Here is a 144,179-nt window from a genome sequence, read left to right as displayed (position 1 = left end):
GTCTTCAGACATTTGGTGAAGTGGTCCAGTAGAAATTTGAACTTTTGAAGGTGTAATTGTCGAGTGTCTGGTTGATTGTAAAAAGGTTTTTTGTTGGTACCTTTTTGTCATTAAGTTCGTAAAGTCATACGAATTCCCTTGATGGACGTCATTAATAAAGTTGTCCCACAAGGCAATTTGAATTCCTCCGGTTTCATCATTTATCCAACAGTTCATTACCTCTCCTTCAGTCTTGTTAAAAAATAAATTTTTAACAGACTGTATCTTTGTTACTTTGGCTTTTAGTGTGGGTATCTGTACACAAAGAGAGTGCGAGAGAGAAATCAGTCATGCCATTTGTTTTCAATGTACTTCAACTTTTAATTTGTATGGGTAAAATGTTGTGCAACTTACATGATGCTGTGCATCTAGGGTTTTCATTTCGGCAATGGTGGAGGGGTATAGTTGCTTTGGGGGTTTATGGGGGAATGGTACTTGAGTCACTTCGAGTGTTGTAGAGCTGGTACTCTGGATATCATATTTTGTGTCATTGCTGTCTGGAAAATGAAAGAAACATTTTTAAAAAATTAGATGACAAGGAGGCACATGTGCAATCACTTACATTTTACTTAAAATACCATGTCATTTTTTTTAAATACTAATAATAACAACAAACAAAGCATTGTGAGTTTGTAATAAATGTTGACCACGTCACAAAAGTAAACCGAAACCATGTATACAACTATATACGTGCCTCACAGACATGAGAAATATATTAATGGAAAGTTTGAAATGTCTACTTTAAAAAACATGAACTGATTCAAATCTTAAACACTTTCAGATTATGTAATCTGCATGAAACAGTTTCTTGTTTTTTCAAGACACATTAATTATTGTTTGCAGGTGCACCACAGCAAGCTTTATGTGTTTGAGCACTGATTAGTTGATTATGTACATAGGGGATTAAAGGCTTATGATTTATTCATATAAATGTGCTATCCGTTGACTAATTGCTTAAGTGAACAATTGCTAGTTGACTAGAAAAATCTTGGGCAACCAAAGGAAAAAAAAAAAGTAAAGTAACTTATGGGATCACAATTAAAAATGACTACAAATAAAAAGTGGAGTAAAATATACAAGGCATACTTACTTGGAACTTTCTTTGCATTCATGAGTTTGATTGCAGAGCAGTTTCTTGCAGCATTGTTCCATGAGGTTTGTTGATTACACTGAAAGATGACGGTGTGGTGGTATGTGTCCCTGTCGGTTTGTAGTGAAGCGGTGAAGTATTTGCTATTAATTTTAGATAGTTTTATGGGTGATACAGAATGCACGTATCCTGAAATTGAGTCTGGAAGTTGGTTCATTTTTCTCTCAATTTTGTTTTTCAATATTTCTGTTCTTACAGTGGAAAAGTTCTAATGGAATTCTTTGCAGGATACTCTGGTATTTAACATAATTCACAATTGATTGGGAATGTACCATTACTAATTAAAACAGATTGAGTTGGTTCATAGTTAATTAATTGGAGTGTGTCATTCGTTGATGTTGATTTTAAGTTTATTAGTTAATTAAGGTCTTTAGTGGTAAGTTGTGGATAGATTAATACCTGTAAGTTAATTGGCTTGTTTGTCATTACACTACATTTGATTTTTGCCTGTTATGTATTTGTGGTATAGGCAGGTAAAAATAATACACCGATTTATGTATAGTTTTTTATAGATATTTACAAGTATTGTGCAATAAAGAAAAATGACAATGATATTTTATGGAATTATTTCTTTATTCATTTTAGTAAATATAATTTTTGTGTGGTAAACTTTGAAAAGTTGAGTGACATGTACAGCAATGATACTGGTATGATGAAACTGTCTGTTAAGTCTGTGTTACTGCTGTTGTTGATATTATCACTGGTCCAGACAAAGTAATTAATATGAATCAAAGCAGTCAATGTTTGCATACAATGCATCAAATAGAGATTGTGGTAAGTCTATTCAATATTAAGTATTAGTTATATCCATTGAACAACAAAATTCCCTTAGCGGTTTTAGTTAGTGTGTACATTTGGAGTATTAAAGTATTGATTGGTTATTATGTTTACTTCATTTCTATATAGATGAGTACTATTTATTTAATTTTTACCCAAAATGAGGTGATATGAGAATTATGCAGCATGTGTCATGTAATGTCTGTTTCATTCATACATGAAGTTAGAGGGCGCCCTTGCCTAGAAAGTGTTCAAAACATTTCAGAAAATCCTTTATATAGCATTTAACGATCGGTGCAGCTGAATAACATGCAGGTAAAGACATTCTGAGGGATGAATGTTCAAGATAATAAACAAACTTTTATGAAGATATGTTTTGTGTTATTACAGCCACATCCTAAATATGTGTTTTAAATTACTTCACCGTACATTTAAGCTCTTTATAAGTGCGTTTCTTGTGACAATAATTAATTCTGTCTTGGCAACAAATTGCGAAGTGTCTGCTTTCAAATGAGGCTGAAAAGAGGTGGAGTCATTCGTCTGTGTTCCTAGAGCAGGTGAGGTTGATTCTAAGATAGATCTAAGATAGGTCAGAGCAAAAGATTAGAACAATGCTTGAATCAACACAATTTTTATACTAATCCAACACGGGGTTCGAACCCACAACCGGAACGGCTCGGGATTAGTAACACATGGTTCAGCAGACTGCGCTACTCAGAGGACGTACAATCACAAACTGCAGAGGAGAGGCTTCAGTGTAAGAATGAGCACACAAAAGCAAGTTAACCAGATTAGCATGCTAAGCTATCTTAATGCTGATGTAGCTTATGGCTTATGACGTGGTACATCCAATCCTGGCAAAATAGATATCCTCGGATTCGACATGACGCAAGGAATCGATAGACACCAATTTTATGATTTTGTGACAAACGGTTCACAAATTACAGCCTCTGAACCAATTTTGGGTCAACCTTGTTAAATTTGATCTCATCTAATCCCACTGTAAGAAACATTAGTACAGCTCTTACCCAGATAATAAAGGAGCTCAAATTTAAATTTATACACAATTTCAAAGTTGCCCCACACTGGTCTCAAACCCACGACCACAATGGTTCGGGATTCATGACGCATGGTTGATCCGATTGCACCACCCAGAGGACTTGTTTTACAATGCTGCAGAGGAGAGGCTTCAGTGTATGAATGAGCACACAAAATCATGTTAACGAGATTAGCATGCTAAGCTAGCTTAATGCTAATGTAGCTTATGGTTATCCTGATAGCTGAAGAGCCACATTAGAAAGAATGGCATCTGGTTAGCATGCTAACCAATTATTATGCTAAGTTAACTAGCATAAGGCAAAAAATGCAGGCTAGGTCAACTTCGGAGATGAATATCTCGGGAACGGTAGCGAATATCAGAAATCTGTTCAGTCATTTATGTGCGGTCCAAAGATCATCTGATCAAATTTTGGACAAAATTGAACAAGATTTGAAGGAGGAGTAGCGAAAAAACTGTTTTTCATTTGTTCCAATATGGCGGACAGTCACATTGTTGGAAAATGACAAATGAGATATCGACGGAATTGGCATAAGCCAAGGAACATAATGACGTAAAGAAATCAAAATTTGAACAATGTTTTCAAAAGTTATAAGCGTTTTTGCAAAATACCTTATATCTCTGGAACACTAGGTGGCGCTGTGTTCAATCTTCTCATGTACCTTCAAAGCCTTGTGTTGATCATCCATACAAAATTTTGTGAAGATATGTCAAACAGTTTAAAAGTTATTGCAAATTATGACAAAATTCAAAATGGCGGACACGTGGTATCCACGGATTCAGCATGACCCAAGGAATGCATAGATACCACATTTATGATTTTCTGACAAACTGTTCAAAAGTTATTGACCAAAATAGCTATTTTCCATATCTCATGACCCGTAGGTGGCGCTGTTCCCAACTTTGGCATGGAACCTCATATCAAGCTTCTGATGAAGTGTACCAATTTATGTTTCGATTGATCAAACTTTGGCCGAGATACAGCCTCTTAGCCAATTTTGGGTGGACCTCGTCAAGTTTGTGACATCATAGCTTTTGAACAAAGATGAATAAAAAAAATCTGTTCAGTCATTTCTGTGCGGCTCAGTCCAAAGATCATTTGAGCAAATTTTGGACAAAATTGAAGAAAATTTGAAGGAGGAGTAGCGCAAAAACTGAATACTGTACTTTTCAAAATGGCCACTACTGTAATGGGCGGAGTCTTAATGTAATGTATTGGTTGTGATCAGAATGATGAGAGGAATCAGGTGTACTAAGTTTCATTTCTCTAGATCAAAGGGTTCAAAAGTTATAACCATTTCAATGTTGAATTTTTTAACTGGTGGTGGCGCTATGGAGTTGGTCCTAGAGACTCAAAAATTGGTCCAATTACTATTCATTAGCATCACTAGAAGTGTACCAAATTTCATAATTTTCCTATGTACGGTTCATAGGGCTGCCATAGACTTCCATTGGCGGAAGAAGAAGAAGAAGAATAATAAGAAAACTAACAGATACAATAGGTGCCTTGCCCCTTCGGGGCTTGGCCCCTAAAAACTAACAGCTACAATAGGTGCCTCAGCCCCTTCGGGGCTTGGCCCTAATAATAAGAAAACTAACAGATACAATAGGGGCTATCCCCTTCGGGGCTTGGCCCCTAATAATAAGAAAACTAACAGATACAATAGGTGCCTCAGCCCCTTCGGGGCTTGGCCCCTAATAATAATAAGATTAAAGCTGCAAGCAGCCTTTCCGGGGCCAAGCCCTTCTGGTTGTTTGGCTTGTAATTTTACAGAGACTTAAGATGTTGAAGGTAGAATCGCTGTAGCACAATGCGGAGCCAGAAGAGCAAAACATCAGAAATGTAATGTACATCAAGCACAGCAAGTACTGTAAGCACATCAAATACAGCAGCACATCTAGCATTTAAGCACCAACAGAAGTGCAGAGCCGGAAGGAATTTAAATGATTATTTTTTACACAATTTCAAAGTCGCCCCACACTGGTCTCGAACCCACGACCACAATGGTTCGGGATTCATGACGCATGGTTGAACCACTTGCGCCACCCAGAGGACATGTTTTACAAAGCTGCAGAGGAGAGACTTCAGTGTATGAATGAGCACACAAAATCATGTTAACGAGATTAGCATGCTAAGCTAGCTTAATGCTAATGTAGCTTATGATTATCCTGATAGCTGAAGAGCCACATTAGAAAGAATGGCATCTGGTTAGCATGCTAACCAATGATTATGCTAAGCTAACAAGCATAAGGCAACGAACACAGGCTAGGTCAACTTTGGAGATGAATATCTTGAGAACGGTAGCGAATATCAAAAATCTGTTCACTCACTTCTGTGCGGCTTACTCCAAAGAACATCTGATCAAAATTTGGGCAAAATTGAGCAAGATTTGAAAGAGGAGTAGCGAAAAAACTGTTTTTCATTTGTTCCAATATGGCGGACAGTCACATTGTTGGAAAATGACAAATGAGATGTCGTCGGAATCGGCATAAGCCAAAGAACGTAGTGACATAAAGAAATCAAAATTTGAACAATGTTTTCAAGAGTTATAAGCGTTTTTGCAAAAGACCTTATATCTCTAGAACACTAGGTGGCGCTGTGCTCAATCTTCTCATGGACCTTCAGGACATTGTGTCGATGCTCCATACTAAATTTCGTGAAGATATGTCAAATAGTTTAAAAGTTATTGCAAATTATGACAAAATTCAAAATGGCGGACACGTGGTTCATCCGATCTTGGATAATTTGGTATCCACGGATTCGGCATGATGCAAGGAATCCATAGATACCACATTTATGATTTTCTGACAAACTGTTCAAAAGTTATTGGACAAAATAGCAATTTTTCATATCTCATGACCCGTAGGTGGCGCTGTTCACAACTTTGGCAAGGAACCTCAGATCGTGCTTCCGATGAAGTGTACCAATTTTCGTTTCGATTGATCAAACTTTGGCCAAGATACAGCCTCTTAGCCGATTTTGGGTGGCCGAGTTTGCGACATCATAACTTTTGAACAGAGATTAATAAAAAAAATCTGTTCACTCATTTCTGTGCGGCTCAGTCCAAAGATCATTTGAGCATATGTTTGGACAAAATTAGACCAATTTTGAAGGAGGAGTAGCGAAAAAACTGAACACTGTACTTTTCAAAATGGCTACTACTGTAATGGGTGGAGTCTTAATGTAAGATATTGGTTCTGATCAGCATGATGAGATGAATCAGGTGTACTAAGTTTCATGTCTCTAGATCAAAGGGTTCAAAAGTTATAACCATTTTAATGTTGAAATTTTGAACTGGTGGTGGCGCTATAGAGTTGGTCCTAGAGGCTCAAAAATTGGTCCAATTACTAGTCATTAGCATCACTAGAAGTGTACCAAATTTCATAATTTTCCTATGTACGGTTCATAGGGCTGCCATAGACTTCCATTTACGGAGTAATAATAATAAGAAGAAGAAGAAAACTAACAGATACAATAGGTGCCTAGCCCCTTGGGCTTGGCCCCTAAATATAGAAATTGAATATACATGTAAATGTACATCAAGTACAGCAGCACAGCAAGCATTTAAGCACCAACAGCAGTGCAGAGCCGCAAGAACAAAAACAGCAGAAATTAAATATAAATGAAGCACAGCGAGCATTTAAGCACCAACAGCAGTGCAGAGCCGAAAGGAATTTAAATGACAACTTTATACACATCCCACATGGGACTCGAACCCACAACCAGAACGGTTCAGGATTCTAGATACATGGTTTAGCAGATTGTGCCACTCAGAGGATGTACAATCACAAACTGCAGAGGAGAGGGTTCAGTGTAAGAATGAGCACACAAAAGCAAGTTAACCAGATTAGCATGCTAAGAAAGCTTACTGCTAATGTAGCTTATGATGTGGTACATCCAATCCTGGCAAAATAGATATCCTCGCATTCAACATGACGCAAGGAATCGATAGACACCAATTTTATGATTTTGTGACAAACTGTTCACAAGTTACAGCCTCTGAACCAATTATGGGTCGACCTCATTAAGTTTGCGACATCATAACTTTTTTTTTCCAGTATAGCAAAAAAATCGGGGACAGTACTTTTATGCGGCTCAGTCCGAAGATCATTTGAGTACATGTTTGGACAAAATTAGACCAATTTTGAAGGAGGAGTAGCGAAAAAACTGTTTTACATTCACTCCAATATGGCGGCCAGTCACATTGTTGAAAAATAACATATGAGATATCGTTGAAATCGGCATAAGCCAAGGAATATATTGACATAAAGAAATCAAATTTCCAGCAATGTTGGCAAAAGTTATAAGCGTTTTTTTAAAAAACAATGATATCTCTGGAACACTAGGTGGCGCTGTGATCAAACTTCTCATGTACCTTAGGGCCATGCTAATGAAGATCCATACCAAATTTGGTGAAGAAATCTCAAATAGTTTAAAAGATATTGCAAATTATATCAAAATTCAAAATGGCGGACACGTGGTACATCCCATCATAGCAAAATCGATATCCACGGATTCGACATGATCCAAGGAATCGATAGACACCAAGTTTATAATTTTCTGACAATTCGTTCACAAGTTATTGGCCAAAATATGCATTTTCCATATCTCATGACCCATAGGTGGCGCTGTTCCCAACTTTTGCATGGACCCTCAGATCAAGCTTTCGATGAAGCGTACCAATTTTCGTTTCGATTGATCAAAGTTTGGCCGAGCTATAGCTTCTGAACCAATTTTGGGTCGACCTTGTTAAGTTTGCAACATCATAACTTTAGAACAAAGATGAATAAAAAAAATCAGGGACAGTACTTTTATGCGGCTCGGTCCGAAGATCATTTGAGCATATATTTGGACAAAATCAGACCAATTTTGAAGGAGGAGTAGCAAAAAAACGCAATACTGTACTTTTCAAAATGGCTACTACTGTAATGGGCGGAGTCTTAATGTATGATATTGTTTGTGATCAACATGATTAGAGCAATCAGGTGTACTGTGTCCCTTTTCTGTGGATCAAAGGGTTCAAAAGTTATAACCATTTCAATGTTGAATTTTTGAACTGCTGGTGGCGCTATAGAGTTGGTCCTAGAGACTCAAAAATTGCTACATTTACTATTCATGGCCATCACTACAAGTGTGCCAAATTTCATAATTTTCCTATGTACGGTTCATAGGGCTGCCATAGACTCCCATTTGCGGAAGAAGAATTGTTATTCTGACAATAACAATTGCTAATATAGCTGCAAGCAGCAATACGGGGCCAAGCCCTGCATGGCACATCAAGCAAAAGCCGCTATAGCGCAATGCGGAGCCAGAAGAGCAAAACATCAGAAATTTAATGTACATCAAGCACAGCAAGTTCTGTAAGCACATCAATTACAGCAGCACAGCAAGCATTTAAGCACCAACAGCAGTGCGGAGCCAGAAGAACAAAAATAGCAGAAATTGAATATAGCACAGCAAGCATTTAAGCACCAACAGCAGTGCAGAGCCGGAAGGAATTTAAATGACAACTTTATACACAACTTTAAAGTCATCCCACATGGGACTCGAACCCACGACCAGAATGGTTCAGGATTCTAGATACATGGTTTAGCAGATTGCACCACTCAGAGGACGTACAATCATTAACTGCAGAGGAGAGCTTCAGTGTAAGAATGAGCACACAAAAGCAAGTTAATCAGATTAGCATGATAAGCTATCTTAATGCTAATGTAGCTTATGATGTTGTATATCCAATCCTGGCAAAAAAGATATCCTCGGATTCGACATGACGCAAGGAATCGATAGACACCAATTTTATGATTTTGTGACAAACTGTTCACAAGTTACAGCCTCTGAACCAATTATGGGTCGACCTCATTAAATTTGCGACATCATAACTTTTTTTTTTCCAGTATAGCAAAAAAATCGGGGACAGTACTTTTATGCGGCTCAGTCCGAAGATCATTTGAGTACATGTTTGGACAAAATTAGACCAATTTTGAAGGAGGAGTAGCGAAAAAACTGTTTTACATTCACTCCAATATGGCGGCCAGTCACATTGTTGAAAAATAACATATGAGATATCGTTGAAATCGGCATAAGCCAAGGAATACATTGACATAAAGAAATCAAATTTCAAGCAATGTTAGCAAAAGTTATAAGCGTTTTTTCAAAAAACAATGATATCTCTGGAACACTAGGTGGCGCTGTGATCAAACGTCTCAGGTACCTTCGGGCCATGCTAATGATGATCCATACCAAATTTGGTGAAGAAATTTCAAATAGTTTAAAAGATATTGCAAATTATGACAAAATTCAAAATGGCGGACACGTGGTACATCCCATCATGGCAAAATCGATATCCACGGATTCATCATGACCCAAGGAATCGATAGACACCAAGTTTATAATTTTCTGACAAACCGTTCACAAGTTATTGGCCAAAATATGCATTTTCCATATCTCATGACCCATAGGTGGCGCTGTTCCCAACTTTGGCATGGAACCTGAGATCATGCTTCCGATGAAGCGTACCAATTTTTGTTTCGATTGATCAAAGTTTGGCCGAACTATAGCTTCTGAACCAATTTTGGGTCGACCTTGTTAAGTTTGTGACATCATAACTTTTTTTTTTTCCAGTATAGCAAAAAAATCGGGGACAGTACTTTTATGCGGCTCAGTCCGAAGATCATTTGAGCACATGTTTGGATAAAATTAGACCAATTTTGAAGGAGGAGTAGCAAAAAAACTGCATACTGTACTTTTCAAAATGACCACTACTGTAATGGGTGGAGTCTTAATGTAAGATATTGGTTCTGATCAGCATGATGAGATGAATCAGGTGTACTAAGTTTCATTTTTCTAGATCAAAGGGTTCAAAAGTTATGACCATTTCAATGTAGAATTTTTGAACTGCTGGTGGCGCTATAGAGTTGGTCCTAGAGACTCAAAAATTGCTACTTTTACTATTCATGGCCATCACTACAAGTGTGCCAAATTTCATCATTTTCCTACTTACGGTTCATAGGGCTGCCATAGACTCCCATTTGCGGAATAATAATAATAATAATAGGAAAACTAACAGATACAATAGGTGCCTCAGCCCCTTCGGGGCTTGGCCCCTAATAAGAAAACTAACAGATACAATAGGTGCCTCAGCCCCTTCGGGGCTTGGCCCCTAATAATAATAATAATAAGAAGAAAACTAACAGATACAATAGGTGCCTCAGCCCCTTCGGGGCTTGGCCCCTAAAAACTAACAGATACAATAGGGGCTATCCCCTTCGGGGCTTGGCCCCTAATAACAGATACAATAGGGGCTATCCCCTTCGGGGCTTGGCCCCTAATAATAATAATAAGAAAACTAACAGATACAATAGGTGCCTCAGCCCCTTCGGGGCTTGGCCCCTAATGAATGCGTCATTGTACCCAGCACTTCTGAAAATGCACTTCCGAATGCGTCTCTGTCCCCAGCACATTTCAAACCAAACTGACGCCCATGGCTACTTGTACTTTCACTTGAGTAACATTTTTGAGTACTTTTTACACCTCTGGTTTTAACTACCTGAACTTGTTTAATGTTTTAGAGAAAGAGTGATTAATTTGACCAATTTTTCACAATCAGTAGTCCTTCTGGATTCCTTGTGTGTGTGTATATGATACTCAAATGTCTATGTGTGATTCTTTCGAATCGTAGATCAGGGTCTGGCTCGCCGTTCAAAGGTGGATAACTCAAACAGAATCAGCATTAAAAAAACAACAACAACAAAAAACAGAGTTCTCGTAAAAGAAAAACCCGTACTCAAAAGCATTGACCATTGCTTTTCCCTCAGTAACAGGATAAATTGGCAACCTGAGCGATTAGTAACATTCTTTATAAAAGAATATACGCATAGAAACAAAGAAACATATCAAAAATTTAATCATTTGTGCAATCTCAAGCTAACCTCGTGCGTGCATACCGCAGAGTTAACCGCCCTCTAGTGGTTAATCATAGTACTGCACCAAAGATACAGGAGTTTCTTTGTGGTATACAAATCAAAAGTAGTGACAAATAAATGTACTTTAGGACTAAAAAAAATACAATAAAAAATATGAATGTAAAATTCAAAGGGGTTACAAGAATTTGTTTCAGAGAATGGACTTTAGTGTTTTAGCAATTCAGAAAAACTGTATGTAAAATATCGCATTATATTTTGCAGTATATTCCCATATATTTTTGTTCTGTAAGGGTTGTGTGCAAGCAAAAACTGTAAAACTATTTTTCTACACAGCTATCACAATTGCATCAACTATAAAAAAGTAGGAAACATTTAAATGAAGGGAGAGTAGAATGGAGAATGGTGCAGCGGAAAGAATAAGAGGAGAAATTGTAAGTAGACATTAAAAGAAAGGAAAGGGACAGCAGGAGGGAAGAGGAGTGAAGAGACGTACAGTAGAAGGTAGAATTTCAAATGTAATAAAACATGGCCACTTCTTGAGAGAAGCTAGTAAACAGAACAGAAGTGTTACTATGGCATTCCACTTCTATATTTACTGTGAGTATTGTACTACTCAGTATTGTGGAGTTCATGAACACTGAGGTGGATGACCAAGTTTGTTTTAAATGGAAGAGCATGTCATTGTTAAACCATACACCAACCACATTGAAGAGGCCATGGAGAACCATGGATTCAACATTCACAAGAACCATGAATTCAGCATTCACAAGAACCAAATAGTCACTTGCTATTTGCTATTTGCCATTTGCCATTTGCCACTTTTCATATTGTTCTAAGCATAGTCACTTTGTACCCGACAACATTATCTCTTTATTAGACCTCTATACTTACTTCGTCTATTGACTGTGTGGCATAGAGCAACGCCATTTTAACTAACAATCATAACCTCAATATATTGACAACTTTTGCACTACTTGTATAAATTTGTAAATGTTTGATCTGCTTTGTCTTGTAATTACATGTGTAACTTTATGTTCTTTTGTACCTCAACGTTTTTATCTTGGCCAGGTCGCCATTGTAAATGAGAAAGTGTTCTCAATGTGCTCACCTGGGTAAATAAAGGTTAAATAAATAAAATAAAATGAATTCAACATCCACAAGAACCATGGATTCAACATGCTGAGGCAGAAGAACCATGGATTCAACATTCACAACGTCACTCCCCTGTTCTGGTTTTATGTTTGTTTTGTTTATTTGTGTAATGTATCGTAAAATGTATCAATAAGTAATTAAAAAAACATAAGAGCATGTTTAGTTTGAGAAAATCGATTGAGAAAAGCTGTATGTTTGGACAATGAAGCTGCATGATTCCTGATTCCCAATTAGAGGTTTTTGAGGTTTTCCCAAATATTGTTGTGAACTATCACTGGTGTTCTCTAGGCTCTCTTAATTGTTTTCCAGTGCTGTATCTTATGTGTTAATGCTTTTATCACAATGAGAATTAATTGTTGAATGCAATGCAGTGAGTGGGGGCTTGCATTAAGTGAGAATGATTCTTGCAATTTAAGAAGCTGTTGGGGACTACCATCCCTTACAGAACAAAAATGTATGGGAATATACTGCAAAATATAATGAGATTTATTAAAAACTAACTACCAAACCCACATGGGTGAGGTCGGGTACAACAGGCTAAAGGTGCACCAGGATGGATGGTGACATTTCTGTTGTTGTTATTATTGTTGTCAATAATTGTCTTATTGTTGTGTTGAGATCCTACAGTAAGAGGATCAAGAATCACAGTTTAATCAAGCACAGTTTAATCAAGAATCAGCGTAAGAATCTCAACAAGATTATCAAGCAACAAGCAAACAAGCAAGACATGCTTCATGCCACAATGCATTCTGGGAGCCATGGGTGAGTTTTGTATGATACACCCAGAATGCACTGTGGCATGAGGCATGTCACCGTTGTTGAGATTCATACACTGTTTTTTGATGTCTTTGCGTGTCTTAAACTTGCTGGAGTTGAAAACAAGTTTTATTATTTAGTTTATCTGGTTAAAACATTGCTGGCTCTCATGCTCCAGAGTCGCAGGGTTACTCTAATCAATGAATCTCCTTGAATGAGCAATCAAAACCTTGAATGAGCAATCAGACGTCTGACAGAAATAAAGTCAGCCTGGTTAGTAATAAGTGAAGCTGGTAATGCTGTTTGTGGAGTTGTTTAATCCTCCTTCTGCTGAGATCTTCACATTTAACGTCTTCTTTTCTCTTCAGTTGATTTCATCTAAGACTGTGGCTGAAGTCAGTTGTACTGTAGTTCTTGTGTTTCTCTTTTTTCTGTTATTGTAGTTCCCTTGTCCTTCAGTAATCCTGCTTATTACAAACTTTAGTAAAGTGTTTGTTTTGAACAAGCATACGCTTTGATGTTGTTAAAAGTATTATTTTAGCTAAAGTAGTTGTATCAATACTCTGTGCCTTTTGCCCCATGCTGGTGAGCCTTTTACCCTGTGTGTAGGGTAAAAGGCCCACCTTAACACCATTTATACGATTTTTAAACAAACAAACCACTTTAATGATTTATTTCCACACAAAATCAGTTGCTCCATCAATGTTTAATAAAAACATATATATTTTTCCTGCAAACATACACTATGGGAGTAGTGAATTTGTAGTGCCTTTAGCCCTGTTGTACCCTACAAATTATGTTGTTGTTGTTGTTGTTGTTGTTGTTGTTGTTGTTGTTGTTGTTGTTGTTGTTTTTTAGGCATGGGACCATACCCGAGAGCGAAATAGGAGAACAACACCATGGAGATGTTGTAAACCAATGAAAGCAGGAGCCAACCAGGAAACATCATGTATCTGCTGGAAACCCAGTCTCTCGGCAAGGAACTGCAAGTTTAACAATATTTAATGCCAGACCAGAAACTATGAGCCTCCTCGTCCAACACCAGCCGGACTACTTGGAGGGTTTCAAAGCCCCTATCAGGACTAGAAAGATATAATGTGGTCTCTGTTACTTCATTTCTCAAACAAAACACATAGAAATGGAGTGACACCTTAACACATTCTCGATGGTGAACAAATGCAAACAGACACATATAACAGACATAACATCATGTTCAGGTTTGATTGGAATAATGTGGCATGATTGAAACAACAAAAAAACGATACTTCAGTACAAGAAAAATATACAAAAATGCTAAACAAATGCTAACAAAGAGTGATTTTTTTATATATATAGTAGTGATTTTATAAAGGCTAAATCTAAATCTAAATGAAAAAATGTAAAGAGATATTTCCTATATGGAAATGGCAATTGAAACAATGAGTGATCCTATATGCGGCCATCTAGTGGCTTTAGTTGAAATGTCATGTTATTTTCATTTTAAAAGTGGTGTTTCAACAATCTTCCACTAAACCAAGGCACGTTTTGCAAATGTTTTAATGGTTCTAAGCACAGCAAGAATTTGTTAGTGCTTGTACACATTGCAAGAAAATAAAACATGTATTAGTTGTTGTATGCAATACTGTATAGGTCTTGCACTGAGTGAGAAAGTGCTTATTTGCATCAATATTTTTTGTTACAGCTTCTATGCACAGAAAGACTGTTACTCCTGCACTGAAGAAAACTGTTTTGTCAGTTAAACAAAATGTACTTCATGTGGGTAAAGTATGGTTTTGTTGAAATTATATAAAATTTAATTAATTAATTAATTAATTAATTAATTAAGATTACTGATTACCAACCTGATCAACAAGGTTTTACTGAAGAATAATTGTCAGAAGATGTAACCTGATACTCCAGCAAGACAGAATTACTCAAATTTGATATAATCTTTTCAGAACAATGAAAAGATGACGAAAGTTCTTATCCACCTTGATATTGTAAATATCCTCAACATAGAACTTCTTAATCCTTACCTAATTTCAGTGATGACATTGTTACTCTCAGTTTATTTTAATTCACTCATAATGTATGAACATAATAGGAACCTATACTCACTCATCATCATTATGTACATTGTAAATACTGATCTTGTCAGAGCTAGGATAAGGAGAAAATTGAGTGCCCACAGCCTAAGCACAAGCGCACAGCACAATAACCACAACACTCAATAACAGAAACTCCTCTAAATATCCAACATAACTGAACATTTAACATTAACATAAACTACCAACATCTTTCCCAACATATCTTTACTGTATAACCCATAAAATAACACTTAATCCCTAAATACTCTTCTAAAGCAGTCCATTGCAAAGCATGCTGGGAACTACAGATCCACTGTTAGTTACGTCAACAAAATTATTAATGTAGGCTAGTTTTAACACAAATTAATTAAATAAACTCCACTTTTAAATATATTAGGTGGATTGAACAAATTATGTTGTTCATTTAGTTACTTTAGTTCATTTTAATTGATTAAACTGAACAAGACGCAAAAGTCTTTTTTTTTTGAGTGTATATTTGTTTTATAATGTCAATTGAGATTTTCACTTTCATGCAAAATAATGTGTATAATAATCTCAAATTACAATTTCCCATTGAAGCAAAATGATCAGCAAGGAGCAGCCAAACCCAAACCTTTTCTTCTTCTTTGTCCTCCAGAGCAGATGTCCTGTAGCTGACATGCTACAGGACGCGATATTTTTTTCCCAGGATGGTAGGGGAAGACTCATGAATATTAATTAGGGAAGTCATCACTGATTGGTCTGAACCCCAGTGACGGGTAGGTTTAGGCCGGGGTTAGGGGTAGATCATCAGACCCCCAGTGGCGGGTAGGTTTAGGGGTGGGGTTGGGGTAGGTCATCAGACCAATCAGTGATGACTTCCCTAATTAATATTCATGAGTCTTCCCCTACCATCGCCTACAGGACATTCTCTAAGGACATCTATACATCTATACTATAATAGTCACGACTATACTGCCCTCTATAGGTCTGGTGCAGTCATAGTGTACATGTGTTGAATGGGTACATCCTCAGCTTTATTGGAAATTGTATATTGGGTTAGTATAACTCAATTGAGTTAAAACAGTATTCCCTTGTTTTATGTTACATAAACCAAAGTGAATTAGACTGTGACCACAAAATTAGAATTTGTAGGTAGAATCAAGTAAAAATACCTCCTTAAAGCAACAATTGTACATGTTCACTTTTTACAGTGTGCAATGCATTTAAAGAAAGTACATCTAATGGTTTAACGCTTCTATCAACTCGAGAATCAGTCTTGTATGCAGGGCAATGCACTGAAATAGCACTTACTGATAATGTTTCTTGCAATTGAAGTTAGTATCTATTTGCACATACCGTATGTGTTGGTTGTTTTATGCATTTGCATTATGCATATTTTATGACGCTGCTCAAAAGACTAAAACAAAACCTACATAAGGACATATTTTGTCATTGCACTGTTTACAAGCATAACTTTTTTTTAGCTGTTTATATACTTTCTAAACATTCTTTCTCTCATTGCGTTGCATGACTGACTGATCTAGCCTAAACTTTTGAGCATTTAATAAGACATTTAAAAATAAATAAATAAATAAAAATATGCTGTTTTTCATTGCACTGAATAAAAGAACTTGTACCACTGTGTATTGAAGAGATAACTCAAGCTCTGTTTCATTGCATTGCATACAATAACTAACTTAGAGCATATTTTATGTGTTATTCTTAAATGCACAGTGGAATAGGCCTGTTTCATTATATTGCATATAAGAACTAACTCATTTCTGTTGTGCATTGTATTTCAAGATCTAACCTAATCCGCCGATAATTGATATGAATCTGTGTTTTTAAACGAATCATTTGTGTCAATGATTCAATGACCTATTCATTTGGTGACTAAATGAATCGACCATTTTAAACAAATCATTTGATTCAATGATTCAATGACTCACTCATTAAGACAGGATTGGGCTGCCCCCTGCTGGTGGTTTTAGACAGCCCTAAAGCAGCCAACACAAAAACAATCAGCAAGATATCGCCTTATCCTTGTCGAAAAAAATCATCCAAAATATCTTCTTCTTTTTTTTTTTTTTTTTATATCTCATACCCCTAATTTGGCCATGTATTTGTTTGTTTGGTCATTTAGCCATGATAATTAAAAAAACAGTATAGTAACAAGAAATATATACAAGAAAGATTTAAAGATAGAATAGAATAGAATAGAATAGAATAGAATAGAATAGAATAGAATAGAATAGAATAGAATAGAATAGAATAGAATATTTATAATAGAACTATTTCTTTTTACATCTATATTATTATTATTTATCTCTTTACTTCATACACACACGTATATTCCATGTATAGGCCTAGTTATTGGGAAATTAAAACAAACATGAACTTTAATTTTCTGTAAAGACTTCTTCCTGGCTGCTCTAACATCAGAAGATGTCCATACATGACCTATTGAACATCTTACTGGCTGAAGAGTCTTCGAACAGAAGTTTCTGTACTTCTGTAAATTTCACTGCACAAAGTTATTCAATTTGGAAAATAGTCCAAATTTGACATATTGATCATTTTGGCCAAAGAGTCCTGGAACATTAACGTACAAGACATACCCATAAAGTCCTTCTGATGTTACATTAGCCAGTCAGTAGTACATAATTTGACATACTGAACATACATCTGGCCAAACAGTACTCGATCTTGAACTTCACATATCAATTGATTCCTTTTGCTGTTGCAAAAGCCAGACAGTATAGTTCATATTTGAACTATAAAGAGACCTGGAACATTTTCAAGTCAAAATGTTATTGATTTATGGCTGATGAAACATCAGAAGTCAATGTATGTATAGAAAGTTCAAAGATACTTTGTTTAACAATATTTTCAGGAGGTTAAAAATGGACTACTGAATGGCTGTTGTAACATCAGAAGAAGTCTATGAGAATGCACAGTAAGTTACCGTGTAATCAGTATGTGAAGTTCAAGATCAGTTCTAGCTCTTAGGCCAGAAATATGTTCAGTAGGTCAAATATCCACTACTATCTAGCTGATGTAACATCTTTGGCCAAAATGATCAAAAGGAATTTCCCAAAAGAAGTCACATAAGAATTCATCTTATGAATAACATCTCTGTGTATGCATAGAAACATAATGTTCCAGGAATCTTCGGCCAGAAAGCTGTTCAATAGGTCATATTTACTGAAACAAAACTACTGAAATTTGTAATGTCTAAACACATACCTGAATGCATAAATGGGCAAATTGATTTCAAATTGGACTTTAGAACCCAGCGAAACAGTTAATTTGTTCCAAAAGCCATCTTAGTGGCAATAGTCATGAAATGTTTCTTTTTTTCCACAAGAGGTCGCCAGAGACACACAATGTATTATTTTGCATTGCGCAAACGTGGTATCATCTCATCATTTAATTTCCTGTTTGGAATGGAATAACGAGAAATGAAAACCAGCTCAGCTCATTTATTCGTTTTTTAGTTTTGTTTAAAAACGAAAAATTAGATTTTGGCTCGATTTTTCATTTTACGTTTGTGGTTTACAAATCGGTTTATGGGTTCGATATTTCATTTGCACACGTGGGTGGCGCTGAAACGCCCCTTTCATCTGATTGGTCAAACCGCTCCGCCTTCAGTAAACTACGAGCTTTTCTTTCTGTCAGGCAGAATAAGAGTCAGTACGAGTGCGGCACTGACAAATGCACTTTAATAAAATTATGTATGAAACCACCACTCACTGTTAACTACGCACAATATTTGAAGCAGAAATATGCTGCTGGTCACGTAATTCGTGCTGCTGCTATGCAAGCAACCCCATTAATATGAGCCACAGTATATGACAGATTATTTTAGCATGATGTTTTTCGCATTGATAAATACAGTGCATATAGTTCAGTTTCTTTGGATAAAGGGGAAATGGAAATAAAAATCAATAATAGGCTGAAATGATAATATGTCCGTAACAGTTAGGCTACCACTCTCGTCTTTTATTTACATCAAAAGACAGGTAGGCGTGTGTGACGTATGTAGGCTGTAAATAATTGTGAAAATTAAAAAGAAACAAAATTTATATTTATGAATGTAAGCATGTGTAGCCTACTCAGTTCACATGAAAAGAAAGAGACAGAAAAGAGAGAAGCTAGAATCAGTGAACGTACATTAATACTGACAAAATTACCAGGATTGGGATTAATTAAAATCATGTCGGTTGAAGAGCACGGAATACCTTTAAAATGTTATTAGTTTTATTATTAAACGAATACAATTTTATTACATACTGAATTGGTCGATGTTTTTTTTGAGTTTTCTTTATTATGTTGGCTTAAGAAAGCCAGCATATATTTAAACATTATTATTATTATTATTATTATTATTATTATTATTATTATGAGAAATTGACTCTGCCTAGAACTTTAATGCTTCACCAAATTCAGCTCAGACCTTCAGACTGGTCTGACTCGCTTATATCTTTTCTAACTGGTCAGACTTACTTTCCCAAAAAAGCCATTGATTTGCGTTCTCTGAGCAATGAAGGCCGTAATATTTAATGCTGTACACTAGAGGGGGCGACAGGATAATTAGTGTTTTCTACTCTCTTTCCCTGTTTGCATCAGTTTAAATGCATGAATGAATAAATGCATGAATTTAATTCAGAAATAGGCCATATCTGTGTATGAGAACAAGATTTACACTTCAAGCTTTACAACTAATGACTTTAACCCTACTTCAAAGTTTGCCACTCTGTCGTTTCTTTTAAGATATTATTATTCCACTGATTTTTGCATTTAATGTTTGTCCATCTGGAACTTTTATTTGGCATGAGCTCTATATTTAAGATGTACTAGAAAAAAATATGATTCAACAACACAAACTCCGTTTTTACTCGGCAAATTTGTTTTCCTTTCAAGTAGGCTATAGACTACAAGTTATCTTGCTTTCTGCAGGCTTGCCACACTGCCCAGAATAAATTTTCTCGACACGAGATGTTTAAAAACCCTGCATGTAGTTTTTGTGAAGACGAGCGCATATCTTACAAAGCTTCCAGTTTTGTTTTGGCTGTAGTTTGTAATGCTTGTTATGTTCCTTAATTTAGATCTATCTGTCTGTCTGTCTATCTGTCTATCTGTCTGTCGTCTGTCTGTCTGTCTGACTATAACACACCACCTTTTTTAAACTTGTTATTTAAAAATCTGCTATATTTCACAAAGGAAGCCCATTTGTGAGGTCGTTGGCGTTATACGAGAATGACATTCTGAATATGAGCCTACTGTTAGCTGGCTTAAAAATGCGGATTGATCATTGCAGAGTTATTCCTTATTGCAGTGCAATACAAGAAGTGCTTAGCCTATGTTATTCTTCAGTGCACAACGTTAGATCGTTTGTGCAATGCAATGCAATGCAACAACTCATATGTCATCTCATTAAGTCATGGGAATGACTTAGTTCTGGTTTGCAATGCAATGCAATGTGAAATGTGAGTGTTGATTATTCTTCACTGCACAACGTTAGATCGTTCGTGCAATGCAATGCAATGCAATGCAACAACACATATGTCATCTCTTTAATGAACTTTGGATTTAGTTAGTTTTGGTGTGCAATGCAATGCAATGCAAGAAGTGCATACCCTTTGTTATTCTTCAGTGCACAACGTTAGATCGTTTGTGCACTGCAATGCAACAACACATATGTTATCTCTTTATTGAACATAGGAATGAGTTAGTTCTGGTGTGCAATGCAATGCGATGCGTGCATAGCCTATATGTTATTCTTCAATGTACAATGTTAGATTGTTTGTGCAATGCAATGCAACAACACACATTATCTCTTTAATGAACATGGGAATGAGTTAGTTTGGGTGTGCAATGCAATGCAAGTGCACAGCCTATATGTTATTCTCCACTGCACAACGTTAGATCGTTTGTGCAATGCAATGCTTTGTGCAGAATTAGTTCTGGTGTGATAGCATTTTGCAATGCATTGCACAAACGATCTAACGTTGTGCATTGAAGAGTAACATAGGCAATGCCCTTTTTGCATTGCATTGCATTGCACACTAGATCTAACTACTTCCAATGTTCATTAAAGAGATAACATATGTTATGCAACATTGCATTGCTTTGCACAAACGATCTAACGCTGTGCATTGAAGAATAATATAGGCTATGCAATTGCAACACCAGAACTAATTCCTTCCCATGTTCATTAAAGGGATAAGAAGTTGCATTGCATTGCATTGCACAAACGATCTAACGTTGTGCACTGAAGAATAACATTTATGCACTTTTTGCATTGCATTGCACACCAGATCTAGCTCCTTCAAATGTTTATTAAAGAGAGAACATTTTGCATTGCATTGCACAAACGATCTAACGTTGTGCATTGAAGAGTAACATAGGCTAATACACCTTTTGCATTGCATTGCATTGCACACTAGATCTAACTCCTTCCCATGTTCATTAAAGAGATAACATGTTGCATTGCATTGCATTGCAGAAACGATCTAACGTTGTGCATTTATAACATATATAACATCGTTCAAGAATAACAGTTAGGGTATGCACTTTTTGCATTGCATTGCACACCAGATCTAACTCCTTCCCATGTTCAGTAAAGAGATAACATGTTGCACTGCATTGCACCAACGATCTAACGCTATGCACTGAAGAGTAACATAGGCAATGCACATTTTTGCATTGCATTGCACACCCGAACTAACTCCTTCCCATGTTCATTAAAGAGATAACATGTTGCATTGCATTGCATTGCAGAAACGATTTAACGTTATGCACTGAAGAGTAGCATAGGCCATGCACATTTTGCATTGCATTGCACACCAGAACTAACTCCTTCAAATGTTCATTAAAGAGATAACATTTTGCATTGCATTGCACTAACGATCTAACGTTGTGCATTGAAGAATAACATATAGGCTATGCACTTTTTGCATTGTATTGCATTGCACACCAGAACTAACTCCTTCCCATGTCATTAAAGAGATAACATATGTTATGCAATATTGCATTGCTTTGCACAAACGATCTAACGCTGTGCATTGAAGAATAATATAGGCTATGCAATTGCAACACCAGAACTAACTCCTTCCCATGTTCATTAAAGGGATAAGAAGTTGCATTGCATTGCACAAACGATCTAACGTTGTGCACTGAAGAATAACATTTATGCACTTTTTGCATTGCATTGCATTGCACACCAGATCTAGCTCCTTCAAATGTTTATTAAAGAGAGAACATTTTGCATTGCATTGCACAAACGATCTAACGTTGTGCATTGAAGACTAACATAGGCTATGCACCTTTTGCATTGCATTGCATTGCACACTAGATCTAACTCCTTCCCATGTTCATTAAAGAGATAACATGTTGCATTGCATTGCATTGCATTGCAGAAACGATCTAACGTTGTGCATTTATAACATACATAACATCGTTCAAGAATAACAGTTAGGGTATGCACTTTTTGCATTGCATTGCACACCAGATCTAACTCCTTCCCATGTTCAGTAAAGAGATAACATGTTGCACTGCATTGCACCACCGATTGTGCATTGAAGAGTAACATAGGCAATGCACATTTTGCATTGCATTGCACACCCGAACTAACTCCTTCCCATGTTCATTAAAGAGATAACATGTTGCATTGCATTGCATTGCAGAAACGATTTAACGTTATGCACTGAAGAGGCCATGGCATTTTGCATTGCATTGCACAAACGATCTGACGTTGTGCATTGAAGAATAACATATAGGCTATGCACTTTTTGCATTGCATTGCATTGCACACCAGAACTAACTCCTTCCCATGTCATTAAAGAGATAACATATGTTATGCAATATTGCATTGCTTTGCACAAACGATCTAACGCTGTGCATTGAAGAATAATATAGGCTATGCAATTGCAACACCAGAACTAACTCCTTCCCATGTTCATTAAAGGGATAAGAAGTTGCATTGCATTGCACAAACGATCTAACGTTGTCCACTGAAGAATAACATTTATGCACTTTTTGCATTGCATTGCATTGCACACCAGATCTAGCTCCTTCAAATGTTTATTAAAGAGAGAACATTTTGCATTGCATTGCACAAACGATCTAACGTTGTGCATTGAAGAGTAACATGGGCTATGCACCTTTTGCATTGCATTGCATTGCACACTAGATCTAACTCCTTCCAATGTTCATTAAAGAGTTAACATATGTTATGCAACATTGCATTGCTTTGCACAAACGATCTAACGCTGTGCATTGAAGAATAATATAGGCTATGCAATTGCAACACCAGAACTAACTCCTTCCCATGTTCATTAAAGGGATAAGAAGTTGCATTGCATTGCACAAACGATCTAACGTTGTGCACTGAAGAATAACATTTATGCACTTTTTGCATTGCATTGCATTGCACACCAGATCTAGCTCCTTCAAATGTTTATTAAAGAGAGAACATTTTGCATTGCATTGCACAAACGATCTAACGTTGTGCATTGAAGACTAACATAGGCTATGCACCTTTTGCATTGCATTGCATTGCACACTAGATCTAACTCCTTCCCATGTTCATTAAAGAGATAACATGTTGCATTGCATTGCAGAAACGATCTAACGTTGTGCATTTATAACATACATAACATCGAATCAAGAATAACAGTTAGGGTATTCACTTTTTGCATTGCATTGCACACCAGATCTAACTCCTTCCCATGTTCAGTAAAGAGATAACATGTTGCACTGCATTGCACCACCGATTGTGCATTGAAGAGTAACATAGGCAATGCACATTTTGCATTGCATTGCACACCCGAACTAACTCCTTCCCATGTTCATTAAAGAGATAACATGTTGCATTGCATTGCATTGCAGAAACGATTTAACGTTATGCACTGAAGAGGCCATGGCATTTTGCATTGCATTGCACAAACGATCTAACGTTGTGCATTGAAGAATAACATATAGGCTATGCACTTTTTGCATTGCATTGCATTGCACACCAGAACTAACTCCTTCCCATGTCATTAAAGAGATAACATATGTTATGCAATATTGCATTGCTTTGCACAAACGATCTAACGCTGTGCATTGAAGAATAATATAGGCTATGCAATTGCAACACCAGAACTAACTCCTTCCCATGTTCATTAAAGGGATAAGAAGTTGCATTGCATTGCACAAACGATCTAACGTTGTCCACTGAAGAATAACATTTATGCACTTTTTGCATTGCATTGCATTGCACACCAGATCTAGCTCCTTCAAATGTTTATTAAAGAGAGAACATTTTGCATTGCTTTGCACAAACGATCTAACGTTGTGCATTGAAGAGTAACATGGGCTATGCACCTTTTGCATTGCATTGCATTGCACACTAGATCTAACTCCTTCCAATGTTCATTAAAGAGTTAACATATGTTATGCAACATTGCATTGCTTTGCACAAACGATCTAACGCTGTGCATTGAAGAATAATATAGGCTATGCAATTGCAACACCAGAACTAACTCCTTCCCATGTTCATTAAAGGGATAAGAAGTTGCATTGCATTGCACAAACGATCTAACGTTGTGCACTGAAGAATAACATTTATGCACTTTTTGCATTGCATTGCATTGCACACCAGATCTAGCTCCTTCAAATGTTTATTAAAGAGAGAACATTTTGCATTGCATTGCACAAACGATCTAACGTTGTGCATTGAAGACTAACATAGGCTATGCACCTTTTGCATTGCATTGCATTGCACACTAGATCTAACTCCTTCCCATGTTCATTAAAGAGATAACATGTTGCATTGCATTGCATTGCATTGCAGAAACGATCTAACGTTGTGCATTTATAACATATATAACATCGTTCAAGAATAACAGTTAGGGTATGCACTTTTTGCATTGCATTGCACACCAGATCTAACTCCTTCCCATGTTCAGTAAAGAGAAAACATGTTGCACTGCATTGCACCAACGATCTAACATTGTGCATTGAAGAGTAACATAGGCAATGCACATTTTGCATTGCATTGCACACCCGAACTAACTCCTTCCCATGTTCATTAAAGAGATAACATGTTGCATTGCATTGCATTGCATTGCAGAAACGATTTAACGTTATGCACTGAAGAGTAACATAGGCCATGCACATTTTGCATTGCATTGCACACCAGAACTAACTCCTTCAAATGTTCATTAAAGAGATAACATTTTGCATTGCATTGCACAAACGATCTAACGTTGTGCATTGGAGAATACAATATAGGCTATGCACTTTTTGCATTGCATTGCATTGCACACCAGAACTAACTCCTTCCCATGTCATTAAAGAGATAACATATGTTATGCAATATTGCATTGCTTTGCACAAACGATCTAACGCTGTGCATTGAAGAATAATATAGGCTATGCAATTGCAACGCCAGAACTAACTCCTTCCCATGTTCATTAAAGGGATAAGAAGTTGCATTGCATTGCACAAACGATCTAACGTTGCGCACTGAAGAATAACATTTATGCACTTTTTGCATTGCATTGCACACCAGATCTAGCTCCTTCAAATGTTTATTAAAGAGAGAACATTTTGCAGTGCATTGCACAAACGATCTAACGTTGTGCATTGAAGAGTAACATGGGCTATGCACCTTTTGCATTGCATTGCATTGCATTGCACACTAGATCTAACTCCTTCCAATGTTCATTAAAGAGTTAACATATGTTATGCAACATTGCATTGCTTTGCACAAACGATCTAACGCTGTGCATTGAAGAATAATATAGGCTATGCAATTGCAACACCAGCACTAACTCCTTCCCATGTTCATTAAAGGGAAAAGAAGTTGCATTGCATTGCATTGCACAAACGATCTAACGTTGTGCACTGAAGAATAACATTTATGCACTTTATGCATTGCATTGCACACCAAATCTAGCTCCTTCAAATGTTTATAAAGAGAGAACATTTTTGCATTGCATTGCACAAACGATCTAACGTTGTGCATTGAAGAAAAACATAGGCCATGCACTTTCTGCATTGCATTGCATACCAGAACTAACTCCTTCAAATGTTTATTAAAGAGATAACATTTTGCAATGCATTGCACAAACAATTCTAACGTTGTGCATTGAAGAGAAACATAGGCTATGCACGTTTGCATTGAATTGCATTGCACACTGAAACTAACTCCTTCCAATGTTCAGTAAATAGATAACATGTTGCATTGCATTGAATTCCATTGCAGAAACGATCTAACGTTGTGCACTGAAGAATAAGATTTAGGCTATGCACTTTTTGCATTGCGTTGCACACCAGAACTAACTCCTTCAAATGTTCATTAATCCTTGTGTGGTGTTCATATTTTTGTTACTCAGCCAGTGTTCGTGGGTCTGGTGGACCCGCTGCATTTTTGGGTTTTTAATTCAACACAATCAAAAATGTTATGTTAAAATACTCAACAGATGTTTACTTCATCCCAATTACAAGCAATATAAACAGCATATATGGTCAATATTTTCTCTTTACCTTTGTTAGATCACATTTAAGAATTGCAACCTCGTGTGGGAATGGCAGGAGTAGAAACACAAAACTCACTCTTGCACTCTTTCACACTTAGACACAATCTCTCTCTCTCACACGCACACACACACACACACACACTCATGCACACACATACACACACCCACAACACACACACCCACAACACACACACAGACACACACAAAACACACACACACACACACACACACACACACACACACACACACACACACACACACATGCACACACACACACACACACATGCACACACACACACACACACACACACATACTCACTTGGATATGTGGTGTACGGTCACTCTCCATAGGCATAATGGTTTTTCTAATGTACAAACTGTATAATATATCCCCCTACACTAACCCTACCCCTAAACCTACCAATCACAGAAAACTTTTGCCATTTTTTGAATTTCAAAAAACACTATTTAGTATGTTTTAGTATGAGGACACAGATGTCGTCATAAACCATGTTTACGTTGTAATGCCCATGTCATTATACACATTTGTGTCCTCATAAACCATATACAAGAACATACACACACTAACAGCAGGCCCTGACAGGAGGAGGACAGAGTAAAGGTACACAGGACCTAAAATTTCCATACTTTTATTAGCCCCGGGTCCAGTGGACCCGAACATCCTGTGTGTAATATAAATGTGTAGGGGGGGTGTACAGTGTGTGGTCATTGAAAATGTGTTCTGATATATGTTCCTCACAGAAAATGAGCCAAGGCCAATGAGTCTCAGTTTGAAAAAATAATTAATTGTATCATTTTTCTTTTGATAAAAAATGAAAACGGGTCCAACAGACCCGAAAACCATACAAGGGTTAAAGAGATAACATTTTGCTTTGCATTGCACAAACGATCTAACGTTGTGCATTGAAGAGTAACATAGGCTATGCACGTTTTGCATTGCATTGCACACCAGAACTAACTCCTTCCCATGTTCAGTAAAGAGATAACATGTTGCATTGCATTGAATTGCATTGCATTGTAGAAAACGATCTAACGTTGTGCATTGAAGAATAACATTTAGGCTATGTACTTTTTGCTTTGCATTGCATTGAACAACAGAACTAATTCCTTCCCATGTTCATTAAGGAGATAACATGTTGCATTGCATTGCACAAACGATTTAACGTTGTACATTGAAGAATAACATATAGTCTATGCATTTTTAGCATTGCACACAAGAACTAACTCCAAATGTTTATTAAAGAGAAACATTTTGTATTGCATTGCACAAACGATCTAACGTTGTGCATTGAATAACATTTAGGGTATGCACTTTTTGCATTGCATTGCACACCAGAACTAACTCCAAATGTTTATTAAAGAGATAACATTTTGCATTGTATTGCACAAACGATCATAATCGACACCCTCTGATGCTTCATAAGCCATATAGATGTCCATATCTGACCTTTCGTACTTATTTGTGGTCAAAGTGTCCTCAAAATATTTCAAACTATATAAAGTTATAGACTCCTTTTGATGATAAATCAGCTATTCAGAGATCCCCTTTTGACCTCCTGAACATATTTCTCACCAAAGAGTCCTCGATCTTGGGCTTTCTATATATAATCATAGACTCCCTCTGATGCTTCAAAATCTATATAGATGTCCATATCTGATCTTTTGAACTGATTTGTGGTCAAAGTGTCCTCAAAAATTTTCAAACTATATAAAGTTATAGACTCCTTTTGATGATAAATCAGTATTTCATGGGGCCCCTTTTGACCTACTGAACATATTTCTGGCCAAAGAGTCCTAAAAGATTAATACAATACATTCAGACTGATATCTTCGGATGTTATATCCTCCTGACAAAAGTCCATATTTGACATACTGATTTTTTTCTGGCCAAGGAGTATTCGAAGCTTGGGCTTTCTATACATACTCCTTCTGATGCTTCATAAGCCATATAGATGTCCATATCTGACCTTTTGAACTTATTTGTGGTCAGTGTCCTCCAAATTTTTCAAACTATATAAAGTTATAGAATTCTTTTGATGATAAATCAGCTATTCAGAGGTCCCCTTTTGACCTCCTGAACATATTTCTGGCCAAAGAGTCCTCGATCTTGGGCTTTCTATACATATAGACTCCTTCTGATGCTTCATAAGCCATATAGATGTCCATATCTGACCTTTTAAACTTATTTGTGGTCAAAGTGTCCTCAAAATTTTTCAAACTATATAAAGTTCTAGAATCCTTTTAATGATAAATCGGCTATTCAGAGGTTTTGACCTCCTGAACATATTTCTGGCCAAAGAGTCCTCGATCTTGGGCTTTCTATACATACTCATAGATTACTTCTGATGCTTCATAAGCCATATAGATGTCCATATCTGACCTTTTGAACTCATTTGCGGTCAAAGTGTCCTCAAAATTTCTTAAACTATATAAAGTTATAGAATCCTTTTTATGATAAATCAGCTATACAGAGGTTTTGACCTCCTGAACATATTTCTGGCCAAAGAGTCCTCGATCTTGGGATTTCTATATATACTCATAGACTCCCTCTGATGCTTCAAAAGCCATATAGATGTCCATATCTGACCTTTTGAACTCATTTGTGGTCAAAGTGTCCTCAAAATTTTTCAAACTATATAAAATTATAGAATCCTTTTTATGATAAATCAGCTATTCAGAGGTTTTGACCTCCTGAACATATTTCTGGCCAAAGAGTCCTCGATCTTGGGCTTTCTATACATACTCATAGACTCCTTCTGATGCATCATAAGCCATATAGATGTCCATCTCTGACCTTTTGAACTCATTTGTGGTCAAATATCCTCAAAATTTTTCAAACTATATAAAGTTATAGAATTCTTATGATGAGAAATCAGCTATTCAGAGGTCCTCTTTTGACCTCCTGAACATATTTCTGGACAAAGAGTCCTCGACCTTGGGCTTTCGATACATACTCATAGACTCTTTCTGATGCTTCATAAGCCATATAGATGTCCATATCTGACTTTTTGAACTTATTTGTGGTCAAAGTGTCCTCAAAATTTTTCAAACTATACAAAGTTCTAGAATCCTTTTAATGATAAATCAGCTATTCAGAGGTTTTGACCTCCTGAACATATTTCTGGCCAAAGAGTCCTCGATCTTGGGCTTTCTATACATACTCATAGATTCCTTCTGATGCTTCATAAGCCATATAGATGTCCATATCTGACCTTTTGAACTCATTTGTGGTCAAAGTGTCCTCAAAATTTCTTAAACTATATAAAGTTATAGAATCCTTTTTATGATAAATCAGCTATTCAGAGGTTTTGACCTCCTGAACATATTTCTGGCCAAAGAGTCCTCGATCTTGGGCTTTCTATACATACTCATAGACTCCTTCTGATGCTTCATAAGCCATATAGATGTCCATATCTGACCTTTTGAACTTATTTGTGGTCAAAGTGTCCTCAAAATTTTTCAACCTATATAAAGTTATAGAATTCATTTGATGATAAATCATCGATTCAGACGTCCCCTTTTGACTTCCTGAACAAATTTTTCACCAAAGAGTCCTCGATCTTGGGCTTTCGATATATACTCATAGACTCCCTCTAATGCTTCAAAATCTATATAGATATCCATATCTGACCTTTTGAACTTATTTGTGGTCAAAGGGTCCTCAAAATTTTTCAAACTATATAAAGTTATAGAATTCTTTTGATGATAAATCAGCTATTCAGAGGTCCTCTTTTGACCTCCTGAACATATTTCTGGCCAAAGACTCCTCGACCTTGGGATTTCTATAAATACTCATAGACTCCCTCTGATGCTTCAAAAGCCATATAGATGTCCATATCTGACCTTTTGAACTCATTTGTGGTCAAAGTGTCCTCAAAATTTCTCAAACTATATAAAGTTATAGAATCCTTTTTATGATAAATCAGCTATTCAGAGGTTTTGACCTCCTGAACATATTTCTGGCCAAAGAGTCCTCGATCTTGGGCTTTCTATACATACTCATAGACGCCTTCTAATGCATCATAAGCCATATAGATGTCCATCTCTGACCTTTTGAACTCATTTGTGGTCAAATATCCTCAAAATTTTTCAAACTATATGAAGTTATAGAATTCTTTTGATGATAAATCAGCTATTCAGAGGTCCTCTTTTGACCTCCTGAACATATTTCTGGCCAAAGAGTCCTCGACCTTGGGATTTCTGTATATACTCATAGACTCCCTCTGATGCTTCAAAAGCCATATAGATGTCCATATCTGACTTTTTGAACTTATTTGTGGTCAAAGTGTCCTCAAAATTTTTCAAACTATATAAAGTTCTAGAATCCTTTTTATGATAAATCAGCTATTCAGAGGTTTTGACCTCCTGAACATATTTCTGGCCAAAGAGTCCTCGATCTTGGGCTTTCTATACATACTCATAGACTCCCTCTGATGCTTCAAAATCTATATAGATGCCCATATCTGACCTTTTGAACTTATTTCTGGTCAAAGGGTCCTCAAAATTTTTCAAACTATATAAAGTTATAGAATTCTTTTTATGATAAATCAGCTATTCAGAGGTCCCCTTTTGACCTCCTGAACATATTTCTGGCAAAAGAGTACTCGATCTTGGACTTTCTATACATACTCATAGACTCCTTCTGATGCATCATAAGCCATATAGATGTCCATCTCTGACCTTTTGAACTCATTTGTGGTCAAAGTGTCCTCAAAATTTCTCAAACTACATAAAGTTATAGAATCCTTTTTATGATAAATCAGCTATTCAGAGGTTTTGACCTCCTGAACATATTTCTGGCCAAAGAGTCCTCGATCTTGGGCTTTCTATACATACTCATAGACTCCTTCTGATGCATCATAAGCCATATAGATGTCCATCTCTGACCTTTTGAACTCATTTGTGGTCAAATATCCTCAAAATTTTTCAAACTATATAAAGTTATAGAATTCTTATGATGAGAAATCAGCTATTCAGAGGTCCTCTTTTGACCTCCTGAACATATTTCTGGACAAAGAGTCCTCGACCTTGGGCTTTCGATACATACTCATAGACTCTTTCTGATGCTTCATAAGCCATATAGATGTCCATATCTGACTTTTTGAACTTATTTGTGGTCAAAGTGTCCTCAAAATTTTTCAAACTATATAAAGTTCTAGAATCCTTTTTATGATAAATCAGCTATTCAGAGGTTTTGACCTCCTGAACATATTTCTGGCCAAAGAGTCCTCGATCTTGGGCTTTCTATACATACTCATAGACTCCCTCTGATGCTTCAAAATCTATATAGATGTCCATATCTGACCTTTTGAACTTATTTCTGGTCAAAGGGTCCTCAAAATTTTTCAAACTATATAAAGTTATAGAATTCTTTTTATGATAAATCAGCTATTCAGAGGTCCCCTTTTGACCTCCTGAACATATTTCTGGCAAAAGAGTACTCGATCTTGGACTTTCTATACATGCTCATAGACTCCTTCTGATGTTTCATAAGCCATATATATATATGTCCATATGACCTTTTGAACTTATTTGTGGTCAAAGTGTCCTCCAAGTTTTTCAAACTACATAAAGTTATAGAATTCTTTTGATGATAAATCAGCTATTCAGAGGTCCCCTTTTGACTTCCTGAACATATTTCTGGCCAAAGAGTCCTCGATCTTGGGATTTCTATGCATACTCATAGACTCCTTCTGATGCTTCATAAGCCATATATATATGTCCATATGACCTCTTGAACTTATTTGTGGTCAAAGGGTCCTCAAAATTTTTCAAACTATATAAAAGTTATAGAATCCGTCTCTCAGTCAAAGGAGGATTTTGACCGCTGCCCTTACTGCGGCTAAAAAAGCAATCCTAAAGTTATGGATGGAACCATCCATACCGGTTAGGTGCATATGGAGATCTTATCTGTTGGACATTACCCGTCTGGAATGTACTACTGCAAGGATTCTTGGTGCCCCTGGGAAAACGATACAGTTTTGGATGGACTTCACTGCTAATCTATCAGACAACTAAAACAGCTATATTAAGGATTTTGATTCATTGTTTTCCAGAGTGTTTTTTTTTTTTTTTTTTTTTCTTACATGAACATACCTTTATCTTTTAAAATATAAGTATATTTGTTTTCTTGGGCGGTTCTTGGGAATGTTGTACACAAAAAATAATAGTTAATAAAAAAAATAAGTCACAAAAAAAAAAAGTTATAGAATCCTTTTGATGATAAATCAGCTATTCAGAGGTCCCCTATTGACCTCCTGAACATATTTCTGGCCAAAGAGTCCTCAATCTTGGGCTTTCTATACATAGACTCCTTCTGATGCTTCATAAGCCATATATATATGTCCATATCTGACCTTTTGAACTTATTTGTGGTCAAAGTGTCCTCCAAATTTTTCAAACTATATAAAGTTATAGAATGCTTTTGATGATAAATCAGCTATTCAGAGGTCCCCTTTTGACCTCCTGAACATATTTCTGGCCAAAGAGTCCTCGATCTTGGGCTTTCTATAAATACTAAAAGACTCCCTTTGATGCTTCAAAATCCATATAGATGTCCATATCTGACCTTTTGAACTTATTTGTGGTCAAAGTGTCCTCATAATTTTTCAAACTATATAAAGTTATAGAATTCTTTTGATGATAAATCAGCTATTCAGAGGTCCCCTTTTGACCTCCTGAACATATTTCTGGCCAAAGAGTCCTCGATCTTGGGATTTCTATATATACTAATAGACTCACTTTGATGCTTCAAAATCCATATAGATGTCCATATCTGACCTTTTGAACTTATTTGTGGTCAAAGGGTCCTCAAAATGTTTTAAACTAGATAAAGTTATAGAATCCTTTTGATGATAAATCAGCTATTCAGAGGTTTTGACCTCCTGAACATATTTCTGGCCAAAGAGTCCTCGATCTTGGGCTTTCTATACATACTCATAGACTCCTTCTGATGCATCATAAGCCATATAGATGTCCATATCTGACCTTTTGAACTTATTTTTGGTCAAAGTGTCCTCAAAATTTTTCAAACTATATAAAGTTATAGAATTCTTTTGATGATAAATCAGCTATTCAGAGGTCCCCTTTTGACCTCCTGAACATATTTCTGGCAAAAGAGTACTCGATCTTGGACTTTCTATACATACTCATAGACTCCTTCTGATGTTTCATAAGCCATATATATATATGTCCATATGACCTTTTGAACTTATTTGTGGTCAAAGTGTCCTCAAAATTTTTCAAACTATATAAAGTTATAGAATTCATTTGATGATAAATCATCGATTCAGACGTCCCCTTTTGACTTCCTGAACAAATTTCTCACCAAAGAGTCCTCGATATTGGGCTTTCTATACATACTGATAGACTCTTTCTGATGCTTCATAAGCCATATAGATGTCCATATCTGACCTTTTGAACCTATTTGTGGTCGAAGTGTCCTCAAAATTTTTAAAACTATATAAAATTATAGAATTCTTTTGATGATAAATCTGCTATTCAGAAGTCATTTGACCTCCTGAACATATTTCTGGCCAAAGAGTCCTCGATCTTGGGCTTTCTATATATACTCATAGACTCCCTCTGATGCTTCAAAAGCCATATAGATGTCCATATCTGACCTTTTGAAGTTATTTCTGGTCAAAGGGTCCTCAAAAGTTTTCAAACTATATAAGGTTATAGACTCTTTCTGATGATAAATCAGCTATTCGGTGGTCTCCTTTTGACCTACTGAACATATTTCTGGCCAAAGAGTCCTAAAAGATTAATACAATACATTCAGACTGATATCTTCGGATGTGTTATATCCTCCTGACAAAAGTCCATATTTGACATACTGAATTTTTTTTTGGCCAAGGAGTATTCGAAACTTGGGCTTTCTATACATACTCCTTCTGATGCTTCATAAGCCATATATATGTCCATATCTCACCTTTTGAACTTATTTGTGGTCAAAGGGTCCTCAAAATGTTTTAAACTATATACAGTTATAGAATCCTTTGATGATAAATCAGCTATTCAGAGGTCCCCTTTTGACCTCCTGTACATATTTCTGGCCAAAGAGTCCTCGATTTTGGGCTTTCTATACATACTCATAGACTCTTTCTGATGCTTCATAAGCCATGTAGATGTCCATTTCTGACCTTTTGAACCTATTTGTGGTCAAAGTGTCCTCAAAATTTTTCAAACTATATAAAGTTATAGAATTCTTTTCATGATAAATCAGCTATTCAGAGGTCCCCTTTTGACCTCCTGAACATATTTCTCGCCAAAGAGTCCTCGATCTTGGGCTTTCTATATATACTCATAGACTCCCTAGGATGCTTCAAAAGCCACATAGATGTCCATATCTGACCTTTTGAACTTATTTCTGACCAAAGAGTAAGAAAAGTTTAATACAATATATTCAGACTGATATCTTCGGATGTTATATCCTCCTGACAAAAGACCATATTTGACTTACTGAATTTTTTTTCTGGCCAAATAGTATTCGAAACTTGGGCTTTCTATACATACTCCTTCTGACGCTTCATAAGCCATATATATGTCCACATCTGACCTTTTGAACTTATTTGTGGTCAAAGGGTCCTCAAAATTTTTCAAACTATATAAAGTTATAGAATCCTTTTGATGAAAAATTAGCTATTCAGAGGTTTTGACCTCCTGAACATATTTCTGGCCAAAGAGTCCTCGATCTTGGGCTTTCTATACATACTCATAGACTCCTTCTGATGCTTCATAAGCCATATAGATGTCCATATCTGACCTTTTGAACTTATTTGTGGTCAAAGTGTCCTCAAAATTTTTCAACCTATATAAAGTTATAGAATTCATTTGATGATAAATCATCGATTCAGACGTCCCCTTTTGACTTCCTGAACAAATTTTTCACCAAAGAGTCCTCGATCTTGGGCTTTCGATATATACTCATAGACTCCCTCTAATGCTTCAAAATCTATATAGATATCCATATCTGACCTTTTGAACTTATTTGTGGTCAAAGGGTCCTCAAAATTTTTCAAACTATATAAAGTTATAGAATTCTTTTGATGATAAATCAGCTATTCAGAGGTCCTCTTTTGACCTCCTGAACATATTTCTGGCCAAAGAGTCCTCGACCTTGGGATTTCTATAAATACTCATAGACTCCCTCTGATGCTTCAAAAGCCATATAGATGTCCATATCTGACCTTTTGAACTCATTTGTGGTCAAAGTGTCCTCAAAATTTCTCAAACTATATAAAGTTATAGAATCCTTTTTATGATAAATCAGCTATTCAGAGGTTTTGACCTCCTGAACATATTTCTGGCCAAAGAGTCCTCGATCTTGGGCTTTCTATACATACTCATAGACGCCTTCTAATGCATCATAAGCCATATAGATGTCCATCTCTGACCTTTTGAACTCATTTGTGGTCAAATATCCTCAAAATTTTTCAAACTATATGAAGTTATAGAATTCTTTTGATGATAAATCAGCTATTCAGAGGTCCTCTTTTGACCTCCTGAACATATTTCTGGCCAAAGAGTCCTCGACCTTGGGATTTCTGTATATACTCATAGACTCCCTCTGATGCTTCAAAAGCCATATAGATGTCCATATCTGACCTTTTGAACTCATTTGTGGTCAAAGTGTCCTCAAAATTTTTCAAACTATATAAAGTTCTAGAGTCCTTTTAATGATAAATCAGCTATTCAGAGGTTTTGACCTCCTGAACATATTTCTGGCCAAAGAGTCCTCGATCTTGGGCTTTCTATACATACTCATAGATTCCTTCTGATGCTTCATAAGCCATATAGATGTCCATATCTGACCTTTTGAACTCATTTGTGGTCAAAGTGTCCTCAAAATTTCTCAAACTACATAAAGTTATAGAATCCTTTTTATGATAAATCAGCTATTCAGAGGTTTTGACCTCCTGAACATATTTCTGGCCAAAGAGTCCTCGATCTTGGGCTTTCTATACATACTCATAGACTCCTTCTGATGCATCATAAGCCATATAGATGTCCATCTCTGACCTTTTGAACTCATTTGTGGTCAAATATCCTCAAAATTTTTCAAACTATATAAAGTTATAGAATTCTTATGATGAGAAATCAGCTATTCAGAGGTCCTCTTTTGACCTCCTGAACATATTTCTGGACAAAGAGTCCTCGACCTTGGGCTTTCGATACATACTCATAGACTCTTTCTGATGCTTCATAAGCCATATAGATGTCCATATCTGACTTTTTGAACTTATTTGTGGTCAAAGTGTCCTCAAAATTTTTCAAACTATATAAAGTTCTAGAATCCTTTTTATGATAAATCAGCTATTCAGAGGTTTTGACCTCCTGAACATATTTCTGGCCAAAGAGTCCTCGATCTTGGGCTTTCTATACATACTCATAGACTCCCTCTGATGCTTCAAAATCTATATAGATGTCCATATCTGACCTTTTGAACTTATTTCTGGTCAAAGGGTCCTCAAAATTTTTCAAACTATATAAAGTTATAGAATTCTTTTTATGATAAATCAGCTATTCAGAGGTCCCCTTTTGACCTCCTGAACATATTTCTGGCAAAAGAGTACTCGATCTTGGACTTTCTATACATGCTCATAGACTCCTTCTGATGTTTCATAAGCCATATATATATATGTCCATATGACCTTTTGAACTTATTTGTGGTCAAAGTGTCCTCCAAGTTTTTCAAACTACATAAAGTTATAGAATTCTTTTGATGATAAATCAGCTATTCAGAGGTCCCCTTTTGATTTCCTGAACATATTTCTGGCCAAAGAGTCCTCGATCTTGGGATTTCTATGCATACTCATAGACTCCTTCTGATGCTTCATAAGCCATATATATATGTCCATATGACCTCTTGAACTTATTTGTGGTCAAAGGGTCCTCAAAATTTTTCAAACTATATAAAAGTTATAGAATCCGTCTCTCAGTCAAAGGAGGATTTTGACCGCTGCCCTTACTGCGGCTAAAAAAGCAATCCTAAAGTTATGGATGGAACCATCCATACCGGTTAGGTGCATATGGAGATCTTATCTGTTGGACATTACCCGTCTGGAATGTACTACTGCAAGGATTCTTGGTGCCCCTGGGAAAACGATACAGTTTTGGTTGGACTTCACTGCTAATCTATCAGACAACTAAAACAGCTATATTAAGGATTTTGATTCATTGTTTTCCAGAGTGTTTTTTTTTTTTTTTTTTTCTTACATGAACATACCTTTATCTTTTAAAATATATGTATATTTGTTTTCTTGGGCGGTTCTTGGGAATGTTGTACACAAAAAATAATAGTTAATAAAAAAAATAAGTCACAAAAAAAAAAAGTTATAGAATCCTTTTGATGATAAATCAGCTATTCAGAGGTCCCCTATTGACCTCCTGAACATATTTCTGGCCAAAGAGTCCTCGATCTTGGGCTTTCTATACATAGACTCCTTCTGATGCTTCATAAGCCATATATATATGTCCATATCTGACCTTTTGAACTTATTTGTGGTCAAAGTGTCCTCCAAATTTTTCAAACTATATAAAGTTATAGAATGCTTTTGATGATAAATCAGCTATTCAGAGGTCCCCTTTTGACCTCCTGAACATATTTCTGGCCAAAGAGTCCTCGATCTTGGGCTTTCTATAAATACTAAAAGACTCCCTTTGATGCTTCAAAATCCATATAGATGTCCATATCTGACCTTTTGAACTTATTTGTGGTCAAAGTGTCCTCATAATTTTTCAAACTATATAAAGTTATAGAATTCTTTTGATGATAAATCAGCTATTCAGAGGTCCCCTTTTGACCTCCTGAACATATTTCTGGCCAAAGAGTCCTCGATCTTGGGATTTCTATATATACTAATAGACTCACTTTGATGCTTCAAAATCCATATAGATGTCCATATCTGACCTTTTGAACTTATTTGTGGTCAAAGGGTCCTCAAAATGTTTTAAACTAGATAAAGTTATAGAATCCTTTTGATGATAAATCAGCTATTCAGAGGTTTTGACCTCCTGAACATATTTCTGGCCAAAGAGTCCTCGATCTTGGGCTTTCTATACATACTCATAGACTCCTTCTGATGCATCATAAGCCATATAGATGTCCATATCTGACCTTTTGAACTTATTTTTGGTCAAAGTGTCCTCAAAATTTTTCAAACTATATAAAGTTATAGAATTCTTTTGATGATAAATCAGCTATTCAGAGGTCCCCTTTTGACCTCCTGAACATATTTCTGGCAAAAGAGTACTCGATCTTGGACTTTCTATACATACTCATAGACTCCTTCTGATGTTTCATAAGCCATATATATATATGTCCATATGACCTTTTGAACTTATTTGTGGTCAAAGTGTCCTCAAAATTTTTCAAACTATATAAAGTTATAGAATTCATTTGATGATAAATCATCGATTCAGACGTCCCCTTTTGACTTCCTGAACAAATTTCTCACCAAAGAGTCCTCGATATTGGGCTTTCTATACATACTGATAGACTCTTTCTGATGCTTCATAAGCCATATAGATGTCCATATCTGACCTTTTGAACCTATTTGTGGTCGAAGTGTCCTCAAAATTTTTAAAACTATATAAAATTATAGAATTCTTTTGATGATAAATCTGCTATTCAGAAGTCATTTGACCTCCTGAACATATTTCTGGCCAAAGAGTCCTCGATCTTGGGCTTTCTATATATACTCATAGACTCCCTCTGATGCTTCAAAAGCCATATAGATGTCCATATCTGACCTTTTGAAGTTATTTCTGGTCAAAGGGTCCTCAAAAGTTTTCAAACTATATAAGGTTATAGACTCTTTCTGATGATAAATCAGCTATTCGGTGGTCTCCTTTTGACCTACTGAACATATTTCTGGCCAAAGAGTCCTAAAAGATTAATACAATACATTCAGACTGATATCTTCGGATGTGTTATATCCTCCTGACAAAAGTCCATATTTGACATACTGAATTTTTTTTTGGCCAAGGAGTATTCGAAACTTGGGCTTTCTATACATACTCCTTCTGATGCTTCATAAGCCATATATATGTCCATATCTCACCTTTTGAACTTATTTGTGGTCAAAGGGTCCTCAAAATGTTTTAAACTATAGAATCCTTTGATGATAAATCAGCTATTCAGAGGTCCCCTTTTGACCTCCTGTACATATTTCTGGCCAAAGAGTCCTCGATTTTGGGCTTTCTATACATACTCATAGACTCTTTCTGATGCTTCATAAGCCATATAGATGTCCATTTCTGACCTTTTGAACCTATTTGTGGTCAAAGTGTCCTCAAAATTTTTCAAACTATATAAAGTTATAGAATTCTTTTCATGATAAATCAGCTATTCAGAGGTCCCCTTTTGACCTCCTGAACATATTTCTCGCCAAAGAGTCCTCGATCTTGGGCTTTCTATATATACTCATAGACTCCCTAGGATGCTTCAAAAGCCACATAGATGTCCATATCTGACCTTTTGAACTTATTTCTGACCAAAGAGTAAGAAAAGTTTAATACAATATATTCAGACTGATATCTTCGGATGTTATATCCTCCTGACAAAAGACCATATTTGACTTACTGAATTTTTTTTCTGGCCAAATAGTATTCGAAACTTGGGCTTTCTATACATACTCCTTCTGACGCTTCATAAGTCATATATATGTCCACATCTGACCTTTTGAACTTATTTGTGGTCAAAGGGTCCTCAAAATTTCTTAAACTATATAAAGTTATAGAATCCTTTTTATGATAAATCAGCTATTCAGAGGTTTTGACCTCCTGAACATATTTCTGGCCAAAGAGTCCTCGATCTTGGGCTTTCTATACATACTCATAGACTCCTTCTGATGCTTCATAAGCCATATAGATGTCCATATCTGACCTTTTGAACTTATTTGTGGTCAAAGTGTCCTCAAAATTTTTCAACCTATATAAAGTTATAGAATTCATTTGATGATAAATCATCGATTCAGACGTCCCCTTTTGACTTCCTGAACAAATTTTTCACCAAAGAGTCCTCGATCTTGGGCTTTCGATATATACTCATAGACTCCCTCTAATGCTTCAAAATCTATATAGATATCCATATCTGACCTTTTGAACTTATTTGTGGTCAAAGGGTCCTCAAAATTTTTCAAACTATATAAAGTTATAGAATTCTTTTGATGATAAATCAGCTATTCAGAGGTCCTCTTTTGACCTCCTGAACATATTTCTGGCCAAAGAGTCCTCGACCTTGGGATTTCTATAAATACTCATAGACTCCCTCTGATGCTTCAAAAGCCATATAGATGTCCATATCTGACCTTTTGAACTCATTTGTGGTCAAAGTGTCCTCAAAATTTCTCAAACTATATAAAGTTATAGAATCCTTTTTATGATAAATCAGCTATTCAGAGGTTTTGACCTCCTGAACATATTTCTGGCCAAAGAGTCCTCGATCTTGGGCTTTCTATACATACTCATAGACGCCTTCTAATGCATCATAAGCCATATAGATGTCCATCTCTGACCTTTTGAACTCATTTGTGGTCAAATATCCTCAAAATTTTTCAAACTATATGAAGTTATAGAATTCTTTTGATGATAAATCAGCTATTCAGAGGTCCTCTTTTGACCTCCTGAACATATTTCTGGCCAAAGAGTCCTCGACCTTGGGATTTCTGTATATACTCATAGACTCCCTCTGATGCTTCAAAAGCCATATAGATGTCCATATCTGACTTTTTGAACTTATTTGTGGTCAAAGTGTCCTCAAAATTTTTCAAACTATATAAAGTTCTAGAATCCTTTTTATGATAAATCAGCTATTCAGAGGTTTTGACCTCCTGAACATATTTCTGGCCAAAGAGTCCTCGATCTTGGGCTTTCTATACATACTCATAGACTCCCTCTGATGCTTCAAAATCTATATAGATGTCCATATCTGACCTTTTGAACTTATTTCTGGTCAAAGGGTCCTCAAAATTTTTCAAACTATATAAAGTTATAGAATTCTTTTTATGATAAATCAGCTATTCAGAGGTCCCCTTTTGACCTCCTGAACATATTTCTGGCAAAAGAGTACTCGATCTTGGACTTTCTATACATACTCATAGACTCCTTCTGATGCATCATAAGCCATATAGATGTCCATCTCTGACCTTTTGAACTCATTTGTGGTCAAAGTGTCCTCAAAATTTCTCAAACTACATAAAGTTATAGAATCCTTTTTATGATAAATCAGCTATTCAGAGGTTTTGACCTCCTGAACATATTTCTGGCCAAAGAGTCCTCGATCTTGGGCTTTCTATACATACTCATAGACTCCTTCTGATGCATCATAAGCCATATAGATGTCCATCTCTGACCTTTTGAACTCATTTGTGGTCAAATATCCTCAAAATTTTTCAAACTATATAAAGTTATAGAATTCTTATGATGAGAAATCAGCTATTCAGAGGTCCTCTTTTGACCTCCTGAACATATTTCTGGACAAAGAGTCCTCGACCTTGGGCTTTCGATACATACTCATAGACTCTTTCTGATGCTTCATAAGCCATATAGATGTCCATATCTGACTTTTTGAACTTATTTGTGGTCAAAGTGTCCTCAAAATTTTTCAAACTATATAAAGTTCTAGAATCCTTTTTATGATAAATCAGCTATTCAGAGGTTTTGACCTCCTGAACATATTTCTGGCCAAAGAGTCCTCGATCTTGGGCTTTCTATACATACTCATAGACTCCCTCTGATGCTTCAAAATCTATATAGATGTCCATATCTGACCTTTTGAACTTATTTCTGGTCAAAGGGTCCTCAAAATTTTTCAAACTATATAAAGTTATAGAATTCTTTTTATGATAAATCAGCTATTCAGAGGTCCCCTTTTGACCTCCTGAACATATTTCTGGCAAAAGAGTACTCGATCTTGGACTTTCTATACATGCTCATAGACTCCTTCTGATGTTTCATAAGCCATATATATATATGTCCATATGACCTTTTGAACTTATTTGTGGTCAAAGTGTCCTCCAAGTTTTTCAAACTACATAAAGTTATAGAATTCTTTTGATGATAAATCAGCTATTCAGAGGTCCCCTTTTGACTTCCTGAACATATTTCTGGCCAAAGAGTCCTCGATCTTGGGATTTCTATGCATACTCATAGACTCCTTCTGATGCTTCATAAGCCATATATATATGTCCATATGACCTCTTGAACTTATTTGTGGTCAAAGGGTCCTCAAAATTTTTCAAACTATATAAAAGTTATAGAATCCGTCTCTCAGTCAAAGGAGGATTTTGACCGCTGCCCTTACTGCGGCTAAAAAAGCAATCCTAAAGTTATGGATGGAACCATCCATACCGGTTAGGTGCATATGGAGATCTTATCTGTTGGACATTACCCGTCTGGAATGTACTACTGCAAGGATTCTTGGTGCCCCTGGGAAAACGATACAGTTTTGGATGGACTTCACTGCTAATCTATCAGACAACTAAAACAGCTATATTAAGGATTTTGATTCATTGTTTTCCAGAGTGTTTTTTTTTTTTTTTTTTTTTTTTCTTACATGAACATACCTTTATCTTTTAAAATATAAGTATATTTGTTTTCTTGGGCGGTTCTTGGGAATGTTGTACACAAAAAATAATAGTTAATAAAAAAAATAAGTCACAAAAAAAAAAAGTTATAGAATCCTTTTGATGATAAATCAGCTATTCAGAGGTCCCCTATTGACCTCCTGAACATATTTCTGGCCAAAGAGTCCTCGATCTTGGGCTTTCTATACATAGACTCCTTCTGATGCTTCATAAGCCATATATATATGTCCATATCTGACCTTTTGAACTTATTTGTGGTCAAAGTGTCCTCCAAATTTTTCAAACTATATAAAGTTATAGAATGCTTTTGATGATAAATCAGCTATTCAGAGGTCCCCTTTTGACCTCCTGAACATATTTCTGGCCAAAGAGTCCTCGATCTTGGGCTTTCTATAAATACTAAAAGACTCCCTTTGATGCTTCAAAATCCATATAGATGTCCATATCTGACCTTTTGAACTTATTTGTGGTCAAAGTGTCCTCAAAATTTTTCAAACTATATAAAGTTATAGAATTCTTTTGATGATAAATCAGCTATTCAGAGGTCCTCTTTTGACCTCCTGAACATATTTCTGGCCAAAGAGTCCTCGACCTTGGGATTTCTATAAATACTCATAGACTCCCTCTGATGCTTCAAAAGCCATATAGATGTCCATATCTGACCTTTTGAACTCATTTGTGGTCAAAGTGTCCTCAAAATTTCTCAAACTATATAAAGTTATAGAATCCTTTTTATGATAAATCAGCTATTCAGAGGTTTTGACCTCCTGAACATATTTCTGGCCAAAGAGTCCTCGATCTTGGGCTTTCTATACATACTCATAGACGCCTTCTAATGCATCATAAGCCATATAGATGTCCATCTCTGACCTTTTGAACTCATTTGTGGTCAAATATCCTCAAAATTTTTCAAACTATATGAAGTTATAGAATTCTTTTGATGATAAATCAGCTATTCAGAGGTCCTCTTTTGACCTCCTGAACATATTTCTGGCCAAAGAGTCCTCGACCTTGGGATTTCTGTATATACTCATAGACTCCCTCTGATGCTTCAAAAGCCATATAGATGTCCATATCTGACTTTTTGAACTTATTTGTGGTCAAAGTGTCCTCAAAATTTTTCAAACTATATAAAGTTCTAGAATCCTTTTTATGATAAATCAGCTATTCAGAGGTTTTGACCTCCTGAACATATTTCTGGCCAAAGAGTCCTCGATCTTGGGCTTTCTATACATACTCATAGACTCCCTCTGATGCTTCAAAATCTATATAGATGTCCATATCTGACCTTTTGAACTTATTTCTGGTCAAAGGGTCCTCAAAATTTTTCAAACTATATAAAGTTATAGAATTCTTTTTATGATAAATCAGCTATTCAGAGGTCCCCTTTTGACCTCCTGAACATATTTCTGGCAAAAGAGTACTCGATCTTGGACTTTCTATACATACTCATAGACTCCTTCTGATGCATCATAAGCCATATAGATGTCCATCTCTGACCTTTTGAACTCATTTGTGGTCAAAGTGTCCTCAAAATTTCTCAAACTACATAAAGTTATAGAATCCTTTTTATGATAAATCAGCTATTCAGAGGTTTTGACCTCCTGAACATATTTCTGGCCAAAGAGTCCTCGATCTTGGGCTTTCTATACATACTCATAGACTCCTTCTGATGCATCATAAGCCATATAGATGTCCATCTCTGACCTTTTGAACTCATTTGTGGTCAAATATCCTCAAAATTTTTCAAACTATATAAAGTTATAGAATTCTTATGATGAGAAATCAGCTATTCAGAGGTCCTCTTTTGACCTCCTGAACATATTTCTGGACAAAGAGTCCTCGACCTTGGGCTTTCGATACATACTCATAGACTCTTTCTGATGCTTCATAAGCCATATAGATGTCCATATCTGACTTTTTGAACTTATTTGTGGTCAAAGTGTCCTCAAAATTTTTCAAACTATATAAAGTTCTAGAATCCTTTTTATGATAAATCAGCTATTCAGAGGTTTTGACCTCCTGAACATATTTCTGGCCAAAGAGTCCTCGATCTTGGGCTTTCTATACATACTCATAGACTCCCTCTGATGCTTCAAAATCTATATAGATGTCCATATCTGACCTTTTGAACTTATTTCTGGTCAAAGGGTCCTCAAAATTTTTCAAACTATATAAAGTTATAGAATTCTTTTTATGATAAATCAGCTATTCAGAGGTCCCCTTTTGACCTCCTGAACATATTTCTGGCAAAAGAGTACTCGATCTTGGACTTTCTATACATGCTCATAGACTCCTTCTGATGTTTCATAAGCCATATATATATATGTCCATATGACCTTTTGAACTTATTTGTGGTCAAAGTGTCCTCCAAGTTTTTCAAACTACATAAAGTTATAGAATTCTTTTGATGATAAATCAGCTATTCAGAGGTCCCCTTTTGACTTCCTGAACATATTTCTGGCCAAAGAGTCCTCGATCTTGGGATTTCTATGCATACTCATAGACTCCTTCTGATGCTTCATAAGCCATATATATATGTCCATATGACCTCTTGAACTTATTTGTGGTCAAAGGGTCCTCAAAATTTTTCAAACTATATAAAAGTTATAGAATCCGTCTCTCAGTCAAAGGAGGATTTTGACCGCTGCCCTTACTGCGGCTAAAAAAGCAATCCTAAAGTTATGGATGGAACCATCCATACCGGTTAGGTGCATATGGAGATCTTATCTGTTGGACATTACCCGTCTGGAATGTACTACTGCAAGGATTCTTGGTGCCCCTGGGAAAACGATACAGTTTTGGATGGACTTCACTGCTAATCTATCAGACAACTAAAACAGCTATATTAAGGATTTTGATTCATTGTTTTCCAGAGTGTTTTTTTTTTTTTTTTTTTTTCTTACATGAACATACCTTTATCTTTTAAAATATAAGTATATTTGTTTTCTTGGGCGGTTCTTGGGAATGTTGTACACAAAAAATAATAGTTAATAAAAAAAATAAGTCACAAAAAAAAAAAGTTATAGAATCCTTTTGATGATAAATCAGCTATTCAGAGGTCCCCTATTGACCTCCTGAACATATTTCTGGCCAAAGAGTCCTCGATCTTGGGCTTTCTATACATAGACTCCTTCTGATGCTTCATAAGCCATATATATATGTCCATATCTGACCTTTTGAACTTATTTGTGGTCAAAGTGTCCTCCAAATTTTTCAAACTATATAAAGTTATAGAATGCTTTTGATGATAAATCAGCTATTCAGAGGTCCCCTTTTGACCTCCTGAACATATTTCTGGCCAAAGAGTCCTCGATCTTGGGCTTTCTATAAATACTAAAAGACTCCCTTTGATGCTTCAAAATCCATATAGATGTCCATATCTGACCTTTTGAACTTATTTGTGGTCAAAGTGTCCTCATAATTTTTCAAACTATATAAAGTTATAGAATTCTTTTGATGATAAATCAGCTATTCAGAGGTCCCCTTTTGACCTCCTGAACATATTTCTGGCCAAAGAGTCCTCGATCTTGGGATTTCTATATATACTAATAGACTCACTTTGATGCTTCAAAATCCATATAGATGTCCATATCTGACCTTTTGAACTTATTTGTGGTCAAAGGGTCCTCAAAATGTTTTAAACTAGATAAAGTTATAGAATCCTTTTGATGATAAATCAGCTATTCAGAGGTTTTGACCTCCTGAACATATTTCTGGCCAAAGAGTCCTCGATCTTGGGCTTTCTATACATACTCATAGACTCCTTCTGATGCATCATAAGCCATATAGATGTCCATATCTGACCTTTTGAACTTATTTTTGGTCAAAGTGTCCTCAAAATTTTTCAAACTATATAAAGTTATAGAATTCTTTTGATGATAAATCAGCTATTCAGAGGTCCCCTTTTGACCTCCTGAACATATTTCTGGCAAAAGAGTACTCGATCTTGGACTTTCTATACATACTCATAGACTCCTTCTGATGTTTCATAAGCCATATATATATATGTCCATATGACCTTTTGAACTTATTTGTGGTCAAAGTGTCCTCAAAATTTTTCAAACTATATAAAGTTATAGAATTCATTTGATGATAAATCATCGATTCAGACGTCCCCTTTTGACTTCCTGAACAAATTTCTCACCAAAGAGTCCTCGATATTGGGCTTTCTATACATACTGATAGACTCTTTCTGATGCTTCATAAGCCATATAGATGTCCATATCTGACCTTTTGAACCTATTTGTGGTCGAAGTGTCCTCAAAATTTTTAAAACTATATAAAATTATAGAATTCTTTTGATGATAAATCTGCTATTCAGAAGTCATTTGACCTCCTGAACATATTTCTGGCCAAAGAGTCCTCGATCTTGGGCTTTCTATATATACTCATAGACTCCCTCTGATGCTTCAAAAGCCATATAGATGTCCATATCTGACCTTTTGAAGTTATTTCTGGTCAAAGGGTCCTCAAAAGTTTTCAAACTATATAAGGTTATAGACTCTTTCTGATGATAAATCAGCTATTCGGTGGTCTCCTTTTGACCTACTGAACATATTTCTGGCCAAAGAGTCCTAAAAGATTAATACAATACATTCAGACTGATATCTTCGGATGTGTTATATCCTCCTGACAAAAGTCCATATTTGACATACTGAATTTTTTTTTGGCCAAGGAGTATTCGAAACTTGGGCTTTCTATACATACTCCTTCTGATGCTTCATAAGCCATATATATGTCCATATCTCACCTTTTGAACTTATTTGTGGTCAAAGGGTCCTCAAAATGTTTTAAACTATATACAGTTATAGAATCCTTTGATGATAAATCAGCTATTCAGAGGTCCCCTTTTGACCTCCTGTACATATTTCTGGCCAAAGAGTCCTCGATTTTGGGCTTTCTATACATACTCATAGACTCTTTCTGATGCTTCATAAGCCATATAGATGTCCATTTCTGACCTTTTGAACCTATTTGTGGTCAAAGTGTCCTCAAAATTTTTCAAACTATATAAAGTTATAGAATTCTTTTCATGATAAATCAGCTATTCAGAGGTCCCCTTTTGACCTCCTGAACATATTTCTCGCCAAAGAGTCCTCGATCTTGGGCTTTCTATATATACTCATAGACTCCCTAGGATGCTTCAAAAGCCACATAGATGTCCATATCTGACCTTTTGAACTTATTTCTGACCAAAGAGTAAGAAAAGTTTAATACAATATATTCAGACTGATATCTTCGGATGTTATATCCTCCTGACAAAAGACCATATTTGACTTACTGAATTTTTTTTCTGGCCAAATAGTATTCGAAACTTGGGCTTTCTATACATACTCCTTCTGACGCTTCATAAGCCATATATATGTCCACATCTGACCTTTTGAACTTATTTGTGGTCAAAGGGTCCTCAAAATTTTTCAAACTATATAAAGTTATAGAATCCTTTTGATGAAAAATTAGCTATTCAGAGGTTTTGACCTCCTGAACATATTTCTGGCCAAAGAGTCCTCGATCTTGGGCTTTCTATACATACTCATAGACTCCTTCTGATGCTTCATAAGCCATATAGATGTCCATATCTGACCTTTTGAACTTATTTGTGGTCAAAGTGTCCTCAAAATTTTTCAACCTATATAAAGTTATAGAATTCATTTGATGATAAATCATCGATTCAGACGTCCCCTTTTGACTTCCTGAACAAATTTTTCACCAAAGAGTCCTCGATCTTGGGCTTTCGATATATACTCATAGACTCCCTCTAATGCTTCAAAATCTATATAGATATCCATATCTGACCTTTTGAACTTATTTGTGGTCAAAGGGTCCTCAAAATTTTTCAAACTATATAAAGTTATAGAATCCTTTTTATGATAAATCAGCTATTCAGAGGTCCTCTTTTGACCTCCTGAACATATTTCTGGCCAAAGAGTCCTCGACCTTGGGATTTCTATAAATACTCATAGACTCCCTCTGATGCTTCAAAAGCCATATAGATGTCCATATCTGACCTTTTGAACTCATTTGTGGTCAAAGTGTCCTCAAAATTTCTCAAACTATATAAAGTTATAGAATCCTTTTTATGATAAATCAGCTATTCAGAGGTTTTGACCTCCTGAACATATTTCTGGCCAAAGAGTCCTCGATCTTGGGCTTTCTATACATACTCATAGACGCCTTCTAATGCATCATAAGCCATATAGATGTCCATCTCTGACCTTTTGAACTCATTTGTGGTCAAATATCCTCAAAATTTTTCAAACTATATGAAGTTATAGAATTCTTTTGATGATAAATCAGCTATTCAGAGGTCCTCTTTTGACCTCCTGAACATATTTCTGGCCAAAGAGTCCTCGACCTTGGGATTTCTGTATATACTCATAGACTCCCTCTGATGCTTCAAAAGCCATATAGATGTCCATATCTGACCTTTTGAACTCATTTGTGGTCAAAGTGTCCTCAAAATTTTTCAAACTATATAAAGTTCTAGAGTCCTTTTAATGATAAATCAGCTATTCAGAGGTTTTGACCTCCTGAACATATTTCTGGCCAAAGAGTCCTCGATCTTGGGCTTTCTATACATACTCATAGATTCCTTCTGATGCTTCATAAGCCATATAGATGTCCATATCTGACCTTTTGAACTCATTTGTGGTCAAAGTGTCCTCAAAATTTCTCAAACTACATAAAGTTATAGAATCCTTTTTATGATAAATCAGCTATTCAGAGGTTTTGACCTCCTGAACATATTTCTGGCCAAAGAGTCCTCGATCTTGGGCTTTCTATACATACTCATAGACTCCTTCTGATGCATCATAAGCCATATAGATGTCCATCTCTGACCTTTTGAACTCATTTGTGGTCAAATATCCTCAAAATTTTTCAAACTATATAAAGTTATAGAATTCTTATGATGAGAAATCAGCTATTCAGAGGTCCTCTTTTGACCTCCTGAACATATTTCTGGACAAAGAGTCCTCGACCTTGGGCTTTCGATACATACTCATAGACTCTTTCTGATGCTTCATAAGCCATATAGATGTCCATATCTGACTTTTTGAACTTATTTGTGGTCAAAGTGTCCTCAAAATTTTTCAAACTATATAAAGTTCTAGAATCCTTTTTATGATAAATCAGCTATTCAGAGGTTTTGACCTCCTGAACATATTTCTGGCCAAAGAGTCCTCGATCTTGGGCTTTCTATACATACTCATAGACTCCCTCTGATGCTTCAAAATCTATATAGATGTCCATATCTGACCTTTTGAACTTATTTCTGGTCAAAGGGTCCTCAAAATTTTTCAAACTATATAAAGTTATAGAATTCTTTTTATGATAAATCAGCTATTCAGAGGTCCCCTTTTGACCTCCTGAACATATTTCTGGCAAAAGAGTACTCGATCTTGGACTTTCTATACATGCTCATAGACTCCTTCTGATGTTTCATAAGCCATATATATATATGTCCATATGACCTTTTGAACTTATTTGTGGTCAAAGTGTCCTCCAAGTTTTTCAAACTACATAAAGTTATAGAATTCTTTTGATGATAAATCAGCTATTCAGAGGTCCCCTTTTGATTTCCTGAACATATTTCTGGCCAAAGAGTCCTCGATCTTGGGATTTCTATGCATACTCATAGACTCCTTCTGATGCTTCATAAGCCATATATATATGTCCATATGACCTCTTGAACTTATTTGTGGTCAAAGGGTCCTCAAAATTTTTCAAACTATATAAAAGTTATAGAATCCGTCTCTCAGTCAAAGGAGGATTTTGACCGCTGCCCTTACTGCGGCTAAAAAAGCAATCCTAAAGTTATGGATGGAACCATCCATACCGGTTAGGTGCATATGGAGATCTTATCTGTTGGACATTACCCGTCTGGAATGTACTACTGCAAGGATTCTTGGTGCCCCTGGGAAAACGATACAGTTTTGGTTGGACTTCACTGCTAATCTATCAGACAACTAAAACAGCTATATTAAGGATTTTGATTCATTGTTTTCCAGAGTGTTTTTTTTTTTTTTTTTTTTTCTTACATGAACATACCTTTATCTTTTAAAATATATGTATATTTGTTTTCTTGGGCGGTTCTTGGGAATGTTGTACACAAAAAATAATAGTTAATAAAAAAAATAAGTCACAAAAAAAAAAAGTTATAGAATCCTTTTGATGATAAATCAGCTATTCAGAGGTCCCCTATTGACCTCCTGAACATATTTCTGGCCAAAGAGTCCTCGATCTTGGGCTTTCTATACATAGACTCCTTCTGATGCTTCATAAGCCATATATATATGTCCATATCTGACCTTTTGAACTTATTTGTGGTCAAAGTGTCCTCCAAATTTTTCAAACTATATAAAGTTATAGAATGCTTTTGATGATAAATCAGCTATTCAGAGGTCCCCTTTTGACCTCCTGAACATATTTCTGGCCAAAGAGTCCTCGATCTTGGGCTTTCTATAAATACTAAAAGACTCCCTTTGATGCTTCAAAATCCATATAGATGTCCATATCTGACCTTTTGAACTTATTTGTGGTCAAAGTGTCCTCATAATTTTTCAAACTATATAAAGTTATAGAATTCTTTTGATGATAAATCAGCTATTCAGAGGTCCCCTTTTGACCTCCTGAACATATTTCTGGCCAAAGAGTCCTCGATCTTGGGATTTCTATATATACTAATAGACTCACTTTGATGCTTCAAAATCCATATAGATGTCCATATCTGACCTTTTGAACTTATTTGTGGTCAAAGGGTCCTCAAAATGTTTTAAACTAGATAAAGTTATAGAATCCTTTTGATGATAAATCAGCTATTCAGAGGTTTTGACCTCCTGAACATATTTCTGGCCAAAGAGTCCTCGATCTTGGGCTTTCTATACATACTCATAGACTCCTTCTGATGCATCATAAGCCATATAGATGTCCATATCTGACCTTTTGAACTTATTTTTGGTCAAAGTGTCCTCAAAATTTTTCAAACTATATAAAGTTATAGAATTCTTTTGATGATAAATCAGCTATTCAGAGGTCCCCTTTTGACCTCCTGAACATATTTCTGGCAAAAGAGTACTCGATCTTGGACTTTCTATACATACTCATAGACTCCTTCTGATGTTTCATAAGCCATATATATATATGTCCATATGACCTTTTGAACTTATTTGTGGTCAAAGTGTCCTCAAAATTTTTCAAACTATATAAAGTTATAGAATTCATTTGATGATAAATCATCGATTCAGACGTCCCCTTTTGACTTCCTGAACAAATTTCTCACCAAAGAGTCCTCGATATTGGGCTTTCTATACATACTGATAGACTCTTTCTGATGCTTCATAAGCCATATAGATGTCCATATCTGACCTTTTGAACCTATTTGTGGTCGAAGTGTCCTCAAAATTTTTAAAACTATATAAAATTATAGAATTCTTTTGATGATAAATCTGCTATTCAGAAGTCATTTGACCTCCTGAACATATTTCTGGCCAAAGAGTCCTCGATCTTGGGCTTTCTATATATACTCATAGACTCCCTCTGATGCTTCAAAAGCCATATAGATGTCCATATCTGACCTTTTGAAGTTATTTCTGGTCAAAGGGTCCTCAAAAGTTTTCAAACTATATAAGGTTATAGACTCTTTCTGATGATAAATCAGCTATTCGGTGGTCTCCTTTTGACCTACTGAACATATTTCTGGCCAAAGAGTCCTAAAAGATTAATACAATACATTCAGACTGATATCTTCGGATGTGTTATATCCTCCTGACAAAAGTCCATATTTGACATACTGAATTTTTTTTTGGCCAAGGAGTATTCGAAACTTGGGCTTTCTATACATACTCCTTCTGATGCTTCATAAGCCATATATATGTCCATATCTCACCTTTTGAACTTATTTGTGGTCAAAGGGTCCTCAAAATGTTTTAAACTATAGAATCCTTTGATGATAAATCAGCTATTCAGAGGTCCCCTTTTGACCTCCTGTACATATTTCTGGCCAAAGAGTCCTCGATTTTGGGCTTTCTATACATACTCATAGACTCTTTCTGATGCTTCATAAGCCATATAGATGTCCATTTCTGACCTTTTGAACCTATTTGTGGTCAAAGTGTCCTCAAAATTTTTCAAACTATATAAAGTTATAGAATTCTTTTCATGATAAATCAGCTATTCAGAGGTCCCCTTTTGACCTCCTGAACATATTTCTCGCCAAAGAGTCCTCGATCTTGGGCTTTCTATATATACTCATAGACTCCCTAGGATGCTTCAAAAGCCACATAGATGTCCATATCTGACCTTTTGAACTTATTTCTGACCAAAGAGTAAGAAAAGTTTAATACAATATATTCAGACTGATATCTTCGGATGTTATATCCTCCTGACAAAAGACCATATTTGACTTACTGAATTTTTTTTCTGGCCAAATAGTATTCGAAACTTGGGCTTTCTATACATACTCCTTCTGACGCTTCATAAGTCATATATATGTCCACATCTGACCTTTTGAACTTATTTGTGGTCAAAGGGTCCTCAAAATTTTTCAAACTATATAAAGTTATAGAATCCTTTTGATGAAAAATTAGCTATTCAGAGGTTTTGACCTCCTGAACATATTTCTGGCCAAAGAATCCTCGATCTTGGGCTTTCTATACATACTCATAAGATTGAGGACTCTTTGGCCAGAAATAAGTTCAAAAGGTCAGATATGGATATCTATATAGATTTTGAAGCATCAGAGGGAGTCTATGAGTATATATAAAGCCCAAGATCGAGGACTGTTTGGTGAGAAATATGTTCAGGAGGTCAAAAGGGGACGTCTGAATCGATGATTTATCATTAAATGAATTCTATAACTTTATATAGTTTGAAAAATTTTGAGGACACTTTGACCACAAATAAGTTCAAAAGGTCAGATATGGACATCTATATGGCTTATGAAGCATCAGAATGAGTCTATGAGTATGTATAGAAAGCCCAAGATCGAGGACTCTTTGGCCAGAAATATGTTCAGGAGGTCAAAAGGGGACCTCTGAATAGCTGATTTATCATCAAAAGAATTCTATAACTTTATATAGTTTGAAAACTTTTGAGGACACTTTGACCACAAATAAGTTCAAAAGGTCAGATGTGGACATCTATATGGCTTATGAAGCATCAGAAGGAGTCTATATAGAAAGCCCAAGATCGAGGACTCTTTGGCCAGAAATATGTTCAGGAGGTCAAAACCTCTGAATAGCTGATTTATCATCAAAAGGATTCTAGAACTTTATATAGTTTGAAAAATTTTGAGGACACTTTGACCACAAATAAGTTTAAAAGGTCAGATATGGACATCTATATGGCTTATGAAGCATCAGAAGGAGTCTATATGTAAAGAAAGCCCAAGATCAAGGACTCTTTGGCCAGAAATATGTTCAGGAGGTCAAAAGGGGACCTCTGAATAGGTGATTTATCATCAAAAGAATTCTTTAACTTTATATATTTTGAAAACTTTTGAGGACACTTTGACCACAAATAAGTTCAAAAGGTCAGATATGGACATCTATATGGCTTATGAAGCATCAGAAGGAGTCTATGAGTATGTATAGAAAGCCCAAGATCGAGGACTCTTTGGCCAGAAATATGTTCAGGAGGTCAAAACCTCTGAATAGCTGATTTATCATAAAAAGGATTCTATAACTTTATATAGTTTAAGAAATTTTGAGGACACTTTGACCACAAATGAGTTCAAAAGGTCAGATATGGACATCTATATGGCTTATGAAGCATCAGAAGGAATCTATGAGTATGTATAGAAAGCCCAAGATCGAGGACTCTTTGGCCAGAAATATGTTCAGGAGGTCAAAACCTCTGAATAGCTGATTTATCATTAAAAGGATTCTAGAACTTTATATAGTTTGAAAAATTTTGAGGACACTTTGACCACAAATGAGTTCAAAAGGTCAGATATGGACATCTATATGGCTTTTGAAGCATCAGAGGGACTCTATGAGTATATATAGAAATCCCAAGGTCGAGGACTCTTTGGCCAGAAATATGTTCAGGAGGTCAAAAGAGGACCTCTGAATAGCTGATTTATCATCAAAAGAATTCTATAACTTTATATAGTTTGAAAAATTTTGAGGATATTTGACCACAAATGAGTTCAAAAGGTCAGAGATGGACATCTATATGGCTTATGATGCATTAGAAGGAGTCTATGAGTATGTATAGAAAGCCCAAGATCGAGGACTCTTTGGCCAGAAATATGTTCAGGAGGTCAAAACCTCTGAATAGCTGATTTATCATAAAATGGATTCTATAACTTTATATAGTTTGAGAAATTTTGAGGACACTTTGACCACAAATGAGTTCAAAAGGTCAGATATGGACATCTATATGGCTTTTGAAGCATCAGAGGGAGTCTATGAGTATTTATAGAAATCCCAAGGTCGAGGACTTTTTGGCCAGAAATATGTTCAGGAGGTCAAAAGAGGACCTCTGAATAGCTGATTTATCATCAAAAGAATTCTATAACTTTATATAGTTTGAAAAATTTTGAGGACACTTTGACCAGAAATAAGTTCAAAAGGTCAGATATGGATATCTATATAGATTTTGAAGCATCAGAGGGAGTCTATGAGTATATATCGAAAGCCCAAGATCGAGGACTCTTTGGTGAGAAATTTGTTCAGGAAGTCAAAAGGGGACGTCTGAATCGATGATTTATCATCAAATGAATTCTATAACTTTATATAGTTTGAAAAATTTTGAGGACACTTTGACCACAAATAAGTTCAAAAGGTCAGATATGGACATCTATATGGCTTATGAAGCATCAGAAGGAGTCTATGAGTATGTATAGAAAGCCCAAGATCGAGGACTTTTTGGCCAGAAATATGTTCAGGAGGTCAAAACCTCTGAATAGCTGATTTATCATAAAAAGGATTCTATAACTTTATATAGTTTAAGAAATTTTGAGGACACTTTGACCACAAATGAGTTCAAAAGGTCAGATATGGACATCTATATGGCTTATGAAGCATCAGAAGGAATCTATGAGTATGTATAGAAAGCCCAAGATCGAGGACTCTTTGGCCAGAAATATGTTCAGGAGGTCAAAACCTCTGAATAGCTGATTTATCATAAAAAGGATTCTAGAACTTTATATAGTTTGAAAAATTTTGAGGACACTTTGACCACAAATAAGTTCAAAAAGTCAGATATGGACATCTATATGGCTTATGAAGCATCAGAAAGAGTCTATGAGTATGTATCGAAAGCCCAAGGTCGAGGACTCTTTGTCCAGAAATATGTTTAGGAGGTCAAAAGAGGACCTCTGAATAGCTGATTTCTCATCATAAGAATTCGATAACTTTATATAGTTTGAAAAATTTTGAGGATATTTGACCACAAATGAGTTCAAAAGGTCAGAGATGGACATCTATATGGCTTATGATGCATCAGAAGGAGTCTATGAGTATGTATAGAAAGCCCAAGATCGAGGACTCTTTGGCCAGAAATATGTTCAGGAGGTCAAAACCTCTGAATAGCTGATTTATCATTAAAAGGATTCTAGAACTTTATATAGTTTGAAAAATTTTGAGGACACTTTGACCACAAATGAGTTCAAAAGGTCAGATATGGACATCTATATGGCTTTTGAAGCATCAGAGGGACTCTATGAGTATATATAGAAATCCCAAGGTCGAGGACCCTTTTGGCCAGAAATATGTTCAGGAGGTCAAAAGAGGACCTCTGAATAGCTGATTTATCATCAAAAGAATTCTATAACTTTATATAGTTTGAAAAATTTTGAGGACACTTTGACCACAAATAAGTTCAAAAAGTCAGATATGGACATCTATATGGCTTATGAAGCATCAGAAAGAGTCTATGAGTATGTATCGAAAGCCCAAGGTCGAGGACTCTTTGTCCAGAAATATGTTCAGGAGGTCAAAACCTCTGAATAGCTGATTTATCATAAAAAGGATTCTATAACTTTATATAGTTTAAGAAATTTTGAGGACACTTTGACCACAAATGAGTTCAAAAGGTCAGATATGGACATCTATATGGCTTATGAAGCATCAGAAGGAATCTATGAGTATGTATAGAAAGCCCAAGATCGAGGACTCTTTGGCCAGAAATATGTTCAGGAGGTCAAAACCTCTGAATAGCTGATTTATCATTAAAAGGATTCTAGAACTTTATATAGTTTGAAAAATTTTGAGGACACTTTGACCACAAATGAGTTCAAAAGGTCAGATATGGACATCTATATGGCTTTTGAAGCATCAGAGGGACTCTATGAGTATATATAGAAATCCCAAGGTCGAGGACTCTTTGGCCAGAAATATGTTCAGGAGGTCAAAAGAGGACCTCTGAATAGCTGATTTATCATCAAAAGAATTCTATAACTTTATATAGTTTGAAAAATTTTGAGGATATTTGGCCACAAATGAGTTCAAAAGGTCAGATATGGATATCTATATAGATTTTGAAGCATCAGAGGGAGTCTATGAGTATATATCGAAAGCCCAAGATCGAGGACTCTTTGGTGAGAAATTTGTTCAGGAAGTCAAAAGGGGACGTCTGAATCGATGATTTATCATCAAATGAATTCTATAACTTTATATAGTTTGAAAAATTTTGAGGACACTTTGACCACAAATAAGTTCAAAAGGTCAGATATGGACATCTATATGGCTTATGAAGCATCAGAAGGAGTCTATGAGTATGTATAGAAAGCCCAAGATCGAGGACTTTTTGGCCAGAAATATGTTCAGGAGGTCAAAACCTCTGAATAGCTGATTTATCATAAAAAGGATTCTATAACTTTATATAGTTTAAGAAATTTTGAGGACACTTTGACCACAAATGAGTTCAAAAGGTCAGATATGGACATCTATATGGCTTATGAAGCATCAGAAGGAATCTATGAGTATGTATAGAAAGCCCAAGATCGAGGACTCTTTGGCCAGAAATATGTTCAGGAGGTCAAAACCTCTGAATAGCTGATTTATCATAAAAAGGATTCTAGAACTTTATATAGTTTGAAAAATTTTGAGGACACTTTGACCACAAATAAGTTCAAAAAGTCAGATATGGACATCTATATGGCTTATGAAGCATCAGAAAGAGTCTATGAGTATGTATCGAAAGCCCAAGGTCGAGGACTCTTTGTCCAGAAATATGTTTAGGAGGTCAAAAGAGGACCTCTGAATAGCTGATTTCTCATCATAAGAATTCGATAACTTTATATAGTTTGAAAAATTTTGAGGATATTTGACCACAAATGAGTTCAAAAGGTCAGAGATGGACATCTATATGGCTTATGATGCATCAGAAGGAGTCTATGAGTATGTATAGAAAGCCCAAGATCGAGGACTCTTTGGCCAGAAATATGTTCAGGAGGTCAAAACCTCTGAATAGCTGATTTATCATTAAAAGGATTCTAGAACTTTATATAGTTTGAAAAATTTTGAGGACACTTTGACCACAAATGAGTTCAAAAGGTCAGATATGGACATCTATATGGCTTTTGAAGCATCAGAGGGACTCTATGAGTATATATAGAAATCCCAAGGTCGAGGACCCTTTTGGCCAGAAATATGTTCAGGAGGTCAAAAGAGGACCTCTGAATAGCTGATTTATCATCAAAAGAATTCTATAACTTTATATAGTTTGAAAAATTTTGAGGACACTTTGACCACAAATAAGTTCAAAAAGTCAGATATGGACATCTATATGGCTTATGAAGCATCAGAAAGAGTCTATGAGTATGTATCGAAAGCCCAAGGTCGAGGACTCTTTGTCCAGAAATATGTTCAGGAGGTCAAAACCTCTGAATAGCTGATTTATCATAAAAAGGATTCTATAACTTTATATAGTTTAAGAAATTTTGAGGACACTTTGACCACAAATGAGTTCAAAAGGTCAGATATGGACATCTATATGGCTTATGAAGCATCAGAAGGAATCTATGAGTATGTATAGAAAGCCCAAGATCGAGGACTCTTTGGCCAGAAATATGTTCAGGAGGTCAAAACCTCTGAATAGCTGATTTATCATTAAAAGGATTCTAGAACTTTATATAGTTTGAAAAATTTTGAGGACACTTTGACCACAAATGAGTTCAAAAGGTCAGATATGGACATCTATATGGCTTTTGAAGCATCAGAGGGACTCTATGAGTATATATAGAAATCCCAAGGTCGAGGACTCTTTGGCCAGAAATATGTTCAGGAGGTCAAAAGAGGACCTCTGAATAGCTGATTTATCATCAAAAGAATTCTATAACTTTATATAGTTTGAAAAATTTTGAGGATATTTGGCCACAAATGAGTTCAAAAGGTCAGAGATGGACATCTATATGGCTTATGATGCATTAGAAGGAGTCTATGAGTATGTATAGAAAGCCCAAGATCGAGGACTCTTTGGCCAGAAATATGTTCAGGAGGTCAAAACCTCTGAATAGCTGATTTATCATAAAAAGGATTCTATAACTTTATATAGTTTAAGAAATTTTGAGGACACTTTGACCACAAATGAGTTCAAAAGGTCAGATATGGACATCTATATGGCTTATGAAGCATCAGAAGGAATCTATGAGTATGTATAGAAAGCCCAAGATCGAGGACTCTTTGGCCAGAAATATGTTCAGGAGGTCAAAACCTCTGAATAGCTGATTTATCATAAAAAGGATTCTAGAACTTTATATAGTTTGAAAAATTTTGAGGACACTTTGACCACAAATAAGTTCAAAAAGTCAGATATGGACATCTATATGGCTTATGAAGCATCAGAAAGAGTCTATGAGTATGTATCGAAAGCCCAAGGTCGAGGACTCTTTGTCCAGAAATATGTTTAGTAGGTCAAAAGAGGACCTCTGAATAGCTGATTTCTCATCATAAGAATTCGATAACTTTATATAGTTTGAAAAATTTTGAGGATATTTGACCACAAATGAGTTCAAAAGGTCAGAGATGGACATCTATATGGCTTATGATGCATCAGAAGGAGTCTATGAGTATGTATAGAAAGCCCAAGATCGAGGACTCTTTGGCCAGAAATATGTTCAGGAGGTCAAAACCTCTGAATAGCTGATTTATCATTAAAAGGATTCTAGAACTTTATATAGTTTGAAAAATTTTGAGGACACTTTGACCACAAATGAGTTCAAAAGGTCAGATATGGACATCTATATGGCTTTTGAAGCATCAGAGGGACTCTATGAGTATATATAGAAATCCCAAGGTCGAGGACTCTTTGGCCAGAAATATGTTCAGGAGGTCAAAAGAGGACCTCTGAATAGCTGATTTATCATCAAAAGAATTCTATAACTTTATATAGTTTGAAAAATTTTGAGGATATTTGACCACAAATGAGTTCAAAAGGTCAGAGATGGACATCTATATGGCTTATGATGCATTAGAAGGAGTCTATGAGTATGTATAGAAAGCCCAAGATCGAGGACTCTTTGGCCAGAAATATGTTCAGGAGGTCAAAACCTCTGAATAGCTGATTTATCATAAAAAGGATTCTATAACTTTATATAGTTTGAGAAATTTTGAGGACACTTTGACCATAAATGAGTTCAAAAGGTCAGATATGGACATCTATATGGCTTTTGAAGCATCAGAGGGAGTCTATGAGTATTTATAGAAATCCCAAGGTCGAGGACTCTTTGGCCAGAAATATGTTCAGGAGGTCAAAAGAGGACCTCTGAATAGCTGATTTATCATCAAAAGAATTCTATAACTTTATATAGTTTGAAAAATTTTGAGGACACTTTGACCAGAAATAAGTTCAAAAGGTCAGATATGGATATCTATATAGATTTCGAAGCATCAGAGGGAGTCTATGAGTATATATCGAAAGCCCAAGATCGAGGACTCTTTGGCCAGAAATATGTTCAGGAGGTCAAAACCTCTGAATAGCTGATTTATCATTAAAAGGATTCTAGAACTTTATATAGTTTGAAAAATTTTGAGGACACTTTGACCACAAATGAGTTCAAAAGGTCAGATATGGACATCTATATGGCTTTTGAAGCATCAGAGGGACTCTATGAGTATATATAGAAATCCCAAGGTCGAGGACTCTTTGGCCAGAAATATGTTCAGGAGGTCAAAAGAGGACCTCTGAATAGCTGATTTATCATCAAAAGAATTCTATAACTTTATATAGTTTGAAAAATTTTGAGAACACTTTGACCACAAATAAGTTCAAAAGGTCAGATATGGACATCTATATGGCTTATGAAGCATCAGAAGGAGTCTATGAGTATGTATAGAAAGCCCAAGATCGAGGACTCTTTGGCCAGAAATATGTTCAGGAGGTCAAAACCTCTGAATAGCTGATTTATCATAAAAAGGATTCTATAACTTTATATAGTTTAAGAAATTTTGAGGACACTTTGACCACAAATGAGTTCAAAAGGTCAGATATGGACATCTATATGGCTTATGAAGCATCAGAAGGAATCTATGAGTATGTATAGAAAGCCCAAGATCGAGGACTCTTTGGCCAGAAATATGTTCAGGAGGTCAAAACCTCTGAATAGCTGATTTATCATAAAAAGGATTCTAGAACTTTATATAGTTTGAAAAATTTTGAGGACACTTTGACCACAAATAAGTTCAAAAAGTCAGATATGGACATCTATATGGCTTATGAAGCATCAGAAAGAGTCTATGAGTATGTATCGAAAGCCCAAGGTCGAGGACTCTTTGTCCAGAAATATGTTCAGGAGGTCAAAAGAGGACCTCTGAATAGCTGATTTCTCATCATAAGAATTCGATAACTTTATATAGTTTGAAAAATTTTGAGGATATTTGACCACAAATGAGTTCAAAAGGTCAGAGATGGACATCTATATGGCTTATGATGCATCAGAAGGAGTCTATGAGTATGTATAGAAAGCCCAAGATCGAGGACTCTTTGGCCAGAAATATGTTCAGGAGGTCAAAACCTCTGAATAGCTGATTTATCATAAAAAGGATTCTATAACTTTATATAGTTTGAGAAATTTTGAGGACACTTTGACCACAAATGAGTTCAAAAGGTCAGATATGGACATCTATATGGCTTATGAAGCATCAGAAGGAATCTATGAGTATGTATAGAAAGCCCAAGATCGAGGACTCTTTGGCCAGAAATATGTTCAGGAGGTCAAAACCTCTGAATAGCTGATTTATCATTAAAAGGATTCTAGAACTTTATATAGTTTGAAAAATTTTGAGGACACTTTGACCACAAATAAGTTAAAAATGTCAGATATGGACATCTTTATGGCTTATGAAGCATCAGATTGAGTCTATGAGTATGTATAGAAAGCCCAAGATTCGAGGACTCTTTGGCCAGAAATATGTTCCGTAGGTCAACAGGGGACCTCTGAATAGCTGATTTATCATCAAAAGGATTCTATAACTTTTTATAGTTTGAAAAATTTTGAGGACACTTTGACCACAAATAAGTTCAAAAGGTCAGATATGGACATCTATATGGTTTATGAAGTTTCAAAAGTATTCTATGAGTAATTATAGAAAGCCCAAGATCGACTCTTTGGCCAGAAATATTTTCAGCAGGTCAATTATGGACTTCTGTAAGACTGATTTAACATCAGAAGGAGTCGATACATTTATAATAGTAAAAAACATTTTGAGGACACTTTGACCAGAAATAAGTTTAAAAGGTAAGCCATAAGCCCTATAGATATCCATATAGATATCTATGGCTTATGAAGCATCAGGAGTCAATGATGTATGTATAGAAATCGAGGACTCTTTGGCCAGAAATATGTTACTTTGGTCAAATATGGACTTCTGTATTGGCTGATCAGGAGTCGAAGAGTATGTATAGAAAGTTGACTGAATGTATAAGTAGATTAATTAATGTGCAGTAAAGGAAAATCATTGCACTGGGTTTTGCTTTACAATGGACACAGTTAACTCATTCCGTTGGACACCGATAGAATGCACGGTAGAATACCGGAACATATAGATAATGCACTTTTCGCATTGCACACCAGAACTAACTCCTTCCCATGTTCATTAAAGAGATAACATTTATGTTGTTGCATTGCATTGCACAAACGATCTAACGTTGTCCACTGAACAATAACATATAGGCTATGCACTTCTTGGATTGCATTGCATTGCACACTACAACTAATTCATTCCCATGTTCATTAAAGAGATAACATATGTTGTTGCATTGCACAAACGATCTATCGTTGTGCATCATTGAAGAAAAACATATGCACGTCTATCCCTGCATTGCACACCAAAACTAACTCCTTCCCATGTTCATTTAAAGAGATAACATCTGTTGTTGCATTGCATTGCACAAACGATCTAACGTTGTGCAATGAAGAGTAACATAGGCCATGCTCTTTTTGCACTGCATTGCATTGCACACCAGATCAAACTCCTTCCCATGTTCAATAAAGAGATAATATGTTGCATTGCATTGCACAAACGATCTAACGTTGTGCATTGAAGAATAACATATAGGCTAAATATGCATGCATTGTATTGCATTGCACACCCGAACTAACTCCTTCACATGTTCATTAAAGAGATAACATATGTTATGCAACATTGCATTGCTTTGCACAAACGATGTGCACTGAAGAATAACATTTATGCACTTTTTGCATTGCATTGCACAGCAGAACTAACCTCTTCCCATGTTCATAAAGAGATAACATTTTGCATTGCATTGCACAAAACGATCGTTTGTCTCAACGATTAATGTTGTGCATTGAAGAATAACATATAGGCTAAATGCATGCATTGTATTGCATTGCACACCAGAACTAACTCCTTCCCATGTTCATTAAAGAGATAACACATGTTGCATTGCATTGCATTGCAGAAACGATCTAACGTTGTGCATTGAAGAATAACATTTATGTACTTTTTGCATTGCATTGCACACTGAAACTAACTCCTTCCCATGTTCAGTAAAGAGATAACATGTTGCATTGCATTGAATTGCATTGCAGAAACGATCTAACGTTGTGCACTGAAGAATAACATTTAGGGTATGCACTTTTGGCATTGTATTGCACACCAGATCTTACTCCTTCAAATGTTCATTGAAGAGATAACATTTTGCATTGCATTGCACAAACGATCTAACGTTGTGCATTGAAGAGAAACATAGACCATGCACTTTTTACATTGCATTGAATTGCCCACCAGAACTCACTCTTTCCCATGTTCACTAAAGAGATAACATGTTGCATTGCGTTGCATTGCATTGCATTGCAGAAACGATCTAATGTTGTGCTCTGTATAATAACATTTCTGCACTTTTTGCATTGCATTGCATTGCACACCAGAACTAACTCCTTCAAATGTTAGAAAAGTTAGTTATGGTGTGCAATGCAATGCAATAAGTGAATAGCCAATGTTACTCTTCAATGCAAAACGTTAGATCGTCTGTGCATAACATATGTTATCTCTTTAATGAACATGGGCAGGAGTTCGGGTGTGCAATGCAATACAATGCATGCATATAGCCTATATGTTATTCTTCAATGCACAACGTTATGCAATGCACAATGCAATTCAAAATGTTATCTCTTTAATAAGCATTTGAAGGTGTTAGTTCTGGTGTGCAATGCGATGCAATGCAAAAAGTGCAGAAATGTTATTCAGTGCACAGCGTTAAATCGTTTGTGCAAAGCAATGCAATGTTGCATAACATATGTTATCTTTTTAATGAACATGGGAAGGAGTTAGTTCGGCTGTACATGCAACACAGTCCATGCATTTAGCTATGTCAACTATGTCATTCTTCAATGCACAACGTTAGATCGTTTGTGCAATGCAATGCAACATGTTATCTCTTTAATAAACATTTGAAGGAGTTAGTTCTTGTGTGCAATGCAATGCAAAGCAAAAAATGCATGGCCTATGTTACTCTTCAATGCACAACGTTAGATCATTTGTGCAATGCAATGCAAAATGTTATCTCTTTAATAAACATGGGAAGTAGTTAGTTCTGGAGTGCAATGCAATGCAATGCAAAAAGTGCATAGCCTATATGTTATTCTTCAGTGCACAGCGTTAGATCGTTTGTGCAATGCAATGCAACATGTTATCCCTTTAATGAACATGGGAAGGAGCTAGTTCTGGTGTGCAATGCAATGCAAAGCAAAGCAAAAAGTGAATAGCCTATGTTACTCTTCAATGCACAAACAATGAAATGTTGCATAACATATGAAGGAGTTAGTTCGGCTGTACATGCAATACAATCCATGCATTTAGCTATGTCAACTATGTCATTCTTCAATGCACAACGTTAGATCGTTTGTGCAATGCAATGCAACATGTTATCGCTTTAATAAACATGGGAAGTAGTTAGTTCTGGAGTTCAATGCAATGCAATGCAAAAAGTGCATAGCCTATATGTTATTCTTCAGTGCACAGCGTTAGATCGTTTTTGCAATGCAATGCAACATGTTATCCCTTTAATGAACATGGGAAGGAGCTAGTTCTGGTGTGCAATGCAAAGCAAAAAGTGAATAGCCTATGTTACTCTTCAATGCACAAACAATGAAATGTTGCATCACATATGTTATCTCTTTAATGAACATGGGACGGAGTTAGTTCGGGTGTGCAATGCAATACAATGCATGCATTTAGCCTTTATGTTATTCTTCAATGCACAGTTAGATCGTGCAAAATGTTATCTCTTTAATAAACATTTGAAGGAGTTAGTTCTGGTGTGCAATGCAATGCAAAAATGCATAAATGTTTTTCTTTAGTGCACAGTGTTAGGTAGTTTGTGCAAAGCAATATAATGTTGCATTAACATATGTTATCGTTTGTGCAATGCAATACAACATCATTGCACCTTATTTCTTTAAAGAAAATGGGATTGATTTAGTCCTCGATCTTGGGCTTTCTATATATACTCATAGACTCCCTCTGATGCTTCATAAGCCATGTATATGTCCATATCTGACCATTTGAACTTATTTGTGGTCAAAGTGTCCTCGATCTTGGGCTTTCTATATATACTCATAGACTCCCTCTGATGCTTCATTAGCCATGTATATGTCCATATCTGACCTTTTGAACTTATTTGTGGTCAAAGTGTCCTCAAAATTTTTCAAACTATATAAAGTTATAGAATTCTTTTGATGATAAATCAGCTATTCAGAGGTCCACTTTTGACCTCCTGAACATATTTCTGGCCAAAGAGTCCTCGATCTTGGGATTTCTATATATACTAATAGACTCCCTTTGATGCTTCAAAATCCATATAGATGTCCATATCTGACCTTTTGAACTTATTTGTGGTCAAAGGGTCCTCAAAATGTTTTAAACTACATAAAGTTATAGAATCCTTTTGATGATAAATCAGCTATTCAGAGGTTTTGACCTCCTGAACATATTTCTGGCCAAAGAGTCCTCGATCTTGGGCTTTCTATATATACTCATAGACTACCTCTGATGCTTCAAAATCTATATAGATGTCCATATCTGACCTTTTGAACTTATTTCTGGTCAAAAGGTCCTCAAAAGTAAAATTTGGAAAGCAGCAGAAAAGAGTATGGGAGCTTCAGTTAAATATTGCAAATCCACCCCTATTTGGCATAATACTAATCTTTGTATGGCAAAAAAGACATTTATATTTAAGCCCTGGACGGATTCCGGCATATTCACCCTTAAGGATTTATACAATGCTGATGGGCTTAAGTCCTTTCAGGTCCTACAAAATGAGTTTTGACTCCTAAATTGACTCCTCATCCTATGTTAAAATGGATAGACTCCAGTATGGGCTCTAAAGGAAGTGTTAGTAGGATTATTGAACAGATGGTGGTACACCAATATTCAAAAATGCCGATTGAGAACTTCTGGGAAGAGGAACTCAACATGACAATTGATTGGGACACTGTTTGGAAAAATTGTTTTGCCTGCTCTAAAAATCCAGCTCACCAAATGATTCATTTCAAACTCATTCATAAGGCATATACGACTCCATGCCTATTGTTTAAAATGAAAAGAAGGCAAAATCCATTTTGCCACCTATGTGAGAGTTCTAATCATGGCACGTATATACATATGTTTTGGTTTTGTCCTCGGGTTACATCGTTTTGGTTACTGGTGCAGACAGAGCTGTCGGTCTTAATGAACACTGAGATTCAGAAGGAACCATTGCTTTTCCTGTTGCTGGACGATTCGAGGTTGTCATTGTCTCTCAGTCAAAGGAGGATTTTGACCGCTGCCCTTACTGCGGCTAAAAAAGCAATCCTAAAGTTATGGATGGAACCATCCATACCGGTTAGGTGCATATGGAGATCTTATCTGTTGGACATTACTCTTCTGGAATGTACTACTGCAAGGATTCTTGGTGCCCCTGGGAAAACGATACAGTTTTGGATGGACTTCATTGCTAATCTATCAGACAACTAAAACAGCTATATTAAGGATTTTGATTCATTGTTTTCCAGAGTGTTTTTTTTTTTTTTTTCTTACATGAACATACCTTTATATTTTAAAATATATGTATATTTGTTATCTTGGGCGGTTCTTGGGAATGTTGTACACAAAAAATAATTGTTAATAAAAAAATAAGTCACAAAAAAAAAAGGTCCTCAAAATTTTTCAAACTATATAAAGTTATAGACTCTTTCTGATGATAAATCAGCTATTCAGAGGTCCCCTTTTGACCTCCTGAACATATTTCTGGCAAAAGAGTACTCGATCTTGGGCTTTCTATACATACTCATAGACTCCTTCTGATGCTTCATAAGCCATATATATATGTCCATATGACCTCTTGAACTTATTTGTGGTCAAAGTGTCCTCCAAATTTTTCAAACTACATAAAGCTATAGAATTCTTTTTATGATAAATCAGCTATTCAGAGGTCCCCTATTGACCTCCTGAACATATTTCTGGCCAAAGAGTCCTCGATCTTGGACTTTCTATACATACTCATAGACTCCATCTGATGTTTCATAAGCCATATATCTATATGTCCATATGACCTTTTCAACTTATTTGTGGTCAAAGTGTCCTCCAAGTTTTTCAAACGATAGAAAGTTATAGAATTCTTTTGATGATCAGCTATTCAGAGGTCCCCTTTTGACTTCCTGAACATATTTCTGGCCAAAGAGTCATCGATCTTGGGCTTTCTATACATACTCATAGACTCTTTCTGATGCTTCATAAGCCATATAGATGTCCATATCTGACCTTTTGAACCTATTTGTGGTCAAAGTGTCCTCAAAATTTTTCAAACTATATAAAGTTATAGAATTCTTTTGATGATAAACCAGCTATTCAGAGGTCCCCTTTTGACCTCCTGAACATATTTCTCGCCAAAGAGTCATCGATCTTGGGCTTTCTTTATATACTCATAGACTCCCTCTGATGCTTCAAAATCTATATAGATGTCCATATCTGACCTTTTGAACTTATTTCTGGTCAAAGGGTCCTCAAAATTTTTCAAACTATATAGTTATAGAATCCTTTTTATGATAAATCAGCTATTCAGAGGTCCCCTTTTGACCTCCTGAACATATTTCTGGCCAAAGAGTCCTCGATATTGGGCTTTCTACTCATAGACTCCTTCTGATGTTTCATAAGCCATATATATATATATATATATGTCCATATGACCTTTTGAACTTATTTGTGGTCAAAGTGTCCTCCAAGTTTTTCAAACTATATAAAGTTATAGAATCCTTTTTATGATAAATCAGCTATTCAGAGGTCCCCTTTTGACCTCCTGAACATATTTCTGGCAAAAGAGTACTCGATCTTGGACTTTCTATACATACTCATAGACTCCTTCTGATGTTTCATAAGCCATATATATATATATGTCCATATGACCTTTTGAACTTATTTGTGGTCAAAGTGTCCTCCAAGTTTTTCAAACTATATAAAGTTATAGAATTCTTTTGATGATAAATCAGCTATTCAGAGGTCCCCTTTTGACTTCCTGAACATATTTCTGGCCAAAGAGTCCTCGATCTTGGGCTTTCTATACATACTCATAGACTCTTTCTGATGCTTCATAAGCCATATAGATGTCCATATCTGACCTTTTGAACCTATTTGTGGTCAAAGTGTCCTCAAAATTTTTCAAACTATATAAAGTTATAGAATTCTTTTGATGATAAACCAGCTATTCAGAGGTCCCCTTTTGACCTCCTGAACATATTTCTGGCCAAAGAGTCCTCGATATTGGGCTTTCTATACATACTCATAGACTCCCTCTGATGCTTCAAAATCTATATAGATGTCCATATCTGACCTTTTGAACTTATTTCTGGTCAAAGGGTCCTCAAAATTTTTCAAACTATGTAAAGTTATAGAATTCTTTTGTTGATAAATCAGCTATTCAGAGGTCCCCTTTTGACTTCCTGAACATATTTCTGGCCAAAGAGTCCTCGATCTTGGGCTTTCTATACATACTCATAGACTCTTTCTGATGCTTCATAAGCCATATAGATGTCCATATCTGACCTTTTGAACCTATTTTTGGTCAAAGTGTCCTCAAAATTTTTCAAACTATATAAAGTTATAGAATTCTTTTGATGATAAACCAGCTATTCAGAGGTCCCCTTTTGACCTCCTGAACATATTTCTCGCCAAAGAGTCATCGATCTTGGGCTTTCTTTATATACTCATAGACTCCCTCTGATGCTTCAAAATCTATATAGATGTCCATATCTGACCTTTTGAACTTATTTCTGGTCAAAGGGTCCTCAAAACTTTCAAACTATATAAAGTTATAGAATCCTTTTTATGATAAATCAGCTATTCAGAGGTCCCCTTTTGACCTCCTGAACATATTTCTGGCCAAAGAGTCCTCGATATTGGGCTTTCTATACATACTCATAGACTCCTTCTGATGTTTCATAAGCCATATATATATATGTCCATATGACCTTTTGAACTTATTTGTGGTCAAAGTGTCCTCCAAGTTTTTCAAACTATATAAAGTTATAGAATTCTTTTTATGATAAATCAGCTATTCAGAGGTCCCCTTTTGACTTCCTGAACATATTTCTCGCCAAAGAGTCCTCGATCTTGGGATTTCTATGCATACTCATAGACTCCTTCTGATGCTTCATAAGCCATATATATATGTCCATATGACCTCTTGAACTTATTTGTGGTCAAAGGGTCCTCAAAATTTTTCAAACTATATAAAGTTATAGAATCCTTTTTATGATAAATCAGCTATTCAGAGGTCCCCTTTTGACCTCCTGAACATATTTCTGGCAAAAGAGTACTCGATCTTGGACTTTCTATACATACTCATAGACTCCTTCTGATGTTTCATAAGCCATATATATATATGTCCATATGACCTTTTGAACTTATTTGTGGTCAAAGTGTCCTCCAAGTTTTTCAAACTATATAAAGTTATAGAATTCTTTTGATGATAAATCAGCTATTCAGAGGTCCCCTTTTGACTTCCTGAACATATTTCTGGCCAAAGAGTCCTCGATCTTGGGCTTTCTATACATACTCATAGACTCTTTCTGATGCTTCAAAATCTATAAAGATGTCCATATCTGACCTTTTGAACTTATTTCTGGTCAAAGGGTCCTCAAAATTTTTCAAACTATATAAAGTTATAGAATTCTTTTTATGATAAATCAGCTATTCAGAGGTCCCCTTTTGACCTCCTGAACATATTTCTGGCCAAAGAGTCCTCGATATTGGGATTTCTATACATACTCATAGACTCCTTCTGATGCTTCATAAGCCATATAGATGTCCATATCTGACCTTTTGAACCTATTTGTGGTCAAAGTGTCCTCAAAATTTTTCAAACTATATAAAGTTATAGAATTCTTTTGATGATAAACCAGCTATTCAGAGGTCCCCTTTTGACCTCCTGAACATATTTCTGGCCAAAGAGTCCTTGATATTGGGCTTTCTATACATACTCATAGACTCCCTCTGATGCTTCAAAATCTATAAAGATGTCCATATCTGACCTTTTGAACTTATTTCTGGTCAAAGGGTCCTCAAAATTTTTCAAACTATATAAAGTTATAGAATTCTTTTTATGATAAATCAGCTATTCAGAGGTCCCCTTTTGACCTCCTGAACATATTTCTGGCAAAAGAGTACTCGATCTTGGACTTTCTATACATGCTCATAGACTCCTTCTGATGTTTCATAAGCCATATATATATATGTCCATATGACCTTTTGAACTTATTTGTGGTCAAAGTGTCCTCCAAGTTTTTCAAACTACATAAAGTTATAGAATTCTTTTGATGATAAATCAGCTATTCAGAGGTCCCCTTTTGACTTCCTGAACATATTTCTGGCCAAAGAGTCCTCGATCTTGGGATTTCTATGCATACTCATAGACTCCTTCTGATGCTTCATAAGCCATATATATATGTCCATATGACCTCTTGAACTTATTTGTGGTCAAAGGGTCCTCAAAATTTTTCAAACTATATAAAAGTTATAGAATCCTTTTGATGATAAATCAGCTATTCAGAGGTGAACATATGAACATAACATATGAACACCTCCTGAACATATTTCTGGCCAAAGAGTCCTCGATCTTGGGCTTTCTATACATAGACTCCTTCTGATGCTTCATAAGCCATATATATATGTCCATATCTGACCTTTTGAACTTATTTGTGGTCAAAGTGTCCTCAAAATTTTTCAAACTATATAAAGTTATAGAATTCTTTTGATGATAAATCAGCTATTCAGAGGTCCACTTTTGACCTCCTGAACATATTTCTGGCCAAAGAGTCCTCGATCTTGGGATTTCTATATATACTAATAGACTCCCTTTGATGCTTCAAAATCCATATAGATGTCCATATCTGACCTTTTGAACTTATTTGTGGTCAAAGGGTCCTCAAAATGTTTTAAACTACATAAAGTTATAGAATCCTTTTGATGATAAATCAGCTATTCAGAGGTTTTGACCTCCTGAACATATTTCTGGCCAAAGAGTCCTCGATCTTGGGCTTTCTATATATACTCATAGACTACCTCTGATGCTTCAAAATCTATATAGATGTCCATATCTGACCTTTTGAACTTATTTCTGGTCAAAAGGTCCTCAAAAGTAAAATTTGGAAAGCAGCAGAAAAGAGTATGGGAGCTTCAGTTAAATATTGCAAATCCACCCCTATTTGGCATAATACTAATCTTTGTATGGCAAAAAAGACATTTATCTTTAAGCCCTGGACGGATTCCGGCATATTCACCCTTAAGGATTTATACAATGCTGATGGGCTTAAGTCCTTTCAGGTCCTACAAGATGAGTTTTGACTCCTAAATTGACTCCTCATCCTATGTTAAAATGGATAGACTCCAGTATGGGCTCTAAAGGAAGTGTTAGTAGGATTATTGAACAGATGGTGGTACACCAATATTCAAAAATGCCGATTGAGAACTTCTGGGAAGAGGAACTCAACATGACAATTGATTGGGACACTGTTTGGAAAAATTGTTTTGCCTGCTCTAAAAATCCAGCTCACCAAATGATTCATTTCAAACTCATTCATAAGGCATATACGACTCCATGCCTATTGTTTAAAATGAAAAGAAGGCAAAATCCATTTTGCCACCTATGTGAGAGTTCTAATCATGGCACGTATATACATATGTTTTGGTTTTGTCCTCGGGTTACATCGTTTTGGTTACTGGTGCAGACAGAGCTGTCGGTCTTAATGAACACTGAGATTCAGAAGGAACCATTGCTTTTCCTGTTGCTGGACGATTCGAGGTTGTCATTGTCTCTCAGTCAAAGGAGGATTTTGACCGCTGCCCTTACTGCGGCTAAAAAAGCAATCCTAAAGTTATGGATGGAACCATCCATACCGGTTAGGTGCATATGGAGATCTTATCTGTTGGACATTACTCTTCTGGAATGTACTACTGCAAGGATTCTTGGTGCCCCTGGGAAAACGATACAGTTTTGGATGGACTTCATTGCTAATCTATCAGACAACTAAAACAGCTATATTAAGGATTTTGATTCATTGTTTTCCAGAGTGTTTTTTTTTTTTTTTTTTTCTTACATGAACATACCTTTATCTTTTAAAATATATGTATATTTGTTATCTTGGGCGGTTCTTGGGAATGTTGTACACAAAAAATAATTGTTAATAAAAAAATAAGTCACAAAAAAAAAAGGTCCTCAAAATTTTTCAAACTATATAAAGTTATAGACTCTTTCTGATGATAAATCAGCTATTCAGAGGTCCCCTTTTGACCTCCTGAACATATTTCTGGCAAAAGAGTACTCGATCTTGGGCTTTCTATACATACTCATAGACTCCTTCTGATGCTTCATAAGCCATATATATATGTCCATATGACCTCTTGAACTTATTTGTGGTCAAAGGGTCCTCAAAATTTTTCAAACTACATAAAGCTATAGAATTCTTTTTATGATAAATCAGCTATTCAGAGGTCCCCTATTGACCTCCTGAACATATTTCTGGCCAAAGAGTCCTCGATCTTGGGCTTTCTATACATACTCATAGACTCCTTATGATGCTTCATAAGCCATATATATATGTCCATATGACCTTTTTGAACTTATTTGTGGTCAAAGTGTCCTCCAAATTTTTCAAACTATATAAAGTTATAGAATTCTTTTTATGATAAATCAGCTATTCAGAGGTCCCCTTTTGACCTCCTGAACATATTTCTGGCAAAAGAGTACTCGATCTTGGACTTTCTATACATACTCATAGACTCCATCTGATGTTTCATAAGCCATATATCTATATGTCCATATGACCTTTTCAACTTATTTGTGGTCAAAGTGTCCTCCAAGTTTTTCAAACGATAGAAAGTTATAGAATTCTTTTGATGATAAATCAGCTATTCAGAGGTCCCCTTTTGACTTCCTGAACATATTTCTGGCCAAAGAGTCATCGATCTTGGGCTTTCTATACATACTCATAGACTCTTTCTGATGCTTCATAAGCCATATAGATGTCCATATCTGACCTTTTAAACCTATTTGTGGTCAAAGTGTCCTCAAAATTTTTCAAACTATATAAAGTTATAGAATTCTTTTGATGATAAACCAGCTATTCAGAGGTCCCCTTTTGACCTCCTGAACATATTTCTCGCCAAAGAGTCATCGATCTTGGGCTTTCTTTATATACTCATAGACTCCCTCTGATGCTTCAAAATCTATATAGATGTCCATATCTGACCTTTTGAACTTATTTCTGGTCAAAGAGTCCTCAAAATTTTTCAAACTATATAAAGTTATAGAATCCTTTTTATGATAAATCAGCTATTCAGAGGTCCCCTTTTGACCTCCTGAACATATTTCTGGCCAAAGAGTCCTCGATATTGGGCTTTCTACTCATAGACTCCTTCTGATGTTTCATAAGCCATATATATATATATATATGTCCATATGACCTTTTGAACTTATTTGTGGTCAAAGTGTCCTCCAAGTTTTTCAAACTATATAAAGTTATAGAATCCTTTTTATGATAAATCAGCTATTCAGAGGTCCCCTTTTGACCTCCTGAACATATTTCTGGCAAAAGAGTACTCGATCTTGGACTTTCTATACATACTCATAGACTCCTTCTGATGTTTCATAAGCCATATATATATATGTCCATATGACCTTTTGAACTTATTTGTGGTCAAAGTGTCCTCCAAGTTTTTCAAACTATATAAAGTTATAGAATTCTTTTGATGATAAATCAGCTATTCAGAGGTCCCCTTTTGACTTCCTGAACATATTTCTGGCCAAAGAGTCCTCGATCTTGGGCTTTCTATACATACTCATAGACTCTTTCTGATGCTTCATAAGCCATATAGATGTCCATATCTGACCATTTGAACCTATTTGTGGTCAAAGTGTCCTCAAAATTTTTCAAACTATATAAAGTTATAGAATTCTTTTGATGATAAACCAGCTATTCAGAGGTCCCCTTTTGACCTCCTGAACATATTTCTGGCCAAAGAGTCCTCGATATTGGGCTTTCTATACATACTCATAGACTCCCTCTGATGCTTCAAAATCTATATAGATGTCCATATCTGACCTTTTGAACTTATTTCTGGTCAAAGGGTCCTCAAAATTTTTCAAACTATATAAAGTTATAGAATTCTTTTGTTGATAAATCAGCTATTCAGAGGTCCCCTTTTGACTTCCTGAACATATTTCTGGCCAAAGAGTCCTCGATCTTGGGCTTTCTATACATACTCATAGACTCTTTCTGATGCTTCATAAGCCATATAGATGTCCATATCTGACCTTTTGAACCTATTTTTGGTCAAAGTGTCCTCAAAATTTTTCAAACTATATAAAGTTATAGAATTCTTTTGATGATAAACCAGCTATTCAGAGGTCCCCTTTTGACCTCCTGAACATATTTCTCGCCAAAGAGTCATCGATCTTGGGCTTTCTTTATATACTCATAGACTCCCTCTGATGCTTCAAAATCTATATAGATGTCCATATCTGACCTTTTGAACTTATTTCTGGTCAAAGGGTCCTCAAAACTTTCAAACTATATAAAGTTATAGAATCCTTTTTATGATAAATCAGCTATTCAGAGGTCCCCTTTTGACCTCCTGAACATATTTCTGGCCAAAGAGTCCTCGATATTGGGCTTTCTATACATACTCATAGACTCCTTCTGATGTTTCATAAGCCATATATATATATGTCCATATGACCTTTTGAACTTATTTGTGGTCAAAGTGTCCTCCAAGTTTTTCAAACTATATAAAGTTATAGAATTCTTTTTATGATAAATCAGCTATTCAGAGGTCCCCTTTTGACTTCCTGAACATATTTCTCGCCAAAGAGTCCTCGATCTTGGGATTTCTATGCATACTCATAGACTCCTTCTGATGCTTCATAAGCCATATATATATGTCCATATGACCTCTTGAACTTATTTGTGGTCAAAGGGTCCTCAAAATTTTTCAAACTATATAAAGTTATAGAATCCTTTTTATGATAAATCAGCTATTCAGAGGTCCCCTTTTGACCTCCTGAACATATTTCTGGCAAAAGAGTACTCGATCTTGGACTTTCTATACATACTCATAGACTCCTTCTGATGTTTCATAAGCCATATATATATATGTCCATATGACCTTTTGAACTTATTTGTGGTCAAAGTGTCCTCCAAGTTTTTCAAACTATATAAAGTTATAGAATTCTTTTGATGATAAATCAGCTATTCAGAGGTCCCCTTTTGACTTCCTGAACATATTTCTGGCCAAAGAGTCCTCGATCTTGGGCTTTCTATACATACTCATAGACTCTTTCTGATGCTTCAAAATCTATAAAGATGTCCATATCTGACCTTTTGAACTTATTTCTGGTCAAAGGGTCCTCAAAATTTTTCAAACTATATAAAGTTATAGAATTCTTTTTATGATAAATCAGCTATTCAGAGGTCCCCTTTTGACCTCCTGAACATATTTCTGGCCAAAGAGTCCTCGATATTGGGATTTCTATACATACTCATAGACTCCTTCTGATGCTTCATAAGCCATATAGATGTCCATATCTGACCTTTTGAACCTATTTGTGGTCAAAGTGTCCTCAAAATTTTTCAAACTATATAAAGTTATAGAATTCTTTTGATGATAAACCAGCTATTCAGAGGTCCCCTTTTGACCTCCTGAACATATTTCTGGCCAAAGAGTCCTTGATATTGGGCTTTCTATACATACTCATAGACTCCCTCTGATGCTTCAAAATCTATAAAGATGTCCATATCTGACCTTTTGAACTTATTTCTGGTCAAAGGGTCCTCAAAATTTTTCAAACTATATAAAGTTATAGAATTCTTTTTATGATAAATCAGCTATTCAGAGGTCCCCTTTTGACCTCCTGAACATATTTCTGGCAAAAGAGTACTCGATCTTGGACTTTCTATACATGCTCATAGACTCCTTCTGATGTTTCATAAGCCATATATATATATGTCCATATGACCTTTTGAACTTATTTGTGGTCAAAGTGTCCTCCAAGTTTCTCAAACTACATAAAGTTATAGAATTCTTTTGATGATAAATCAGCTATTCAGAGGTCCCCTTTTGACTTCCTGAACATATTTCTGGCCAAAGAGTCCTCGATCTTGGGATTTCTATGCATACTCATAGACTCCTTCTGATGCTTCATAAGCCATATATATATGTCCATATGACCTCTTGAACTTATTTGTGGTCAAAGGGTCCTCAAAATTTTTCAAACTATATAAAAGTTATAGAATCCTTTTGATGATAAATCAGCTATTCAGAGGTGAACATATGAACATAACATATGAACACCTCCTGAACATATTTCTGGCCAAAGAGTCCTCGATCTTGGGCTTTCTATACATAGACTCCTTCTGATGCTTCATAAGCCATATATATATGTCCATATCTGACCTTTTGAACTTATTTTTGGTCAAAGTGTCCTCCAAATTTTTCAAACTATATAAAGTTATAGAATGCTTTTGATGATAAATCAGCTATTCAGAGGTCCCCTTTTGACCTCCTGAACATATTTCTGGCCAAAGAGTCCTCGATCTTGGGCTTTCTATAAATACTAAAAGACTCCCTTTGATGCTTCAAAATCCATATAGATGTCCATATCTGACCTTTTGAACTTATTTGTGGTCAAAGTGTCCTCATAATTTTTCAAACTATATAAAGTTATAGAATTCTTTTGATGATAAATCAGCTATTCAGAGGTCCCCTTTTGACCTCCTGAACATATTTCTGGCCAAAGAGTCCTCGATCTTGGGATTTCTATATATACTAATAGACTCACTTTGATGCTTCAAAATCCATATAGATGTCCATATCTGACCTTTTGAACTTATTTGTGGTCAAAGGGTCCTCAAAATGTTTTAAACTACATAAAGTTATAGAATCCTTTTGATGATAAATCAGCTATTCAGAGGTTTTGACCTCCTGAACATATTTCTGGCCAAAGAGTCCTCGATCTTGGGCTTTCTATACATACTCATAGACTCCCTCTGATGCTTCAAAATCTATATAGATGTCCATATCTGACCTTTTGAACTTATTTCTGGTCAAAGGGTCCTCAAAATTTTTCAAACTATATAAAGTTATAGAATTCTTTTGTTGATAAATCAGCTATTCAGAGGTCCCCTTTTGACTTCCTGAACATATTTCTGGCCAAAGAGTCCTCGATCTTGGGCTTTCTATACATACTCATAGACTCTTTCTGATGCTTCATAAGCCATATAGATGTCCATATCTGACCTTTTGAACCTATTTTTGGTCAAAGTGTCCTCAAAATTTTTCAAACTATATAAAGTTATAGAATTCTTTTGATGATAAACCAGCTATTCAGAGGTCCCCTTTTGACCTCCTGAACATATTTCTCGCCAAAGAGTCATCGATCTTGGGCTTTCTTTATATACTCATAGACTCCCTCTGATGCTTCAAAATCTATATAGATGTCCATATCTGACCTTTTGAACTTATTTCTGGTCAAAGGGTCCTCAAAACTTTCAAACTATATAAAGTTATAGAATCCTTTTTATGATAAATCAGCTATTCAGAGGTCCCCTTTTGACCTCCTGAACATATTTCTGGCCAAAGAGTCCTCGATATTGGGCTTTCTATACATACTCATAGACTCCTTCTGATGTTTCATAAGCCATATATATATATGTCCATATGACCTTTTGAACTTATTTGTGGTCAAAGTGTCCTCCAAGTTTTTCAAACTATATAAAGTTATAGAATTCTTTTTATGATAAATCAGCTATTCAGAGGTCCTCTTTTGACTTCCTGAACATATTTCTCGCCAAAGAGTCCTCGATCTTGGGATTTCTATGCATACTCATAGACTCCTTCTGATGCTTCATAAGCCATATATATATGTCCATATGACCTCTTGAACTTATTTGTGGTCAAAGGGTCCTCAAAATTTTTCAAACTATATAAAGTTATAGAATCCTTTTTATGATAAATCAGCTATTCAGAGGTCCCCTTTTGACCTCCTGAACATATTTCTGGCAAAAGAGTACTCGATCTTGGACTTTCTATACATACTCATAGACTCCTTCTGATGTTTCATAAGCCATATATATATATGTCCATATGACCTTTTGAACTTATTTGTGGTCAAAGTGTCCTCCAAGTTTTTCAAACTATATAAAGTTATAGAATTCTTTTGATGATAAATCAGCTATTCAGAGGTCCCCTTTTGACTTCCTGAACATATTTCTGGCCAAAGAGTCCTCGATCTTGGGCTTTCTATACATACTCATAGACTCTTTCTGATGCTTCAAAATCTATAAAGATGTCCATATCTGACCTTTTGAACTTATTTCTGGTCAAAGGGTCCTCAAAATTTTTCAAACTATATAAAGTTATAGAATTCTTTTTATGATAAATCAGCTATTCAGAGGTCCCCTTTTGACCTCCTGAACATATTTCTGGCCAAAGAGTCCTCGATATTGGGATTTCTATACATACTCATAGACTCCTTCTGATGCTTCATAAGCCATATAGATGTCCATTTCTGACCTTTTGAACCTATTTGTGGTCAAAGTGTCCTCAAAATTTTTCAAACTATATAAAGTTATAGAATTCTTTTGATGATAAACCAGCTATTCAGAGGTCCCCTTTTGACCTCCTGAACATATTTCTGGCCAAAGAGTCCTTGATATTGGGCTTTCTATACATACTCATAGACTCCCTCTGATGCTTCAAAATCTATAAAGATGTCCATATCTGACCTTTTGAACTTATTTCTGGTCAAAGGGTCCTCAAAATTTTTCAAACTATATAAAGTTATAGAATTCTTTTTATGATAAATCAGCTATTCAGAGGTCCCCTTTTGACCTCCTGAACATATTTCTGGCAAAAGAGTACTCGATCTTGGACTTTCTATACATGCTCATAGACTCCTTCTGATGTTTCATAAGCCATATATATATATGTCCATATGACCTTTTGAACTTATTTGTGGTCAAAGTGTCCTCCAAGTTTTTCAAACTACATAAAGTTATAGAATTCTTTTGATGATAAATCAGCTATTCAGAGGTCCCCTTTTGACTTCCTGAACATATTTCTGGCCAAAGAGTCCTCGATCTTGGGATTTCTATGCATACTCATAGACTCCTTCTGATGCTTCATAAGCCATATATATATGTCCATATGACCTCTTGAACTTATTTGTGGTCAAAGGGTCCTCAAAATTTTTCAAACTATATAAAAGTTATAGAATCCTTTTGATGATAAATCAGCTATTCAGAGGTGAACATATGAACATAACATATGAACACCTCCTGAACATATTTCTGGCCAAAGAGTCCTCGATCTTGGGCTTTCTATACATAGACTCCTTCTGATGCTTCATAAGCCATATATATATGTCCATATCTGACCTTTTGAACTTATTTTTGGTCAAAGTGTCCTCCAAATTTTTCAAACTATATAAAGTTATAGAATGCTTTTGATGATAAATCAGCTATTCAGAGGTCCCCTTTTGACCTCCTGAACATATTTCTGGCCAAAGAGTCCTCGATCTTGGGCTTTCTATAAATACTAAAAGACTCCCTTTGATGCTTCAAAATCCATATAGATGTCCATATCTGACCTTTTGAACTTATTTGTGGTCGAAGTGTCCTCATAATTTTTCAAACTATATAAAGTTATAGAATTCTTTTGATGATAAATCAGCTATTCAGAGGTCCCCTTTTGACCTCCTGAACATATTTCTGGCCAAAGAGTCCTCGATCTTGGGCTTTCTATAAATACTAAAAGACTCCCTTTGATGCTTCAAAATCCATATAGATGTCCATATCTGACCTTTTGAACTTATTTGTGGTCAAAGTGTCCTCATAATTTTTCAAACTATATAAAGTTATAGAATTCTTTTGATGATAAATCAGCTATTCAGAGGTCCCCTTTTGACCTCCTGAACATATTTCTGGCCAAAGAGTCCTCGATCTTGGGATTTCTATATATACTAATAGACTCACTTTGATGCTTCAAAATCCATATAGATGTCCATATCTGACCTTTTGAACTTATTTGTGGTCAAAGGGTCCTCAAAATGTTTTAAACTACATAAAGTTATAGAATCCTTTTGATGATAAATCAGCTATTCAGAGGTTTTGACCTCCTGAACATATTTCTGGCCAAAGAGTCCTCGATCTTGGGCTTTCTATACATACTCATAGACTCCCTCTGATGCTTCAAAATCTATATAGATGTCCATATCTGACCTTTTGAACTTATTTCTGGTCAAAGGGTCCTCAAAATTTTTCAAACTATATAAAGTTATAGAATTCTTTTGTTGATAAATCAGCTATTCAGAGGTCCCCTTTTGACTTCCTGAACATATTTCTGGCCAAAGAGTCCTCGATCTTGGGCTTTCTATACATACTCATAGACTCTTTCTGATGCTTCATAAGCCATATAGATGTCCATATCTGACCTTTTGAACCTATTTTTGGTCAAAGTGTCCTCAAAATTTTTCAAACTATATAAAGTTATAGAATTCTTTTGATGATAAACCAGCTATTCAGAGGTCCCCTTTTGACCTCCTGAACATATTTCTCGCCAAAGAGTCATCGATCTTGGGCTTTCTTTATATACTCATAGACTCCCTCTGATGCTTCAAAATCTATATAGATGTCCATATCTGACCTTTTGAACTTATTTCTGGTCAAAGGGTCCTCAAAACTTTCAAACTATATAAAGTTATAGAATCCTTTTTATGATAAATCAGCTATTCAGAGGTCCCCTTTTGACCTCCTGAACATATTTCTGGCCAAAGAGTCCTCGATATTGGGCTTTCTATACATACTCATAGACTCCTTCTGATGTTTCATAAGCCATATATATATATGTCCATATGACCTTTTGAACTTATTTGTGGTCAAAGTGTCCTCCAAGTTTTTCAAACTATATAAAGTTATAGAATTCTTTTTATGATAAATCAGCTATTCAGAGGTCCTCTTTTGACTTCCTGAACATATTTCTCGCCAAAGAGTCCTCGATCTTGGGATTTCTATGCATACTCATAGACTCCTTCTGATGCTTCATAAGCCATATATATATGTCCATATGACCTCTTGAACTTATTTGTGGTCAAAGGGTCCTCAAAATTTTTCAAACTATATAAAGTTATAGAATCCTTTTTATGATAAATCAGCTATTCAGAGGTCCCCTTTTGACCTCCTGAACATATTTCTGGCAAAAGAGTACTCGATCTTGGACTTTCTATACATACTCATAGACTCCTTCTGATGTTTCATAAGCCATATATATATATGTCCATATGACCTTTTGAACTTATTTGTGGTCAAAGTGTCCTCCAAGTTTTTCAAACTATATAAAGTTATAGAATTCTTTTGATGATAAATCAGCTATTCAGAGGTCCCCTTTTGACTTCCTGAACATATTTCTGGCCAAAGAGTCCTCGATCTTGGGCTTTCTATACATACTCATAGACTCTTTCTGATGCTTCAAAATCTATAAAGATGTCCATATCTGACCTTTTGAACTTATTTCTGGTCAAAGGGTCCTCAAAATTTTTCAAACTATATAAAGTTATAGAATTCTTTTTATGATAAATCAGCTATTCAGAGGTCCCCTTTTGACCTCCTGAACATATTTCTGGCCAAAGAGTCCTCGATATTGGGATTTCTATACATACTCATAGACTCCTTCTGATGCTTCATAAGCCATATAGATGTCCATTTCTGACCTTTTGAACCTATTTGTGGTCAAAGTGTCCTCAAAATTTTTCAAACTATATAAAGTTATAGAATTCTTTTGATGATAAACCAGCTATTCAGAGGTCCCCTTTTGACCTCCTGAACATATTTCTGGCCAAAGAGTCCTTGATATTGGGCTTTCTATACATACTCATAGACTCCCTCTGATGCTTCAAAATCTATAAAGATGTCCATATCTGACCTTTTGAACTTATTTCTGGTCAAAGGGTCCTCAAAATTTTTCAAACTATATAAAGTTATAGAATTCTTTTTATGATAAATCAGCTATTCAGAGGTCCCCTTTTGACCTCCTGAACATATTTCTGGCAAAAGAGTACTCGATCTTGGACTTTCTATACATGCTCATAGACTCCTTCTGATGTTTCATAAGCCATATATATATATGTCCATATGACCTTTTGAACTTATTTGTGGTCAAAGTGTCCTCCAAGTTTTTCAAACTACATAAAGTTATAGAATTCTTTTGATGATAAATCAGCTATTCAGAGGTCCCCTTTTGACTTCCTGAACATATTTCTGGCCAAAGAGTCCTCGATCTTGGGATTTCTATGCATACTCATAGACTCCTTCTGATGCTTCATAAGCCATATATATATGTCCATATGACCTCTTGAACTTATTTGTGGTCAAAGGGTCCTCAAAATTTTTCAAACTATATAAAAGTTATAGAATCCTTTTGATGATAAATCAGCTATTCAGAGGTGAACATATGAACATAACATATGAACACCTCCTGAACATATTTCTGGCCAAAGAGTCCTCGATCTTGGGCTTTCTATACATAGACTCCTTCTGATGCTTCATAAGCCATATATATATGTCCATATCTGACCTTTTGAACTTATTTTTGGTCAAAGTGTCCTCCAAATTTTTCAAACTATATAAAGTTATAGAATGCTTTTGATGATAAATCAGCTATTCAGAGGTCCCCTTTTGACCTCCTGAACATATTTCTGGCCAAAGAGTCCTCGATCTTGGGCTTTCTATAAATACTAAAAGACTCCCTTTGATGCTTCAAAATCCATATAGATGTCCATATCTGACCTTTTGAACTTATTTGTGGTCGAAGTGTCCTCATAATTTTTCAAACTATATAAAGTTATAGAATTCTTTTGATGATAAATCAGCTATTCAGAGGTCCCCTTTTGACCTCCTGAACATATTTCTGGCCAAAGAGTCCTCGATCTTGGGATTTCTATATATACTAATAGACTCACTTTGATGCTTCAAAATCCATATAGATGTCCATATCTGACCTTTTGAACTTATTTGTGGTCAAAGGGTCCTCAAAATGTTTTAAACTACATAAAGTTATAGAATCCTTTTGATGATAAATCAGCTATTCAGAGGTTTTGACCTCCTGAACATATTTCTGGCCAAAGAGTCCTCGATCTTGGGCTTTCTATACATACTCATAGACTCCTTCTGATGCATCATAAGCCATATAGATGTCCATATCTGACCTTTTGAATTTATTTTTGGTCAAAGTGTCCTCAAAATTTTTCAAACTATATAAAGTTATAGAATTCTTTTGATGATAAATCAGCTATTCAGAGGTCCCCTTTTGACCTCCTGAACATATTTCTGGCAAAAGAGTACTCGATCTTTGACTTTCTATACATACTCATAGACTCCTTCTGATGTTTCATAAGCCATATATATATATGTCCATATGACCTTTTGAACTTATTTGTGGTCAAAGTGTCCTCAAAATTTTTCAAACTATATAAAGTTATAGAATTCATTTGATGATAAATCATCGATTCAGACGTCCCCTTTTGACTTCCTGAACAAATTTCTCACCAAAGAGTCCTCGATATTGGGCTTTCTATACATACTCATAGACTCTTTCTGATGCTTCATAAGCCATATAGATGTCCATATCTGACCTTTTGAACCTATTTGTGGTCAAAGTGTCCTCAAAATTTTTCAAACTATATAAAGTTATAGAATTCTTTTGATGATAAACCAGCTATTCAGAGGTCCCCTTTTGACCTCCTGAACATATTTCTGGCCAAAGAGTCCTCGATATTGGGCTTTCTATACATACTCATAGACTCCCTCTGATGCTTCAAAATCTATAAAGATGTCCATATCTGACCTTTTGAACTTATTTCTGGTCAAAGGGTCCTCAAAATTTTTCAAACTATATAAAGTTATAGAATTCTTTTTATGATAAATCAGCTATTCAGAGGTCCCCTTTTGACCTCCTGAACATATTTCTGGCAAAAGAGTACTCGATCTTGGACTTTCTATACATGCTCATAGACTCCTTCTGATGTTTCATAAGCCATATATATATATGTCCATATGACCTTTTGAACTTATTTGTGGTCAAAGTGTCCTCCAAGTTTTTCAAACTACATAAAGTTATAGAATTCTTTTGATGATAAATCAGCTATTCAGAGGTCCCCTTTTGACTTCCTGAACATATTTCTGGCCAAAGAGTCCTCGATCTTGGGATTTCTATGCATACTCATAGACTCCTTCTGATGCTTCATAAGCCATATATATATGTCCATATGACCTCTTGAACTTATTTGTGGTCAAAGGGTCCTCAAAATTTTTCAAACTATATAAAAGTTATAGAATCCTTTTGATGATAAATCAGCTATTCAGAGGTGAACATATGAACATAACATATGAACACCTCCTGAACATATTTCTGGCCAAAGAGTCCTCGATCTTGGGCTTTCTATACATAGACTCCTTCTGATGCTTCATAAGCCATATATATATGTCCATATCTGACCTTTTGAATTTATTTGTGGTCAAAGTGTCCTCCAAATTTTTCAAACTATATAAAGTTATAGAATGCTTTTGATGATAAATCAGCTATTCAGAGGTCCCCTTTTGACCTCCTGAACATATTTCTGGCCAAAGAGTCCTCGATCTTGGGCTTTCTATAAATACTAAAAGACTCCCTTTGATGCTTCAAAATCCATATAGATGTCCATATCTGACCTTTTGAACTTATTTGTGGTCAAAGTGTCCTCATAATTTTTCAAACTATATAAAGTTATAGAATTCTTTTGATGATAAATCAGCTATTCAGAGGTCCCCTTTTGACCTCCTGAACATATTTCTGGCCAAAGAGTCCTCGATCTTGGGATTTCTATATATACTAATAGACTCACTTTGATGCTTCAAAATCCATATAGATGTCCATATCTGACCTTTTGAACTTATTTGTGGTCAAAGGGTCCTCAAAATGTTTTAAACTACATAAAGTTATAGAATCCTTTTGATGATAAATCAGCTATTCAGAGGTTTTGACCTCCTGAACATATTTCTGGCCAAAGAGTCCTCAATCTTGGGCTTTCTATACATACTCATAGACTCCTTCTGATGCATCATAAGCCGTATAGATGTCCATATCTGACCTTTTGAACTTATTTGTGGTCAAAGTGTCCTCAAAAGTTTTCAAACTATATAAAGTTATAGAATTCTTTTGATGATAAATCAGCTATTCAGAGGTCCCCTTTTGACCTCCTGAACATATTTCTGGCCAAAGAGTCCTCGATCTTGGGCTTTCTATACATATAGACTCCTTCTGATGCTTCATAAGCCATATAGATGTCCATATCTGACCTTTTAAACTTATTTGTGGTCAAAGTGTCCTCAAAATTTTTCAAACTATATAAAGTTATAGAATTCATTTGATGATAAATCATCGATTCAGACGTCCCCTTTTGACTTCCTGAACAAATTTCTCACCAAAGAGTCCTCGATCTTGGGCTTTCGATATATACTCATAGACTCCCTCTGATGCTTCAAAATCTATATAGATATCCATATCTGACCTTTTGAACTTATTTCTGGTCAAAGTGTCCTCAAAATTTCTCAAACTATATAAAGTTATAGAATTCTTTTGATGATAAATCAGCTATTCAGAGGTCCTCTTTTGACCTCCTGAACATATTTCTGGCCAAAGAGTCCTCGACCTTGGGATTTCTATAAATACTCATAGACTCCCTCTGATGCTTCAAAAGCCATATAGATGTCCATATCTGACCTTTTGAACTCATTTGTGGTCAAAGTGTCCTCAAAATTTCTCAAACTATATAAAGTTATAGAATCCTTTTTATGACAAATCAGCTATTCAGAGGTTTTGACCTCCTGAACATATTTCTGGCCAAAGAGTCCTCGATCTTGGGCTTTCTATACATACTCATAGACTCCTTCTAATGCATCATAAGCCATATAGATGTCCATCTCTGACCTTTTGAACTCATTTGTGGTCAAATATCCTCAAAATTTTTCAAACTATATAAAGTTATAGAATTCTTTTGATGATAAAGCAGCTATTCAGAGGTCCTCTTTTGACCTCCTGAACATATTTCTGGCCAAAGAGTCCTCGACCTTGGGATTTCTATATATACTCATAGACTCCCTCTGATGCTTCAAAAGCCATATAGATGTCCATATCTGACCTTTTGAACTCATTTGTGGTCAAAGTGTCCTCAAAATTTTTCAAACTATATAAAGTTCTAGAATCCTTTTAATGATAAATCAGCTATTCAGAGGTTTTGACCTCCTGAACATATTTCTGGCCAAAGAGTCCTCGATCTTGGGCTTTCTATACATACTCATAGATTCCTTCTGATGCTTCATAAGCCATATAGATGTCCATATCTGACCTTTTGAACTCATTTGTGGTCAAAGTGTCCTCAAAATTTCTCAAACTATATAAAGTTATAGAATCCTTTTTATGATAAATCAGCTATTCAGAGGTTTTGACCTCCTGAACATATTTCTGGCCAAAGAGTCCTCGATCTTGGGCTTTCTATACATACTCATAGACTCCTTCTGATGCATCATAAGCCATTTAGATGTCCATCTCTGACCTTTTGAACTCATTTGTGGTCAAATATCCTCAAAATTTTTCAAACTATATAAAGTTATCAAATTCTTATGATGAGAAATCAGCTATTCAGAGGTCCTCTTTTGACCTCCTGAACATATTTCTGGACAAAGAGTCCTCGACCTTGGGCTTTCGATACATACTCATAGACTCTTTCTGATGCTTCATAAGCCATATAGATGTCCATATCTGACTTTTTGAACTTATTTGTGGTCAAAGTGTCCTCAAAATTTTTCAAACTATATAAAGTTCTAGAATCCTTTTTATGATAAATCAGCTATTCAGAGGTTTTGACCTCCAGAACATATTTCTGGCCAAAGAGTCCTCGATCTTGGGCTTTCTATACATACTCATAGATTCCTTCTGATGCTTCATAAGCCATATAGATGTCCATATCTGACCTTTTGAACTCATTTGTGGTCAAAGTGTCCTCAAAATTTCTTAAACTATATAAAGTTATAGAATCCTTTTTATGATAAATCAGCTATTCAGAGGTTTTGACCTCCTGAACATATTTCTGGCCAAAGAGTCCTCGATCTTGGGCTTTCTATACATACTCATAGACTCCTTCTGATGCTTCATAAGCCATATAGATGTCCATATCTGACCTTTTGAACTTATTTGTGGTCAAAGTGTCCTCAAAATTTTTCAAACTATATAAAGTTATAGAATTCATTTGATGATAAATCATCGATTCAGACGTCCCCTTTTGACTTCCTGAACAAATTTCTCACCAAAGAGTCCTCGATCTTGGGCTTTCTATACATACTCATAGACTCCTTCTGATGCATCATAAGCCATATAGATGTCCATATCTGACCTTTTGAACTTATTTGTGGTCAAAGTGTCCTTAAAATTTTTCAAACTATATAAAGTTATAGACTCTTTCTGATGATAAATCAGCTATTCAGTGGTCTCCTTTTGACCTACTGAACATATTTCTGGCCAAAGAGTCCTAAAAGATTAATACAATACATTCAGACTGATATCTTCGGATGTGTTATATCCTCCTGGCAAAAAAACATATTTGACATACTGAATTTTTTTTTGGCCAAGGAGTATTCGAAACTTGGGCTTTCTATACATACTCCTTCTGATGCATCATAAGCCATATATATGTCCATATCTGACCTTTTGAACTTATTTGTCGTCAAAGGGTCCTCAAAATGTTTCAAACTATATAAAGTTATAGAATCCTTTTGATGATAAATCAGCTATTCAGAGGTTTTGACCTCTTGAACATATTTCTGGCCAAAGAGTCCTCGATCTTGGGCTTTCTATACATACTCATAGACTCCTTCTGATACATCATAAGCCATATAGATGTCCATATCTGACCTTTTGAACTTATTTGTGGTCAAAGTGTCCTCAAAATTTTTCAAACTATATAAAGTTATAGACTCTTTCTGATGATAAATCAGCTATTCAGTGGTCTCCTTTTGACCTACTGAACATATTTCTGGCCAAAGAGTCCTAAAAGATTAATACAATACATTCAGACTGATATCTTCGGATGTGTTATATCCTCCTGACAAAAGTCCATATTTGACATACTGAATTTTTTTTTGGCCAAGGAGTATTCGAAACTTGGGCTTTCTATACATACTCCTTCTGATGCATCATAAGCCATATATATGTCCATATCTGACCTTTTGAACTTATTTGTCGTCAAAGGGTCCTCAAAATGTTTCAAACTATATAAAGTTATAGAATTCATTTGATGATAAATCAGATATTCAGAGGTCCCCTTTTGACCTCCTGAACATATTTCTCGCCAAAGAGTCCTCGATCTTGGGCTTTCTATATATACTCATAGACTCCCTAGGATGCTTCAAAAGCCACATAGATGTCCATATCTGACCTTTTGAACTTATTTCTGACCAAAGAGTCCGAAAAGATTAATACAATACATTCAGACTGATATCTTCGGATGTTATATCCTCCTGACAAAACACCATATTTGACTTACTGAATTTTTTTTTCTGGCCAAATAGTATTCGAAACTTGGGCTTTCTATAGATACTCCTGACGCTTCATAAGTCATATATATGTCCACATCTGACCTTTTGAACTTATTTGTGGTCAAAGGGTCCTCAAAATTTTTCAAACTATATAAAGTTATAGAATCCTTTTGATGAAAAATTAGCTATTCAGAGGTTTTGACCTCCTGCACATATTTCTGGCCAAAGAATCCTCGATCTTGGGCTTTCTATACATACTCATAGGATTGAGGACTCTTTGGCCAGAAATAAGTTCAAAAGGTCAGATATGGATATCTATATAGATTTTGAAGCATCAGAGGGAGTCTATGAGTATATATAGAAAGCCCAAGATCGAGGACTGTTTGGTGAGAAATATGTTAAGGAGGTCAAAAGGGGACGTCTGAATCGATGATTTATCATTAAATGAATTCTATAACTTTATATAGTTTGAAAAATTTTGAGGACACTTTGACCACAAATAAGTTCAAAAGGTCAGATATGGACATCTATATGGCTTATGAAGCATCAGAAGGAGTCTATGAGTATGTATAGAAATCCCAAGATCGAGGACTCTTTGGCCAGAAATATGTTCAGGAGGTCAAAAGGGGACCTCTGAATAGCTGATTTGTCATCAAAAGGATTCTATAACTTTATATAGTTTGAAAAATTTTGAGGACCCTTTGACCACAAATAAGTTCAAGAGGTCATATGGACATATATATATGGCTTATGAAGCATCAGAAGGAGTCTATGAGTATGCATAGAAATCCCAAGATCGAGGACTCTTTGGCGAGAAATATGTTCAGGAAGTCAAAAGGGGACCTCTGAATAGCTGATTTATCATAAAAAGAATTCTATAACTTTATATAGTTTGAAAAACTTGGAGGACACTTTGACCACAAATAAGTTCAAAAGGTCATATGGACATATATATATATGGCTTATGAAACATCAGAAGGAGTCTATGAGTATGTATAGAAAGCCCAATATCGAGGACTCTTTGGCCAGAAATATGTTCAGGAGGTCAAAAGGGGACCTCTGAATAGCTGATTTATCATAAAAAGGATTCTATAACTTTATATAGTTTGAAAGTTTTGAGGACCCTTTGACCACAAATAAGTTCAAAAGGTCAGATATGGACATCTATATAGATTTTGAAGCATCAGAGGGAGTCTATGAGTATATAAAGAAAGCCCAAGATCGATGACTCTTTGGCGAGAAATATGTTCAGGAGGTCAAAAGGGGACCTCTGAATAGCTGGTTTATCATCAAAAGAATTCTATAACTTTATATAGTTTGAAAAATTTTGAGGACACTTTGACCAAAAATAGGTTCAAAAGGTCAGATATGGACATCTATATGGCTTATGAAGCATCAGAAAGAGTCTATGAGTATGTATAGAAAGCCCAAGATCGAGGACTCTTTGGCCAGAAATATGTTCAGGAAGTCAAAAGGGGACCTCTGAATAGCTGATTTATCAACAAAAGAATTCTATAACTTTATATAGTTTGAAAAATTTTGAGGACCCTTTGACCAGAAATAAGTTCAAAAGGTCAGATATGGACATCTATATAGATTTTGAAGCATCAGAGGGAGTCTATGAGTATGTATAGAAAGCCCAATATCGAGGACTCTTTGGCCAGAAATATGTTCAGGAGGTCAAAAGGGGACCTCTGAATAGCTGGTTTATCATCAAAAGAATTCTATAACTTTATATAGTTTGAAAAATTTTGAGGACACTTTGACCACAAATAGGTTCAAAAGGTCAGATATGGACATCTATATGGCTTATGAAGCATCAGAAAGAGTCTATGAGTATGTATAGAAAGCCCAAGATCGAGGACTCTTTGGCCAGAAATATGTTCAGGAAGTCAAAAGGGGACCTCTGAATAGCTGATTTATCATAAAAAGAATTCTATAACTTTATATAGTTTGAAAAACTTGGAGGACACTTTGACCACAAATAAGTTCAAAAGGTCATATGGACATATATATATATGGCTTATGAAACATCAGAAGGAGTCTATGAGTATGTATAGAAAGTCCAAGATCGAGTACTCTTTTGCCAGAAATATGTTCAGGAGGTCAAAAGGGGACCTCTGAATAGCTGATTTATCATAAAAAGGATTCTATAACTTTATATAGTTTGAAAAATTTTGAGGACCCTTTGACCACAAATAAGTTCAAGAGGTCATATGGACATATATATATGGCTTTTGAAGCATCAGAGGGAGTCTATGAGTATGTATAGAAATCCCAAGATCGAGGACTCTTTGGCGAGAAATATGTTCAGAAAGTCAAAAGGGGACCTCTGAATAGCTGATTTATCATAAAAAGAATTCTATAACTTTATATAGTTTGAAAAACTTGGAGGACACTTTGACCACAAATAAGTTCAAAAGGTCATATGGACATATATATATATATATATGGCTTATGAAACATCAGAAGGAGTCTATGAGTATGTATAGAAAGCCCAATATCGAGGACTCTTTGGCCAGAAATATGTTCAGGAGGTCAAAAGGGGACCTCTGAATAGCTGATTTATCATAAAAAGGATTCTATAACTTTATATAGTTTGAAAAATTTTGAGGACCCTTTGACCAGAAATAAGTTCAAAAGGTCAGATATGGACATCTATATAGATTTTGAAGCATCAGAGGGAGTCTATGAGTATATAAAGAAAGCCCAAGATCGATGACTCTTTGGCGAGAAATATGTTCAGGAGGTCAAAAGGGGACCTCTGAATAGCTGGTTTATCATCAAAAGAATTCTATAACTTTATATATTTTGAAAAATTTTGAGGACACTTTGACCACAAATAGGTTCAAAAGGTCAGATATGGACATCTATATGGCTTATGAAGCATCAGAAAGAGTCTATGAGTATGTATAGAAAGCCCAAGATCGAGGACTCTTTGGCCAGAAATATGTTCAGGAAGTCAAAAGGGGACCTCTGAATAGCTGATTTATCATCAAAAGAATTCTATAACTTTATATCGTTTGAAAAACTTGGAGGACACTTTGACCACAAATAAGTTGAAAAGGTCATATGGACATATAGATATATGGCTTATGAAACATCAGATGGAGTCTATGAGTATGTATAGAAAGTCCAAGATCGAGTACTCTTTTGTCAGAAATATGTTCAGGAGGTCAAAAGGGGACCTCTGAATAGCTGATTTATCATAAAAAGAATTCTATAACTTTATATAGTTTGAAAAACTTGGAGGACACTTTGACCACAAATAAGTTCAAAAGGTCATATGGACATATATATATATATATGGCTTATGAAACATCAGAAGGAGTCTATGAGTATGTATAGAAAGCCCAATATCGAGGACTCTTTGGCCAGAAATATGTTCAGGAGGTCAAAAGGGGACCTCTGAATAGCTGATTTATCATAAAAAGGATTCTATAACTTTATATAGTTTGAAAAATTTTGAGGACCCTTTGACCAGAAATAAGTTCAAAAGGTCATATATGGACATCTATATAGATTTTGAAGCATCAGAGGGAGTCTATGAGTATATAAAGAAAGCCCAAGATCGATGACTCTTTGGCGAGAAATATGTTCAGGAGGTCAAAAGGGGACCTCTGAATAGCTGGTTTATCATCAAAAGAATTCTATAACTTTATATAGTTTGAAAAATTTTGAGGACACTTTGAGCACAAATAGGTTCAAAAGGTCAGATATGGACATCTATATGGCTTATGAAGCATCAGAAAGAGTCTATGAGTATGTATAGAAAGCCCAAGATCGAGGACTCTTTGGCCAGAAATATGTTCAGGAAGTCAAAAGGGGACCTCTGAATAGCTGATTTATCATCAAAAGAATTCTATAACTTTATATCGTTTGAAAAACTTGGAGGACACTTTGACCACAAATAAGTTGAAAAGGTCATATGGACATATAGATATATGGCTTATGAAACATCAGATGGAGTCTATGAGTATGTATAGAAAGTCCAAGATCGAGTACTCTTTTGCCAGAAATATGTTCAGGAGGTCAAAAGGGGACCTCTGAATAGCTGATTTATCATAAAAAGAATTCTATAACTTTATATAGTTTGAAAAATTTGGAGGACACTTTGACCACAAATAAGTTCAAAAGGTCATATGGACATATATATATGGCTTATGAAGCATCATAAGGAGTCTATGAGTATGTATAGAAAGCCCAAGATCGAGGACTCTTTGGCCAGAAATATGTTCAGGAGGTCAATAGGGGACCTCTGAATAGCTGATTTATCATAAAAAGAATTCTATAGCTTTATGTAGTTTGAAAAATTTTGAGGACCCTTTGACCACAAATAAGTTCAAGAGGTCATATGGACATATATATATGGCTTATGAAGCATCAGAAGGAGTCTATGAGTATGTATAGAAAGCCCAAGATCGAGTACTCTTTTGCCAGAAATATGTTCAGGAGGTCAAAAGGGGACCTCTGAATAGCTGATTTATCATCAGAAAGAGTCTATAACTTTATATAGTTTGAAAAATTTTGAGGACCTTTTTTTTTTGTGACTTATTTTTTTATTAACAATTATTTTTTTGTGTACAACATTCCCAAGAACCGCCCAAGATAACAAATATACATATATTTTAAAAGATAAAGGTATGTTCTTGTAAGAAAAAAAAAAAACACTCTGGAAAACAATGAATCAAAATCCTTAATATAGCTGTTTTAGTTGTCTGATAGATTAGCAATGAAGTCCATCCAAAACTGTATCGTTTTCCCAGGGGCACCAAGAATCCTTGCAGTAGTACATTCCAGAAGAGTAATGTCCAACAGATAAGATCTCCATATGCACCTAACCGGTATGGATGGTTCCATCCATAACTTTAGGATTGCTTTTTTAGCCGCAGTAAGGGCAGCGGTCAAAATCCTCCTTTGACTGAGAGACAATGACAACCTCGAATCGTCCAGCAACAGGAAAAGCAATGGTTCCTTCTGAATCTCAGTGTTCATTAAGACCGACAGCTCTGTCTGCACCAGTGACCAAAACGATGTAACCCGAGGACAAAACCAAAACATATGTATATACGTGCCATGATTAGAACTCTCACATAGGTGGCAAAATGGATTTTGCCTTCTTTTCATTTTAAACAATAGGCATGGAGTCGTATATGCCTTATGAATGAGTTTGAAATGAATCATTTGGTGAGCTGGATTTTTAGAGCAGGCAAAACAATTTTTCCAAACAGTGTCCCAATCAATTGTCATGTTGAGTTCCTCTTCCCAGAATTTCTCAATCGGCATTTTTGAATATTGGTGTACCACCATCTGTTCAATAATCCTACTAACACTTCCTTTAGAGCCCATACTGGAGTCTATCCATTTTAACATAGGATGAGGAGTCAATTTAGCCGACCAAGGCACACCAAAGGTTTTCAATGCAGATCTTAAACCTAAGTATAATGAGAATGAGGATCTTGGAACAGAAAACTCATCTTGTAGGACCTGAAAGGACTTAAGCCCATCAGCATTGTATAAATCCTTAAGGGTGAATATGCCGGAATCCGTCCAGGGCTTAAAGATAAATGTCTTTTTTGCCATACAAAGATTAGTATTATGCCAAATAGGGGTGGATTTGCAATATTTAACTGAAGCTCCCATACTCTTTTCTGCTGCTTTCCAAATTTTGATAGATTGCCTAATAATTGGGCCAAATCGTGACATCATTGACCTAGATAATCCTGTAAAGGGTAAATCCTGTAGGCGCAGTGGATATATGATATTATTTTCTATTGCTCGCCAAGGTACATGTGATTCTGTATCCACCCATGTCCTAAGTGGTCTCATCTGATATGCTAAATAATAGGATTGAATTCCCATGTTTATTAAAGAGATAACATGTTGCATTGCATTGCACAAACGATCTAACGTTGTGCATTGAAGAATGACATAGTTGACATAGCTAAATGCATGGATTGTGTTGCATGTACAGCCAAACTAACTCCTTCCCATGTTCATTAAAAAGATAAACATATGTTATGCAACATTGCATTGCTTTGCACAAACGATTGAACGCTGTGCACTGAATAACATTTATGCACTTTTTGCATTGCATCGCATTGCACACCAAAACTAACACCTTCAAATGCTTATTAAAGAGATAACATTTTGAATTGCATTGTGCATTGCAAAACGTTGTGCATTGAAGAATAACATATAGGCTATATGCATGCATTGTATTGCATTGCACACCCGAATTAACTCCTTCCCATGTTCATAAAAGAGATAGCATATGTTATGCAACATTCCATTGTTTTGCAGAAACGATCTAACGTTGTGCACTGAAGAATATTTATGCACTTTTTGCATTGTATTGCATTGCACACCAGAACTAACTCCTTCAAATGTTTATTAAAGAGATAACATTTTGCATTGCACAAACGATCTAACGTTGTGCATTGAAGAATAATATAGGTTATGCAATTCTTGCATTGGATTGCACACCAGAACTAAATCAATCCCATTTTCTTTAAAGAAATAAGGTGCAATGATGTTGTATTGCATTGCACAAACGATAACATATGTTAATGCAACATTATATTGCTTTGCACAAACGACCTAACACTGTGCACTAAAGAACAACATTTATGCATTTTTGCATTGCATTGCACACCAGAACTAACTCCTTCAAATGTTTATTAAAAAGATAACATTTTACACGATCTAACGTTGTGTATTGAAGAATAACATATAGGCTAAATGCATGCATTGTATTGCATTGCACACCCGAACTAACTCCGTCCCATGTTCATTAAAGAGATAACATATGTTATGCAACATTTCATTGTTTGTGCATTGAAGAGTAACATAGGCTATTCACTTTTTGCTTTGCATTGCATTGCACACCAGAACTAGCTCCTTCCCATGTTCATTAAAGGGATAACATTTTGCATTGCATTGCACAAACGATCTAACGCTGTGCACTGAAGAGTAACATAGGCTATGCACTTTTTGTATTGCATTGCACTCCAGAACTAACTACTTCCCATGTTTATTAAAGCGATAACATTTTGCAATGCATTGCACAAACGATCTAACGTTGTGCATTGAAGAGTAACATAGGCCATGCATTTTTTGCATTGCTTTGCATTGCATTGCACACAAGAACTAACTCCTTCAAATGCTTATTAAAGAGATAACATGTTGCATTGCATTGCACAAACGATCTAACGTTGTGCATTGAAGAATGACATAGTTGACATAGCTAAATGCATGGACTGTGTTGCATTGTACAGCCGAACTAACTCCTTCCCATGTTCATTAAAAAGATAACATATGTTATGCAACATTGCATTGCTTTGCACAAACGATTTAATGCTGTGCACTGAATAACATTTATGCACTTTTTGCATTGCATCGCATTGCACACCAGAACTAACACCTTCAAATGCTTATTAAAGAGATAACATTTTGAATTGCATTGTGCATTGCATAACGTTGTGCATTGAAGAATAACATATAGGCTATATGCATGCATTGTATTGCATTGCACACCCGAACTCCTGCCCATGTTCATTAAAGAGATAACATATGTTATGCACAGACGATCTAACGTTTTGCATTGAAGAGTAACATTGGCTATTCACTTATTGCATTGCATTGCACACCATAACTAACTTTTCTAACATTTGAAGGAGTTAGTTCTGGTGTGCAATGCAATGCAATGCAATGAAAAAAGTGCAGAAATGTTATTATTCAGTGCACAACATTAGATCGTTTCTGCAATGCAATGCAACGCAATGCAACATGTTATCTCTTTAGTGAACATGGGAAAGAGTGAGTTCTGGTGTGCAATTCAATGCAATGTAAAAAGTGCATGGTCTATGTTTCTCTTCAATGCACAACGTTAGATCGTTTGTGCAATGCAATGCAAAATGTTATCTCTTCAATGAACATTTGAAGGAGTAAGATCTGGTGTGCAATACAATGCCAAAAGTGCATACCCTAAATGTTATTCTTCAGTGCACAACGTTAGATCGTTTCTGCAATGCAATTCAATGCAATGCAACATGTTATCTCTTTACTGAACATGGGAAGGAGTTAGTTTCAGTGTGCAATGCAATGCAAAAAGTACATAAATGTTATTCTTCAATGCACAACGTTAGATCGTTTCTGCAATGCAATGCAATGCAACATGTGTTATCTCTTTAATGAACATGGGAAGGAGTTAGTTCTGGTGTGCAATGCAATACAATGCATGCATTTAGCCTATATGTTATTCTTCAATGCACAACATTGAGACAATGTTGAGACAAACGTTGAGACAAACGATCGTGTTGTGCAATGCAATGCAAAATATCTCTTTATGAACATGGGAAGAGGTTAGTTCTGCTGTGCAATGCAATGCAAAAAGTGCATAAATGTTATTCTTCAGTGCACATCGTTTGTGCAAAGCAATGCAATGTTGCATAACATATGTTATCTCTTTAATGAACATGTGAAGGAGTTAGTTCGGGTGTGAAATGCAATACAATGCATGCATATTTAGCCTGTATGTTATTCTTCAAGGCACAACGTTAGATCGTTTGTGCAATGCAATGCAACATATTATCTCTTTATTGAATATGGGAAGGAGTTTGATCTGGTGTGCAATGCAATGCAATGCAAAAAGAGCATGGCCTATGTTACTCTTCATTGCACAACGTTAGATCGTTTGTGCAATGCAATGCAACAACAGATGTTATCTCTTTAAATGAACATGGGAAGGAGTTAGTTTTGGTGTGCAATGCAGGGATAGAAGTGCATATGTTTTTCTTCAATGATGCACAACGATAGATCGTTTGTGCAATGCAACAACATATGTTATCTCTTTAATGAACATGGGAATGAATTAGTTGTAGTGTGCAATGCAATGCAATCCAAGAAGTGCATAGCCTATATGTTATTGTTCAGTGGACAACGTTAGATCGTTTGTGCAATGCAATGCAACAACATAAATGTTATCTCTTTAATGAACATGGGAAGGAGTTAGTTCTGGTGTGCAATGCAATGCGAAAAGTGCATTATCTATATGTTCCGGTATTCTGCCGTGCATTCTATCGGTGCCCAACGGAATGAGTTAATTGTGCCCATTGTAAAGCAAAACCCAGTGCAATGATTTTCCTTTACTGCACATTAATTAATCTACTTATACATTCAGTCAACTTTCTATACATTCTCTTCGACTCCTGATCAGCAAATACAGAAGTCCATATTTGACCAAAGTAACATATTTCTGGCCAAAGAGTCCTCGATTTCTATACATACATCATTGACTCCTGATCCTTCATAAGCCATAGATATCTATATGGATATCTATATGGCTTATGGCTTACCTTTTAAACTTATTTCTGGTCAAAGTGTCCTCAAATTTTTTCAAACTATATAAAGTTATAGAATTTTTTTGATGATAAATCAGCTATTCAGAGGTCCCCTTTTGACCTCCTGAACATATTTCTGGCCAAAGAGTCCTCGATCTTGGGCTTTCTATACATACTCATAGACTCCTTCTGATGCATCATAAGCCATATAGATGTCCATATCTGACCTTTTGAACTTATTTGTGGTCAAAGCGTCCTCAAAAGTTTTCAAACTATATAAAGTTATAGAATTCTTTTGATGATAAATCAGCTATTCAGAGGTCCCCTTTTGACCTCCTGAACATATTTCTGGCCAAAGAGTCCTCGATCTTGGGCTTTCTATACATATAGACTCCTTCTGATGCTTCAAAATCTATATAGATGTCCATATCTGACCTTTTAAACTTATTTGTGGTCAAAGGGTCCTCAAAATTTTTCAAACTATATAAAGTTATAGAATTCTTTTGATGATAAATCAGCTATTCAGAGGTCCTCTTTTGACCTCCTGAACATATTTCTGGCCAAAGAGTCCTCGACCTTGGGATTTCTATATATACTCATAGACTCCCTCTGATGCTTCAAAAGCCATATAGATGTCCATATCTGACCTTTTGAACTCATTTGTGGTCAAAGTGTCCTCAAAATTTTTCAAACTATATAAAGTTCTAGAATCCTTTTAATGATAAATCAGCTATTCAGAGGTTTTGACCTCCTGAACATATTTCTGGCCAAAAAGTCCTCGATCTTGGGCTTTCTATACATACTCATAGATTCCTTCTGATGCTTCATAAGCCATATAGATGTCCATATCTGACCTTCTGAACTCATTTGTGGTCAAAGTGTCCTCAAAATTTCTCAAACTATATAAAATTATAGAATCCTTTTTATGATAAATCAGCTATTCAGAGGTTTTGACCTCCTGAACATATTTCTGGCCAAAGAGTCCTCGATCTTGGGCTTTCTATACATACTCATAGACTCCTTCTGATGCATCATAAGCCATATAGATGTCCATCTCTGACCTTTTGAACTCATTTGTGGTCAAATATCCTCAAAATTTTTCAAACTATATAAAGTTATAGAATTCTTATGATGAGAAATCAGCTATTCAGAGGTCCTCTTTTGACCTCCTGAACATATTTCTGGCCAAAGAGTCCTCGATCTTGGGCTTTCTATACATACTCATAGATTCCTTCTGATGCTTCATAAGCCATATAGATGTCCATATCTGACCTTTTGAACTCATTTGTGGTCAAAGTGTCCTCAAAATTTCTTAAACTATATAAAGTTATAGAATCCTTTTTATGATAAATCAGCTATTCAGAGGTTTTGACCTCCTGAACATATTTCTGGCCAAAGAGTCCTCGATCTTGGGCTTTCTATACATACTCATAGACTCCTTCTGATGCTTCATAAGCCATATAGATGTCCATATCTGACCTTTTGAACTTATTTGTGGTCAAAGTGTCCTCAAAATTTTTCAACCTATATAAAGTTATAGAATTCATTTGATGATAAATCATCGATTCAGACGTCCCCTTTTGACTTCCTGAACAAATTTTTCACCAAAGAGTCCTCGATCTTGGGCTTTCGATATATACTCATGTCGATCTTGGGCTTTCTATACATACTCATAGACTCCTTCTGATGCATCATAAGCCATATAGATGTCCATTTCTGACCTTTTGAACTCCTTTGTGGTCAAATATCCTCAAAATTCTTCAAACTATATAAAGTTATAGAATTCTTTTGATGATAAATCAGCTATTCAGAGGTCCTCTTTTGACCTCCTGAACATATGTCTGGCCAAAGAGTCCTCGACCTTGGGATTTCTGTATATACTCATAGACTCCCTCTGATGCTTCAAAAGCCATATAGATGTCCATATCTGACCTTTTGAACTCATTTGTGGTCAAAGTGTCCTCAAAATTTTTCAAACTATATAAAGTTCTAGAGTCCTTTTAATGATAAATCAGCTATTCAGAGGTTTTGACCTCCTGAACATATTTCTGGCCAAAGAGTCCTCGATCTTGGGCTTTCTATACATACTCATAGATTCCTTCTGATGCTTCATAAGCCATATAGATGTCCATATCTGACCTTTTGAACTCATTTGTGGTCAAAGTGTCCTCAAAATTTCTCAAACTATATAAAGTTATAGAATCCTTTTTATGATAAATCAGCTATTCAGAGGTTTTGACCTCCTGAACATATTTCTGGCCAAAGAGTCCTTGATCTTGGGCTTTCTATACATACTCATAGACTCCTTCTGATGCATCATAAGCCATATAGATGTCCATCTCTGACCTTTTTTGAACTCATTTGTGGTCAAATATCCTCAAAATTTTTCAAACTATATAAAGTTATAGAATTCTTATGATGAGAAATCAGCTATTCAGAGGTCCTCTTTTGACCTCCTGAACATATTTCTGGACAAAGAGTCCTCGACCTTGGGCTTTCGATACATACTCATAGACTCTTTCTGATGCTTCATAAGCCATATAGATGTCCATATCTGACTTTTTGAACTTATTTGTGGTCAAAGTGTCCTCAAAATTTTTCAAACTATATAAAGTTCTAGAATCCTTTTTATGATAAATCAGCTATTCAGAGGTTTTGACCTCCTGAACATATTTCTGGCCAAAGAGTCCTCGATCTTGGGCTTTCTATACATACTCATAGACTCCTTCTGATGCTTCATAAGCCATATAGATGTCCATATCTGACCTTTTGAACTTATTTGTGGTCAAAGTGTCCTCAAAATTTTTCAAACTATATAAAGTTATAGAATTCATTTGATGATAAATCATCGATTCAGACGTCCCCTTTTGACTTCCTGAACAAATTTATCACCAAAGAGTCCTCGATCTTGGGCTTTCGATATATACTCATAGACTCCCTCTGATGCTTCAAAATCTATATAGATATCCATATCTGACCTTTTGAACTTATTTCTGGTCAAAGGGTCCTCAAAATTTTTCAAACTATATAAAGTTATAGAATTCTTTTGATGATAAATCAGCTATTCAGAGGTCCTCTTTTGACCTCCTGAACATATTTCTGGCCAAAGAGTCCTCGACCTTGGGATTTCTATAAATACTCATAGACTCCCTCTGATGCTTCAAAAGCCATATAGATGTCCATATCTGACCTTTTGAACTCATTTGTGGTCAAAGTGTCCTCAAAATTTCTCAAACTATATAAAGTTATAGAATCCTTTTTATGATAAATCAGCTATTCAGAGGTTTTGACCTCCTGAACATATTTCTGGCCAAAGAGTCCTCGATCTTGGGCTTTCTATACATACTCATAGACTCCTTCTAATGCATCATAAGCCATATAGATGTCCATCTCTGACCTTTTGAACTCATTTGTGGTCAAATATCCTCAAAATTTTTCAAACTATATAAAGTTATAGAATTCTTTTGATGATAAATCAGCTATTCAGAGGTCCTCTTTTGACCTCCTGAACATATTTCTGGCCAAAGAGTCCTCGACCTTGGGATTTCTATATATACTCATAGACTCCCTCTGATGCTTCAAAAGCCATATAGATGTCCATATCTGACCTTTTGAACTCATTTGTGGTCAAAGTGTCCTCAAAATTTTTCAAACTATATAAAGTTATAGAATTCATTTGATGATAAATCATCGATTCAGACGTCCCCTTTTGACTTCCTGAACAAATTTCTCACCAAAGAGTCCTCGATCTTGGGCTTTCGATATATACTCATAGACTCCCTCTGATGCTTCAAAATCTATATAGATATCCATATCGGACCTTTTGAACTTATTTCTGGTCAAAGGGTCCTCAAAATTTTTCAAACTATATAAAGTTATAGAATTCTTTTGATGATAAATCAGCTATTCAGAGGTCCTCTTTTGACCTCCTGAACATATTTCTGGCCAAAGAGTCCTCGACCTTGGGATTTCTATAAATACTCATAGACTCCCTCTGATGCTTCAAAAGCCATATAGATGTCCAGATGATCTGACCTTTTGAACTCATTTGTGGTCAAAGTGTCCTCAAAATTTCTCAAACTATATAAAGTTATAGAATCCTTTTTATGATAAATCAGCTATTCAGAGGTTTTGACCTCCTGAACATATTTCTGGCCAAAGAGTCCTTGATCTTGGGCTTTCTATACATACTCATAGACTCCTTCTGATGCATCATAAGCCATATAGATGTCCATCTCTGACCTTTTGAACTCATTTGTGGTCAAATATCCTCAAAATTTTTCAAACTATATAAAGTTATAGAATTCTTATGATGAGAAATCAGCTATTCAGAGGTCCTCTTTTGACCTCCTGAACATATTTCTGGACAAAGAGTCCTCGACCTTGGGCTTTCGATACATACTCATAGACTCTTTCTGATGCTTCATAAGCCATATAGATGTCCATATCTGACTTTTTGAACTTATTTGTGGTCAAAGTGTCCTCAAAATTTTTCAAACAATATAAAGTTCTAGAATCCTTTTTATGATAAATCAGCTATTCAGAGGTTTTGAACCTCCTGAACATATTTCTGGCCAAAGAGTCCTCGATCTTGGGCTTTCTATACATACTCATAGACTCCTTCTGATGCTTCATAAGCCATATAGATTTCCATATCTGACCTTTTGAACTTATTTGTGGTCAAAGTGTCCTCAAAATTTTTCAAACTATATAAAGTTATAGAATTCATTTGATGATAAATCATCGATTCAGACGTCCCCTTTTGACTTCCTGAACAAATTTATCACCAAAGAGTCCTCGATCTTGGGCTTTCGATATATACTCATAGACTCCCTCTGATGCTTCAAAATCTATATAGATATCCATATCTGACCTTTTGAACTTATTTCTGGTCAAAGGGTCCTCAAAATTTTTCAAACTATATAAAGTTATAGAATTCTTTTGATGATAAATCAGCTATTCAGAGGTCCTCTTTTGACCTCCTGAACATATTTCTGGCCAAAGAGTCCTCGACCTTGGGATTTCTATAAATACTCATAGACTCCCTCTGATGCTTCAAAAGCCATATAGATGTCCATATCTGACCTTTTGAACTCATTTGTGGTCAAAGTGTCCTCAAAATTTCTCAAACTATATAAAGTTCTAGAATCCTTTTAATGATAAATCAGCTATTCAGAGGTTTTGACCTCCTGAACATATTTCTGGCCAAAGAGTCCTCGATCTTGGGCTTTCTATACATACTAATAGATTCCTTCTGATGCTTCATAAGCCATATAGATGTCCATATCTGACCTTTTGAACTCATTTGTGGTCAAAGTGTCCTCAAAATTTCTCAAACTATATAAAGTTATAGAATCCTTTTTATGATAAATCAGCTATTCAGAGGTTTTGACCTCCTGAACATATTTCTGGCCAAAGAGTCCTCTATTTTGGGCTTTCTATACATACTCATAGACTCCTTCTAATGCATCATAAGCCATATAGATGTCCATCTCTGACCTTTTGAACTCATTTGTGGTCAAATATCCTCAAAATCTTTCAAACTATATAAAGTTATAGAATTCTTTTGATGATAAATCAGCTATTCAGAGGTCCTCTTTTGACCTCCTGAACATATTTCTGGCCAAAGAGTCCTCGACCTTGGGATTTCTATATATACTCATAGACTCCCTCTGATGCTTCAAAAGCCATATAGATGTCCATATCTGACCTTTTGAACTCATTTGTGGTCAAAGTGTCCTCAAAATTTTTCAAACTATATAAAGTTCTAGAATCCTTTTAATGATAAATCAGCTATTCAGAGGTTTTGACCTCCTGAACATATTTCTGGCCAAAGAGTCCTCGATCTTGGGCTTTCTATACATACTCATAGATTCCTTCTGATGCTTCATAAGCCATATAGATGTCCATATCTGACCTTTTGAACTCATTTGTGGTCAAAGTGTCCTCAAAATTTTTCAAACTATATAAAGTTATAGAATCCTTTTTATGATAAATCAGCTATTCAGAGGTTTTGACCTCCTGAACATATTTCTGGCCAAAGAGTCCTCGATCTTGGGCTTACTATACATACTCATAGACTCCTTCTAATGCATCATAAGCCATATAGATGTCCATCTCTGACCTTTTGAACTCATTTGTGGTCAAATATCCTCAAAATTTTTCAAACTATATAAAGTTATAGAATTCTTTTGATGATAAATCAGCTATTCAGAGGTCCTCTTTTGACCTCCTGAACATATTTCTGGCCAAAGAGTCCTCGACCTTGGGATTTCTATATATACTCATAGACTCCCTCTGATGCTTCAAAAGCCATATAGATGTCCATATCTGACCTTTTGAACTCATTTGTGGTCAAAGTGTCCTCAAAATTTTTCAAACTATATAAAGTTATAGAATTCATTTGATGATAAATCATCGATTCAGACGTCCCCTTTTGACTTCCTGAACAAATTTCTCACCAAAGAGTCCTCGATCTTGGGCTTTCGATATATACTCATAGACTCCCTCTGATGCTTCAAAATCTATATAGATATCCATATCGGACCTTTTGAACTTATTTCTGGTCAAAGGGTCCTCAAAATTTTTCAAACTATATAAAGTTATAGAATTCTTTTGATGATAAATCAGCTATTCAGAGGTCCTCTTTTGACCTCCTGAACATATTTCTGGCCAAAGAGTCCTCGACCTTGGGATTTCTATATATACTCATAGACTCCCTCTGATGCTTCAAAAGCCATATAGATGTCCATATCTGACCTTTTGAACTCATTTGTGGTCAAAGTGTCCTCAAAATTTTTCAAACTATATAAAGTTCTAGAATCCTTTTAATGATAAATCAGCTATTCAGAGGTTTTGACCTCCTGAACATATTTCTGGCCAAAGAGTCCTCGATCTTGGGCTTTCTATACATACTCATAGATTCCTTCTGATGCTTCATAAGCCATATAGATGTCCATATCTGACCTTTTGAACTCATTTGTGGTCAAAGTGTCCTCAAAATTTCTCAAACTATATAAAGTTATAGAATCCCTTTTATGATAAATCAGCTATTCAGAGGTTTTGACATCCTGAACATATTTCTGGCCAAAGAGTCCTCGATCTTGGGCTTTCTATACATACTCATAGACTCCTTCTGATGCATCATAAGCCATATAGATGTCCATCTCTGACCTTTTGAACTCATTTGTGGTCAAATATCCTCAAAATTTTTCAAACTATATAAAGTTATAGAATTCTTATGATGAGAAATCAGCTATTCAGAGGTCCTCTTTTGACCTCCTGAACATATTTCTGGACAAAGAGTCCTCGACCTTGGGCTTTCGATACATACTCATAGACTCTTTCTGATGCTTCATAAGCCATATAGATGTCCATATCTGACTTTTTGAACTTATTTGTGGTCAAAGTGTCCTCAAAATTTTTCAAACTATATAAAGTTCTTGAATCCTTTTAATGATAAATCAGCTATTCAGAGGTTTTGACCTCCTGAACATATTTCTGGCCAAAGAGTCCTCGATCTTGGGCTTTCTATACATACTCATAGACTCCTTCTGATGCTTCATAAGCCATATAGATGTCCATATCTGACCTTTTGAACTTATTTGTGGTCAAAGTGTCCTCAAAATTTTTCAAACTATATAAAGTTATAGAATTCATTTGATGATAAATCATCGATTCAGACGTCCCCTTTTGACTTCCTGAACAAATTTCTCACCAAAGAGTCCTCGATCTTGGGCTTTCGATATATACTCATAGACTCCCTCTGATGCTTCAAAATCTATATAGATATCCATATCTGACCTTTTGAACTTATTTCTGGTCAAAGGGTCCTCAAAATTTTTCAAACTATATAAAGTTATAGAATTCTTTTGATGATAAACCAGCTATTCAGAGGTCCTCTTTTGACCTCCTGAACATATTTCTGGCCAAAGAGTCCTCGACCTTGGGATTTCTATAAATACTCATAGACTCCCTCTGATGCTTCAAAAGCCATATAGATGTCCATATCTGACCTTTTGAACTCATTTGTGGTCAAAGTGTCCTCAAAATTTCTCAAACTATATAAAGTTATAGAATCCTTTTTATGATAAATCAGCTATTCAGAGGTTTTGACCTCCTGAACATATTTCTGGCCAAAGAGTCCTCGATCTTGGGCTTTCTATACATACTCATAGACTCCTTCTAATGCATCATAAGCAATATAGATGTCCATCTCTGACCTTTTGAACTAATTTGTGGTCAAATATCCTCAAAATTTTTCAAACTATATAAAGTTATAGAATTCTTTTGATGATAAATCAGCTATTCAGAGGTCCTCTTTTGACCTCCTGAACATATTTCTGGCCAAAGAGTCCTCGACCTTGGGATTTCTATATATACTCATAGACTCCCTCTGATGCTTCAAAAGCCATATAGATGTCCATATCTGACCTTTTGAACTCATTTGTGGTCAAAGTGTCCTCAAAATTTTTCAAACTATATAAAGTTCTAGAATCCTTTTAATGATAAATCAGCTATTCAGAGGTTTTGACCTCCTGAACATATTTCTGGCCAAAGAGTCCTCGATCTTGGGCTTTCTATACATACTCATAGATTCCTTCTGATGCTTCATAAGCCATATAGATGTCCATATCTGACCTTTTGAACTCATTTGTGGTCAAAGTGTCCTCAAAATTTCTCAAACTATATAAAGTTATAGAATCCTTTTTATGAGAAATCAGCTATTCAGAGGTCCTCTTTTGACCTCCTGAACATATTTCTGGACAAAGATTCCTCGACCTTGGGCTTTCGATACATACTCATAGACTCTTTCTGATGCTTCATAAGCCATATAGATGTCCATATCTGACTTTTTTGAACTTATTTGTGGTCAAAGTGTCCTCAAAATTTTTCAAACTATATAAAGTTCTAGAATCCTTTTTATGATAAATCAGCTATTCAGAGGTGTTGACCTCCTGAACATATTTCTGGCCAAAGAGTCCTCGATCTTGGGCTTTCTATACATACTCATAGACTCCTTCTGATGCTTCATAAGCCATATAGATGTCCATATCTGACCTTTTGAACTTATTTGTGGTCAAAGTGTCCTCAAAATTTTTCAAACTATATAAAGTTATAGAATTCATTTGATGATAAATCATCGATTCAGACGTCCCCTTTTGACTTCCTGAACAAATTTCTCACCAAAGAGTCCTCGATCTTGGGCTTTCGATATATACTCATAGACTCCCTCTGATGCTTCAAAATCTATATAGATATCCATATCTGACCTTTTGAACTTATTTCTGGTCAAAGGGTCCTCAAAATTTTTCAAACTATATAAAGTTATAGAATTCTTTTGATGATAAATCAGCTATTCAGAGGTCCTCTTTTGACCTCCTGAACATATTTCTGGCCAAAGAGTCCTCGACCTTGGGATTTCTATAAATACTCATAGACTCCCTCTGATGCTTCAAAAGCCACATAGATGTCCATATCTGACCTTTTGAACTCATTTGTGGTCAAAGTGTCCTCAAAATTTCTCAAACTATATAAAGTTATAGAATCCTTTTTATGATAAATCAGCTATTCAGAGGTTTTGACCTCCTGAACATATTTCTGGCCAAAGAGTCCTCGATCTTGGGCTTTCTATACATACTCATAGACTCCTTCTAATGCATCATAAGCCATATAGATGTCCATCTCTGACCTTTTGAGCTCATTTGTGGTCAAATATCCTCAAAATTTTTCAAACTATATAAAGTTATAGAATTCTTTTGATGATAAATCAGCTATTCAGAGGTCCTCTTTTGACCTCCTGAACATATTTCTGGCCAAAGAGTCCTCGACCTTGGGATTTCTATATATACTCATAGACTGCCTCTGATGCTTCAAAAGCCATATAGATGTCCATATCTGACCTTTTGAACTCATTTGTGGTCAAAGTGTCCTCAAAATTTTTCAAACTATATAAAGCTCTAGAATCCTTTTAATGATAAATCAGCTATTCAGAGGTTTTGACCTCCTGAACATATTTCTGGCCAAAGAGTCCTCGATCTTGGGCTTTCTATACATACTCATAGATTCCTTCTGATGCTTCATAAGCCATATAGATGTCCATATCTGACCTTTTGAACTCATTTGTGGTCAAAGTGTCTTCAAAATTTCTCAAACTATATAAAGTTATAGAATCCTTTTTATGATAAATCAGCTATTCAGAGGTTTTGACCTCCTGAACATATTTCTGGCCAAAGAGTCCTCGATCTTGGGCTTTCTATACATACTCATAGACTCCTTCTGATGCATCATAAGCCATATAGATGTCCATCTCTGACCTTTTGAACTCATTTGTGGTCAAATATCCTCAAAATTTTTCAAACTATATAAAGTTATAGAATTCTTATGATGAGAAATCAGCTATTCAGAGGTCCTCTTTTGACCTCCTGAACATATTTCTGGACAAAGAGTCCTCGACCTTGGGCTTTCGATACATACTCATAGACTCTTTCTGATGCTTCATAAGCCATATAGATGTCCATATCTGACTTTTTGAACTTATTTGTGGTCAAAGTGTCCTCAAAATTTTTCAAACTATATAAAGTTCTTGAATCCTTTTAATGATAAATCAGCTATTCAGAGGTTTTGACCTCCTGAACATATTTCTGGCCAAAGAGTCCTCGATCTTGGGCTTTCTATACATACTCATAGACTCCTTCTGATGCTTCATAAGCCATATAGATGTCCATATCTGACCTTTTGAACTTATTTGTGGTCAAAGTGTCCTCAAAATTTTTCAAACTATATAAAGTTATAGAATTCATTTGATGATAAATCATCGATTCAGACGTCCCCTTTTGACTTCCTGAACAAATTTCTCACCAAAGAGTCCTCGATCTTGGGCTTTCGATATATACTCATAGACTCCCTCTGATGCTTCAAAATCTATATAGATATCCATATCTGACCTTTTGAACTTATTTCTGGTCAAAGGGTCCTCAAAATTTTTCAAACTATATAAAGTTATAGAATTCTTTTGATGATAAACCAGCTATTCAGAGGTCCTCTTTTGACCTCCTGAACATATTTCTGGCCAAAGAGTCCTCGACCTTGGGATTTCTATAAATACTCATAGACTCCCTCTGATGCTTCAAAAGCCATATAGATGTCCATATCTGACCTTTTGAACTCATTTGTGGTCAAAGTGTCCTCAAAATTTCTCAAACTATATAAAGTTATAGAATCCTTTTTATGATAAATCAGCTATTCAGAGGTTTTGACCTCCTGAACATATTTCTGGCCAAAGAGTCCTCGATCTTGGGCTTTCTATACATACTCATAGACTCCTTCTAATGCATCATAAGCAATATAGATGTCCATCTCTGACCTTTTGAACTAATTTGTGGTCAAATATCCTCAAAATTTTTCAAACTATATAAAGTTATAGAATTCTTTTGATGATAAATCAGCTATTCAGAGGTCCTCTTTTGACCTCCTGAACATATTTCTGGCCAAAGAGTCCTCGACCTTGGGATTTCTATATATACTCATAGACTCCCTCTGATGCTTCAAAAGCCATATAGATGTCCATATCTGACCTTTTGAACTCATTTGTGGTCAAAGTGTCCTCAAAATTTTTCAAACTATATAAAGTTCTAGAATCCTTTTAATGATAAATCAGCTATTCAGAGGTTTTGACCTCCTGAACATATTTCTGGCCAAAGAGTCCTCGATCTTGGGCTTTCTATACATACTCATAGATTCCTTCTGATGCTTCATAAGCCATATAGATGTCCATATCTGACCTTTTGAACTCATTTGTGGTCAAAGTGTCCTCAAAATTTCTCAAACTATATAAAGTTATAGAATCCTTTTTATGAGAAATCAGCTATTCAGAGGTCCTCTTTTGACCTCCTGAACATATTTCTGGACAAAGATTCCTCGACCTTGGGCTTTCGATACATACTCATAGACTCTTTCTGATGCTTCATAAGCCATATAGATGTCCATATCTGACTTTTTTGAACTTATTTGTGGTCAAAGTGTCCTCAAAATTTTTCAAACTATATAAAGTTCTAGAATCCTTTTTATGATAAATCAGCTATTCAGAGGTGTTGACCTCCTGAACATATTTCTGGCCAAAGAGTCCTCGATCTTGGGCTTTCTATACATACTCATAGACTCCTTCTGATGCTTCATAAGCCATATAGATGTCCATATCTGACCTTTTGAACTTATTTGTGGTCAAAGTGTCCTCAAAATTTTTCAAACTATATAAAGTTATAGAATTCATTTGATGATAAATCATCGATTCAGACGTCCCCTTTTGACTTCCTGAACAAATTTCTCACCAAAGAGTCCTCGATCTTGGGCTTTCGATATATACTCATAGACTCCCTCTGATGCTTCAAAATCTATATAGATATCCATATCTGACCTTTTGAACTTATTTCTGGTCAAAGGGTCCTCAAAATTTTTCAAACTATATAAAGTTATAGAATTCTTTTGATGATAAATCAGCTATTCAGAGGTCCTCTTTTGACCTCCTGAACATATTTCTGGCCAAAGAGTCCTCGACCTTGGGATTTCTATAAATACTCATAGACTCCCTCTGATGCTTCAAAAGCCACATAGATGTCCATATCTGACCTTTTGAACTCATTTGTGGTCAAAGTGTCCTCAAAATTTCTCAAACTATATAAAGTTATAGAATCCTTTTTATGATAAATCAGCTATTCAGAGGTTTTGACCTCCTGAACATATTTCTGGCCAAAGAGTCCTCGATCTTGGGCTTTCTATACATACTCATAGACTCCTTCTAATGCATCATAAGCCATATAGATGTCCATCTCTGACCTTTTGAGCTCATTTGTGGTCAAATATCCTCAAAATTTTTCAAACTATATAAAGTTATAGAATTCTTTTGATGATAAATCAGCTATTCAGAGGTCCTCTTTTGACCTCCTGAACATATTTCTGGCCAAAGAGTCCTCGACCTTGGGATTTCTATATATACTCATAGACTGCCTCTGATGCTTCAAAAGCCATATAGATGTCCATATCTGACCTTTTGAACTCATTTGTGGTCAAAGTGTCCTCAAAATTTTTCAAACTATATAAAGCTCTAGAATCCTTTTAATGATAAATCAGCTATTCAGAGGTTTTGACCTCCTGAACATATTTCTGGCCAAAGAGTCCTCGATCTTGGGCTTTCTATACATACTCATAGATTCCTTCTGATGCTTCATAAGCCATATAGATGTCCATATCTGACCTTTTGAACTCATTTGTGGTCAAAGTGTCTTCAAAATTTCTCAAACTATATAAAGTTATAGAATCCTTTTTATGATAAATCAGCTATTCAGAGGTTTTGACCTCCTGAACATATTTCTGGCCAAAGAGTCCTCGATCTTGGGCTTTCTATACATACTCATAGACTCCTTCTGATGCATCATAAGCCATATAGATGTCCATCTCTGACCTTTTGAACTCATTTGTGGTCAAATATCCTCAAAATTTTTCAAACTATATAAAGTTATCGAATTCTTATGATGAGAAATCAGCTATTCAGAGGTCCTCTTTTGACCTCCTGAACATATTTCTGGACAAAGAGTCCTCGACCTTGGGCTTTCGATACATACTCATAGACTCTTTCTGATGCTTCATAAGCCATATAGATGTCCATATCTGACTTTTTTAACTTATTTGTGGTCAAAGTGTCCTCAAAATTTTTCAAACTATATAAAGTTATAGAATCCTTTTAATGATAAATCAGCTATTCAGAGGTTTTGACCTCCTGAACATATTTCTGGCCAAAGAGTCCTCGATCTTGGGCTTTCTATACATACTCATAGATTCCTTCTGATGCTTCATAAGCCATATAGATGTCCATATCTGACCTTTTGAACTCATTTGTGGTCAAAGTGTCCTCAAAATTTCTTAAACTATATAAAGTTATAGAATCCTTTTTATGATAAATCAGCTATTCAGAGGTTTTGACCTCCTGAACATATTTCTGGCCAAAGAGTCCTCGATCTTGGGCTTTCTATACATACTCATAGACTCCTTCTGATGCTTCATAAGCCATATATATGTCCATATCTGACCTTTTGAACTTATTTGTGGTCAAAGTGTCCTCAAAATTTTTCAAACTATATAAAGTTATAGAATTCATTTGATGATAAATCATCGATTCAGACGTCCCCTTTTGACTTCCTGAACAAATTTCTCACCAAAGAGTCCTCGATCTTGGGCTTTCGATATATACTCATAGACTCCCTCTGATGCTTCAAAATCTATATAGATATCGATATCTGACCTTTTTAACTTATTTCTGGTCAAAGGGTCCTCAAAATTTTTCAAACTATATAAAGTTATAGAATTCTTTTGATGATAAATCAGCTATTCAGAGGTCCTCTTTTGACCTCCTGAACATATTTCTGGCCAAAGAGTCCTCGACCTTGGGATTTCTATAAATACTCATAGACTCCCTCTGATGCTTCAAAAGCCATATAGATGTCCATATCTGACCTTTTGAACTCATTTGTGGTCAAAGTGTCCTCAAAATTTCTCAAACTATATAAAGTTATAGAATCCTTTTTATGATAAATCAGCTATTCAGAGGTTTTGACCTCCTGAACATATTTCTGGCCAAAGAGTCCTCGATCTTGGGCTTTCTATACATACTCATAGACTCCTTCTGATGCATCATAAGCCATATAGATGTCCATCTCTGACCTTTTGAACTCATTTGTGGTCAAATATCCTCAAAATTTTTCAAACTATATAAAGTTATCGAATTCTTATGATGAGAAATCAGCTATTCAGAGGTCCTCTTTTGACCTCCTGAACATATTTCTGGACAAAGAGTCCTCAACCTTGGGCTTTCGATACATACTCATAGACTCTTTCTGATGCTTCATAAGCCATATAGATGTCCATATCTGACTTTTTTAACTTATTTGTGGTCAAAGTGTCCTCAAAATTTTTCAAACTATATAAAGTTATAGAATCCTTTTAATGATAAATCAGCTATTCAGAGGTTTTGACCTCCTGAACATATTTCTGGCCAAAGAGTCCTCGATCTTGGGCTTTCTATACATACTCATAGATTCCTTCTGATGCTTCATAAGCCATATAGATGTCCATATCTGACCTTTTGAACTCATTTGTGGTCAAAGTGTCCTCAAAATTTCTTAAACTATATAAAGTTATAGAATCCTTTTTATGATAAATCAGCTATTCAGAGGTTTTGACCTCCTGAACATATTTCTGGCCAAAGAGTCCTCGATCTTGGGCTTTCTATACATACTCATAGACTCCTTCTGATGCTTCATAAGCCATATATATGTCCATATCTGACCTTTTGAACTTATTTGTGGTCAAAGTGTCCTCAAAATTTTTCAAACTATATAAAGTTATAGAATTCATTTGATGATAAATCATCGATTCAGACGTCCCCTTTTGACTTCCTGAACAAATTTCTCACCAAAGAGTCCTCGATCTTGGGCTTTCGATATATACTCATAGACTCCCTCTGATGCTTCAAAATCTATATAGATATCGATATCTGACCTTTTTAACTTATTTCTGGTCAAAGGGTCCTCAAAATTTTTCAAACTATATAAAGTTATAGAATTCTTTTGATGATAAATCAGCTATTCAGAGGTCCTCTTTTGACCTCCTGAACATATTTCTGGCCAAAGAGTCCTCGACCTTGGGATTTCTATAAATACTCATAGACTCCCTCTGATGCTTCAAAAGCCATATAGATGTCCATATCTGACCTTTTGAACTCATTTGTGGTCAAAGTGTCCTCAAAATTTCTCAAACTATATAAAGTTATAGAATCCTTTTTATGATAAATCAGCTATTCAGAGGTTTTGACCTCCTGAACATATTTCTGGCCAAAGAGTCCTCGATCTTGGGCTTTCTATACATACTCATAGACTCCTTCTAATGCATCATAAGCCATATAGATGTCCATCTCTGACCTTTTGAACTCATTTGTGGTCAAATATCCTCAAAATTTTTCAAACTATATAAAGTTATAGAATTCTTTTGATGATAAATCAGCTATTCAGAGGTCCTCTTTTGACCTCCTGAACATATTTCTGGCCAAAGAGTCCTCGACCTTGGGCTTTCGATACATACTCATAGACTCTTTCTGATGCTTCATAAGCCATATAGATGTCCATATCTGACTTTTTTAACTTATTTGTGGTCAAAGTGTCCTCAAAATTTTTCAAACTATATAAAGTTATAGAATCCTTTTAATGATAAATCAGCTATTCAGAGGTTTTGACCTCCTGAACATATTTCTGGCCAAAGAGTCCTCGATCTTGGGCTTTCTATACATACTCATAGACTCCTTCTGATGCATCATAAGCCATATAGATGTCCATCTCTGACCTTTTGAACTCATTTGTGGTCAAATATCCTCAAAATTTTTCAAACTATATAAAGTTATCGAATTCTTATGATGAGAAATCAGCTATTCAGAGCTCCTCTTTTGACCTCCTGAACATATTTCTGGACAAAGAGTCCTCGACCTTGGGCTTTCGATACATACTCATAGACTCTTTCTGATGCTTCATAAGCCATATAGATGTCCATATCTGACTTTTTGAACTTATTTGTGGTCAAAGTGTCCTCAAAATTTTTCAAACTATATAAAGTTCTAGAATCCTTTTTATGATAAATCAGCTATTCAGAGGTTTTGACCTCCTGAACATATTTCTGGCCAAAGAGTCCTCGATCTTGGGCTTTCTATACATACTCATAGATTCCTTCTGATGCTTCATAAGCCATATAGATGTCCATATCTGACCTTTTGAACTCATTTGTGGTCAAAGTGTCCTCAAAATTTCTTAAACTATATAAAGTTATAGAATCCTTTTTATGATAAATCAGCTATTCAGAGGTTTTGACCTCCTGAACATATTTCTGGCCAAAGAGTCCTCGATCTTGGGCTTTCTATACATACTCATAGACTCCTTCTGATGCTTCATAAGCCATATAGATGTCCATATCTGACCTTTTGAACTTATTTGTGGTCAAAGTGTCCTCAAAATTTTTCAAACTATATAAAGTTATAGAATTCATTTGATGATAAATCATCGATTCAGACGTCCCCTTTTGACTTCCTGAACAAATTTCTCACCAAAGAGTCCTCGATCTTGGGCTTTCGATATATACTCATAGACTCCCTCTGATGCTTCAAAATCTATATAGATATCCATATCTGACCTTTTGAACTTATTTCTGGTCAAAGTGTCCTCAAAATTTCTCAAACTATATAAAGTTATAGAATTCTTTTGATGATAAATCAGCTATTCAGAGGTCCTCTTTTGACCTCCTGAACATATTTCTGGCCAAAGAGTCCTCGACCTTGGGATTTCTATAAATACTCATAGACTCCCTCTGATGCTTCAAAAGCCATATAGATGTCCATATCTGACCTTTTGAACTCATTTGTGGTCAAAGTGTCCTCAAAATTTCTCAAACTATATAAAGTTATAGAATCCTTTTTATGATAAATCAGCTATTCAGAGGTTTTGACCTCCTGAACATATTTCTGGCCAAAGAGTCCTCGATCAGGGGCTTTCTATACATACTCATAGACTCCTTCTAATGCATCATAAGCCATATAGATGTCCATCTCTGACCTTTTGAACTCATTTGTGGTCAAATATCCTCAAAATTTTTCAAACTATATAAAGTTATAGAATTCTTTTGATGATAAATCAGCTATTCAGAGGTCCTCTTTTGACCTCCTGAACATATTTCTGGCCAAAGAGTCCTCGACCTTGGGATTTCTATATATACTCATAGACTCCCTCTGATGCTTCAAAAGCCATATAGATGTCCATATCTGACCTTTTGAACTCATTTGTGGTCAAAGTGTCCTCAAAATTTCTCAAACTATATAAAGTTATAGAATCCTTTTTATGATAAATCAGCTATTCAGAGGTTTTGACCTCCTGAACTTATTTCTGGCCAAAGAGTCCTCGATCTTGGGCTTTCTATACATACTCATAGACTCCTTCTGATGCATCATAAGCCATATAGATGTCTATCTCTGACCTTTTGAACTCATTTGTGGTCAAATATCCTCAAAATTTTTCAAACTATATAAAGTTATAGAATTCTTATGATGAGAAATCAGCTATTCAGAGGTCCTCTTTTGACCTCCTGAACATATTTCTGGCCAAAGAGTCCTCGACCTTGGGATTTCTATAAATACTCATAGACTCCCTCTGATGCTTCAAAAGCCATATAGATGTCCATATCTGACCTTTTGAACTCATTTGTGGTCAAAGTGTCCTCAAAATTTCTCAAACTATATAAAGTTATAGAATCCTTTTTATGATAAATCAGCTATTCAGAGGTTTTGACCTCCTGAACATATTTCTGGCCAAAGAGTCCTCGATCTTGGGCTTTCTATACATACTCATAGACTCCTTCTAATGCATCATAAGCCATATAGATGTCCATCTCTGACCTTTTGAGCTCATTTGTGGTCAAATATCCTCAAAATTTTTCAAACTATATAAAGTTATAGAATTCTTTTGATGATAAATCAGCTATTCAGAGGTCCTCTTTTGACCTCCTGAACATATTTCTGGCCAAAGAGTCCTCGACCTTGGGATTTCTATATATACTCATAGACTCCCTCTGATGCTTCAAAAGCCATATAGATGTCCATATCTGACCTTTTGAACTCATTTGTGGTCAAAGTGTCCTCAAAATTTTTCAAACTATATAAAACTCTAGAATCCTTTTAATGATAAATCAGCTATTCAGAGGTTTTGACCTCCTGAACATATTTCTGGCCAAAGAGTCCTCGATCTTGGGCTTTCTATACATACTCATAGATTCCTTCTGATGCTTCATAAGCCATATAGATGTCCATATCTGACCTTTTGAACTCATTTGTGGTCAAAGTGTCCTCAAAATTTCTCAAACTATATAAAGTTATAGAATCCTTTTTATGATAAATCAGCTATTCAGAGGTTTTGACCTCCTGAACATATTTCTGGCCAAAGAGTCCTCGATCTTGGGCTTTCTATACATACTCATAGACTCCTTCTGATGCATCATAAGCCATATAGATGTCCATCTCTGACCTTTTGAACTCATTTGTGGTCAAATATCCTCAAAAATTTTCAAACTATAAGTTATAGAATTCTTATGATGAGAAATCAGCTATTCAGAGGTCCTCTATTGACCTCCTGAACATATTTCTGGCCAAAGAGTCCTCGATCTTGGGCTTTCTATACATACTCATAGATTCCTTCTGATGCTTCATAAGCCATATAGATGTCCATATCTGACATTTTGAACTCATTTGTGCTCAAAGTGTCCTCAAAATTTCTCAAACTATATAAAGTTATAGAATCCTTTTTATGATAAATCAGCTATTCAGAGGTTTTGACCTCCTGAACATATTTCTGGCCAAAGAGTCCTCGATCTTGGGCTTTCTATACATATAGACTCCTTCTGATGCTTCATAAGCCATATAGATGTCCATATCTGACCTTTTAAACTTATTTGTGGTCAAAGTGTCCTCAAAATTTTTCAAACTATATAAAGTTCTAGAATCCTTTTGATGATAAATCAGCTATTCAGAGGTCCTCTTTTGACCTCCTGAACATATTTCCGGCCATATTTCTCGACCTTGGGCTTTCGATATATATTCATAGACTCCCTCTGATGCTTCAAAATCTATATAGATGTCCATATCTGACCTTTTGAACTTATTTCTGGTCAAAGGGTCCTCAAAATTTTTCAAACTATATAAAGTTATAGAATTCTTTTGATGATAAATCAGCTATTCAGAGGTCCCCTTTTGACCTCCTGAACATATTTCTGGCCAAAGAGTCCTCGATCTTGGGATTTCTATACATACTCATAGACTCCTTCTGATGCTTCATAAGCCATATAGATGTCCATATCTGACCTTTTGAACTCATTTGTGGTCAAAGTGTCCTCAAAATTTTTAAAACTATATAAAGTTATAGAATTCTTTTGATGATAAATCAGCTATTCAGAAGTCATTTGACCTCCTGAACATATTTCTGGCCAAAGAGTCCTCGATCTTGGGCTTTCTATATATACTCATAGACTCCCTCTGATGCTTCAAAAGCCATATAGATGTCCATATCTGACCTTTTGAAGTTATTTCTGGTCAAAGGGTCCTCAAAAGTTTTCAAACTATATAAAGTTATAGACTCTTTCTGATGATAAATCAGCTATTCAGAGGTTTTGACCTCCTGAACATATTTCTGGCCAAAGAGTCCTCGATCTTGGGCTTTCTATAAATACTCATAGACTCCTTCTGATGCATCATAAGCCATATAGATGTCCATCTCTGACCTTTTGAACTCATTTGTGGTCAAATATCCTCAAAATTTTTCAAAATTTATAAAGTTATAGAATTCTTATGATGATAAATCAGCTATTCAGAGGTCCTCTTTTGACCTCCTGAACATATTTCTGGCCAAAGAGTCCTCGACCTTGGGCTTTCGATACATACTCATAGACTCTTTCTGATGCTTCATAAGCCATATAGATGTCCATATCTGACCTTTTGAACTCATTTGTGGTCAAAGTGTCCTCAAAATTTCTCAAACTATATAAAGTTATAGAATCCTTTTTATGATAAATCAGCTATTCAGAGGTTTTGACCTCCTGAACATATTTCTGGCCAAAGAGTCCTCGATCTTGGGCTTTCTATACATACTCATAGACTCCTTCTGATGCATCATAAGCCATATAGATGTCCATCTCTGACCTTTTGAACTCATTTGTGGTCAAATATCCTCAAAAATTTTCAAACTATAAGTTATAGAATTCTTATGATGAGAAATCAGCTATTCAGAGGTCCTCTATTGACCTCCTGAACATATTTCTGGCCAAAGAGTCCTCGATCTTGGGCTTTCTATACATACTCATAGATTCCTTCTGATGCTTCATAAGCCATATAGATGTCCATATCTGACCTTTTGAACTCATTTGTGGTCAAAGTGTCCTCAAAATTTCTCAAACTATATAAAGTTATAGAATCATTTTTATGATAAATCAGCTATTCAGAGGTTTTGACCTCCTGAACATATTTCTGGCCAAAGAGTCCTCGATCTTGGGCTTTCTATACATATAGACTCCTTCTGATGCTTCATAAGCCATATAGATGTCCATATCTGACCTTTTAAACTTATTTGTGGTCAAAGTGTCCTCAAAATTTTTCAAACTATATAAAGTTCTAGAATCCTTTTGATGATAAATCAGCTATTCAGAGGTCCTCTTTTGACCTCCTGAACATATTTCCGGCCAAAGAGTCCTCGACCTTGGGCTTTCGATATATATTCATAGACTCCCTCTGATTCTTCAAAATCTATATAGATGTCCATATCTGACCTTTTGAACTTATTTCTGGTCAAAGGGTCCTCAAAAATTTTCAAACTATATAAAGTTATAGAATTCTTTTGATGATAAATCAGCTATTCAGAGGTCCCCTTTTGACCTCCTGAACATATTTCTGGCCAAAGAGTCCTCGATCTTGGGATTTCTATACATACTCATAGACTCCTTCTGATGCTTCATAAGCCATATAGATGTCCATATCTGACCTTTTGAACTTATTTGTGGTCAAAGTGTCCTCAAAATTTTTCAAACTATAAAGTTATAGAATTCATTTGATGATAAATCGTCGATTCAGACGTCCCCTTTTGACCTCCTGAACATATTTCTCACCAAAGAGTCCTCGATCTTGGGCTTTCTATATATACTCATAGACTCCCTCTGATGCTTCAAACCTATATAGATGTCCATATCTGACCTTTTGAACTTATTTGTGGTCAAAGGGTCCTCAAAATTTTTTAAACTATATAAAGTTATAGAATCCTTTTGATGATAAATCAGCTATTCAGAGGTTTTGACCTCCTGAACATATTTCTGGCCAAAGAGTCCTCGATCTTGGGCTTTCTATAAATACTCATGGACTCCTTCTGATGCATCATAAGCCATATTGAAGTCCATCTCTGACCTTTTGAACTCATTTGTGGTCAAATATCCTCAAAATTTTTCAAAATATATAAAGTTATAGAATTCTTATGATGCGAAATCAGCTATTCAGAGGTCCTCTTTTCTCATCATATTTCTGGCCAAAGAGTCCTCGACCTTGGGCTTTCGATACATACTCATAGACTCTTTCTGATGCTTCATAAGCCATATAGATGTCCATATCTGACTTTTTGAACTTATTTGTGGTCAAAGTGTCCTCAAAATTTTTCAAACTATATAAAGTTCTAGAATCCTTTTAATGATAAATCAGCTATTCAGAGGTTTTGACCTCCTGAACATATTTCTGGCCAAAGAGTCCTCGATCTTGGGCTTTCTATACATATAGACTCCTTCTGATGCTTCATAAGCCATATAGATGTCCATATCTAACCTTTTAAACTTATTTGTGGTCAAAGTGTCCTCAAAATTTTTCAAACTATATAAAGTTATAGAATCCTTTTTATGATAAATCAGCTATTCAGAGGTTTTGACCTCCTGAACATATTTCTGGCCAAAGAGTCCTCGACCTTGGGCTTTCGATATATACTCATAGATTCCCTCTGATGCTTCAAAATCTATATAGATGTCCATATCTGACCTTTTGAACTTATTTCTGGTCAAAGGGTCCTCAAAAATTTTCAAACTATATAAAGTTATAGAATTCTTTTGATGATAAATCAGCTATTCAGAGGTCCCCTTTTGACCTCCTGAACATATTTCTGGCCAGAGTCCTCGATCTTGGGATTTCTATACATACTCATAGACTCCTTCTGATGCTTCATAAGCCATATAGATGTCCATATCTGACCTTTTAAACTTATTTGTGGTCAAAGTGTCCTCAATTTTTCAAACTATATAAAGTTCTAGAATCCTTTTGATGATAAATCAGCTATTCAGAGGTCCTCTTTTGACCTCCTGAACATATTTCCGGCCAAAGAGTCCTCGACCTTGGGCTTTCGATATATATTCATAGACTCCCTCTGATGCTTCAAAATCTATATAGATGTCCATATCTGACCTTTTGAACTTATTTCTGGTCAAAGGGTCCTCAAAATTTTTCAAACTATATAAAGTTATAGAATTCTTTTGATGATAAATCAGCTATTCAGATGTCCCCTTTTGACCTCCTGAACATATTTCTGGCCAAAGAGTCCTCGATCTTGGGATTTCTATACATGCTCATAGACTCCTTCTGATGCTTCATAAGCCATGTAGATGTCCATATCTGACCTTTTGAACTTATTTGTGGTCAAAGTGTCCTCAAAATTTTTCAAACTATATAAAGTTATAGAATTCATTTGATGATAAATCATCGATTCAGACGTCCCCTTTTGACCTCCTGAACATATTTCTCACCAAAGAGTCCTCGATCTTGGGCTTTCTATATATACTCATAGACTCCCTCTGATGCTTCAAACCTATATAGATGTCCATATCTGACCTTTTGAACTTATTTCTGGTCAAAGGGTCCTCAAAAATTTTCAAACTATATAAAGTTATAGAATCCTTTTGATGATAAATCAGCTATTCAGAGGTTTTGACCTCCTGAACATATTTCTGGCCAAAGAGTCCTCGATCTTGGGCTTTCTATAAATATTCATAGACTCCCTCTGATGCTTCAAAATCTATATAGATGTCCATCTCTGACCTTTTGAACTCATTTGTGGTCAAATATCCTCAAAATTTTTCAAAATATATAAAGTTATAGAATTCTTATGATGAGAAATCAGCTATTCCGAGGTCCTCTTTTGACCTCCTGAACATATTTCTGGCCAAAGAGTCCTCGACCTTGGGCTTTCGATACATACTCATAGACTCTTTCTGATGCTTCATAAGCCATATAGATGTCCATATCTGACTTTTTGAACTTATTTGTGGTCAAAGTGTCCTCAAAATTTTTCAAACTATATAAAGTTCTAGAATCCTTTTAATGATAAATCAGCTATTCAGAGGTTTTGACATCCTGAACATATATCTGGCCAAAGAGTCCTCGATCTTGGGCTTTCTATACATACTCATAGATTCCTTCTGATGCTTCATAAGCCATATAGATGTCCATCTCTGACCTTTTGAACTCATTTGTGGTCAAATATCCTCAAAATTTTTCAAAATATATAAAGTTATAGAATTCTTATGATGAGAAATCAGCTATTCAGAGGTCCTCTTTTGACCTCCTGAACATATTTCTGGCCAAAGAGTCCTCGACCTTGGGCTTTCGATACATACTCATAGACTCTTTCTGATGCTTCATAAGCCATATAGATGTCCATATCTGACCTTTTGAACTCATTTGTGGTCAAAGTGTCCTCAAAATTTCTCAAACTATATAAAGTTATAGAATCCTTTTTATGATAAATCAGCTATTCAGAGGTTTTGACCTCCTGAACATATTTCTGGCCAAAGAGTCCTCGATCTTGGGCTTTCTATACATACTCATAGACTCCTTCTGATGCATCATAAGCCATATAGATGTCCATCTCTGACCTTTTGAACTCATTTGTGGTCAAATATCCTCAAAAATTTTCAAACTATAAGTTATAGAATTCTTATGATGAGAAATCAGCTATTCAGAGGTCCTCTATTGACCTCCTGAACATATTTCTGACCAAAGAGTCCTCGATCTTGGGCTTTCTATACATACTCATAGATTCCTTCTGATGCTTCATAAGCCATATAGATGTCCATATCTGACCTTTTGAACTCATTTGTGGTCAAAGTGTCCTCAAAATTTCTCAAACTATATAAAGTTATAGAATCATTTTTATGATAAATCAGCTATTCAGAGGTTTTGACCTCCTGAACATATTTCTGGCCAAAGAGTCCTCGATCTTGGGCTTTCTATACATATAGACTCCTTCTGATGCTTCATAAGCCATATAGATGTCCATATCTAACCTTTTAAACTTATTTGTGGTCAAAGTGTCCTCAAAATTTTTCAAACTATATAAAGTTATAGAATCCTTTTTATGATAAATCAGCTATTCAGAGGTTTTGACCTCCTGAACATATTTCTGGCCAAAGAGTCCTCGACCTTGGGCTTTCGATATATACTCATAGATTCCCTCTGATGCTTCAAAATCTATATAGATGTCCATATCTGACCTTTTGAACTTATTTCTGGTCAAAGGGTCCTCAAAAATTTTCAAACTATATAAAGTTATAGAATTCTTTTGATGATAAATCAGCTATTCAGAGGTCCCCTTTTGACCTCCTGAACATATTTCTGGCCAGAGTCCTCGATCTTGGGATTTCTATACATACTCATAGACTCCTTCTGATGCTTCATAAGCCATATAGATGTCCATATCTGACCTTTTAAACTTATTTGTGGTCAAAGTGTCCTCAATTTTTCAAACTATATAAAGTTCTAGAATCCTTTTGATGATAAATCAGCTATTCAGAGGTCCTCTTTTGACCTCCTGAACATATTTCCGGCCAAAGAGTCCTCGACCTTGGGCTTTCGATATATATTCATAGACTCCCTCTGATGCTTCAAAATCTATATAGATGTCCATATCTGACCTTTTGAACTTATTTCTGGTCAAAGGGTCCTCAAAATTTTTCAAACTATATAAAGTTATAGAATTCTTTTGATGATAAATCAGCTATTCAGATGTCCCCTTTTGACCTCCTGAACATATTTCTGGCCAAAGAGTCCTCGATCTTGGGATTTCTATACATGCTCATAGACTCCTTCTGATGCTTCATAAGCCATGTAGATGTCCATATCTGACCTTTTGAACTTATTTGTGGTCAAAGTGTCCTCAAAATTTTTCAAACTATATAAAGTTATAGAATTCATTTGATGATAAATCATCGATTCAGACGTCCCCTTTTGACCTCCTGAACATATTTCTCACCAAAGAGTCCTCGATCTTGGGCTTTCTATATATACTCATAGACTCCCTCTGATGCTTCAAACCTATATAGATGTCCATATCTGACCTTTTGAACTTATTTCTGGTCAAAGGGTCCTCAAAAATTTTCAAACTATATAAAGTTATAGAATCCTTTTGATGATAAATCAGCTATTCAGAGGTTTTGACCTCCTGAACATATTTCTGGCCAAAGAGTCCTCGATCTTGGGCTTTCTATAAATATTCATAGACTCCCTCTGATGCTTCAAAATCTATATAGATGTCCATCTCTGACCTTTTGAACTCATTTGTGGTCAAATATCCTCAAAATTTTTCAAAATATATAAAGTTATAGAATTCTTATGATGAGAAATCAGCTATTCCGAGGTCCTCTTTTGACCTCCTGAACATATTTCTGGCCAAAGAGTCCTCGACCTTGGGCTTTCGATACATACTCATAGACTCTTTCTGATGCTTCATAAGCCATATAGATGTCCATATCTGACTTTTTGAACTTATTTGTGGTCAAAGTGTCCTCAAAATTTTTCAAACTATATAAAGTTCTAGAATCCTTTTAATGATAAATCAGCTATTCAGAGGTTTTGACATCCTGAACATATATCTGGCCAAAGAGTCCTCGATCTTGGGCTTTCTATACATACTCATAGATTCCTTCTGATGCTTCATAAGCCATATAGATGTCCATCTCTGACCTTTTGAACTCATTTGTGGTCAAATATCCTCAAAATTTTTCAAAATATATAAAGTTATAGAATTCTTATGATGAGAAATCAGCTATTCAGAGGTCCTCTTTTGACCTCCTGAACATATTTCTGGCCAAAGAGTCCTCGACCTTGGGCTTTCGATACATACTCATAGACTCTTTCTGATGCTTCATAAGCCATATAGATGTCCATATCTGACCTTTTGAACTCATTTGTGGTCAAAGTGTCCTCAAAATTTCTCAAACTATATAAAGTTATAGAATCCTTTTTATGATAAATCAGCTATTCAGAGGTTTTGACCTCCTGAACATATTTCTGGCCAAAGAGTCCTCGATCTTGGGCTTTCTATACATACTCATAGACTCCTTCTGATGCATCATAAGCCATATAGATGTCCATCTCTGACCTTTTGAACTCATTTGTGGTCAAATATCCTCAAAAATTTTCAAACTATAAGTTATAGAATTCTTATGATGAGAAATCAGCTATTCAGAGGTCCTCTATTGACCTCCTGAACATATTTCTGACCAAAGAGTCCTCGATCTTGGGCTTTCTATACATACTCATAGATTCCTTCTGATGCTTCATAAGCCATATAGATGTCCATATCTGACCTTTTGAACTCATTTGTGGTCAAAGTGTCCTCAAAATTTCTCAAACTATATAAAGTTATAGAATCATTTTTATGATAAATCAGCTATTCAGAGGTTTTGACCTCCTGAACATATTTCTGGCCAAAGAGTCCTCGATCTTGGGCTTTCTATACATATAGACTCCTTCTGATGCTTCATAAGCCATATAGATGTCCATATCTAACCTTTTAAACTTATTTGTGGTCAAAGTGTCCTCAAAATTTTTCAAACTATATAAAGTTATAGAATCCTTTTTATGATAAATCAGCTATTCAGAGGTTTTGACCTCCTGAACATATTTCTGGCCAAAGAGTCCTCGACCTTGGGCTTTCGATATATACTCATAGATTCCCTCTGATGCTTCAAAATCTATATAGATGTCCATATCTGACCTTTTGAACTTATTTCTGGTCAAAGGGTCCTCAAAAATTTTCAAACTATATAAAGTTATAGAATTCTTTTGATGATAAATCAGCTATTCAGAGGTCCCCTTTTGACCTCCTGAACATATTTCTGGCCAGAGTCCTCGATCTTGGGATTTCTATACATACTCATAGACTCCTTCTGATGCTTCATAAGCCATATAGATGTCCATATCTGACCTTTTAAACTTATTTGTGGTCAAAGTGTCCTCAATTTTTCAAACTATATAAAGTTCTAGAATCCTTTTGATGATAAATCAGCTATTCAGAGGTCCTCTTTTGACCTCCTGAACATATTTCCGGCCAAAGAGTCCTCGACCTTGGGCTTTCGATATATATTCATAGACTCCCTCTGATGCTTCAAAATCTATATAGATGTCCATATCTGACCTTTTGAACTTATTTCTGGTCAAAGGGTCCTCAAAATTTTTCAAACTATATAAAGTTATAGAATTCTTTTGATGATAAATCAGCTATTCAGATGTCCCCTTTTGACCTCCTGAACATATTTCTGGCCAAAGAGTCCTCGATCTTGGGATTTCTATACATGCTCATAGACTCCTTCTGATGCTTCATAAGCCATGTAGATGTCCATATCTGACCTTTTGAACTTATTTGTGGTCAAAGTGTCCTCAAAATTTTTCAAACTATATAAAGTTATAGAATTCATTTGATGATAAATCATCGATTCAGACGTCCCCTTTTGACCTCCTGAACATATTTCTCACCAAAGAGTCCTCGATCTTGGGCTTTCTATATATACTCATAGACTCCCTCTGATGCTTCAAACCTATATAGATGTCCATATCTGACCTTTTGAACTTATTTCTGGTCAAAGGGTCCTCAAAAATTTTCAAACTATATAAAGTTATAGAATCCTTTTGATGATAAATCAGCTATTCAGAGGTTTTGACCTCCTGAACATATTTCTGGCCAAAGAGTCCTCGATCTTGGGCTTTCTATAAATATTCATAGACTCCCTCTGATGCTTCAAAATCTATATAGATGTCCATCTCTGACCTTTTGAACTCATTTGTGGTCAAATATCCTCAAAATTTTTCAAAATATATAAAGTTATAGAATTCTTATGATGAGAAATCAGCTATTCCGAGGTCCTCTTTTGACCTCCTGAACATATTTCTGGCCAAAGAGTCCTCGACCTTGGGCTTTCGATACATACTCATAGACTCTTTCTGATGCTTCATAAGCCATATAGATGTCCATATCTGACTTTTTGAACTTATTTGTGGTCAAAGTGTCCTCAAAATTTTTCAAACTATATAAAGTTCTAGAATCCTTTTAATGATAAATCAGCTATTCAGAGGTTTTGACATCCTGAACATATATCTGGCCAAAGAGTCCTCGATCTTGGGCTTTCTATACATACTCATAGATTCCTTCTGATGCTTCATAAGCCATATAGATGTCCATCTCTGACCTTTTGAACTCATTTGTGGTCAAATATCCTCAAAATTTTTCAAAATATATAAAGTTATAGAATTCTTATGATGAGAAATCAGCTATTCAGAGGTCCTCTTTTGACCTCCTGAACATATTTCTGGCCAAAGAGTCCTCGACCTTGGGCTTTCGATACATACTCATAGACTCTTTCTGATGCTTCATAAGCCATATAGATGTCCATATCTGACCTTTTGAACTCATTTGTGGTCAAAGTGTCCTCAAAATTTCTCAAACTATATAAAGTTATAGAATCCTTTTTATGATAAATCAGCTATTCAGAGGTTTTGACCTCCTGAACATATTTCTGGCCAAAGAGTCCTCGATCTTGGGCTTTCTATACATACTCATAGACTCCTTCTGATGCATCATAAGCCATATAGATGTCCATCTCTGACCTTTTGAACTCATTTGTGGTCAAATATCCTCAAAAATTTTCAAACTATAAGTTATAGAATTCTTATGATGAGAAATCAGCTATTCAGAGGTCCTCTATTGACCTCCTGAACATATTTCTGACCAAAGAGTCCTCGATCTTGGGCTTTCTATACATACTCATAGATTCCTTCTGATGCTTCATAAGCCATATAGATGTCCATATCTGACCTTTTGAACTCATTTGTGGTCAAAGTGTCCTCAAAATTTCTCAAACTATATAAAGTTATAGAATCATTTTTATGATAAATCAGCTATTCAGAGGTTTTGACCTCCTGAACATATTTCTGGCCAAAGAGTCCTCGATCTTGGGCTTTCTATACATATAGACTCCCTCTGATGCTTCATAAGCCATATAGATGTCCATATCTGACCTTTTAAACTTATTTGTGGTCAAAGTGTCCTCAAAATTTTTCAAACTATATAAAGTTCTAGAATCCTTTTGATGATAAATCAGCTATTCAGAGGTCCTCTTTTGACCTCCTGAACATATTTCCGGCCAAAGAGTCCTCGACCTTGGGCTTTCGATATATATTCATAGACTCCCTCTGATTCTTCAAAATCTATATAGATGTCCATATCTGACCTTTTGAACTTATTTCTGGTCAAAGGGTCCTCAAAATTTTTCAAACTATATAAAGTTATAGAATTCTTTTGATGATAAATCAGCTATTCAGAGGTCCCCTTTTGACCTCCTGAACATATTTCTGGCCAAAGAGTCCTCGATCTTGGGATTTCTATACATACTCATAGACTCCTTCTGATGCTTCATAAGCCATATAGATGTCCATATCTGACCTTTTGAACTTATTTGTGGTCAAAGTGTCCTCAAAATTTTTCAAACTATATAGTTATAGAATTCATTTGATGATAAATCGTCGATTCAGACGTCCCCTTTTGACCTCCTGAACATATTTCTCACCAAAGAGTCCTCGATCTTGGGCTTTCTATATATACTCATAGACTCCCTCTGATGCTTCAAACCTATATAGATGTCCATATCTGACCTTTTGAACTTATTTCTGGTCAAAGGGTCCTCAAAATTTTTTAAACTATATAAAGTTATAGAATCCTTTTGATGATAAATCAGCTATTCAGAGGTTTTGACCTCCTGAACATATTTCTGGCCAAAGAGTCCTCGATCTTGGGCTTTCTATAAATACTCATGGACTCCTTCTGATGCATCATAAGCCATATTGAAGTCCATCTCTGACCTTTTGAACTCATTTGTGGTCAAATATCCTCAAAATTTTTCAAAATATATAAAGTTATAGAATTCTTATGATGAGAAATCAGCTATTCAGAGGTCCTCTTTTCTCATCATATTTCTGGCCAAAGAGTCCTCGACCTTGGGCTTTCGATACATACTCATAGACTCTTTCTGATGCTTCATAAGCCATATAGATGTCCATATCTGACTTTTTGAACTTATTTGTGGTCAAAGTGTCCTCAAAATTTTTCAAACTATATAAAGTTCTAGAATCCTTTTAATGATAAATCAGCTATTCAGAGGTTTTGACCTCCTGAACATATTTCTTGCCAAAGAGTCCTCGATCTTGGGCTTTCTATACATATAGACTCCTTCTGATGCTTCATAAGCCATATAGATGTCCATATCTAACCTTTTAAACTTATTTGTGGTCAAAGTGTCCTCAAAATTTTTCAAACTATATAAAGTTATAGAATCCTTTTTATGATAAATCAGCTATTCAGAGGTTTTGACCTCCTGAACATATTTCTGGCCAAAGAGTCCTCGACCTTGGGCTTTCGATATATACTCATAGATTCCCTCTGATGCTTCAAAATCTATATAGATGTCCATATCTGACCTTTTGAACTTATTTCTGGTCAAAGGGTCCTCAAAAATTTTCAAACTATATAAAGTTATAGAATTCTTTTGATGATAAATCAGCTATTCAGAGGTCCCCTTTTGACCTCCTGAACATATTTCTGGCCAGAGTCCTCGATCTTGGGATTTCTATACATACTCATAGACTCCTTCTGATGCTTCATAAGCCATATAGATGTCCATATCTGACCTTTTAAACTTATTTGTGGTCAAAGTGTCCTCAAAATTTTTCAAACTATATAAAGTTCTAGAATCCTTTTGATGATAAATCAGCTATTCAGAGGTCCTCTTTTGACCTCCTGAACATATTTCCGGCCAAAGAGTCCTCGACCTTGGGCTTTCGATATATATTCATAGACTCCCTCTGATGCTTCAAAATCTATATAGATGTCCATATCTGACCTTTTGAACTTATTTCTGGTCAAAGGGTCCTCAAAATTTTTCAAAATATATAAAGTTATAGAATTCTTATGATGAGAAATCAGCTATTCAGAGGTCCTCTTTTGACCTCCTGAACATATTTCTGGACAAAGAAACCTTGGGCTTTCGATACATACTCATAGACTCTTTCTGATGCTTCATAAGCCATATAGATGTCCATATCTGACTTTTTGAACTTATTTGTGGTCAAAGTGTCCTCAAAATTTTTCAAACTATATAAAGTTCTAGAATCCTTTTAATGATAAATCAGCTATTCAGAGGTTTTGACCTCCTGAACATATTTCTGGCCAAAGAGTCCTCGATCTTGGGCTTTCTATACATACTCATAGATTCCTTCTGATGCTTCATAAGCCATATAGATGTCCATATCTGACCTTTTGAACTCATTTGTGGTCAAAGTGTCCTCAAAATTTCTCAAACTATATAAAGTTATAGAATCCTTTTTATGATAAATCAGCTATTCAGAGGTTTTGACCTCCTGAACATATTTCTGGCCAAAGAGTCCTCGATCTTGGGCTTTCTATACATATAGACTCCTTCTGATGCTTCACAAGCCATATAGATGTCCATATCTGACCTTTTAAACTTATTTGTGGTCAAAGTGTCCTCAAAATTTTTCAAACTATATAAAGTTATAGAATTCATTTGATGATAAATCATCGATTCAGACGTCCCCTTTTGACCTCCTGAACATATTTCTCACCAAAGAGTCCTCGATCTTGGGCTTTCTATATATACTCATAGACTCCCTCTGATGCTTCAAAATCTATATAGATGTCCATCTCTGACCTTTTGAACTCATTTGTGGTCAAATATCCTCAAACTTTTTCAAAATATATAAAGTTATAGAATTCTTATGATGAGAAATCAGCTATTCAGAGGTCCTCTTTTGACCTCCTGAACATATTTCTGGACAAAGAAACCTTGGGCTTTCGATACATACTCATAGACTCTTTCTGATGCTTCATAAGCCATATAGATGTCCATATCTGACTTTTTGAACTTATTTGTGGTCAAAGTGTCCTCAAAATTTTTCAAACTATATAAAGTTCTAGAATTCTTTTTAATGATAAATCAGCTATTCAGAGGTTTTGACCTCCTGAACATATTTCTGGCCAAAGAGTCCTCGATCTTGGGCTTTCTATACATACTCATAGATTCCTTCTGATGCTTCATAAGCCATATAGATGTCCATATCTGACCTTTTGAACTCATTTGTGGTCAAAGTGTCCTCAAAATTTCTTAAACTATATAAAGTTATAGAATCCTTTTTATGATAAATCAGCTATTCAGAGGTTTTGACCTCCTGAACATATTTCTGGCCAAAGAGTCCTCGATCTTGGGCTTTCTATACTTACTCATAGACTCCTTCTGATGCTTCATAAGCCATATAGATGTCCATATCTGACCTTTTGAACTTATTTGTGGTCAAAGTGTCCTCAAAAGTTTTCAAAATATATAAAGTTCTAGAATCCTTTTGATGATAAATCAGCTATTCAGAGGTTTTGACCTCCTGAACATATTTCTGGCCAAAGAGTCCTCAATCTTGGGCTTTCTATACATACTCATAGACTCCTTCTGATGCATCATAAGCCATATAGATGTCCATATCTGACCTTTTGAACTTATTTGTGGTCAAAGTGTCCTCAAAAGTTTTCAAACTATATAAAGTTATAGAATTCTTTTGATGATAAATCAGCTATTCAGAGGTCCCCTTTTGACCTCCTGAACATATTTCTGGCCAAAGAGTCCTCGATCTTGGGATTTCTATACATACTCATAGACTCCTTCTGATGCTTCATAAGCCATATAGATGTCCATATCTGACCTTTTAAACTTGTTTGTGGTCAAAGTGTCCTCAAAATTTTTCAAACTATATAAAGTTCTAGAATCCTTTTGGTGATAAATCAGCTATTCAGAGGTCCTCTTTTGACCTCCTGAACATATTTCCGGCCAAAGAGTCCTCGACCTTGGGCTTTTGATATATATTCATAGACTCCCTCTGATGCTTCAAAATCTATATAGATGTCCATATCTGACCTTTTGAACTTATTTCTGGTCAAAGGGTCCTCAAAATTTTTCAAACTATATAAAGTTATAGAATTCTTTTGATGATAAATCAGCTATTCAGATGTCCCCTTTTGACCTCCTGAACATATTTCTGGCCAAAGAGTCCTCGATCTTGGGATTTCTATACATACTCATAGACTCCTTCTGATGCTTCATAAGCCATATAGATGTCCATATCTGACCTTTTGAACTTATTTGTGGTCAAAGTGTCCTCAAAATTTTTCAAACTATATAAAGTTATAGAATTCATTTGATGATAAATCATCGATTCAGACGTCCCCTTTTGACCTCCTGAACATATTTCTCACCAAAGAGTCCTCGATCTTGGGCTTTCTATATATACTCATAGACTCCCTCTGATGCTTCAAACCTATATAGATGTCCATATCTGACCTTTTGAACTTATTTCTGGTCAAAGGGTCCTCAAAATTTTTCAAACTATATAAAGTTATAGAATCCTTTTGATGATAAATCAGCTATTCAGAGGTTTTGACCTCCTGAACATATTTCTGGCCAAAGAGTCCTCGATCTTGGGCTTTCTATAAATACTCATAGACTCCTTCTGATGCATCATAAGCCATATAGATGTCCATCTCTGACCTTTTGAACTCATTTGTGGTCAAATATCCTCAAAATTTTTCAAAATATATAAAGTTATAGAATTCTTATGATGAGAAATCAGCTATTCAGAGGTCCTCTTTTGACCTCCTGAACATATCTCTGGCCAAAGAGTCCTCGACCTTGGGCTTTCGATACATACTCATAGACTCTTTCTGATGCTTCATAAGCCATATAGATGTCCATATCTGACTTTTTGAACTTATTTGTGGTCAAAGTGTCCTCAAAATTTTTCAAACTATATAAAGTTCTAGAATCCTTTTAATGATAAATCAGCTATTCAGAGGTTTTGACATCCTGAACATATTTCTGGCCAAAGAGTCCTCGATCTTGGGATTTCTATACATACTCATAGACTCTTTCTGATGCTTCATAAGCCATATAAATGTCCATATCTGACTTTTTGAACTTATTTGTGGTCAAAGTGTCCTCAAAATTTTTCAAACTATATAAAGTTCTAGAATCCTTTTGATGATAAATCAGCTATTCAGAGGTTTTGACCTCCTGAACATATTTCTGGCCAAAGAGTCCTCGATCTTGGGCTTTCTATACATACTCATAGATTCCTTCTGATGCTTCATAAGCCATAGAGATGTCCATATCTGACCTTTTGAACTCATTTGTGGTCAAAGTGTCCTCAAAATTTCTTAAACTATATAAAGTTATAGAATCCTTTTTATGATAAATCAGCTATTCAGAGGTTTTGACCTCCTGAACATATTTCTGGCCAAAGAGTCCTCGATCTTGGGCTTTCAATACATACTCATAGACTCCTTCTGATGCTTCATAAGCCATATAGATGTCCATATCTGACCTTTTGAACTTATTTGTGGTCAAAGTGTCCTCAAAAGTTTTCAAAATATATAAAGTTCTAGAATCCTTTTGATGATAAATCAGCTATTCAGAGGTTTTGACCTCCTGAACATATTTCTGGCCAAAGAATCCTCAATCTTGGGCTTTCTATACATACTCATAGACTCCTTCTGATGCATCATAAGCCATATAGATGTCCATATCTGACCTTTTGAACTTATTTGTGGTCAAAGTGTCCTCAAAAGTTTTCAAACTATATAAAGTTATAGAATTCTTTTGATGATAAATCAGCTATTCAGAGGTCCCCTTTTGACCTCCTGAACATATTTCTGGCCAATGAGTCCTCGACCTTGGGCTTTCGATACATACTCATAGACTCTTTCTGATGCTTCATAAGCCATATAGATGTCCATATCGGACCTTTTGAACTCATTTGTGGTCAAAGTGTCATCAAAATTTCTCAAACTATATAAAGTTATAGAATCCTTTTTATGATAAATCAGCTATTCAGAGGTTTTGACCTCCTGAACATATTTCTGGCCAAAGAGTCCTCGATCTTGGGCTTTCTATACATACTCATAGACTCCTTCTGATGCATCATAAGCCATATAGATGTCCATCTCTGACCTTTTGAACTCATTTGTGGTCAAATATCCTCAAAATTCTTTCAAACTATATAAAGTTATAGAATTCTTATGATGAGAAATCAGCTATTCAGAGGTCCTCTTTTGACCTCCTGAACATATTTCTGGACAAAGAGTCCTCGACCTTGGGCTTTCGATACATACTCATAGACTCTTTCTGATGCTTCATAAGCAATATAAGTGTCCATATCTGACTTTTTGAACTTATTTGTGGTCAAAGTGTCCTCAAAATTTTTCAAACTATATAAAGTTCTAGAATCATTTTAATGATAAATCAGCTATTCAGAGGTTTTGACCTCCTGAACATATTTCTGGCCAAAGAGTCCTCGATCTTGGGCTTTCTATACATATAGACTCCTTCTGATGCTTCATAAGCCATATAGATGTCCATATCTAACCTTTTAAACTTATTTGTGGTCAAAGTGTCCTCAAAATTTTTCAAACTATATAAAGTTATAGAATCCTTTTTATGATAAATCAGCTATTCAGAGGTTTTGACCTCCTGAACATATTTCTGGCCAAAGAGTCCTCGACCTTGGGCTTTCGATATATACTCATAGACTCCCTCTGATGCTTCATAAGCCATATAGATGTCCATATCTGACCTTTTAAACTTATTTGTGGTCAAAGTGTCCTCAAAATTTTTCAAACTATATAAAGTTCTAGAATCCTTTTAATGATAAATCAGCTATTCAGAGGTTTTGACCTCCTGAACATATTTCTGGCCAAAGAGTCCTCGATCTTGGGCTTTCTATACATACTCATAGATTCCTTCTGATGCTTCATAAGCCATATAGATGTCCATATCTGACCTTTTGAACTCATTTGTGGTCAAAGTGTCCTCAAAATTTCTTAAACTATATAAAGTTATAGAATCCTTTTTATGATAAATCAGCTCTTCAGAGGTTTTGACCTCCTGAACATATTTCTGGCCAAGGAGTCCTCGATCTTGGGCTTTCTATACATACTCATAGACTCCTTCTGATGCTTCATAAGCCATATAGATGTCCATATCTGACCTTTTGAACTTATTTGTGGTCAAAGTGTCCTCAAAAGTTTTCAAAATATATAAAGTTCTAGAATCCTTTTGATGATAAATCAGCTATTCAGAGGTTTTGACCTCCTGAACATATTTCTGGCCAAAGAGTCCTCAATCTTGGGCTTTCTATACATACTCATAGACTCCTTCTGATGCATCATAAGCCATATAGATGTCCATATCTGACCTTTTGAACTTATTTGTGGTCAAAGTGTCCTCAAAAGTTTTCAAACTATATAAAGTTATAGAATTCTTTTGATGATAAATCAGCTATTCAGAGGTCCCCTTTTGACCTCCTGAACATATTTCTGGCCAAAGAGTCCTCGATCTTGGGCTTTCTATACATACTCATAGACTCCTTCTGATGCTTCATAAGCCATATAGATGTCCATATCTGACCTTTTGAACTTATTTGTGGTCAAAGTGTCCTCAAAATTTTTCAAGCTATATAAAGTTATAGAATTCATTTGATGATAAATCATCGATTCAGACGTCCCCTTTTGACCTCCTGAACATATTTCTCACCAAAGAGTCCTCGATCTTGGGCTTTCTATATATACTCATAGACTCCCTCTGATGCTTCAAACCTATATAGATGTCCATATCTGACCTTTTGAACTTATTTCTGGTCAAAGGGTCCTCAAAATTTTTCAAACTATATAAAGTTATAGAATCCTTTTGATGATAAATCAGCTATTCAGAGGTTTTGACCTCCTGAACATATTTCTGGCCAAAGAGTCCTCGATCTTGGGCTTTCTATAAATACTCATAGACTCCTTCTGATGCATCATAAGCCATATAGATGTCCATCTCTGACCTTTTGAACTCATTTGTGGTCAAATATCCTCAAAATTTTTCAAAATATATAAAGTTATAGAATTCTTATGATGAGAAATCAGCTATTCAGAGGTCCTCTTTTGACCTCCTGAACATATTTCTGGCCAAAGAGTCCTCGACCTTGGGCTTTCGATACATACTCATAGACTCTTTCTGATACTTCATAAGCCATATAGATGTCCATATCTGACTTTTTGAACTTATTTGTGGTCAAAGTGTCCTCAAAATTTTTCAAACTATATAAAGTTCTAGAATCCTTTTAATGATAAATCAGCTATTCAGAGGTTTTGACATCCTAAACATATATCTGGCCAAAGAGTCCTCGATCTTGGGCTTTCTATACATACTCATAGATTCCTTCTGATGCTTCATAAGCCATATAGATGTCCATAGCTGACCTTTTGAACTCATTTGTGGTCAAAGTGTCCTCAAAATTTCTCAAACTATATAAAGTTATAGAATCCTTTTTATGATAAATCAGCTATTCAGAGGTTTTGACCTCCTGAACATATTTCTGGCCAAAGAGTCCTCGATCTTGGGCTTTCTATACATACTCATAGACTCCTTCTGATGCATCATAAGCCATATAGATGTCCATCTCTGACCTTTTGAACTCATTTGTGGTCAAATATCCTCAAAATTTTTCAAACTATATAAAGTTATAGAATTCTTATGATGAGAAATCAGCTATTCAGAGGTCCTCTTTTGACCTCCTGAACATATTTCTGGACAAAGAGTCCTCGACCTTGGGCTTTCGATACATACTCATAGACTCTTTCTGATGCTTCATAAGCCATATAAATGTCCATATCTGACTTTTTGAACTTATTTGTGGTCAAAGTGTCCTCAAAATTTTTCAAACTATATAAAGTTCTAGAATCCTTTTAATGATAAATCAGCTATTCAGAGGTTTTGACCTCCTGAACATATTTCTGGCCAAAGAGTCCTCGATCTTGGGCTTTCTATACATACTCATAGATTCCTTCTGATGCTTCATAAGCCATATAGATGTCCATCTCTGACCTTTTGAACTCATTTGTGGTCAAATATACTCAAAATTTTTCAAACTATATAAAGTTCTAGAATCCTTTTAATGATAAATCAGCTATTCAGAGGTTTTGACCTCCTGAACATATTTCTGGCCAAAGAGTCCTCGATCTTGGGCTTTCTATACATACTCATAGATTCCTTCTGATGCTTCATAAGCCATATAGATGTCCATATCTGACCTTTTGAACTCATTTGTGGTCAAAGTGTCCTCAAAATTTCTCAAACTATATAAAGTTATAGAATCTTTTTTATGATAAATCAGCTATTCAGAGGTTTTGACCTCCTGAACATATTTCTGGCCAAAGAGTCCTCGATCTTGGGCTTTCTATACATATAGACTCCTTCTGATGCTTCACAAGCCATATAGATGTCCATATCTGAACTTATTTGTGGTCAAAGTGTCCTCAAAATTTTTCAAACTATATAAAGTTATAGAATTCATTTGATGATAAATCATCGATTCAGACGTCCCCTTTTGACCTCCTGAACATATTTCTCACCAAAGAGTCCTCGATCTTGGGCTTTCTATATATACTCATAGACTCCCTCTGATGCTTCAAAATCTATATAGATGTCCATCTCTGACCTTTTGAACTCATTTGTCGTCAAATATCCTCAAAATTTTTCAAAATATATAAAGTTATAGAATTCTTATGATGAGAAATCAGCTATTCAGAGGTCCTCTTTTGACCTCCTGAACATATTTCTGGCCAAAGAGTCCTCGACCTTGGGCTTTCGATACATACTCATAGACTCTTTCTGATGCTTCATAAGCCATATAGATGTCCATATCTGACCTTTTAAACTTATTTGTGGTCAACGTGTCCTCAAAATTTCTCAAACTATATAAAGTTATAGAATCCTTATTATGATAAATCAGCTATTCAGAGGTTTTGACATCCTGAACATATTTCTGGCCAAAGAGTCCTCGATCTTGGGCTTTCCATACATACTCATCGATTCCTTCTGATGCTTCATAAGCCATATAGATGTCCATATCTGACCTTTTGAACTCATTTGTGGTCAAAGTGTCCTAAAAAAATTTCTCAAACTATATAAAGTTATAGAATCCTTTTTATGATAAATCAGCTATTCAGAGGTTTTGACCTCCTGAACATATTTCTGGCCAAAGAGTCCTCGATCTTGGGCTTTCTATACATACTCATAGACTCCTTCTGATGCATCATAAGCCATATAGATGTCCATATCTGACCTTTTGAACTTATTTATGGTCAAAGTGTCCTAAAAAAATTTCTCAAACTATATAAAGTTATAGAATTCTTTTGATGATAAATCATCTATTCAGACGTCCCCTTTTGACCTCCTGAACATATTTCTGGCCAAAGAGTCCTCAATCTTATGAGTATGTATAGAAAGCCCAAGATCGAGGATTCTTTGGCCAGAAATATGTTCAGGAGGTCAAAACCTCTGAATAGCTAATTTTTCATCAAAAGGATTCTATAACTTTATATAGTTTGAAACATTTTGAGGACCCTTTGACCACAAATAAGTTCAAAAGGTCAGATGTGGACATATATATGACTTATGAAGCGTCAGAAGGAGTATGTATAGAAAGCCCAAGTTTCGAATACTATTTGGCCAGAAAAAAAATTCAGTAAGTCAAATATGGTCTTTTGTCAGGAGGATATAACATCCGAAGATATCAGTCTGAATGTATTGTATTAATCTTTTCGGACTCTTTGGTCAGAAATAAGTTCAAAAGGTCAGATATGGACATCTATGTGGCTTTTGAAGCATCCTAGGGAGTCTATGAGTATATATAGAAAGCCCAAGATCGAGGACTCTTTGGCGAGAAATAAAAGGAGGTCAAAACCTCTGAATAGCTGATTTATCATCAAAGGATTCTATAACTTTATATAGTTTGAAAAATTTTGAGGACCCTTTGACCACAAATAAGTTCAAGAGGTCATATGGACATATATATATATGGCTTATGAAGCATCAGAAGGAGTCTATGAGTATGCATAGAAATCCCAAGATCGAGGACTCTTTGGCCAGAAATATGTTCAGGAAGTCAAAAGGGGACCTCTGAATAGCTGATTTATCATCAAAAGAATTCTATAACTTTATATAGTTTGAAAAACTTGGAGGACACTTTGACCACAAATAAGTTCAAAAGGTCATATGGACATATATATATGGCTTATGAAACATCAGAAGGAGTCTATGAGTATGTATAGAAAGTCCAAGATCGAGTAGTCTTTTGCCAGAAATATGTTCAGGAGGTCAAAAGGGGACCTCTGAATAGCTGATTTATCATTAAACAATTCTATAACTTTATATAGTTTGAAAAATTTTGAGGACACTTTGACCAAAAATAAGTTCAAAAGGTCAGATATGGACATCTATATGGCTAATGATGCATCAGAAGGAGTCTATGAGTATGTATAGAAAGCCCAAGATCGAGGACTCTTTGGCCAGAAATATGTTCAGGAGGTCAAAACCTCTGAATAGCTGATTTATCATCAAAAGGATTCTAGAACTTTATGTAGTTTAAAACATTTTGAGGACCCTTTGACCACAAATAAGTTCAAAAGGTCAGATATGGACATCTATATGGCTTATGAAACATCAGAAGGAGTCTATGAGTATGTATAGAAATCCCAAGATCGAGGACTCTTTGGCCAGAAATATGTTCAGGAGGTCAAAACGGGACCTCTGAATAGCTGATTTATCATCAAAAGAATTCTATAACTTTATATAGTTTGAAAAATTTTGAGGACCCTTTGACCACAAATAAGTTCAAAAGGTCAGATATGGACATCTATATGGCTTATGATGCATCAGAAGGAGTCTATGCGTATGTATAGAAATCCCAAGATCGAGGACTCTTTGGCCAGAAATATGTTCAGGAGGTCAAAAGGGGACCTCTGAATAGAAGATTTATCATAAAAAGGATTCTATAACTTTATATAGTTTGAAACATTTTGAGGACCCTTTGACCAGAAATAAGTTCAAAAGGTCAGATATGGACATCTACATAGATTTTGAAGCATCAGAGGGAGTCTATGAGTATATAAAGAAAGCCCAAGATCGATGACTACTTGGCGAGAAATATGTTCAGGAGGTCAAAAGGGGACCTCTGAATAGCTGATTTATCATCAAAAGAATTCTATAACTTTATATAGTTTGAAAAACTTGGAGGACACTTTGACCACAAATAAGTTCAAAAGGTCATATGGACATATATATATATGGCTTATGAAACATCAGAAGGAGTCTATGAGTATGTATAGAAAGTCCAAGATCGAGTAGTCTTTTGCCAGAAATATGTTCAGGAGGTCAAAAGGGGACCTCTGAATAGCTGATTTATCATTAAAGAATTCTATAACTTTATATAGTTTGAAAAATTTTGAGGACACTTTGACCAAAAAATAAGTTCAAAAGGTCAGATATGGACATCTATATGGCTTATGATGCATCAGAAGGAGTCTATGAGTATGTATAGAAAGCCCAAGATCGAGGACTCTTTGGCCAGAAATATGTTCAGGAGGTCAAAACCTCTGAATAGCTGATTTATCATCAAAAGGATTCTATAACTTTATGTAGTTTAAAACATTTTGAGGACCCTTTGACCACAAATAAGTTCAAAAGGTCAGATATGGACATCTATATGGATTTTGAAGCATCAAAGGGAGTCTTTTAGTATTTATAGAAAGCCCAAGATCGAGGACTCTTTGGCCAGAAATATGTTCAGGAGGTCAAAAGGGGACCTCTGAATAGCTGATTTATCATCAAAAGCATTCTATAACTTTATATAGTTTGAAAAATTTGGAGGACACTTTGACCACAAATAAGTTCAAAAGGTCAGATATGGACATATATATATGGCTTATGAAGCATCAGAAGGAGTCTATGTATAGAAAGCCCAAGATCGAGGACTCTTTGGCCAGAAATATGTTCAGGAGGTCAATTGGGGACCTCTGAATAGCTGATTTATCATCAAAAGAATTCTATAACTTTTATATAGTTTGAAAAATTTTGAGGACCCTTTGACCACAAATAAGTTCAAGAGGTCATATGGACATATATATATATATGGCTTTTGAAACATCAGAAGGAGTCTATGAGTATGTATAGAAAGTCCAAGATCGAGTACTCTTTTGCCAGAAATATGTTCAGGAGGTCAAAAGGGGACCTCTGAATAGCTGATTTATCATAAAAAGAATTCTATAACTTTATATAGTTTGAAAAATTTGGAGGACACTTTGACCACAAATAAGTTCAAAAGGTCATATGGACATAAATATATGGCTTATGAAGCATCATAAGGAGTCTATGAGTATGTATAGAAAGCCCACTATCGAGGACTCTTTGGCCAGAAATATGTTCAGGAGGTCAAAAGGGGACCTCTAAATAGCTGATTTATCATTAAAAGAATTCTATAACTTTATATAGTTTGAAAAATTTGGAGGACACTTTGACCACAAATAAGTTCAAAAGGTCAGATATGGACATCTATATGGCTTATGATGCATCAGAAGGAGTCTATGAGTATGTATAGAAAGCCCAAGATCGAGGACTCTTTGGCCAGAAATATGTTCAGGAGGTCAAAACCTCTGAATAGCTGATTTATCATCAAAAGGATTCTATAACTTTATGTAGTTTAAAACATTTTGAGGACCCTTTGACCACAAATAGGTTCAAAAGGTCAGATATGGACATCTATATGGATTTTGAAGCATCAAAGGGAGTATATTAGTATATATAGAAAGCCCAAGATCGAGGACTCTTTGGTGAGAAATATGTTCAGGAGGTCAAAAGTGGACCTCTGAATTGCTGATTTATCATCAAAAGAATTCTATAACTTTATATAGTTTGAAAAATTTTGAGGACACTTTGACCACAAATAAGTTCAAAAGGTCAGATATGGACATATACATGGCTAATGAAGCATCAGAGGGAGTCTATGAGTATATATAGAAAGCCCAAGATCGAGGACACTTTGACCACAAATAAGTTCAAAAGGTCAGATATGGACATATACATGGCTTATGAAGCATCAGAGGGAGTCTATGAGTATATATAGAAAGCCCAAGATCGAGGACTAAATCAATCCCATTTTCTTTAAAGAAATAAGGTGCAATGATGTTGTATTGCATTGAACAAACGATAACATATGCAACATTATATTGCTTTGCACAAACTACCTAACACTGTGCACTAAAGAAAAACATTTATGCATTTTTGCATTGCATTGCACACCAGAACTAACTCCTTCAAATGTTTATTAAAGAGATAACATTTTGCACGATCTAACATTGTGCATTGAAGAATAACATATAGGCTAAATGCATGCATTGTATTGCATTGCACACCCGAACTAACTCCGTCCCATGTTCATTAAAGAGATAACATATGTGATGCAACATTTCATTGTTTGTGCATTGAAGAGTAACATAGGCTATTCACTTTTTGCTTTGCATTGCATTGCACTCCAGAACTAACTACTTCCCATGTTTATTAAAGAGATAACATGTTGCATTGCATTGCACAAACGATCTAACGTTGTGCATTGAAGAATGACATAGTTGACATAGCTAAATGCATGGATTGTATTGCATGTACAGCTGAACTAACTCCTTCATATGTTATGCAACATTTCATTGTTTGTGCATTGAAGAGTAACATTGGCTATTCACTTTTTGCTTTGCATTGCATTGCACACCAGAACTAGCTCCTTCCCATGTTTATTAAAGGGATAACATGTTGCATTGCATTGCACAAACGATCTAACGCTGTGCACTGAAGAATAACATATAGGCTATGCACTTTTTGCATTGCATTGCATTGCACTCCAGAACTAACTACTTCCCATGTTTATTAAAGAGATAACATTTTGCATTGCATTGCACAAACGATCTAACGTTGTGCATTGAAGAGTAACATAGGCCATGCATTTTTTGCATTGCTTTGCATTGCATTGCACACAAGAACTAACTCCTTCAAATGTTTATTAAAGAGATAACATGTTGCATTGCATTGCATTGCACAAACGATCTAACGTTGTGCATTGAAGAATGACATAGTTGACATAGCTAAATGCATGGACTGTGTTGCATGTACAGCCGAACTAACTCCTTCCCATGTTCATTAAAAAGATAACATATGTTATGCAACATTGCATTGCTTTGCACAAACGATTTAACGCTGTGCACTGAATAACATTTCTGCACTTTTTGCATTGCATCGCATTGCACACCAGAACTAACACCTTCAAATGCTTATTAAAGAGATAACATTTTGAATTGCATTGTGCATTGCATAACGTTGTGCATTGAAGAA

This window comes from Scardinius erythrophthalmus (assembly GCF_964197995.2).
Source record: "Scardinius erythrophthalmus genome assembly, chromosome: 3".
Classification (NCBI taxonomy): domain Eukaryota; kingdom Metazoa; phylum Chordata; class Actinopteri; order Cypriniformes; family Leuciscidae; genus Scardinius; species Scardinius erythrophthalmus.
This window is presented reverse-complemented; position numbering follows the sequence as displayed.